Source organism: Periplaneta americana, chromosome 12 (assembly GCF_040183065.1).
Source record: "Periplaneta americana isolate PAMFEO1 chromosome 12, P.americana_PAMFEO1_priV1, whole genome shotgun sequence".
In the NCBI taxonomy this organism is placed as follows: Eukaryota; Metazoa; Arthropoda; class Insecta; order Blattodea; family Blattidae; genus Periplaneta; species Periplaneta americana.
Window position 1 is genome coordinate 200347 of NC_091128.1, and position 144179 is coordinate 344525.

Here is a 144179-nt window from a genome sequence, read left to right on the forward strand (position 1 = left end):
GCCTATATATTAAGATAAGAGTTAGAAGTGCGACATTTCGGAAGCTTTCAATATCATACTCATGTACTGCATAATGTAAAAGATGAAATCTAAATCCAAATGTTACATACCGGTACTGTATCTAATAAAATAAAATTATATACTTAACATAACCTCAACAACTATTAATTTCGATTATATAATATGTAGACGAATTCTTAAGTTAGATTTTCTTTATTTTACTTTAATTTAATTTAAAATGTCCGTGTTATTTATACGTAATGTTAATTTAAATTAAATTTGCAGACTGTGGCAAGGTATTCTATTTCGATTATGCTTCTTAAAATATGTTGTTGTTGTTTTCTAATGCCAGGCGTTTGACAATAAAGTCATTTGACCTCTTGCACTGCAATATTTTTCAAAGATATTATCATGGTCAGCCACTGAAGCACAGATTTTTCGAGGCCTAGGGGTTCATTTCACTTTCCTTCCTCCTCTTTCTACTTTTCTGTTCCTAGTGCTGACCTGCTATGGCACTAAAATCGTCCTCCAGTGGCTTAAGGAGGGAAAGCTGGTGATCAACAAGATCTCCCAGCTAGGTCCAGTGGACCCGTCGACCAACAGCAGGTGTGGTCCTCCAGACATTCTGGGGGTTGTGTGTGAATGAAGTAGCCACCAAAACGTTAAAATATGGTGTTCACTTAAATCGGCTACAACTTGCCATTTTCACTCCAATATGAAATGAGTACCATTAAGGTAAAATTATCCGGAGATAAAATAGTCCCCCAATCGGATCTCCGGGCGGGGACTACTTTAATGGTACTGAATCAACTAAACATCTTACAATGGAATGCTGGTGGTATAACATCAGCTTCTTAAAATATTGGAATCTTGAAAACAGCTTTTACGTCACGGGTGTAGATAAATAACATTATGTATTCTGAATAATTTAAATAATATATTAGACATTGGATAAAATAACAAACTTTTTTCCGTCATTTTTCAGTTCTTGGGTACAATATACGGCTTCATCCAACAGATTCGCCCTTTCTTCCTTCTGAGATACTGATAAACAATGATGACATCATCATCAGAAGACATCTTTGTAGCGGTTGCGTAGTTTATGTGTGAGAGCTTCTTATCTATCGGTCGCTGTGTGATAACGAAGCTATCAGTTGCATTCTGGTAGCGTCATAGTAACGTAGCACTGGTGGGAGACCGGCCTTAATATGATACTCCTAAAGAAGGTGCAGGAAGTGGACAACACTATTTTAATAAAAGTAAAATAAAATTTGTAGGAAATACATGCTCCATGTCGATAAGAACAGAAACATCTGTCATATTCAGGGTTAAGATATGTAATGAGGCCAAATTTCATTCGTAGATTATACACAAGATCTCCAGAACGAATTTAAAGACTAGTTTGGCATGTTAGCTCACCGATCTGCACTGAATTATGCAGTGCTATGTGAAATTCCAAAGCTTCAGCCCTCCCTACAAAAGTAAAGTTTTTCTTTGCTTTATAAGAGAAGTTATTTGAATCTGAGGTGAATTAGGTAAGATGGGAAGCCAATAATTATGTATAGTTTGACAACTTCAAGTGAAACCCCGTAAAACACGCCAACTTCTGGAATCTCTCTCTTTCTTTCTTCTCTCTCCCTCGCTCCTCGTCATTCAGTCACCAATCACCACGTAAATATCTGAGAGGGTGTGTGTGGGCTTCGCGACCAATAGAAGAACCACTCTCCAGTATTACCACAATAACAGATTCTTCATTTTTGCCTCGACTGTCGGCTAGGAAGGTTCCATTGTGCTAGCATTGCAGGCAACTAGTCAACCTTTTAATGCTTTTGTTAGCGGGTTTGACAAACTGTGAGTGGACCTGCAAGTACATAGTGCATAGTGCTCTCTCCCCTCCCCCTGTGCTTTCTCACTTGCTCCTCCCCAAGACAGCCAGCGCTCACGTAGTAACTCGGTCAGGGTTTCAGTTCGTTTGTCAATCTATAGCTACTTGAATTTAATTTATAGATGAAAAATCACAGAATGAGAGAATGCATGTCATTTCTATTTTAAATGTGCATTTTTAATGTAGTAGGCCACGAGTGCACAATAGAATAGCAAATGAAAACATGCTTCATGATGTGTCACCTTCTTTCCAATTCAGGTGTCTGAAGTATGCCTCGGAAGGTATGCTGCTGAATCTCAAAGATCACTTGGCCTGACTCACAATGCCATGAGCTTTTAAGTGCGTTTCATTGAAATAAAAGATTAAATAAAATTATATCATATAAAACATAACACTGCATAGAAAAAATACTTTGCAGATAGTTAAGAGATCACGTGACTAAGGTTATGTACAGTCCTGGAAGGCTAAGGAACGTCTTGCCGCCCTGCAGGGAGGAGGACAGGAACTGAACAAGCAACACAAACACTAAGACAAAGCATAATTATTGTACCGACGACATGACGCCCTACAAACAAATGCTGAGTATCACAGAATATTACATCTAGTTGCTGCTACGGGGTGAGGGCAATGCTAAACCTTCCACTCCCCCCAGAAGCAGACATCACTGCTGGACAACCCCACCCACCTAAACTACAGCTAAAACATTGTTAGAATATCTTGTATTTGTGTGACGACTTACAAGTCCCGGAATAGTAAAACATAAAAAAACTGCTGCTACCGGAATATGTGGAGGAAAGATTGTTTATTAAAATGCTGACAGAGAAAGTGGCGACCATACAATCAGCAGAGTTCGAGGGACTGTGTGCTCATTCCAGCGGGGAGATTCCCTCAGACCACAATAAATAACAAGGAAACGTAAAGTTTGTGCATTGTAATACTGTCGCCTCACAACCACGACATGCTGATTGTACAGACTCCTCCCACGCTTCAGTACATCACACAGATTCATGAGTGCTAAGATGACGAATGCTTGTTGAGCTCACTGTGGTGACTTGCTAACGTCTTCTCTTCTGTTCCACTGGAAGGACTGATTAAAGCTGGCTGCTGTTTGTTTATTCGATGTGGTTCAGGGGTTCCTTTCCTCAACAATGCCTCTGCTGACTCCTTCCTGCTGCTGCTGCTGCTACTGCTGTCTGTTGCTTCGTCGTCGACAGTCTCCTGTTTCTCCACCAAATATGTTTTCCTGAGAGATGATTTTTGGCTGTGACTGTGCGCAAGGTCACCCCCAAACTCTTCTATCGCATCCAGGTCATCTGTTCCAAATTCGTCATCGAACTCCCCTCCCAAGTTGTCCTCGTCGAAGTTGTCTTCGTGGTGCTGGAAATCCTCTACTCCTTCGAAGTCCTCGAACACGCCATCCTCTTCGGAGCGAGGAATCTGCAGCTTGTTGATGCGGGACTGCACGATGTTCAGGTGCCGCAGGACGTAGTCTTCGTTCGGAGCGAGTCTGTGGGCGCGAGTCAGGCAGGCTTCTGCCCTCAGCAGATTCCCGCGTTCCACATACACCACGCACAAGTTGTGCAGGCCCTGGATATTCTCAGGGTCCAGTTGTAGGATGCGTTTGTAACACTGAAAAAGAGGGTTTTAATATAAGTAGATGCAATAAAAGCAAACTTAATGGCTTATGTTATACTGGGCTTAAAACAAAGACAATAAAAACATTTGTGAAATATACAATAGAAACAATGGATTTGTGAGTCAATTATTTTGGTTCTATTATTTCATACATATGGTAATGACATTGACAATGAAATTAATACATACAGACAATTACTAATGCAATTAAACGAACACCACTACAGTGTTCCTCAACCTTTTTGATGATGAGGCCTCTTTTTTCTCACTTTACGTTTGTGCAGCCTCTGGCCTATGATTTGGAGCAGAGCAGCGATTCTCAACTGGGGGACCATGGTCCTTATTGAAGTCATAGAGCCATAGAGCAGTTAAGGGATGGAATGTATGATTTTTTAGTTATTACATACACACACACACACACAGATATATATATATATATATTTTTTTTTTTCCAATTTTTTAAAATATATCTTCTCCCACAAAATATAGGTTACAGGCCTGCAAAAAATTGTACAATACCTATCACATGCATATAATTTAACAGCATAATTTGAATTTAATAATAATAATAAGACCAGCCTCATGGTCTAGTGGTCAGAGCTTCTGGCTATAGTTCATGAGGTCCCGGGTTCGATTCCCGGTTAGAGCACAGGAATTTTTCCTCAAAGGGGATTATTCCTGTGTTCGTCCATGGTCTGGAATTTAGGTTAAGTTTAGATTTAAGACCTCTCCTGGCACCACATTATCATAATCATCCTATCACATCATCGGGGTAATGTAACTCCGCCTTCCAGGCGCCCCAACCTCAGAAGTGGGTTACAACTAAGCCATGGCCAGGAGAGAAGACCAGAAATGTCGAAAAGACAACCTGGTGGCATTGGATTAAAAAAAAAAATAAAAAAATAATTTGAATTTTAAATGTATAAGTGACCTGAAAGTCAGCTTCAAAAAAAAAAAAATATATATATATATATTTTTTTATCCGAATAATATTTTTCAGAACATGCAGTAAACATTTCATGAAATTTGTTGTGAGACTATAGTGATTGTATGTGAGTAAATGCAGAAAAAAAAATGTGGAAAATGGCTTTAAAATGTCGATTTTCAGTCACAAGAACCTGTTATAATTGTGAAATATAACTATAGCATGAATTTTGAGGACGATAAAATTAGCTAACATATAAATGAAATGTCAATGATTAGTTTTTCTGCAAATATCGAAAATGAGTTTTTTCCTCGAAAAAATTACCATCTTCTCCCTAAATGGGTGACTGCAAACAAAATAATTGTTTTTGTAATTTAAATGTAATATAATATTGTTTAATCATGTGCATGACTAACAATTTAAAATACATTACAACCTACTCCTGATCTACATTCATTAATATTCTAATGACCTAATCCTAATCCATTTAGATACACAGTATGTAATGTTTTTAAAATAAACCAAATTTCAAGGTCAAGGGGCCGTACTAAAGTAATGTGAGGGAAAGCAGGGCTTCATCCAAAAGGCTGCGAAACATCAGAGCACAATATGGAACAGAGTAATATGAAATTCCATATCAATAAAAAAGAAAATCAAATTATTTCTGTATTTAATGCAAAATAGTCTTACTTACTGGCTTTTAAGGAACCCGGAGGTTCATTGCCGCCCTCACATAAACCCGCCATTCGTCCCTATCCTGAGCAAGATTAATCCATTCTCTATCATCATATCCCACCTCCCTCAAATCCATTTTAATATTATCTTCCCACCTACGTCTCGGCCTCCCTGAAGGTCTTTTTTCCTCCAGCCTCCCTTCTAACATTTCTGGATTCGCCCATATGTGCTACATACCCTGCCCATCTCAAACGTCTGGATTTAATGTTCCTAATTATGTCAGGTGAAGAATACAATGCGTGCAGTTCTGTGTTGTGCAACTTTCTCCATTCTTCTGTAACTTCATCCCTCTTAGCCCCAAATATTTTTCTAAGCACCTTATTCTCAAACACCCTTAACCTATGTTCTTTTCTCAAAGTGAGAGTCCAAGTTTCACAACCATACAGAACAACCGGTAATATAACTGTTTTATAAATTCTAACTTTCAGATTTTTTGACAGCAGACTGGATGATAAAAGCTTCTCAACCGAATAATAACAGGCATTTCCCATATTTATTCTGTGTTTAATTTCCTCCCGAGTATCATTTATATTTGTTACTGTTGCTCCAAGATATTTGAACTTCTCCACCTCTTCGAAAGATAAATTTCCAATTTTTATATTTCCATTTCGTACAATATTCCCGTCACAAAACATAATCATATACTTTGGCAAAATAGACTATATTTAAATTTTCATAGAACAGTTTTTAAATATTATTATTATTATTATTATTATTTTGTTCGCAGCTCCCTCATTAACTGCAGAGGTCTGCCGCTTCCAGTTCAAATAAAAGACACATAAAAACAGCCACATGTTACCAACGGCATAGTAGATCCAGTTTAACTTCATCACTGGACATGAAAACCAGATGTGACGATCTACGGAATTCCTAATGCATAGTGTAGAGAGACAGCAAAATCAGACCAGAATGAACAAAGCAAACAAAAGCAGCACCAATTGCCTAAAGATTTCCTTAAAAAAAAACTCAAGCACCATCAGCTGAGGGGAATTGCAAACAGTGATGCCATGAAGACTGTGTTGGACACAACACAGCAGGATGTGTAATACATGCAAAGGTTTATGATAAGCCTAGGGTCTGAATACATGCGTCTCAGACTTAGAGGAAACAAGGCACACAACACTAGCAAACAAACAGAAGTATAACCAACGAAATGGAGGAGATGCTTCTCAAGAAGACGTCATTGTTACTAGAGACTGACCAACATCCTGAAAGAAAACTTACAAATTAAACCAAACCCTTTAACTCTATTAAATATAGAATATAATCTAAATTTAACAGAAGAAATACTGAAATCAGAAGTAAGCACTGAAATACTAAAACAATTGTCTTTAGAGACAATTAATATCAGGTACCCTCCACAAAACTGGCTTCATTTATACACCGACGGATCCTTGATCTCCAGAGAACAAGGTGCCGGTGCAGGTGTTACGTGCTGTCTCTTCTCACTTTATAGATCTCTTGGATATGGAACAACAAGTTTTGATGGAGAAATCACTGCAATAAGTGAAAGTCTCAGGAATCTTCTATGCCACATCAATAAATTTAGGAATGCAGTTATATTGTCAGACTCCAAAGCAGCTATTCTATCAATAGTCTCTAAACACACACCTTCATCTCAAACAGCAGAAATAACTAAAATGCTCTCTCAATTAATATCACTCAATAAAAGAATTGTATTCCAATGGATACCATCCCATTGTGGAATCCTGGGAAACGAGAATGCGGATGCTTTAGCAAAGAAGGGCAGCACTGCTACTTACAGACCTGTTACTAAATCTACATATTACTCTGTGAAAAGATTTATTAACTCTACATACTTAGACTTCAACAAACAAAATTTGATAACACAATCCCAAGGAAAAAAATGGAACTCTCTGCATCATAATCCACAGTTAATTCCCGATTTACCACGAAAATCGTCTGCAGCTGCATTTAGATTGGCAACAGGCCATGATTGTTTGGCCAAATATCTGCATAAAATTGGAATATATCAGTCCCCTAACTGCCCATTGTGCAACTCAAACCAAGAAATGGATTCGGAACACCTCAATATCTGTGCTTCAGTGGCTGGTCATGATAATATCTTTGAAAAATATTGGAGTGCAAGAGGTCAAATGACTTCATTGTCAATTGCCTGGCATTAGAAAACATCAACAACAACATCCTGATATCGAAGGAAGGTAGAAGTCTACTCAAGAGTACAGCCCCAATGCTACAGAGACTGTTATACAATACGAGAAATAATGAATGAAAACAGAGCAAATAGAGGAGAACATCAAAAACAAACTCTGGCAGCAGTTGAATCAGGGAATGGACAGGTCAGAACATCAACCAAACAAGGGAGAACAATAAACACAAGGCTAAAACTGACAATGCAATGACTGAGGCCGACCAGAAAATGGAGGCAAGGAAATCTCAGAACGCATTTTGTTGCCTACAAAAGAGAAAACCAAAGACTTTAAAATTGGAATCCTCTTCTCATATCGAGAATTAATAGACCACGAGAACCTTCTAGTTCTAACAGCCAACAGAAAACTTGAAGCATAACTCTGACTGCAAATGGAACAACAAAGGAAAATGAAAATGGACAGAATAAACTAAATATGGAAGTAAAGCTCCTGCTATGGAATGTTCATAATGCTAGGAGTCCCATAACTCCCCTAAGGTGAACATTATTGTTCTTGAATCATTTATTGTTATTGTCCATTTTAACGAAATTTCAATATAAGAAAAATAATTTCACTGTATCCAAAATTTTGTTATACCGACTGACTGTACCTGTTGTGCCAATAACACTTTAGAACCTCACAAGCAGGGATCATATTGTAGCAAGATAATGCCAGATCGGAAACCGTAGTTTTCCTAAGGAAAAGCAATATTCAACTCTCACCTGTTATTACCAGACTTATCACCCACAGAAAATGTATGAGATATAATCAGATGACAGGTGCAGCAATTGGACAGCCAATCCAGATGGACTTTGGGTATGGGTCAATGATGCATGGCTATTTAACACACTATTAAACAAGACCCAGCTCAGGATGGTGATACCTGTTTTTAGGAAGTCTTATGAAAACAAAAGTGTAATAATTTCATGAGTTTTTTTTTTTCCATTGTGCTACAGCCCTTAAGGGCCCAGTCCGACCAGCTGGCTGCTGGCCTCACGCCCACATGCCGAAGCAGAGGTGGACGATCATCCAACCAGAACAGAGGTATCGTGTGATTAGCACGATGATCTCCCCAGCCGTTATAGCTGGTTTGCTAAACCGGATTTTCGCTACCTATCATAGCTCCCCAACTGCATCACGATGCTGGGTGGGCACCAGTCCCATACACTGGCCGAAATTTCATGAGAAAATTTCTTCCCCCATGAGGACTCGAACCAGCGCGCATTCCGTAACGCGAGTCCTAGGCAGGATGCCTTAGACCACGACGCAGGACAATTTCATCGGTATAATCTTATAAAAATCAAGAGCTTAACTCGAATCATGCTGGTGTTCTGCTTCACATTCCATTAACACTGCAGTCCATGCAACTGCTGTGTGGTAGAAACTTACATTCTCTGCTGCATCCAGATCTTTAATATTGTTTATGTAGATATCACCGAGGAGTATGAGCCCTTTGATGTGATCAGGGTGAAATTTGACGAGCTGATTTAGGAAGGGCGCTGCCTCCAGAGGTCGATGATCGTCTGCTAGCAGCAAGGCCAGATTGAATAGAGCACTGCGGAAGTCTTCTTTCAGCTGAACTGCACGTCTGAACCAGTGCTCCGCTCCTGCTATATCCCGGTCGTCCATTGCCAACATGCCCAGATTGAAGTGAACTCTCTCATTGGTCGCATCCTGCAACATTTCCAATCAGTGATATTCAGCTCTTGCTGGTCTCAAACCAGTTGTAAAAGGAGTTCCTGTTCATCAGTGTCATGTACCATTCACTTAGTTCGACTGCAAACCCAGTTTTGATAAAGTGTGACATAGCCTAATATTATATGTTTTGTTCATTTTTATTTTTAATGTCCCATTCACTTAGTGATACATTTGTGGAAGAAATAATTTGATTACATAGTGTATTTATGCATGCAAAAATCACACTTCTTTTTTTAACAATAAGATTAAAATTTATGGCACTATTATTATGTGTATTGTTGGTCATGAAGAGGGTGAACAAGCGAAAGTGTTTTACAACTTTTGAAATTATACTCATATCCATTATTGTGAGATGCCTCTCATAAGGAGTAAGAAAACCAGATCAAGAAGGAATGTGTTAGGATCAAAGCAAGTATATTAACCTGTAGGAAAGTGAACAGAAAAATCCATAACCTTAAGAACCAGTTTTTTTCGCGAAAAACAAAATTGAGAAATTATTTATTAATAACGGAGAAAAATCATATCATCACATAAAATTAAAAAAGGCAAAAACTTAAATAGAAGTGGGGTCAAATCATACCAAGTGGTTCATGAATAAATTAATCGGTAGCTTGTCCATTTTAAAAATGTTTATTATTTAGCAGTGATGACCTCTATCCAAAAGTAGACAGAAATTTGTATTAGTTTATTTTTATTAACCTTCATATAAAAATGGCAATCATTTTTGTATTAAGGTATTCAATATTTTTTACTTTTGCAGACAGTTGTGGTTCAATGCGATGCTCAGCTAAGAAAAATGATAGAAAGGTGGAAGAAAACACTATTATTATTTTTAGCACATTCAAAGCAACATTTTATGTCCTATACATTTTTACCATACTTCTCTTTGTATTAATTTAAAGTTAAGGCCAAAGTCGATTACCATATTTAAGAAAATTAATTATTTATTATTTTATTTTTTTGCAGTGGAAACGAACGAAATATCAGGGCTGTCATTTTGTTAGAGAAACCCTTAGGAAAAAAAATATGTGAATTCTCTTACTCGTCCCCCTTTTTTTAGTTAGAGCAATTTAAAAATGCTCACTTTTCAATTTTTGTCTTATTTGAGCTCTAATATCTCTGGTGAGGAACCTAATAAAAATTTCAAATTTTTAATATAAAGAGTATTCCAGGACAGGTATAAAAAAAAAGAAAAAGAAAAGAGGAATTTGATATTCCATGAGGAACAAAACAGACAAAATTAGTGAAAAATGGGTTTAAAATGTCGTAATACTTGTACGATTAAATACTGCTATTTTTAACAAACCATCATATTATAAATACAGTTGTTACACTTACTAATTGAATACCTCTCTCAAACAACGTTGTAACCCACACTTTTATCAAAACTGGGTTTATGGTTGAACAATTTTTTTTTCATTTTAGTAGGTATTTTACGACGCTTTATCAACATCTTAGGTTATTTAGCGTCTGAATGAGATGAAGGTGATAATGCCGGTGAAATGAGTCTGGGGTCCAAGACCGAAAGTTACCCAGCATTTGCTCATATTGGGTTGAGGGAAAACCCCGGGAAAAACCTCAACCAGGTAACTTGCTCCGACCGGGAATCAAACCCGGGCCACCTGGTTTCGCAGCTAGACGTGCTAACCGTTACCCCACAGGTGTGGACAACAATGTTGTAACTGATGCCTGTTTTCGATTGTGTATATTCACAAGGCAGAAAGTTAGTAGGCAACTTCAGAGGCAACCATACTATCATGTGGCACTGTGGAAAACAACGTTGTAACCAATATAGCATGGCGGGCATGGAGGCAAACTGTCAAGTGAGAGCGGACAAATACAAGTTAAATAAAGGAAGAAAACGCAAAATCAATGTAGCTGAATGGAGTGATAATGAAAGAAAAGTGTTACGAGATTCTGGTAACCCTCATAAAAGCATGAGAAATGCCTTCTTTCCAGGGAAATTGGGACCTAGTCAGGTGCACAGAACAATGTTGTAACCCATGTGAGGACACCTGAATCTCTATTTCCATTAATAGCTACATCTAAAATTGCTAGAATAACTATGTAACCATTGTCCTCACTTTCATTGCTCTAAGACAGCCCCTTCCAGTGAAGAAAGAAAAGAAAAAAGATCTATTGGACATGTGTCAATGTATTCCCCAGGAGAACCTCTACTTTTAACAAAACTTACTAAATAGGTCGAATTCTCATGCTGATTCTCAACATTCCAGTGTTAAAATAGTATGTGGAAAAAATTTGAGTACTAATGCTTCAATTTACCATATTTAAAAAAACATATTCATATTAATACAATGCACTGGAACGAGAGAAATGTTCCTGGCAGATGACATGGATCATAATATGCAGAGACTAAAAGGAAGATTATACTGTAAAAATTGTTGTCTTAAATGAGGTTACTTTTGAGAAAGTGTCAAGGTTCCGATATCTCGGCTCGATAGTCACCGAGGATAACAACATATTAACTGAGATCAAGGATAAAATAGCCATTGGTAATCGATGCCTCAGAGCATTAGATAAAATTATAAGAACCAGATATATCTAAAAAAAAAATAAAGGTGAGGATTTATAAAACAATTATTAAACCTACGGTGACTTTTGGAAGCGAAACCTGGACTCTACCTGAACGAGCAATAACCATCTTAAATACATGGGAAAGGAAAATTTTAAGAAAAATTTATGGCCCTATTTATGATAAGGTAGAGTGGAGAATTAGGACCAATTCTGAACTACAAAAACTATATAAAGATCCAAGTATTGTCACTGATATAAAAATTAGACGGCTGGAGTGGCTGGGCCACATTATCAGAATGGACAATAATAATATTCCTAAAAGATTACTAGGTGTCACGCTAAGTGGTAAAAGAAGAGCAGGAAGACCTAAACTACGATGGATGGATGATGTTCAGGATGATCTAGTTAAAGCAGGAATTAAGAGATGGAGACGGAGAGCCCTAGAGAGGGAAGATTGGGCGGCAATTCTTAAGGAGGTCAAGGCTAAACTAAAAGGGCAGTATGACCACAGATGATGATGATGAAAAGGAAGATTGGAGAATGCTGGGTTTGCAGTGAAATACCTGTCCTTGAGCAAAACTGTAAGATAAAAGCGTGCTCACCTTGCGTAGCAGCTTGAGCAGTCTTTCCCTGGCCACTTTTCGGAGTTCTGCACGACCCAGTTCTTGTAGTAGTATGGCAGAATTGAGTAAGGCTTGTTCATGTTCAGGGTCAAATTCAAGGGCTTTGTCCAGATAGGCAAGAGCTTGCGAGGCCTTCCCCTGCTCTAAGAAAACCACACCCAACTGAAACAGAATGTCCACAAACTCATCTGCATGTTCCAGCTTGTATCCACTTTGATAGTTTTACCTTCAAGTATCAATCATTATTACTAAAATGTGAAATGTGTGCAATTCAACTGTGGCTCAGTGGTCTGGCTCTAAAATCCACAGTGACACTTGTGACGGACAAAGGCAACTGTTCTATGAATGAGTGGGGTTGCCTGGGTACACAGTGAACCTTAGTGTAGTCAGCCAGTGGGAATGCGCCTAGCTTCAGGGTTAAAGCAATAGATCTTGAAAGGTTGCAATGCTGGGTCGTAGTTCCCCTCTTCCATTTCAACTATATAAAGATTGCAGAACTTCGTGAACTTATGGATGGTTTAAAGCTCAGATTCTGTGTACAAGTAAGCTTGAACAGACACAAGGAATGGAAAGATCAATGTTAATGCACGCAGTTGCTGGTAGTTGTAATGTGTGAAAAAGAGACAAACTCCTAGAACTGATGTTACATCAATGTTAGTGAGTAGAAGTGGGAACTGAGAAGACTACTTCTTTTTTGTTACAACTATACGTTGTTGTTGTCTAATGCCAAATGATCGACAATGAAGCCATTTGTCCTCTAACACTCCAATACTTTTCATAGATATTTTCAAGATGAGCTACTGAAGTAGACATTTTAAGATGATTTAAGGGTGAATATTCTGAAATGGGCAAATATGAATAACAAAACTGGAAAAAAATATATTATATTAAATTGTCTACTTTTTTTCTCACATTGGTTACATTTGCTCCTATTATTGAAGATTCTGGTATTAGTTGAGCTTAAAAAAATTTTTATGTGAGATTTTCTAATTTAAAAAAAAGCCAAGGGATTGTTATCTTTCTCTTACAGCCCATTGTTTAAGGTATCTTCTAAACTTCTGTACTTCAGATTTCACTTGTCTTCGAACATTTCTTTTTTCACGATCAGTCATATCTGCTATTTTCTTTCTTTTTTTATATTCTTTGCCATAGTCCCTTTTTTTCTGCAACTCCTCTTCAGTCATATTTGCCCTCTGTCTCCGTATCTTCTCCCTTTCATATTTCCTACTTTCATCATCAGACTTTTTTTTCTTCTCTATAAACAGTCACATGAAATAATATTCGAAGTTACTTTATACACCCCTATTTAATAATTGTATGTTAAATGAAACCTCGTCCCACAATAAAGGGACAGACGTTACAGGGACCATTGTTACAAATTAGTATAATTTCCGCAATAGTTCTGACAAAATAAATCGTTAAAAATATCAAGGAGGTTAGATTTTTTAGTCGACAAACATTGTAATGTTTTGCATATACTAGGAAAGTTTAGTAAATACAAACTATATTTAATGCCACCTGCGACCAGTGGTACCAATAAAAAACATAACATTCAGTCATCAGTGATGATTTTTGTATTTTTCAATAAAATAAATTACGATAATGGACGAAACGTTTTTCAACTGGCGCCATGTTGACCTCTCATCACTACCAACCGTTAAAATTTACCACATGAAGCAAAATTGTCTTTTGTGTAGCTCTTTTATTTCGAGGGACCGGCGTTACGAAATTTTTGGGGACAAGCTTTACATTAAAGTTGTGTCCTTTCAGAATTAAACAAACAACAATTCTGTATTTTAACTATTTATTTTTATAATCTTGGACGAGGAAATAAAATCAAATCGAAACATTCCGGGAAAAACTTAGTAAAACAGAGTAAAATGTAGTTGGGGACATACGGACCATAGTTACTTTTTGACGTTAGTTTTTAATTATAAATTTTAAAATTAATTCTTTTATACTTTGTTTCCAACTAAAACATGTGAGAGTTAGTTAATTAAACGCAAAAGTAATCAGTTAACATTTTCAAGAAACTCCTTAAATCAGCCGGGACATACATTTACCCATTTCAGAATATTCACCCTTAAATCCATTTCTTTTTGTAAGTCACATGACAGACAATTTGGAGATTGCTATATTCCAATTCTGTGCAAATGCACAATTATATGTAAGAGCCAACATATTCTTCTACACAATGGTGAATAAGTGCATTATGAAGATTGAATTTCTACATTTGTAGGTTTGAACTGACTACGCTGCTTCTTCCTTACCTACAATGAAGACTAAAATTTCAAATATCAAACCTAAATATTAAAGTCTACTCACATTGTAATATATGTCAGGATTGTTGCTGTCATAGAAAAGCGCTCTCTCATAGACTTCCTGAGCTTCCTTGGTGCGGTTCAACTTCAGCAGGATGTCCCCCCGATTGATGTAGGCCTGTGTGTAGTCCGCCCGCATGCTGATGGCTTGGCGGTAGAGCATGTCTGCTTCTTCCAGCCGAGTCTCATTGCGTGCAATCAGGTTCGCTAGGTTCAGGAACACATTCAGGTGGTTGGGAGCAATGCGTGCTTGATATGACTCCCCTGGCTTAGCCTTTGGAAGCAGAGACTTTGCCTACGAAAATAAAAACATATTTTACATTTTTTTGTTACTTAATACCATTTGTCAATATCGTAGAACTGAAAGCATGAATTACAGTGACTAAAAATCATTACTTACTTGGAATAATGGATCAACAGACTGATGAGAAAGAAAGGATTGAAAGAGGGAGATTGTGATGACAGGAACAACTGGACAATAAAGACAATTGATAACAAAGAGGGCGGCCACAGAAACATAAAGAGGTTGGCTGCTTTTTTTTAATTGAGTGCCAAATGGTACAGTTGTCAGCATAAATTCAACGTGTACATGAGGCACAATAATACAATTAAAACTAATTCTGATGTTGTGATATATAAAAACATCCATAATAATCAAGATTTAGAATGTTCATTTATATTATGTTATGTACAAATGCTAGTTGATTGAAAAATACTGTAGGTATCACATATAATATTAATATATGCCAAATGCATTCTGTATCTCCTTGACAGCTGAATGGTAGCGTGTTAGCCTGCCAAGAAAATGTTCAGTGGTCAACTGCTAGCTGTGACTGCTTTTTATTATTACATCTTTGCAATCTGAACCTGCACTACTCAGAATTCTACGTTTCTGGAATACATTCTGGGAAAATTATATCATTCAATTTGAACACCAGTGATCTCTATTGTGAGCAACTCCTTGCAGTCTAGTGGGAAGGGGTACACTAAATTGTAATACTCGCACAAGCATATTATAAGACTGAAACAGTTATATAGACCAGAACAATAATTATGATTGTCATTTATAATGTATGACTAGCATTATCACTATGTATTGTACTCTGTAATGAATGAATGGCGGGAATACGGACAGAATGTTTCAAAAGTTCGAGTTACATAAAATCGTCTTAAGTTCAATAATAACCCAGATCACATATAGATTGCTCATTCCTATGTTAAAATCGGTTGCACTTTGAAGAGAACAACCGCCAGAATCGCCACCCGTCTGCCGTAAACGAACACAAGATGGCAGTACAGTCGCTAATGCAATTCAAATAGGAATTATGACGTGACTCCTTATGTAACAACTAGATGGCAGCATAGTAAACCTGACAAAAGTTGTTACCGTCAAAACCTGTAACGCCAAGCAATCTGGGTATATATGATCTAGAATAATAATTACAAAGTCTAGCTCAGGCCTGCACGAGGTTTGCGCTCTCCGAGCCGGCTCACAGCTCATGACTGGAATGCAGATATTAGCTGCGCTCTGTATAAGGGTGGACTGGAAGAAGGGGTGATCTCGTACAAAATATACACAAAAGGAAGTACTATTACGAGTGTTCATGAAATGAATTCCCTTTCAGTGTTTACAACTATCTTGGACTATTATTAATTAATAAAGAAATATTTTTTTATAGAAATAATAGAAATTCTATAGCTACTTAAATATAGACTATGCCATCTTAGAGGTTCTGATTTCATGACAAGGCATCATACTGGTACAGGATAATTAAAATTAGGCCTGTTTAGTCACTGAAGTGAAATTATTAACATTAAACAAGTGTGCGCTCACTGAACGACTGTTCTGTAACCTGGCCAAAAATATTGGCCCCGTCTCTAATTTTTGTCAGATAGAAGAGTTGGCCAACTTTGTTAGAGGCAACAGTGGCGTCACATGAAGTAGTGTTGTGAAGCTGCAGCTCTGTCTACTCGTCATGAAATATAAATGACATCTTTTTCGTCATTCAGCCTTCTTGAAGTGATATTCCTGAGTATTTAAAACTCTCGCCTCTTTTCTATAGGTGAATCTGGGCACAACACATGAAACTATCTGCTAGCTGTCCGAATTGTTAATATGCATCTCCTAAATATAACATTGTTACCTTGAGATATGCATCTTCTGCTTCTTTGAACATCTTCAGATGATTGAATGTTCTTCCCACATTAATGTGTGCTCCAATGTCATCTTGTTGAACACTGAAATATAATAGAGAAAATAAATTACTTTCAGATTCGGTGTAATTAAAGTCAGTGATATATGGCCTACAGTGAAACCTGTCTTAATTATTACATATTACACCCTTCTATCATGCGACCACTCCAGTTAGTGTACAATTTTTCTAGAAGCAGAATATGATATGTTTGTTTATTTCTGACCAATGACTGGGTAGGCCTTTCAGTCATTTATAAACCCAATCAATAAAACTAACTGCCATAAGACTTGTGGTACATTTACCACATGTTAGCAAAATTACACTAGTAGACGAAATATTGACTTAATGTCCACTTTTTCAGTAATAACTTTAACTTATCTCAGTGCTTAGTTTAAGCCAGTACAGTAAGTCTGTCAGACAACTGGACCTAATATACATGGACTTGATTTCAGTGGGTTTTGTGTAACTAGGAACAGACAGCTGCCTGCAATCTTGTTTGTAGATCTCTCATTCATGGAGAACGAAAGGCTTCTTTCAAGGGCAACAGACAGCTTTAACTGTCCACCGCAATAGTCATGAAACAAGTCACTCATACCTCACAGCTTTCTGGAAGTACTGTAGCGCCTCGTGGAAGCGGCCCTGGCTCTCCAAGGCATGTCCCACGTTGTTGAAGAGCTTTGCATTCCTCTGATTGACTTTGAGCCCTGCCATGAAGATGGTGTACTCGGACTCCCAGTCCAAGTTGCGTGTATAGGTCTTGCAACCATGCACCAGCAACAAGAAGCCAATTGACAACCATGCGAGCTTCTTATACCTGCAACACACATAAGCAAGACTTAAAAATAATATATTATAATAAAACTTTAATTAGTTTATTACTAAGAAACTGTAGCAGTTATTGATAGGATGACAATCATTAACTACAGTTCTTGTCAACTGACTGAATTCCAAAAGCAAGTACTAGACTAGGAAAAGGAGATCAATCTACAATTTGTAATGTATGTAACACTAAGTTAAAACCATGACAGATGTTATGCATCTTTTTTCATAACACAAAACATAATGATGTTAAGATAATATTTTTGCTAGTTTATGTAATTACAATGATATTGAAATTTAGCAGTCACCACCGACTTCACGTTTCTGATAATCCTACTTGTCTGTGGTGTAATAATCATGATGAAGATCTGGAACACATTCTTCTATACTGTCCATCCATAAACCACAAAAGAAGTAAATTAAAATCATCAGTACCAGTTGCAGAAGACACAGCCCTGCAGTATATATTGACTACACCCCAACTCTGGCTACTAGCACAGACATCTACAATGAACACCGATCAAAATACCCCTCATTTCTCGTGAAAAACAACAACTGAATAGACTACAGTGGACTATAGTGGACTTTATGTTGTCAGCAAACAGCTGGATACATTAAGAAGATTGATTGATTGATAGAAGGGATGGTGGTGCACAGTGGGGACAATTACAAAAAATTTGGACAAAACCCTAACGTCTAGGTGGTATTTTTCACAGTTTGACTCATTAATCATAATGGCAGACCACCAGTTCATGAAATACGATAAGTTTGTGGGGTTAAAGAGTTATTGTCAATGAGAAATGAGAGAGGTTTCCTGAAATACTAAGTAATTCTATGTCCACTTGGCATGTACGCCATCATGTCTGACTGCATAACAAAGGCGATACTTTCACAATTCACAGTGGTATTACATATTCGTTTTGCTATACATAAACAGCAAAATATTAACTAGGATCCGGACTCTTAGCATTTTATAAGTAGAATTTTACGTTTTTTCTTTGTAGCCATACTGCTGTAAGTTTCTGCATTAAAATTAGTATCAAATTAATTTCAACTGCAAACATATTTTCAAAAAAAAAAAAAAAAAAAAAAAAAAAAAAAAAAAAAAAAAAAGAAGAGAAGAAGAACAAGAATTAGAAGAAGAAGACGAAGAAGAAGAAAGAAAAGAAAAAGCATGGTTTAAGAATACAAACAAAATAATAAAAACTCACAGTTCTTATTTTATAAATATTAAGTTAAAAAATTAGCATACAAAAAAATCTAATTACGAAATGTATATTTTGAATAATCTAATTTGGCTTGTATTTGCAATAAATGTAAGATATTTTGTATGTGATTATAAGTTTACATTTCATCACAAACTATTTGTTGATTTGGTGCAAATTCAAGCAGGGAATTTTCACCCAAATGAATTTCATCCTGGGATGTTTCACCCACTGGAGAACTCGTCTATAGAAATTTATCCAAAAGAAAATTGCATCAAGGAATATTTACCAAAGGGCAAAGACATTCATTCAATTATGTTTATGCTGGCAATTACTTTCCTAACACTTAACTTAAACTGCCATGCTACAGTCATGCAAGTGTCTTCAAACTCGTCCTACTGAGATGTTGTGTTTTGCACTCTTGTATTAAACATATTCTATGTCCCGTGTAATGGTGTCAACATCAGAGTGCTTCTTCTGTCGGTAATTTATTAGTTTGTATGAAGACACAACATTCTGAAATCTACTGTGCCAAGCTTTGTGCTGGTCCATTCGAAGTGCTGAATATCCACCATATTTATTTACCGAGCTTCAGCAGCAGCAGCAGCAGCGTCCTCTTGCACAAGTTCCAATGTACGATGTCTCCAAGTATTTGGTAACATCAATCATCTGCCTGGACATCGTTGGAAGCACAGTACGAAAACTATAGTACCGTCGCTCTTATTTCCGGCAGCCAATCACATTAAAGGTCGGCTACATTTAAATGTGTGCGTCTTGTCATTCGCTATTGATGATGTAATGAATTTCCTATGGCTCGATAAATACTTAATATAATCGCCCGCCATTTTGGCTCTTTCGTTGGCGTTCGCAGAAATCACATGAGGACGTTATTTGCCACTCAATTATTTGCTCAATTACAGTGTGTTTGATTTATTATCATAGGAGCTACAACATGATGTTTAACAGTGAAGCAAATAGATTTTTCATCTGGTAGCTCGGCAATGAAAGAACAAAAATGGCGAACGATACTACCTACCTAGACTTTATACAGCCTTCACTTCCTAAGACGTAAGCAAAGGGGAGGAGTCACACCGGAAATAACAGCGACACGCCTATAGATGAAACATCTCCGACAGGAACAAATGCTGAATTAAATAACTCACTGAATGGTCGTGCAGCCCCTTCATACAATGGCGTCCCCACCTACGAGTGCAATGCTTAGGCTGCACCATGGGACTACATACCTGGTCTATTAAGAGAAGACAAGAGGCTCATATGGTGGAATAAGAAAACCTGCTCCACAGTTGTTCAATGCCGGTCCCATTGATGAGAAGTTGTCAGAAGCTCACTATGTACACTCTTAGACAAAAAAAATGACCGGGCTCCAGATTCTATGTCCGATTCAGAAGACTTCGGGTGCATTTGTCAGAGCATGATACACACGTGGACCAATTTCTTCTGTCGTAAATGTTTCCAACACTCCACTGCCACCACTGTATCATGATTATATAACATGCTTTTTAAAGAGTCACCGTCTCTCTCGCCTAGCGTAGTCGGTAGCATTGTGGTCTTGTATTCGAAAGGTTTCGAGTTCGAATCTCAGTCTATACTTTGCTTTTTCATTCTCATTTTTTACTTCTTGTATACTGATAATAACCAGTATTGTGAAATATTTAACAGGAAGTTAATGTTTACAAAGGGCAAGTTAGATACATAATAGCAATCCTTCCCCTTGTATCTTGTATTTAAAGAGACTAAACGAAATCTTCTGGATAGAAATAAACAAAAATAAACCTTAAGTAAAAGAAATCCTTCTCGGATAGGAATAAACAAACATAATCCTTTTTTTTTGTATTAAACAAAATAGAGAAATAGATCTCGGACACCAATAAACAAAAAGAGCTTGCCTACACATATCTGGCTTATGTCTTCTGTCAGCCATGTTATCCCTGATAATGACAAGAGAGAATAGTTGTTTCACGTTTAATATGTGCAGTTACATGTGCACAGAACTATGTGAGTAGTTTAATATCAAAGACGGACATCTGACCTCACATCGAAATTTAGATAATGTGGATTCTTATACATTTTTTCACGCTCTTATCAGTTATGGTGAACTATATGCAATCTCTAACACTACATCTATAAAAATAAATTGTGTTAAAATATTGCAAAGAACACTGTGAAACAAAAAGTGCCTCTAGATCAAAACTAAGGAGACAACAGATATCCGTCTTTTATATTAAACTACTCATGTTTTCAGAAGTTCCAGATGTCTCTGATTAAATTACACATCAATATAGAAATAAACATCTGACATCCTTATGGGGTACACGACCTTGAATCGCCTACACAAGAAGCAAGGCTGTTACCACGGAGCTATTACAAAGCAGATGTGTAACGGCACTGTTTACGAGTGTAGCCAATATCTGGAACACTCTGGTTTTGTCTTTAACATTATTCATCTCGTTTTTGCAATACTATTAACATTATGATTATTATTATTATTATTATTCTGGTTGTTGCATTATTATTATTATTATTATTATTATTATTATTATTACTGCTACTACTACTGACAGAAATTATAGTAACTGATCAATACTCCTTATGGAAAAGGGAGAAGATCCAAGAACTGAGGATCTATTTTAATTCAGGGGTAATTAGGAAGAAGTCACCGATATTACTGAATGTTTTTGTTTAATTTTTCAACTAATCCAAACTCCTGTGCACGTTAATAAATGTATCATCTGTTTCTAGCTAGAGAAAAAATAAAACGAAACAAATATATATACTTACACGAAGGCGGATACGAACCCGGGTTTTCTGCATGTGAGTCAGAGTTTTACCACGGAGCTATGACACACACACACAGTTCAAACTGTTGCTTGCTGATATAAGAGTATGTTCTTGGATCTCGCTGGTTTCGTCCTTGCTACTCTGATTTTAGTCTTGTCTATCAGGCGCACAGCCGAATGGAACTTAGACAAATTTACGCTTCAAGAGTCCGGTCATTTTTTTTGTCTAAGAGTGTACCATCACGTTAACTTACTAATAAAGAAAAATGCGCAATGACGTTATTTGAGAAAGGAAACAACCACAAGATAAGTTCTTACCTCTTTTGAGCCAGAAGACTCCAGCCATAAGCAATCAGCATACACAATCCCATGGAGGGAATGTAGAGTATCCGTTCTGCTACCACAAAACCCACTGGGAAGAACAGGTTGGAGGCTGGCAGAAACGGCACAACCAGGAATGCAAGGCTCTGTTAAAACAAAAAAGAAGAGTCAAGTCCAATTTCATCACTAAGAACAGTACGGTTCATTAACCTGAATACGATGTGGCTGACCCAACTTACTAACTTAAAATGCACGATCAATTATGAAGAAATCTCGCATTTTTAGATTCTGAAAAAGACAAATTAAGGCACCTAAAACATGTTCCATAATCAATGGAGCAGAACCTACTAATATATTTTTAATTAAAAAAAAGTGCATTTCACATTAATCAATGAATTTATTATTATTATTATTATTATTATTATTATTATTATTATTATCATCATCATCATCATCAGTCGTAAGTAATGCAAGCTTTATCAGATGTAACACTCCCGGACTAAAACTGTAATCTTTCTCATATATTTAATGTATGTAATTCAGTTTAGTTTTTAAATGGGATACGCAATTACATTTGCACATTACCTAGCACAGTAAAAGTATCAATTTAATTATGTGAATTCATAAAAGTCAGCCGGTCAGACACCAGACTAAGTTGTTGTTGTTTTCTAATGCCAGGCGTTTGACAATAAAGTCATTTGACCTCTTGCACTCCAATATTTTTCAAAGATATTATCATGGTCAGCCACTGAAGCACAGATTTTGAGATGTTCCGAATCCATTTCTTGTCTTCTTAGCTGATGTTATACCGCCAGCATTCCATTGTAGGATGTTTAGTTGATTCTGTACCATTAAAGTAGTCCCCGCCCGGAGATCTGATTGGGGGACTATTTTACCTCCGGATAATTTTTACCTTAATGGTACTCATTTCATATTGGAGTGAAAATGGCAAGTTGTACCGTAAAGTGAGGTGACTTTGAACGCCGAGGTGACTTTGAACAGTAATTTAGCGGCCTTCTAAACTAAATGCTGTACCCTATTGCGAAAAAACTGAACTAATTTATTGACAACTTAAACAGTTTTTTCGCAATTGGGTACAGCATTTAATTTAGAAAGGAGATAAATTACTGTTCAAAGTCACCTCAGCATTCAAAGTCACCCCACTTTACGGTAGCTGATTTAAGTGAACACCATATTTTAACGTTTTGGTGGCTACTTCATTCACATACACACACACAACCCCCAGGATGTCTGGAGGACCACACCTGCTGTTGGTCGACAGGTCCATTGGACCTAGCTGGGAGATCTTGATCACCAGCTTTCCCTCCTTAAGCCACTGGAGGACGATTTTAGTGCCACAGCAGGTCAGCACTAGGAACAGAAAAGTAGAAAGAGGAGGAAGGAAAGGGAAATGAACCCCTAGGCCTCGAATGCTCTAATGCCGTCGGGGTCGAAGAAAGTAAGAGTTCAGTCAGAGGACTGGATAGGAAAGAGTAAAGAGGGAATTAGGTATTGAATAGAGGAAAATTATACCAAATTCAGTCATTAACTCATCAAGCTGACCAGTGCTAATTGATGAGTAGCCCCTCCCTTGTAAAATTATGCTTACTAACAGCTGCACCAGGGAAGGTAGGGATGGGACATTGGGCATTTGTCCAGGTTGGTACCTTAAGGCCTTAAATGGGAAGGATTAATGGCTCTCCCCCCTGTATCCGACAGATACCCTTCTGCAGCCACACCAGGCTAAGTCTAGACCTGTTCTAACATTGAAACTCACCATAATGATGACAGTGGCTTGCTGTCTGTTCTCTGTGACCACAGCAACGTACGTAAGAAGCAGGAGCACTGCATAGGAGATCAACGTTGCCACGTTACGAGGGTCAAGAAATGAATCCACCAAAGGCACGGTGCCCATGGTCCAATCACAGCAGAGATCACATGGGAACAGCAGTAGCCACAAATTAACACTGATTAAGTAGTTGTATGACAACTGTCGAACAGGTGTTGGCGCCACTGATGCTGGATTGTCAAACCTGCAGACAATCAGAGAGACAAAGCTCATTTAAAGTAGTTTGGTTTCTTGATTCACACTGCATTTTTTATACTTGACATGGTTAAATATTATGTTAAACACAGCATTTTCTCTTTTGTTTATACAAGAAGTGCGTTAGTAAGATTGTTCAGAAAACTGGTTCCATGTTGAGCAAGAACAAATCTTGTGCTGAGACAACCCTGACCCAAGGAAACTTTGCAAAGTAAATTCTATATTAAAATAAAATAATGAATAAACATAATATACATACAACTCTATAGGGTCTTCTTGTCAGCTTCTTCAGCTTTTACTTAAACGTCACATATTCATTATATATGAGGTCTCGCCATCCTCATTATTGAATATTACACGACTACTATTAAGCAGCCAATGTGTATTATCACCATTTAATTCGAGAAAAATTCGTTCCGCCACCGGGAATCGAACCCAGAACCTCTCAGCTCTGTGCACTGAGTGCTCTTTCCAACTGAGCTATGCCGGGACATGATCCACGGTGCCGGCCAAACTCCTCTCATTGTAATGTTTCAATAAAATGAATAAGAAACAGTTCATTCCATTGGATGACTGGAACAATTTTTTTTATTGGGTTATTTTACAACACTGTATCAACATCTAGGTTATTTAGCATCTGAATGAAATGAAGGTGATAATGCCGGTGAAATGAGTCCGGGGTCCAACACCGAAAGTTACCCAGCATTTGCTCATATTGGGTTGAGGGAAAGCCCCGGAAAAAACCTCAACCAGGTAACTTGCCCCAACTGGGATTCGAACCCGGGCCACCTGGTTTCGCGGCTAGACGCGCTGACCGTTACTCCACAGGTGTGGAAACAACAATGGAACTATTAATGACCTCATATCTAAACCTCCCTTCACATTGCGAACAATGTTAAATTTCTACAGCAGACTGACAAAGATATAAAATAAATCAGTTGCCAATACTAACTACAGACGTGGACAAATTATTAGCAAAATTGACAAGTTTTATGGTATAATTTTACAAAATATGACTTTCAAATTTAGATTACAGTTGACATTTTTACATATTTCTAAGTACTATAATCATAAAAATGTCAACATTAGTCTAAATTGAAAAGTCAAATTTTGTAAAAATATGTCACAAAATCGTAAATTTTGCCAATAACATAATTTGTCCACGTCTATATGAGAGTGTGGAACTGAAGGTTGAATAAAATAAAAAATATATTAGTAATCTGCAGCCTCAAGTAGATGGTGCTCACTATCTTGTTGAACAGGTAAGTCCAATAAATTACCTAGTGAATACGGGTAGCCGAGAACCCATGATCTGCAGTCTTATCATGAGAAGACACAGTGTTGTGGCTCCTAGCACACTCAGTCGCTTTGTTGCATCTGACGTCCATGATGGATGAAGTGAGCCTTTCCCACTCACCACTGATCGCAGCATGTAATGCAGGTCACTCAGACGAAGCTGCAAAATGAACACAGCAAATCATGTCCTTCTTCAAAGGAATTTACACTTGATCTTTTATTTCATTAAAATATCATATTTTCAAACAAATAACCTAAGAAATTCACTGCGGGCTAAAGCAAGGAGATGCACTATCACCTTTACTTTTTAACTTTGCTCTAGAGTATGCCATTAGGAAAGTCCAGGATAACAGAGAGGGTTTGGAATTGAACGGGTTACATCAGCTGCTTGTCTATGCGGATGACGTGAATATGTTAGGAGAAAATCCACAAACGATTAGGGAAAACGCGGAAATTTTACTGGAAGCAAGTAAAGAGATAGGTTTGGAAGTAAATCCCGAAAAGACTAAGTATATGATTATGTCTCGTGACGAGAATATTGTACGAAATGGAAATATAAAAGTTGGAAATTTATCTTTTGAAGAGGTGGAGAAGTTCAAATATCTGGGAGCAACAGTAACAAATATAAATGATACTCGGGAGGAAATTAAACACAGAATAAATATGGGAAATGCCTGTTATTATTCGGTTGAGAAACTTTTATCATCCAGTCTGCTGTCAAAAAATCTGAAAGTTAGAATTTATAATACAGTTACATTACCGGTTGTTCTGTATGGTTGTGAAACTTGGACTCTCACTTTGAGAGAGGAACAAAGACTACGGGTGTTTGAGAATAAGATTCTTAGGAAAATATTTGGGGCTAAGAGGGATGAAGTTACAGGAGAATGGAGAAAGTTACACAACACAGAACTGCACACATTGTATGCTTCACCTGACATAATTAGGAACATTAAATCCAGACGCTTGAGATGGGCAGGGCATGTAGCATGTATGGGCGAATCCAGAAATGCATATAGAGTGTTAGTTGCGAGGCTGGAGGGAAAAAGACCTTTAGGGAGACCGAGAGGTAGGTGGGAGGATAATATTAAAATGGATATGAGGGAGGTGGGATATGATGATAGAGAATGGATTAATCTTGCTCAGGATAGGGACCAATGGCGGGCTTATGTGAGGGTGGCAATGAACCTCCGGGTTCCTTAAAAGCCAGTAAGTAAGTAAGTATAACCTAAGAAATGCGAAATTTGTGGCTTTCATTCATGGTTATGTAACCTTCAAATGTTCTAATCAATGGAATGTTTTCATTACATTGTTGAAACAACCAACAACTACACCATAAGCCATAATTAGAAAACTCTTATATTTAAAATGATCACATTTACTTTTAGAGAAAATGAAAATATTATTGTTTTACAGCATGTTTATAGGCACACTTCTCATAATTTCTTCACCACTACTGCCACCATACTAAACTGTACATACAGGACTACTCTACTGAGAAGCTAGAAGGGGTTAATGACGCAAGCTAATACCTAACCACTGGAAACCAACCCATTATCACCAAAGAGAATGAGTGATGTAATTTATTACGTCTTGCCAGTCACCATGAAAATATACTACTGTGCAATTCACAGCAGCATCTCTTTCCACAGCATCTGCCTCCTCATTCCTACGAATATCAACATGGTCAAGAATCTACACCATTCCCACATCAGAATCTGAGAAGTGCAGTGAATGAAAAAGACTCTAAAGGGTTAATGGGATATAAATATTGATAGTGAATCAGTACAGATAAGATAACTGTCCTACAGTTCTTAGATTAAAAAGATCAAGTTTCTGAAAAAGGTACGAAGTTCTGCAATAAAAATACCGATACAGCAAATTAGTTTGAATTTATACATTTGTCTGACTGGAACAAAGGAGCAACCTACACAATCATCCATGTGGGATCTATATAAGGGATCTTCACAGTTTACTAAACTATAGTATATAAATAAAAACTGATGTGAAACTCTACAGATATCCACTCAAATTTACATCAAACATGGGATGACTCAGAAACCATGATAGTGTGCAGAGATACTCCTCCATGTCCAGGTCAGACAGTATCTCCTGAAACATGACACCAGCTGGACGATGATACCGTGGATTTTTTCTGCTGGCGAGGAATAAAGGACATGTGGAATGTTGTGCTCTGGCTGTATTGGAAGATTTCACTGCTGACACAGAAGGAGTTCCCCCAACTTGCAACAGATGCTGTCTATCCAATGGATCACAAAGTTCCTGTTACAAGTCTCAAACCCTAATGACAAACGAAGTTTCAAATTCGGAACTTTGATTTATTATCTGAACCATAAATAAGATAGCCACAGTCAAACCTTGACTTCATAAGAGAATAATATATATGCAAAAGAAGTGTTTGGTCTACACTCAAACAAATTCCTGATATATATAAGGTACACTGAAATTAAGATGTCTTCTAAATTGTGGGCATATTTCTCCTGAGATAATTTATAGCCAGAAATTTCTTTTTATCTAATGGTGGGCACTTAACTTACGTCATTCACATAAGTGTCCCTATCTAGTGGGTGATGCACCAAAGTTGTTCAGATAATAAGGCCCAAAAAAACTCGCAATTTCTGTATATTGTAAATGTATTTAAGAAAATGTAAACTTCAGACACATTGAGAAATTGAAGAATAAGAAGGAAATTGTAATATCATAGAAAAACAACCATATATACAGTGGAGGCAACATAATGAAAGGAAATCAGAGACGCCAGATACAGCAATGTGAAAGACAGCTACAGAAATTAACTAAAACCAAAATCAATTGAAAGACTGAAATAATTTTTAATCACCCTCCTTCATTATTTTACAATTTTTCAAACTTAATAATAAATTGTAATGTATCAGTCAATTAATACTGAACAGTGATGTTATTAACACAGTTTGATAATTATTCTACATGGCTAATTTTACTGCTTAGCAACTGAATTTTTTCAAACTTAATGGTGTTTGTTATAAGTTAATTTTTACATTCGAAAATCAAACTTTTGGTCCTAGCTACTTAAAATTTAAGAGTTATATTGTCAATCAATTTTATATTCAGCAGAAGGTGCCAAGTGAATGGAGATAACTGATTCTCCAAGTCTTACCTTCTGAGCAACTATCAGCTCATACACAGCACAAATACCCGTGATTGTGATGCCTTGTTCTTTACACAACATTGCAGTGGCCACAGAAATCATGGCTAGAATCAAGTGTCGCCAACCTGCACAAAGAACATATTAATAAATAGAGATGTGAAATTATAGGATTACTTTTTCGTATTTGAAGCAAAAATGTTTTTAAAAATATTATGGAGCACACACTGGTGCTACATAAATTCTTATGTCATGGAGCTACTATTCGACACTTCAGAATCTGTTGTATTCGTTCTCTTATATTCAACAAGCTATTGTATTCTGTGATTATAAATCGCTATTATAACAAACAATCTGACATCTAAAAAATGTTGGAAAATTATACACCATATGATGAAGCTTAACAAAAGGTTGGTTTTTCAGTGAGTACCGACACACTGTGGATATTATGACAGTCACGAAGCTCAATACGTAGTAAATATGCATACATTAGATAGTTGCTCACCATTAGGATCGCTAATATTGCCTCATTACAGGCAATGCAAAATAGTACCGGCACAGTCTATTGTTTCTAGCACCCTCAAAACTCAAGCTTCGTGACTGTATATAGTAGACTGTGATATTATCTAGCAATGAAGCTGCTGACCGTCTTGCTAAGAAGGGAAGTAAAATCTTACAAAACCTCCTGTGAACTTTATCATTTAAACAAATGGAAATAACAAGATATAATATCACACCATTTCCACGAAATTTCAAGTAATAAAAGATGGGAGTGTTTCAATGTACAAAACATAATTCCTGAGAGACAGACAGCTATGAAGAGTTCTAGAAGCAACCGTCCGCAGTGTGTAGTGTGGTGCGAATAGGGAATTTACAAGTGAATACAGTGTTTAGATTGTGTACACAGAAACGAAGAAGTGCAGCCAAGTTCGATATCACTCCTAATGAGTGAAGTCTACTGAGCCAAGCCCTGTCAATCAGGAGGCCCTTGCCCTTACGGGATCTAGCAGGCTAAATTTATTATTTATTATTATTATCCAAGGAAAAGTGCAGTTGCATCCTTTCGATTACCCACAGGACATGACTGTTTGTCAAAACACTTGAACATAACTGAAATTTTGTCTTCACCACTTTGGCGATTGTGCAGTCTTCAGGAAGAAATGGATCAGAATCTGTCCAGCCCTTTCCTCTAAACTCACTGAGTGTGAGAAATATTGGCGAGCAATAGAGTTAATGGTGTGTGGATAAGCTTCAGGGCTTCTACCGCATTGTCTTGGTGTTATTGGCTGACGTTTCGACCACTGTGTTGTGGCCATCTTCAGAGCAGTTGTTGGATAAGGAAATAGTCTGCCGGCTCTTATATATATAGTAGTCTCGATAGGGGGAGTACTTGCTGTGATAGGTCGTAGGTTCTCCTTCTGGCATCTGATTGGTCCTAAGAGCCGGCAGACTATTTCCTTATCCAACAACTGCTCTGAAGATGGCCATAACACAGCAGTCGAAACGTCAGCCAATAACACCAAGACAACACAGTAGAAGCCCTGAAGCTTATCCACACACCATGTACACCAGCCGCGGAAGCCTATGCCCAGAACTCAGCATTAGTTAACAACAACTCACAGCATGCAAGATCTTACCTGTGACACGTTTCCTTTTAGTTGATTTTGTGTAGAGGATGAAGGCTGCAAGAAAGAACACTGAGGACAAGGTTTCAGCTCTCCCAACCACACCAGTCACCTGCACAAAATTTACCTTCCCTTAGACATGACAGCAGAGCATATTCTATATTATCTTCCGATAAGTAATATTTCTGAGAAATTTAAGTCACACATGTATCACTACAACAGCTCTCCTCTGGATTATACTGCAACTGTAGTCTGTGCTGTTCACTTTTGATACAGATACAACGAGTACGTAATTTAATAAAAAAATATATAATATACAGTTTTCAAGTGACCTGTCTGTTACTCAGTTATAGCCCATGTATTGGCTCACTGTTCTCAGTATCTTTCTGAATCTACAATATATGAATACAGGGTCATTCCCTGTAGAATCACTATCACTATCAGTAATAATACATTTATACTTAGATCTTGAAAAGGATAATCATATTCTTCATAGTGGGTTGTGAAAAAAAAAGAAAATGCATTCCTGTCATGTTCAAACTCACAACAGAAAAAATATTTAAGGACTAAATTTTCAAAATCTTATTAAAGTAATGGCTTCCAAGTGATATTTCAACTAGTTGTAAATCACCTTCCATTTTAATAATAATAGTATTTGTTTAACAATGCTTTCAATTGCAGACATTATTTGGTGAGAAATGGTCGATAAGTTTTGCCCAGGTCATCTATCAAACTGGATTCTTTTATGTGACATAAATCTACGAGAGCTTTACTTCTGATTTGGATTTTATTGTCCTCTTGAGGAGTTTGAATCCATGAATCTCAGATCCAACAACTAGTAAGATATCCATTGGACTATGCAGAGCAATCCACCATTTGGGATTGATCTGATTTCATAACTATTTAAAATAGCCTTCACATAAGATATAACACAACAGTATTTACGACAAACACTTTCTTTTCACAGTAACAGTACTCAACATTTCCAAACGACTTCATTCTTACCCGTCATTATCTATAAAATATTTTTCTGGGACAATGTTGGGACCATAAGATATGGAGAAAATACATTAATATATTATTAAGATAAAATGTGACCCAGATTTCCTCTTTGTACTTCAAACTCTCCTTCCCAAGACACGTCATTAGCTGAACAACTAGAATGTTGGCTTTCCATGCTAGTAACCCAGGTTCGAATCTTGATGGGTTCAAGTAGTATTTGTAGTGGATGAAGACAGTGATTGGTGGGAGGTATTTGCAGGGTGCTCCCAATTCCCCTACTGGCATTCCACTATTGCTCCATTAATCATCATCATGCGGTGAAATGTAGATCACCTCCTATGGTACAATGAGGGCAACACTACAATGGGAGATAAAAAAAACTCCTCTTCCATATCTTCACACCGTACAGATGTTTGAATTTTTGTTTATTATGTTGACATCTTAAGGATGCCTTCTGTTTGAAGTCAAGAGGAAACTATAAGCACATACAATGATGGGAATACCAAACTATACAATAAAATAATTGGCTTTCAATATTGAAAATTAATTATAATGGAATTATATTCGCAGTCTTCAAATAACAGTACTTATGAGTATCACGTATCATTTTGGTACATGGTACCAGTACTTCTGAGTCAAATTATGTATATGTACTATAATTAATTATGATGAGGCTAATATCTCTGGAATGCGAAAATGTTTTATAAGTAGTCAATATTGCCAACTCACGAATTATAACTTAAAAAGAAGAAATATAAAGCAACATTAAAAAAAGTACAAGTATAGGTTATGAAAGAGAAATAGAAGGGGCAAGGAACAAAAGTTTCGAAATTGGCTAACAATAAAAAAGAATACTCGCATTTCAAAGTAAAAGAATCATGTTAAAAGGTGAAAAATGTGTTCGATATTTATATTTCACAAATTAAGAAATGTGATTCATAAGAACTGAAAAAAAAAAAAAAAAAAAAACTGAATGAACTAGAAGTTGAACCAAAATTGTCGCAATAATTTGAGAAATCACAATGAAAGGATGGGCAAAATTAGAATCCCAAAACAAAATTGTATTAAAAAGAAGCATGAGAAAACTGAAGAAGAAATACCATGGAACTGTAACAGCTGTCTGGCCTAACATCGGTGTACGAAAGTGTGAAGATAATGAAGTCTGAAAAAAAGATTGAAAATTAAAACTACTTATTAGTAATTCCACTGTAAGATAAAATTATGATCTATAGGCAAACAATATGTTACTCACAGCTTCAGTATGGATTGGATGGACGGTAAAGAGCATCGATGCTATGAAACTCGAGATTTCTGGTAGAAACATGGAGCACATTCTGCAACAGTACAACTTATTTTATATATTCTACTAATGTTTAATGTACAACAAGCATAAGAAACTGTACAATCCATGACAGATCCTGTTACATATAAAGGTAAAGTTATCCTTACTACAGGCTCCCACCTTTACAGACAATCAGCACTAACAACAGTAGGAATGCTGTCTTATATATGATTGCTGCCTTCACCCCAGTAGAAGCTGACTGAACGCCAGGCCATAGTGCGACCAGAAGGACTGAATTAATTAAGAAAACTCATGACCCATCGGGAATCGAGACCGTGATCTCATGGCTTGCAGTGAAATGTCTTAACTGCGCCCTCTTCTTGTTCTTATTCGTAAACAACCCTGCAGCACTTGTGCAGACTGAACTTTGTGACCAGCTTCACGATGCTGCTGGGTTTCACTTCCTGAATTTACTCAGGAGACACTGTGTATGAACAGTAAGAAACACATCTTGAAGTCTGTACTGCTTCCACGCTTATAATGGGGATGTACGATGTCTAATGGATTAGGCACTTATGTATGTATGTATGTATGTATTTATTCACACTGCAATGGGTATATACCCGGTGGCTGTGGTAACTAATTACACTCAATAATGACAATTAATAATAATACTAATAATTAATATTAACAATCATTTATAATAATAATAATAATAATAATAATAATAATAATAATAATAATAATAATAATAATAATAATAACAGGGAACATCCTAAATTAAATGAAGCACGATCACTTAAAATAACATTTAAAGTAAATCTAATTTGTACCTTAAACGTAAGTTCGACTACACCCATTTCGCTGTCAACTCACTCACTGCACTGGAACTACGACACATTTCACTGATTCTATCCTGATTTCACTAACACTTCAAAAACATTTCACTGTTCAAATACTTTGCACTGCCACTATAAACTATAAAGCTTCACTGACAGGAACACGTTTCACTGACACAACACACTTGACTGACAACATAATTCTTCACTGATACAACTCTTCAATAACAAAATATCCATTTACACCCTTTAAATACTGTGTATAATATACTACCGTCTATTAGTAAAGTCCTTAAGCCTATTTTTAAATACATTTTTGGTTGTTGGTAAAGCCTTTAGTAAGTCTGCAGGTAAAGCATTCCAGTCCCTGATAATACGATTGAGAAAAGAAAACTTTCCAGTGTCCGTCCTCTGTCTTCTTTCCCTCAATTTATAAGAGTGGTCGTTCCTTGAAGAGTAATTTGGCGGCTGCAACCTATTTTTTATTTCTCTCCAGGCAGGCTCACCTCTGTATGTTTTGAACAGTGCGCATAATCGAATTCGCGTTCTCCTGTCCTTGAGTGTGTCCCATTTTAATGGTGAATTTTTCCGACAACACTTGAGAGCCCGTTTTTTAATCTTTTCCAGTGTCTTAATATGTTCTAATCTGTAAGGATCCCAACATGCAGCACCATATTCCATTACTGGACTTACTAGTGATTTATATGCAATCTCTTTGGATTTATCAGAGCCTTTTCTTAGTACCCTCATCACAAAGAGGACAGAAAGGAAACAAGACATATCTTGAAAGTGTCATAACTTTATGAGGGACTATTACAAAGGAAGCAGTTTCAAAATTAAGTTCATGCATGGTATATTCAATCTGTATTAATTACAAAACAAAAATTGACTATTCTACTTTTAAGAAGGACTCTTTATGCTAATCACACGAGTCAAAATGACGGCCATAGATTGGAAGCTGTTAGTGGGCCATAGTTTTCCAAGTCAATTTATTTCCACATGCGACCATTACCATTTGTTGTATTAAGGTAAGCATTCACTACATCGTATCGCACTCATCGGACGAATCGCACGGATTGGAAAAAGACAATCTTTGCTCTAATTGTTATGTAACTGCGTTCACTACATCATATCGCACGCATCGCCTCTCGGCAAATCCGTCCACGTTTCTTGGATGAGCAACTTTTCCAATGCTTGCGATCATGGCTCCTTTAATAAGTCAATTTTAATTGCTCAACTGTTACTATTATGTTGTGTCATGTTCAGTGTCGCGCCAAAATGGCAGACGGAAAACTTATTTCGCTTGTAGAAAATTGCGAAGAATTATATAATTTGAGGCGTTCCCATTACAGTAATCAAGTCATTTCTTACATATATATTATGTAACCAATATTTCTTTCGTTTCTTCGTCTTCAATTAAGATGCATGAAGCAATTACAAATTCTTATTCGCTAACAGTCATAATTAATAGACCTAACCTCAACTCCTCTGTTTTCAGCAATGTCAATATCGTGCGACGTCATGTTTCAAACAGCTGATAGGGGGATCTGATAAGGCGATGAGGTGGAGCCGTTACAGTGAACGCACTGCACTTAAAATATCCGTTGTGTGAGATTCGTACGAGGATAGTGATACGATGTATTGAACGCTTACCTTTAGTTTGGCCTCTTTGGCCCATTCTGTCCTCATTTGTATGAAAAGTGTAAACTAATGCTAGACATTCAATAAAAGCAGAATTCCTTAGTAAAGCGATCAGCAAGACAAGGACACAGACCCAGTTTCTATGAGGAGATAAATATTCATTTAATTTTCAAGAATCGAACAAGAGTTCGCTGGATCTATGCGCAGATATGAAAAGAAACGTTGACTTTCGGAACTGATCATACTAATAACTAATTACATTTATAAAAAATACAATGTGAACTTATCATTGCAAATAATGCATAATAATACAAGTCACGGGATTTTATATAAATATTAACTACCTACAGATCAAAGATAAATAGTAATAAAATGGTAATCAGGTTACAATGTAAATTAAGGCAAAATAATCCGTGTTCTTTAATAAATGCTTGTCAACTCTAGATATTATCCTTCTTGTTGATATCTTACATTCTATGCGAATATACAAATAGCCTATTTTGTAATGTATGAAGGAAGCAAACACCGTACCTGAAGTACATAAGACACACGATGCTGTGCAGCATCATGTTCACTAAGTGATAGCCCATGGGCTCCAGCTGGTGCAGGGAATAGTTCCACCGGAATGTCAGAATGCACAAAGGTCGATATGACTTGTGACTCTGCTCCTGTAAATGTCACAATCAAAGCAGTGATAAAACACAAGGGGCATGATGGAGGTACATATACGGTAGCGTGCAAATTAATCCGAACACGACATATTTTTACATTTTCTGTCATTGTTGGCCTCACAGCTGCTCATACCGCTTTAATTGACATCTGTAGAACGTGTAATTCCATTGTTGACGGTCTGTCATTATTATTTTTTTTATAATATGTGACATTTTGCCTGTCGTTTTGTACTTATAAGCATTTCAGTTGTGTTGAAGACTTAATACTGCAATCCTGTGTACATTCTGTCGTCTTCACAAATGGATACAACTCCACGAAAACAGCCTAAAATTATAACATTAGCAGAGCATTCTTCTATGACACAGAGGCAAATTGCTGGAGAATGTCACATCAGTTTGGCTACTGTTAATTCGATCATAAAACGATACAGGGAGACTGGATCCATCACACCCCAGAAAAAAGGAAACTTTTTTCCAATGAGTCTCATTTCAAGGTCCACGGCCACCGTGTTTCTTACGTACGGAAAGGATCCGAAAAAGTAACAGCAGCTCATCTCCAACAAGCACCCAAATACCCCCCTAAAGTAATGTTTTGGGGTTGTTTTACACATGAAGGGCCTGGAGCATTAATACCTATCAAGGGAATGATGAATTCTGACAAATATATTCACGTATTGGAAACCAGAATCGTACCCCAGCTGCAAAAATCATTTCCGGATGGCAGAGGTGTGTTCCAACAAGACCTGGCACCATGCCATACGTCTTGAAAAACTACAGGATTCTTCAACAAGAAGAATATTCAGGTACTCCCCTGGCCAGGCAACTCACCCGACATCAACCCCATTGAGAACTTGTGGTCAATTTGCAAAAGAAGAATGCAAAAAATGGATTGTTCTACAAAGGAGAAGATGATTTCTGCCCTCACTGGTGTATGGTTTCGCGATGAAGAAATGAAGAATATTTGTGGGAAATTAGTGGAATCCATGCCAAATCGTCTCAGAGCTGTTATTAGGAACAAGGGAGGCCACATAGATTACTGAGGTATGTCTTAGATCCTTTTTTTATCCCGTTTGAGTGTTTTTGCATAAGTAATTATGTTGTTTGGATTAATTTGCACGCTACTGTATGACATGAAGAGTGTTTCTACATAGGATGTTCTGTAATGAATAATTATAATTTTTTTATGTCTCATTTATTACATAATGACATCGTTAATTCATTTCTGGTCTTAACCTATAACAGGCGATCAAGTTCAGACATGTTTAGTTTCGCCTATTGCCAATGAAGTTGACATGTGAAGAACAATAGATTATTCTGAAATTTGGTTTGTGTCTACAAATCTTGTGCTAAGATGCATTAAATATTACAAAGGATTCTGTTTGCTCGTAGGTGGTACAGAAAGTTTAAAGATGGAAGGCAATCACCATTAAAAGCCACTAGTGCTGGGACGCCAATGACAGCTCTTACAGAGTAAACATTAACACTGCTGCTTCAAGTGAGGCATTCTCTGGAATAACAACTTAACGTATGTTATATCATTTTTCCGTTCCCAGCACATATTGAATTCTTAATAACTCGTTTTCCTTCTGGCAAAATGTTATTTCCCTCCAACACACACAGCACCCTGTAGAAGCATTTGAATGTCATTCTGCACAATGCTGTTATACCAGATCTAAAATGTTTGAAGTTTTGTAGTTAAGTTCTTGTTCCAGAGAATGCCTCAATTGTGAGGGAAGACAGACGAATCACATTAAGAAAGCTGAACATTTCATCACATGCCACCTATAACAGAGAAACTACACATGACGTCATGTTAATGTGCAGTGGTTCTTCGTATAGATTCAACTTATTTTAGTCTGCATGGAGATCAGAGAAAAACGTTTCGTGAAATTAGACCTTGATGCTTGTACAAATGAAGAAAATTCCAACACTGGAAATGACGACAGTATCTATTTCATTATACAGTAGGAACCCCTTTTAACGAATCTCTGAGGGATTACTTTTTTTTCCTTTAAATAGGGGTTTTCCTTAAAAGAGTGTTTACGTAAAATGGGAAGAAGAGGCTAAAACAAGTAGTACCCTACTAACGTGTCTGTTATATTCCAAACATTAAAATCATTTAATTAGGCCTATAATTATTATTTACAATAAATTTCATTATAATATTTTCTAACTCTTCAAATGGTGAGGCATGAATATTTTTCCGTTTGGATGAACCCAAACCACACTAACACTCGGTATTGAATATTATTTTTTCATTATTCTTTGTAATGAAGTAGTTCACAAACCATGCATTTCTGCCATATTATTTGAGGATTAGCCTCGACATCCCTTACTATTTTCACTTTCTGTCTGATAGTTAATTTCTTCCACTTAGTCGCTATTATAATGATGCATAAACAGCATAAAAGAAAACTTGGAAACAGGCTCTACACAACTGGCGAGAACAAAGCAAACAAAGCAACCAGTCTGCGAAAGCAATGCAAAGCAAGACCATAAAAATAATACTGCCATATGGTGTCGCATTACTGCTGATTGAGATGCACTATCGTATATGCTGGTACTATTGATTATTACTGAAAGTTGAGTCGATATTTTGGGATTCATCATCATAAAATCCACTTGACAACTATTCCTTAAAAGCAGGAATTTCCTTAAACTGAGTTCCTTAAAAACAGGAATTAATTACATTATTCTTAAGGTAGTATGGCTGGGACTTCACATATTATTTCTTAAAAATGAGAATGTTAAAATGGAGTTTTACTGTAACTATACTAGATACATTCATTATTTATTTTCGTTAACTTTATTTAGTTATACAGTGGCAGGACTAAAATAATTAATAATACAATAATTACGATTCAACTATTTAAAAATATTTTATAAATGTATATCACTGAACATTTTCAAAAATTGCCATTCCATTCTATGTTTTGAAAGCCAATGCAAAGATACATAATGAAATTGTCTGCTGTTACTCTCACAGCCTTAGCAGCGAAAAGGTTAAAATAACACGTGATATTCTATTTTTTTTCTACTTTGCAGAAAATTGCATCATACAGCTATTAGCTAATACTGACGAGAATTTGAAATTACAATCAGTGGAAGAAAATCTGCCAACAGAACAAAATATTGAATTCATTATTCTACCAGTCATTAATATTGCTATGGAAAAAAGAAGTTTCTGCTTTGGAAGACTATGATGATGATGATCATCATCCTTGCATGTACTGGTCCTAGTGGCCCGTTACGGTCTCTTGCCAACGCTTGAACGATCTGCCCAAGGATCTCTTGCCCACAGGATGGTAATTTAAAATTTGGCGTGGAATTCTAGAATGAGGCATTCTGATGACATGTGATCTCCAGTTTTGTCTGTATTTCTGTAGGTATTCCGTAATCGGTTCAATCTGCAATTCTTTCATAATGTCAAAATTTCTAATGTGATCCATTCTCGTGTATCCCGCTGTACGACGCATAAATCTCATTTCTGCCGCTGTTAATCTTTGTGAATCAATATTACGAATCTCCAAGCTTCACCAAAACAGAGTATAGGTCTGGCCAATGTTTTATAAATTCTGGTGCGCTTTGTTTTTATACTAAGGTTGGTTTGAATATCGATTAATTATCCCCATTGCACTGTTGAATTTAATAATTTTCTCATTCAAATCCTTTTCTTCTTCATATGAAATTTGGTAACCGAGATAACTAAAATTTTTGACTTGTTCGATGATTTTACTATTGATGCATATTTTGCTACGGACTGGTTCCTTTCCTAAAAAAGCCATCACTTTAGATTTGTCAGTTGAAATTTCCATATTGAAACTTTCTGCCATTTGAATAAAGTTGTAAACCAAACGTTGTAAATTGGAAGACTATGATGACAGTTATAACGTGCTATCTGTTGATGAATGTACGAGTATTTTGACAAATGAGGGTAGGCCTAGTAATTCACAAGTAACAAACAAATTGGAAGAAAATCAGAGCCCACATATATCTACCGGTACGTCTTCTAAAAACACAGATGAAGAAAATTATGATGAATTAGGTGCAAAGAAAATAGTAGAGAGGACAATAAACTGACAGTAAATATCAAGGGTTGAAGATACATATGCTAACTGAATGTGAAGAGAGAAAATTATTATGGTAGCAATATCTTCTTCATGTAAGGAAGGAAAAAGTTTGGAAGCAAGCTTCATCTGTCATCAGGCTGTTGAAAAAACTTTGGAATAATTATGGTCTATCGATTCATGGAAAAGGAAAAAGCAATGAAGACTATATGGGAAAAACAATCAAAGTGGTGTCATCATCTAATTCAGTATATCACTGCAAACTTCAATGCTTTTCTTATCAAAACTGGTGAAAGAGAATTATCACCATGGATACAGTCACCCTTTCCTACTTTTTCATTAGGAACAGAAATAAATTTTGCAGTAATATATTGAATTAAAAGAAGACATCATCCTTATGAGAATTGTGACTTTGTTTTCCCTCGTACTCTACAAATGGTCTGCCACACAGTGAGAGGATCCAAGGATATTATTTTTTATTTGCCTAGAGAAGATGAGATAAAAGTAAGAGTGTGCAGAATTTTTTTTATCAACCTTGGGGCCAAGAAAACAATTTTAAATACTTAAAAGAATTGTAATTTCAAAGACATGTTTTCAGAGAAGTCAATTTGATATAAAAGCAATCAAAATTGCGAGATATGTCCTGTCTAATAACTTATAACTCAGCTGGTTACTCGAGCATAATGAACATCCATGAATTTTCCTTCTTCTTGGGATAGTCCGACATAACAATGCCACAGTCAAACCACTATGTAATCGCCTCATAATGTGAAAATGGTTACTCTAAACTCAGCTTTAGTCATCTTAATCTGTATGTTTTAATGTGGTAACTTTTAATTGCTTAATGTTTGATGTCAAATTTTACTTTGTTATGTTAATCTGAAGACGATCTAATAATGTTGAAAATGTTCGTTCATTAAAACATAATCTACTTTAAATATATAGTGAGTTGTTATTGATAAGTTATTAGATGGAACATATCTCGCTTTTATATAAAAATAATTGTACAAAACGACAGAATATAGGTCTAGTGAAGATGAGGAGACCGTGAAGAAACTGGCATTGAAGCTGTCCTACTGAAAGATAGGGAAGCTTCTGAGAATTGGACTGTGTTGAGGTCAGATTGTGTTATCATATGGTTGGATTTAATACCTAAGGATGATTTCTTATGATTCAATTTTTAAAGGTTAGATATCGATGTGAAAAGGCACATTAAAAGTATTTTATGCTCGACCATGCCGAAATGTAGTAATTATACACCTGGTAGCAGTCCTTTAATGCATATCATTAAAGTACACCTATTCATTAAAGTTCAGGTATTCGATTATTCTCGGCTATGCAATCGAAAGATGAGGGAAACGTCACGGAGGCTGGAAATCCAATACTGTCACAGAAGGTTATGTTCTGTTACTATAATAATTAGCATTAATTGTAAATAATATTCAAATAAATTCAATTTGTCATCTCGTTTTTCAATTCTAAATGAATTTCCAGATTATACATTCTCTGCATTACATCAAGGTCAATGACATTATTGTTCCTCGGAAAAAATCAATACTTTCGCGTCTGCGCACATCTCACAATTCACTAGCTATGAACAAGGTCACTTCCGATCTTCTGTCAGATACAAATAAAGTGAATACTTCTTAATAATTTCAAGTTAGAAATATGGTCGAGCATAAAAAGTCGTATGAAACATGCCTATAATGGTAAGCTCGTATGAAAATTATGAAACTCGCTTGCGCTCGTTTCATAAACAAACATACTTGCGTCTTAATTACTGTCATTATAGGCTCGTTGCATAATGTACTATTAAAAGTCTGGTAAGTGTAGCATTCTTAATAATTCCAGAAAAAATCGCAATGAAATCTCTAATAATTTGACGGAAATTTAATTACTTACAAAAATAATGTGTAGCAGACTGGGGAATCGTTGACTGCACACTGGGCGGTTTGTCGGTATATACCTACTGTATGCGGCTCTGGAGGATCAAGTGAATATTGCAATGTCACAAGAACTATCAGCTTCACATATTATCCTCACTTTACGTATCCAGAAATTGACAAACTTTTTTTATGGCACGAGTCACATATTCGCACATTCAAAGATGCCATTAAATTGAGTTTTATCAATAAATTCAGACTTACGCACCTCAGTTTCTGTTTATGGATGGAGTTAAGTAACAACAAACCAACCAACAATTTTGTACATAAAAAAGTGTCATTTGCAGGCTGAAACTACGGGAGTTGGATAAAAGTAAAGCCAGGTAACAATCTTGTGCAGTATGATCTCGTGCAACTTCAATTTTGATCCACAAACGTTGTTCCAGCTATGTAAACATGTCGTTAAAGTGCTTACACTATTCTCCTGTACTTTAAGGCATCACAGTATTTGACTGAATATCATACCACTCGCTGCACTGGTTCTCACCCTAAGGCTGTCTCATGTAGCAGCAGTGCTCCCATCACTTTTTATCCAACCCTCGTATTTCCTAAACACATGAATTCTTATTTTGCGACAACAGACAAACACATAGTTTGTTATTACAAAAGTTTTAAATTTTCTTTCATGAGAGGAGTCAGTTGAATTTGAACAAAATTGATCCTATGAGTTCATAATTAATTTCAACGAAATACCTCAATGTTTTTAAAAACTGATTTTGCTGGTTGGTCTGTAAAATTTGACGCACAGAGCTTCACCCCATCCAATTCAAACCCTGACTGATTATTTTTTCTTCTATACTCCGTCACCTGCTATTTACTGTCACTCAGTCTTGTATCCTTTAGGCTACACTTCAGCATGAACATACTTTATTCTGATGGGGCACATTCTAGTTGAGCTCGGAATAATAAAAGATAAGATATTTACTGATCCTTGGTCATTTGATGAATGAATTTATTTGTTGTGTAGAGGCACTAACAGTTTTTATATGCAACAGAAATTCGTAAAACTTTCTGTATATGAAAATGATTCCTTAGCTGTGGCTTGCGAGAGTGTGCATGCCTTCAGAAAATAAACTGTTGCAAATGTATGTATGCTGATGCCACACTTTGGAGTCTTTTGAATGCTGTAGTTTACAGATAATACATTAGGAAACAGGTCTATATTTTTGTCAGGTTTTTAACTGTGATATTTAATGTAGTAGTTTTCATTTGAAAAAAAAAAAAGTAATTGAAAAATTACGGAAAATGTTAAATTAATTTGTGATAGGCCTAAAGAAGTAAAAAGTATTGTATTTATTTTATTAAAGTTGTATTTCCACAACAACCTGTGCTTTGTCTCAATACACACTTTTGACTTCACATTCATACAGTAAAGCAGCTTCTAAACTACAAGTTATGTCTAATCTGTGGGACAAGGAGAAAACTGTTGCTGCAATGCAGAAGAGAACATAGACTATTATTATTTTTTTGCTTTAACATTTAGCTCATATCGGATGTGTAGGATCTTTGGGTACAAGCGAATGCTTGTTAAATGTGTAAATATTTATAATTTCGCACATTTGTAATGAGTGTTAGTAAGAAAAAAAGGCAGCACATAACAGCGAAAATAATTACAACACAAATAAAGGCAAGCTATTTCAGCTTTCCAAAAGACGAACAATGGTAAGTAAAATAAGTTTATTTAATAATAGATTATCAAGAATGGAACATTATTAATTCAGAATCAAAATAATGTGTACAGACCTATACAATGCCAATTAGCCATAGGCCTATTTATAAAATCGTAAGTTTATGTAAATCCTACATTTTTCCAATGCAAAGAAATGGACTTACACTCCAGAAGAGAGGCTCTGTGAAAAGAAGTATGTCGTATAAATAAATAAAAACTGCACAACATGTAATGTGCACTTCGAAGATATGATGTTTTCAAATTGTCTGAGAAACTTGATGCTGTTCCAACATTATTCAGCATACCAAACCCACCAAAACAAACATGGCAAAAAAAAACCTAAAGAGAGGAACATGAAACATATCAAGTGGCTACGAAGGTTAAAACTGATGTATAGTGGTCACCCCTCTACCCTCAAAAATGGCCAGGTAGTCTCAGAAAAGCAGATTTGCACATGTGCAGGGAGTTCACAAGAGAACATGTTTCTAAAGGGTTATGTCTTAATGGTCCGTTGGTCAACCGGCTAAGAGATTTAAAGGTGATAGTGTATCTCCTTGTTTTAGCTCGCAGTGAATTGAAAAAGCATCAGACAGAAGCTGGCCTATACGGACTCTGCTGTAAGTTTCATTGGGACATATTTTAATTACTTTATTCATTTCTGTGTTCTTTAAAGAACTTGTCACTTTTTTCTGATCTTACTACCAGAAACTTCCTTTCTGATCTCAATTCTAATTCTCCAAAGTAAAACAACGCCCAGGAATAAAGTATCATCTTCCTGCTCTCACTTGATTCAAGTGCAGTTCGTGGAGGTACTGTACACGCGATTCAGACACTGTCTTCTTCCTCTCCACTATACTCATGGCCTCACGGGCAGAATCAACAATAATTTCATCATTTGATATTTCCAGACACTGATTAATGTTTTCTTGATCCACAGCAAAGAATTTGGTCAATTTGCTCCACCAACTTTTTAATGTCTTCCATTAATATTCTTCCACTGTCGTCATTCTCTACAAACCCTTGAAATTCGACTGCAAGTACCTCATTGTCGGAGTACAGCTTCCTCCATAATCATAATATTCTTGCACTTAATCATGTCTTATGCATTGTTTATTAATAAGATAGGCTCATTTTCTTCCAAACCTGAAGCAATGGAACGTTTAATGTGCTAAAGGGAAGGGGTAGTACACATTCCCATTTTGAATGTCCCATATATGGCTAATCCCGTGGTTACCATTAAGTAATAGCCTCACACTATGTCTCTTTGTAGACCCTTTACATTCAAGCACACAGATCAGATTTTAGTTGGATTTTCGTTTAGTGGAGAAAAGTGGGGAGACTCAGATAAACCGATGATTGAGAGACAGATAATTGAGGTTTTACATTTAAGAATTTTGATACTCCAATTCTGGATGATAGCCCTTGATATCTTCCTCATCTGTGTGAAAGAAGTTGAGTTGAGTTCAGGCTGGAGGATTATAAAATGCTTATTCAATGATATTTGAGTCAAAACAGATTATATATATATAAAACTCACTAAAACTGTGAAAATTATTCAACAAATATGATTAGTAGGTGGTGGCCTAATTTAAACAATTTAAACACCGACAGCACTGTTACCCAAATGCTAATGCACTAGCTTCTGATGAAAAAAATGCAAACAATTTCTACTGGAAGGGACTTCCTCTTCCCACAACAGTATCAAGAAGTATGACATGTGAAAATTCCTTTATGATACATAAATATCACCCAACTCTGCTAGACACTGTCCTCAGTGATCACTATGTCTCGTAGTTACCAGCACTTTAGAAATGGGATTCATCACTGCCAGACCATCAAAATACAGGAATATCTAAAATACATTAAAGGTGATATGTTACAGTTGTATGCTTCTCCATCTTCAGTGAGTCTCCTTTAAGCCAAGCAACAACACGGTTCGATCACCTGAACCAGCCGTCGTGGTAAATAGTCACTGAAGATGGAGAAGCATCTCCGAAACATGTCTGACTATAACTAATTTCTTTAACAATTTTATTGTATTTATTAGTGTTCATACAACTGTAACATATCACCTTTAATGTATTTTATAAAATCTATGAACACTGTATTATTGACCAACATTTGTGTTTTATCTTTAAATACAGGAATATCTTTCGTGCCCAAATTATAAACATTGCTAACTTGTCAAGTATTACAGAGATGAAACTATACATCTTAGCTTATTAACAGTTTGTTCTGCCTACCTTATGAATTGGAGTTCCCCAGAAATCGTTGAAAAAGATATTCTTAAGTGGCATGTGAGGTCTCAGATCCCTGTTGTCCTTGATGGCGCTGATGTCATCAAACACGAAGCCGCACTGCAGACTGTTGTAGTAGCACATAATGCAGGTGATGAAGATCACGGCGCTGAGCACCAGCCGGGCAGCCATCCTCCTGCACCAACATGGTTCAGCAAAGAGTACATTAAACTTCACAGTCTCTCTTGAGTCTGATATTTCTTTCAATCAACTAATGGTTAAGTATGTATTCTTTTAAGTGAAGCAGTGTCAAAAGATATGTTGTGAAATGATTCTTTCTGTGTATAAATATGTTCAACACAGTTATCATTTTAAAAACATAAAATTGTTTAGTCACTGGTTAAAAAGTGTTAAAATTTTAAAAAAGGTATATACCTTGGACAGACGGCCCATTTCGACGTGATGTTACGTCTTCCTCATTGTCTCCTGAACTACTGGTGATCTTGAATTCTGCGATGTGCATTTGTCAGTTGTAGGGGTGGGGGTGTGTTGCTCTTATGGTGGGGACTGATTGTTTGTGTGTTATGACGTATCATGATGTCGAATAATGTTTGGGTATTGAACTGTAATTGTGTATTAAGGGGAGGCAGAGGTGAAATTTTCGAACAAAATTGAAGAAAAAATGAAAATTTGGTTTTTTCCCATTTTTATTATCTTTATTTTGATATTCCGATGTTAGTTTTTGATTTTGTGCCCTTAAAAGTATGAAATTAAAACCAAGATAACTGTATTACTATATTATTCCCATAATAAACTAATACTTATCATTATTTATATACCTTCTCTGAACATATAAATAAAAAGAAATATTGAAAATTTCTTACAATATGGTGCAAGGAGCATTTTATATCAAACGATATAAAGTTTTATAAAATTATTAATATTTACAGAACTATTGTACTTAGAAAGTTGAAACTTGGTATGTCCATTACTAATAACATACTTAGTATCCATGATCAATTTCAAACAAATCGGATAAATTTTGTGGATTTTGAAATATTCACCTCTGCCTCCCCTTAAGTGTATGTTGTGGGTATGTTATTGTATGTTTATATATTTCGTATTGTTCTAAGATGTTTAACTGTGAACTTTTTGGTGTGATGTGTAGAATTTCCATATCTGTTTCTATATTACTGTAGTCATGATTATTGTTGATAACGTGTTCTGCGTAATTTGATGTGATGTAGGGTTTGGTTATAGCTTTAATATGTTCATTATATCTTGTGTGAAAGGATCTTCCTGTCTGTCCTAAGTAAAAATGTGGGCAACTATTGCATTTTAGTTTGTAAACTCCAGTTGAATTATATTTATTTGAATGTTTAATGTGATTATTTAGATATTTCTGTATTGTGTTATTTGTTTTGTATGCTATCTTGAAGACACTGATGAAGACGTAACATCACGTCGAAACGGGCTGTCTGTCCAAGGTATATACCTTTTTAAAAATTTTAACACTTTTTAACGGACGACTAAACAATTTTATGTTGTTAAAAAAACAAAGTGTTAACGTTAACTATAATCAATGTTATCATTTTATTCAATATCTTGCATAACATTTTAGCTTGGTATCACCGTCACTGTGAGCCTAAAAATTCGGAATATTTCATTTTTATTGGCTAAGTGCATTGAATTTTCCTTAACTCATAAACCTTGTTGGTAGCCTAGGTCCTTATAAGGTGTATCATTTTGCCTGTTTTAAGTCCAGTTTCGTATTTTAAACTTCATGCCTTACATTGCTATTTGAAACTGAATTTTAACAAACATACAAACGAAAGTTATGATGGTAAATACGAAGAATGGTGGACAAATTAAGCAATAAATTATTAGGACACTTCGTAACATCTACTTGTCGTTGGTCCATTAAAAGAAAAAAAGTAAATTATAGCTACAATAATAAGCTCTGTGTATTTAGCAAGAATACAAAGAGAAGTCAATATAGCATATAAGTGGTAAATCAGCACAAACTGAAGACAATTTCAAATTCAACGCGCATTTTTTGCTGGTAGATAGCATCACCAGTATGCAAGAAATAGAACCAATATATGCCTTGCACGCCACAGTTACTGAACTTCAGCGAGTTCACATGGTGTGCTACATTAAGCTGCCCAGATACCCTGGTTCTGCTAGGACAGCCCCGGTTTTCACACAATTGTCCTAATGTCTTGGACATTTAATTATACATACAATATTTTCTCAATTATTTAATTTTATCATTGCCAGCAGAACAAGAAAAGAAGAGCCTTAGAAAAATACGTATTTCCACAAGTCTAGAAGGTATCACAAGGATATTTCGCTCAATGGCAGTGCAATGAGGTGGAAATTAATTGGTAACTGCGCGGCCACAGCGCCTAACGAAAATGCTAAAGTGGAAACAAATTCCAGAATTCGAGGAAACTTAATTTCTTACCCCCTCTCTGTTGTCTTAAAAGGTTCTAACAATGGGGGGGGGGGGGAAGTTTTCGTTTAGAAGTGTATGCAGACGCATGGGCTTAAACTATATCAGTACTCATCAGTGAATTAAAATACTGAAGTCAGTATATGAATTCTAAAATCTCGATAACTCTGAAAACAATATCTGTGTCCAGTAAGCGGGGAACTTCTTTTCTTTTAAGAATTTAAATGACGGGCGCCATTTGTTAAATCCAATCCAGAGCCATGACTGTGTAAGTGACAATGCCTAACGGAAATGCTCGTTTAATGAAACATTACAAAAAGAATTTCCTTATTTGAAAGAAAGTGAGGTTTTAATGTTTTGAGATCTTTTCTTCTTCTTTTGAACAGTCAAATACTTTCTCTCTACTTCGTATACTAGTTTATTCTAATTCATCATTTGTTTTTCTAATAATAACTGATTAGGCTAATACTGTACATTATATTGAACAACAATACCTCAATACAATTTATTACTGTTTCAGTGAAGCCACTATGAGTACAAAAAAACCAAACAAACAAACAAAAAACAAAACAAACAACTGAGTGTGTTCCTTTTAATACATGAAAAATAGTTTTTAAACTATAATCATTTTTGGGTTGAGGCTCTTATGCTAAAAAAGTACCAAATAATAACTTGCTTGATACTGACTGATGCTCAAGTATATTATTCTACACAGCCTTTTAATTGGGACATAATAGCTAATACTATATAGGCATAGTTCCCCTCCCCCACTTCCAAGGTTTTATAATGTGCCAGAATGGAAGCGAATTTTGATATTATGTGGCATAAAAACTTATATATCCTGTTAAATATCAGTTCAATCAAAATTTTGCACAGAATGAAATTTATAGGAAACATTTTTAAAAGCCTCTGATTGAGGTTCTAGCTGATATGTACGATATGTGTCAGAGGAAGAACAATTGTTTGTTTGTATGCATCTGAAGTCTGATTGCTGTAATATGTAGCTAGTCAGCGATGTATGCAATGGAGGGGGAAAGGAACTGGCCACCCTACCACATTATCTTCTGGCTTAGTTCTCATAAGTGGTGCCTTGTTGATGTCACTTTTGAGGTTCAAACCTGTCTTCGAACAGTTGACTAAATAACATTTTAAAAGAAGTTTTTGTTGTGTAACATTCTCTTAATAAATCAATAATAAGCGAGATATTTCGACTTGTTTACTTCAGACTCCCTTACAACCCACTTTTCGAAGAAAGTATTTTGAATATCAATTAGGGGGGCGGATGTTGATGAAAAGTCATCTTCTTATTGTTCACATTAAGATGATGCCTATTAATATAGAAATACTTTTTATGTGAATATCAACGTAAAAAATTAATTTCTTATATTGCATTTTTTTTTTGCATTTTTCGACGTTTTTGAACTAATAGGTCATTTTTATATATTTTTTTCGGCTTTTTTTGGTCATTTTTAATACCTTGAAGAACTTTTAGATCATTTGGAATGCATTTTACTTTCTTCTTTGCTGATAGGTCTGTTAAATCTTTTCCTAAGCAATTAGGTCAGTAGTAATTACCTACTGAATAAGTGAATAACAGTGAAGTTTGAGTTTATAGTTTGAAACAAACTGTAAAGACCATCACTCATTCCACTGAAGGCTTCACCTCATACAATGAAAGTAATATGAAATGCTTGACAACAGTTTAGTTTAAGTGATGGTTTTGACGGGTACTGTTCTGTTGTACTAGTGGTTCCATGATAATTTAAAATTGTCTTGTCTGCACCCTCACAAAAGGTTTGGTGATCTCTGAAGGGACTATTTCATTCTTTTCTGCAAATGGCAGAATATGATAAATATGTTGCTAATGGAGGAAGAAGTTCAATGAGTGACATTTATAGCAATGGTGTTTATTAAAGTTGAACTTACTAGTATATGAATTGTAGGCCTACATATTTAAAGTAAAGTCAAATTTGAAGTTAACATTTCAGTTTGTTAAGATTATCGGTACCTATAAATTTAAACTTTTCCAGTGCATCTCCTGTGAAAAATAGAATAAAAGTAAATATAGTAATACATAATTTCAAAACAAGAAAGCCTTCAAAACTATTCATGTAATAGCTCCTCTATGAAATACTAAGTGAAGATACTCATAAAATGAGGGGATGGAAAGAAACAGGGTAAAGAATAATTTCAGGCAAATAAGAAAGTAATGGAAACTGAAGAGGAAAAAGTTTTAAAGTGACTGAAATTAAGGAAAAGAATGCTTGCATGCAAGGGGGGGGGGGGGAAACAAACAAACAAAACAAAAACAAAGGAAGCACAGATATCTTTTCAAGTAATAGGTAAATCAGTTAATAAATATGACGCATGCCATTAATAAATTACTAATAAAAATGCTTGTATCTTTAGTTCACTGTTGAACAAAACTGCACAGCAGAAAAGAAAGGAAATTGTAGTTTACCAACAAAAGCAAAACTGAAAGTGTATGAAAATTAGAAAAAAAAAGAATGCAAAACAAGAAGTGATTCATCAAGATGGTGTTTTGTAAAAAGATGTTACGGTATCAACAATTTTGAGCTTTTACGCTAGTAAATGATTACAAATTATTCCTCCATCGATGTATGAAGAATTTATAGCAAAGTACTGCAAATATTGAGATAAAAAAGTAAGTAAAATTCATAACCAATTTTTCAGAGAACTACTCGTTAGTAGGGACCGGATTTTAATGTAATATCAAGGTGTGAAATATGTACATACTTATGTAAGAAAAATAAGCTGGTTATGTACCAAAATATGTAAAATCATGAAAATATTTAATATCATTATCTGGCAGGTATAGGATAGGTAAGACTCTCCAGTCGTGATTTCATACAGCATCCGACTTTTTTACCGCATACTTGACACATTGCAATTTTTCCATCTGTAGTGAAAGCTTCGTCCATTCGCAATCCATTTTTTTATTTTTGTCGTTTGGGTTGAAGATACAGGGGTTATTTTAGTTAGTTGAAAGCAGTAGATAAACTCACTTGCACTTTATACTGTAAGTATTAAAACTAGAGAACTGAGTGAAATGAATGACACAACAGTACTGCAAGCACTGTTTCGCTTTACTGGATTAGGAGAAAATAGGAGATGTGGGACACACGCATTTTAGCTGCTCCCTGTAAGAAACAAAGTACCTACTAAAAACTTAAACTATTAGCATTTACTAACTGTTGTTTGAAAAGTGACATTCCTGTTCATTCAGAAGTGTAGGATTATTCCAGCCGAGAACCATGCTTTATAATTGCTCGGAAAATCCCATTTCTGCATAGATCTACTAAATTTAAAGTAAAGAAGTCCAGCAATAACCTGAAAAGCTATCTATTTTAATATTTCAACATATTTCCAGTTTGTTCCTCAACTCGAGATTCTTTTCAAAAGTCGGCTACTTTATTGCGGCTCATGTCAGATTTGATACAGGTTTTCCCTGGAAGGATTAGGAAGAGGGTGAGTAAGGTTGCAAATTGCATGGGAACGGCTTGTTAAGACGTGTGCAGAACAATTATAGTTCGAGACAAATCATGTCGCTCTCATCCCACTCCACCGCATGAAGGCAATTCTACTTTCTGAGTGATTTTTTTACAATACAAAGTAGTTGTATGAGAAAAGTTGCCTTTTGTTCACTCATATTTACAGTGGGCAGTATGGGGTGAGTGCCTTTATTACTTTCTGGAACTAAGGAAGTTATGTTTCGTCCCGAAATATATCCTTTCTTGGATAGGTAAAAAGGTTTTTAAATCTGTGTATTTCAAATTGTAAACTTCCGCAGCAGAAGTTTTTTTTTTTCCTTTTAGAGAAGTAAAATTGAATAAAACCCCTAAATATGTAGATTTATGTAATACCAAGCCATAATATGTAATGTGGGGTAAATATGTAAAAATATGTAGTATCAAATTTTAATATATTAATGGTAAATACAAGATTCGCAAAGATTTGTTATTTATATACGGTTAGGTTGAAAGGAATACAATATGTAATTACATAAAAATCCGGTCCCTACTCATTAGATATCAAAATAACGTGGTGTGTGCTCACTGGGCTTCTGAAATAAATTACCACTTATACAAGGAATCTCTGAAGTGATTAGTCCATCGCACTGGGGTGATTCCTTTGCTATAGCTGGTGGGTGGAGGGGAGGGCAGGCAGTCAGCCAGCTGGTGGATCAGTCACAGTCTTACTGTCATGTTATGAATGTGTGAATATGTACAGTTTAGAGCAAAGAGTGTTTCTTGTGAAGAGGTAGTATTAAAAAATATTGTTCTATACGAAAGTGTCATTTGTTTCAGTGTGAGTTCCCAGTGAAAGCGTTTTCACAACATTAGATTAGTGGAAAAGTCTGAAGAAACAGACTCCATTCTGAATAAAAGAAAATATGGTAAGTCTCGCATTCTCACTGAAGGAAATTAAATTAAATAGGTACCAGGCTCGAAGAAAAACAGGAAAACAGCTTGTCCAAATTGTCAGCAGCGAGAGCAACTAAGAAATTTCACTTACATCCACACAAAACACAAGTGAATATGATCCAGCCCCAAGAGTAAATTTTTGTCATTGATTTCTTCAGTCTGATTTTGTTTGAATGGAACTGTGAATAAACAGAATGATAAGCTCTGAAGTTAAGATAACCCACATTTAATTCATGAAATCCTTCTTTATCTGCAGAAAGTAGACATCTAGTGTGCCATGAATGTGAACAGAATTATCAGGTCCATGTTCTTACACCAAACTGTTACCAGTAATGTCCACATAAATCAAATTTGATTGCCTGGATTTATCCCACAATTGACAGAGAAAGAAACAGTCTGTCAGGACTCAGCACTGGTCATGCCACAGGCAGGTCCTTACGAGAATCAGAAAGGGTCTTTGGGGAGAGAATTATCAGTACAAAGTCCACACCTCTGGCGTAACGGCTAGTGCGTCTGGCTGCGAAACCAGGTGGCCCAGGTTCGATTCCCGGTCGGGGCAAGTTACCTGGTTGAGGTTTATCCTGGGGTTTTCCCTCAACCCAATATGAGCAAATGCGGGTAACTATCAGTGCTGGACCCTGGACCCTTCATATGAGGCGTTCAGAGCTAAAGTGGATCAAGTCACAAATTTTCATAACTTGAGTTTAATTCATTGTCTGATTATCTGAAGTTGAATCTTTTCCAAGCAGTAATGGATCAAGTCTTAATTCCAAGCATTCGCCGGTAGGTGACACCAGTCACTTTCGGCTCAGATTATTTGTTCACGATATTCCTAGCCATAGTGGATCAAGTCACCAAAGCGTTCCATCAATTAACATCACAATTGTTTATATTTTATAAATCTAGAATTTGAGAATGGAGCAATAAAATTATTGCTAATCAAATTAGATAATCCACTAGAGCAAGTTAACTTCAAGTCCTATTATCTCAAAACTACGTCTCATGGACTTGATCCACTTCAGTTCTGAACACCTCATATCATTCAGACGCTAAATAACCTGAGATGTTGATGCAGCATCGTAAAATAACCTCCTTAAAAAAATCAGTAACAATGCTTGGCCAGCCAGGTAACCCGATCTTACCCTGCGATTATTTTTCTTTGGAAATCCATCAAATGTAAAGTGTAGACAAATAATACACGAATATTATTTCATCTGCAAGATAACATTAGAATAGAAATTACAAAAATTACTGTACAGCAGATGTTCTTCGACATGTGAATGAAAATTTGTTCCAGAGATTGCAATTGTGCATTGCATAATGGAAGCCATTTCCAGCATCTTATGAATGGAAACCAGTAAATAAAGTGCTTGTTTTTTTTTCTTGCAGTGGTTAGGGGACCATTTAATTGGGGAGAGAGCCTCCTTCAGCGAGCATAGGTCAGTAGTTGCGCGACCTTAGAGACTCTATTATCTGTCACATCTTATAAGTAGTAACTGCCTTCACCTGTTTTGCAACCATATTTAATGACTTATCTCATAGAGAAGACACATTGAAAGTTTCCAATGATCTTTTTTACAGAACAATTAAGAAAATAATTCCTGGACTAACTAGCCTATACCAGGTAAGTAAAAAGTGTGGAAGAATGCTTGTAGCTTTCTTATTTTTAATTTTATAAGGAACTCAATATACAAAAGTTATAGAAGTGAAAAGGGAATATTTCGAACATATTTTCAAAAAGTAAGTTTTTCAATTATAAAGTGTGTACTATACTTGTTTTTTTGAAAGATGGGACATGACAGGAGCGTTGCAATCGGAAAAACAACTGAATGTCATATAGCATGGTAGGCCTGTTGCTATGGTAACAACGGTTGAGTTGCCAAACTTACCGTTCTCACATGGCAAGTGCTTAATAGCTCTCTTGGCGACATTTATTGTGCACACAATGTTAGCATTGGTACGTTTCGTCTTTGATTCTCTGTCGATTTTTGTATTGTTTTCTTACCTTCGCGTCAATTGTCAATGAATGTTTTAACGTCAGCCATCTTAACGTCAATTGATACTTCCATCAGCTGGCAGCATGGTAGTCCATATTGGCAACATGGCACTGTAGTTCCAAGTTCGGCCGCTTAACTGTCATGTGCCATCTTTCAAAAAAACAAGTATAGGTACTCTTATTTTTTTTCATTTTTGGGTTCTTCCGGTCTCTGAACATCCAAAAGCATATTTTTTACCATTTATAAACTAGACTATATTATTTTGTAAATTTTCCTCGAATGTATGATCCCAATGCAATATAATGTGCACATTCTTCAGTAGAGCTATTATCAGTTTATCACTATGAAGAATAAGGGCGCCATGAATTAAATAATCATAGTCGAAAGCTTACCTTAATTTATTACCCCCCCCCCCTTATTCTCCATAGTACGTAGCAAATTGATTTACTGAATCATTTCTTTTTGTTTTACACATACACTGGGATTATAAATTTCAGGCAATTTTTTAGAAAAATAATTCTTTATAGACCTAAATGGTAAAAAATATGATTTTGTACATTTTGAAACCTGAAGAATCCAACAATGGAAAACTCAAATACATGGGGGGGGGGGGGGAGACTCCATGGTTTTGAAGGCATGTTCAAAATATTTTTTCCACAGCCTAGAAGTTCTGTATAGTGGGTATAGGGTACACATACCATTGTAGACACTTTAAGAGAATTTCATTTTTGTATGAACCTAAAACGATGTTTGAAAAATATAATGCATTAGTGTTATATATAAAACTGTAGGCAATGTTGTTGTTTTGTAATACCAGGCGTTTGACAATAAAGTCATTTGACCTCTTGCACTCCAATATTTTTCAAAGATATTGTCATGGTTAGCCACTGACGCACAGATTTTGAAATGTTCTGAATCCAAACTGTAGGAAATTGATTGCTCTTTAAGAATCATTAATATCAAAACACAATAAAATGTTGATTATGAAGTTGAAGTCCTTTAAACAATTTGTTATTTTACCAGTTGTGGCAACCATGAAACCAGCTGTTGCCATCTTTCGTATCAGTTATGGCCAGTTTTTATTTATGAAAACAATTATCCTAAGTAAAACATATAGTAGGCCTACACAAAAGGAATGTAAAGTAAATATAACATATAGTAGGCCTACACAAAAGGAATGTAAAGAAAAAAAAAACATTTATATAAACCTGTGCTATATGTTACCCATAATTAATCTTAATTTAAATTTTACTTCAAAATTAAAATTGTTAATATTACACTAGGAACTAAATAATTCCAGTCAAACACTGGGTTTATGTATGGTTGGATGGAACTTCTCCTATTGAATTGAACACAGAGACCCAGTCAAGCCTCCATGCTCACAACTTGAATCCCCTGGATTGCTTTCTAGGGATGTTAAGTCACGATCTAAAGAATCAAGACTGGAGGAGGCATGGGATATCTACGCCAAAGGATCGTGGCTGAGTGCCATGCCATGCCTCTTTGCTTAGTTGCTAAAGCTTTAGAAGTGCTGTATGTTTCCAAAGAACTTCAAAATTGCTTCTCACATCTAAAAGAATATTAGATTCTGTATGCTGACTGCCCACACTACAGGTGTTAAATCCCACAAAAGTGTTAAAATGAACAGAGTCGTACAATGAATTCTGATGGCCAGGTGAAGTGACTGAGTCTCCACAAATGGAAATCAAATGGGGGGAAAAAATTAAGCCAGTGAATGTTAATAAATGTACTATAATACAAAGCTCGAATATGAACACACTAACAGACATCCTACTAGCAGCTCTCCCTGGTGATCCAACACTACAGCCAGATTTTTCGATTATGAGGAAGTAGTTATTAATACGTGAACTCATATTATAAAGAATAAAACTAATCTCATGGTTCTGTTCATTTACAATAACGTAACAGTTTATATAAGAACTTTAAATTAATAAATTTGTTGTACTTAGGATAAATTTGGTCCCTTAGTACAAAAGAGAGCTATTAGAGCCATAGTCCAAGTGTCTCGAACTACCAGCTGCAGACCATTCTTCAAAAAATTACATATCTTGCCATTACCCTGTATTTATATTTATGAAACCTTAAATTTTATCAAATATAATTTGCATAGTTTTCCTACAAATTCAGACACACACCAGCAGAATACTAGAAATAAAGATAATATTTTTATTGAAAGTTTTAACACAACTCTATATAAAAACAGTTTCATTCATGCTGGTCTTCTTATGTACAATAGCCTACCAAATTATCTTAAATAAATATCTGCACATCAGAAATCTAAGAAAGCTCTTTATAAAATTTTAATCAAAAACTGCTTTTACACTATGAACGAATTTATTGAAAATTGTCATAACTGAATGGAAAAAGAACGCCTTACTTCAAGAAATTTTACTTCCTCTTTTCCAGATCCTGACTTCGAGAAGGATGTCTTCTCATGAAGGACGTGATGGTTGAAATTGACTCCTGACTTCAAGACATACTACAAACGGGACTTGTAGTTGAAATCGACCGACCTGTAGTTTTCTTCAATCAAGTTCCAAGTTTTGTATATTTGTATTTGTGTTGCATTTAATTATAGTTATTACTTTTATGTATATTATGTAATTAATTATTAGTTTGTAAATATGACATGTCCCATATTATGTATATGATCAGTGGATGCAATAAATGATTATGATTATTATGTATCTGCCTTGCTTTGCTTTTTTCGTCACCACAAGGCAGTATTTTATCGTTGATGGGTACATTTAAGGGCCAAAAAATTTACAATCTTAGAAGTTGGTACATGAGCGGTAAAAAATAAATAAAAGGTCTGAATGAAATTACAACAGGAAGTTTGGTGATTTAATGTCGTAAATCGTGTTTTACTGTGATGAAAATGTGTTTAGGGGATCATAGATATAAAGATCAGGTAGGAAGTTATAAAATTGAAAAAAAAAAAAAAAAAAAAGTTGGGAAATTAAAAAGGGGCTAGTTAATAAATATAGTTACCGATTGAAGTTTACTGTAAAGAAGTAAATCTTCGAAAGTGGTGTAGTGAAGTTATGAAAGATGATCTTAGTGATAGTATTTACAATTTTCTACGTTTTTTTTTTTTTTTCTGAGTGTTGATGGTGGTTAGGAAATGAATGATCAAACTAAAGTGAACTAGATACTCATCTCAAGATTTAATAAGATTATAATGACGTGTATTAGGTAGAAAAAAGATCCCAATGAGTATAACCGGGTGAAGTGTTACGAGTTAGATGTAATGTAGAAAGACGGAATTATGTATAAATTTAGTTAGCAAGATTGGAATGCTGAAAGGAACGTAAGTGTGGAACGAACAGATAGTGGACATTTAAGATCAATAAGAAGAAACTGACTGTTTGGAGTTGGGTTAATAGCGAGAGTAGATGAGTTATTAATTTAACAGACTGTCGGGATTGCATGCTAATTGTAGTTGTATTAATAGAAAGTTATGGTGAAACCCATATACATAAGTTGTGGTACACCATAACTATGGGTAATATAAATGTTGATGACAAATAAATATCTATCTACTATCTATCCACAATGCTGCATCAATATTTCTGTGCTGCATTAAGTATCGATACTGACCCCTTGTAGTAATATACTGTAAAACTCTTCTGTATATATTTCAACTAGACTGTGATTATAATTGAGACTTTATAGTAGTACTATTAAGATTTTTTTGAAATGTTCCATATTCTAGCTGTGAAGCGATGTACGAATAGCCTACCGTGGAATATAAATAAATACAATACAATACAATACAATACCCAACCTCCTGAGGCGTAGCTGCTGGAAGTGTTGCCCATCTTGTATGATACATATTCACATCACAACAATCACAGAACCTGTTTCATTAAACCTATTGGTTAAATTTAGTATTGAATAATTTCAAGGGAAAAATTGTTCCGGGGCCGGGTATCGATACTGAGCTACCCGGGAACTCCACCCGACACCGTCTCAGTGGTAGAGCGCTGGTACGTTCAACCAGAGATCCCGGGATCGATACCCGGCCCCGGAACAATTTTTCCCTTGAAATTATTCGAATCTGCTTTACAGGGAGCTTCACCTGAAAGACTAGATTTGCATAAAATTTAGTATTGCTTTTCTACAAGGAACTGGGCAGCCAGAAACTTAGTGTAAAGTTTTCACTTGTTCTGCCACATGATTTTTCTTTCCATACAGGTATAGGCATTTTAAAAATGTGTACACGTTCACGCACTTGACATGTAACCACTGAAAAACACAACACACTATAATAAAGTGCACTTATTCTTAGTTCAGTCACTGTATGTGTTTGTCAGCTGTCAAGGACAGACCGCAGACTTGCACAGCAAATTTCAAGGGATGAGATTCACCAACTATGCAGCTTCTACGTCGTGATCTTTTTCTCTATCTCTCTTTTCTCATTCCTTCTCTCTTAGCACGTTGCTACACAACCTGAAGAATATCATAAACACCAGTCAGGAGTGATGAAATAAGCTAAGCATTAGTGGATTCATCAATCATACAGATGAAGAGAGACGAACACGTGAGAATAGGCCTAATCGAATCGTCATTTTTAGTGGTATGTCATAAAACAGGGATAAGTTATCCAATTTTGAAACCGTACATTCGCAAAAAGAAATCGTGTGGCAGTGCAACGGAATATATAAGATGTAAATTTCCTCACTGCCCAGTTCCATGTAAAAAAAAAAATACTAAGTTTAGTGAATGGGTTCAATGAAACAAGTTTTGCAAATGATGTATCACACAAGATGGGCAACACATACAGCAGCTACTGTGAGCAGAGTGAGTACCGAATGTTATTAAATACAACATAACTTAGTAGCCTAACGAAGTTGCAAGAGTTCGCAGATGCAAGCAGTGGTGGGTAGTGGAGGAAGAAGTACCTGCCACTGGTCAGCCAACAGAAAGACCGGGACCAAGTGGCCCGGGTTCGAATCCCGGTCGGAGCAAGTTACCTGGTTGAGGTTTTTTCCGGGGTTTTCCCTCAACCTAATATGAGCAAATCCTGGGTAACTTTCGGTGCTGGACCCCGGACTCATTTCACCGGCATTATCACCTTCATTTCATTCAGATACAGCGTCGTAAAATAACCCAATAAAAAAAAAAGACCGGGAACTCACTGCAGAATTGCTGTGTAAGCATTCAATAGACTTCTTGGGCTATAATTCATGTGTGCATTCTGACAGAAAGTGGCCTCTACAAAATTAACCATTCTTAACTGAAAAAATATTGACAAGACCTGTCTAAAAATTCATTATTCTAATTCTTGTTACATAAAATATTTTAATAATATAGGAATATTCCATTATTACCACTGAAAATATAAAATATCTATGAAATTAACATAAAGAGTAACGAATCAGTAAAAGATCCATTTAGGCCTAAATGCCTGAATAATAAAAAGCAGCAGACAATCTTCCGTTTCTCACGCAACACACACTGTCTATATCCTCAAAAGTTTATAAAAATGAGTCTATGTGGTCAAACGTAAAAAGCAGGCTATGTAACACATGTACAGGGATAGAATTTCATATTTTTTGTCGTATTAAGTTTATAAAACAACTTTTGAATTTCCTAACCGATTATACAGAGTAACACGTAAACAATAAAATATCAGTATTCAGAAATGCTTGCTGTACGTTTGTCAATCGTCATAAAACCGGCGTAACACCGGAGGCAATAGTTTTTCATTCATAAAATTAAGCCACAATAGGGCTTCAAATACATAAAATAGACCTATAGAAAAGTAACTTATTAAATTCTCAAGAACAAACTTACTATACTCCGATGTTTTAATTTCTAATTATAAATCATGGTAGGCCTACAATATTTCTTTATTAGAACTATAACTGTTACCTATGAATTATTCAGCTTCCAGAAACTAGGCAGTGGATCGCCAGCTGCTGACGATGGCGAACATCACGCTGAAACGGTACCGGTATTTTATGGCTATCCAAAGTAGTAGGCTATATTAGGTAAATTTTTAAAGCTTTTAATAAAATGGTAAGCTTGGGTCAAGGTTAAGGATATAACTCAATATGTGAAGTAAATGTGTATAGCAGTGCCAAAGTTTGTCAATTTTATTTAAATTAAAAAAGTATCATCCCATGCCATAGGATTAAATCTGAACTTCCAGAAATTCAGGCTCCATTGTAACCGGTACTTGCGAACGATTTATTTATAATATTGTACGACACATGATCGAGAGAATTAACCGAGAATATTTGTTAAACAAAACAGAAAAAAGCCACAGAATAATTACTTGGAAAAATGTAAAGAATGACATTAAAATACGAAGAAACGTTGCACTAGCGAAGGAGTAAAAATAGGCCTATACTAGAAACTAAGTTCGAATTAAAATGCAACGACACAATCCCAATTTAATTATGCAACATTTATGTGCTATCAGGCCTAAGTATGAAGTAGGCCTAGTCCGATTTGTTAATTTACGAAATTAATGTAACAACTTATAATGTCGCGTGTCCTTATGGTAGGCTAGACATTTAGTAATCTCACTTCAATTCCTTCCATATAATGAAGGGTATAAATTCGAATATTTCCATTAATGTAATCTACATTCTACGCAAAATAACTAGACACAGCAAATATTTACAATCCAAGAACAGAAAAAGCACAAATGTCACTTAATTACAAGAGAATTATTGCTACACTTCCATTCACAATACGAATGTGAATTTTATTTCGTTACGATCGTCACATTATCTTGAATTAAAAAACTAAAGAACGCAATTCCAATCGCTTAGATCATCCCCTAAACATATTTTTATAGCTGTGAACTTTCGCACTAGGTTGACCTAGGGTTAGGCCTAGCTGGAATATCGGCCGACCTACAGACACTCCCCGGGAAAAATCTACAAAAAAACCAGTCTTCACAACCTTAATAAAACATAAATAAACGCTTCTTTCTTCAAATCAATATCCCAAGATGCATTAATATACACTCAAACTTCACTCCTTACACTATAAGGCCAAAAAAATATACATATTCACTTTATCATCACTTGCCTTTGCGGTTGTATGTCTGAAACACTACGGAGGAAAGCAGACAATAAATGTCGCCTAATGTCTTTTTCTCAGACACTATTTCCGAAGATTACAGCCTCCATGGAACAGTGGTGGTGTGTAGCTGTGCACTGGACGCACATTTGTCACCTGCATGTCGAACTAATCCAGATGCAGCGATTATAAAACACTGGTTCGATGAAGCAAGCGGATATTCAGTAGCTCTCTCTTCCAGCCACCTCAGTTTGCCCGGCTGCCATACTGCAAACTCCCAGGTCACGTGATCCACAGCCCCTTTGTGCTCAGACTCGGAGGCTGTCGGGCTAACCGCGATTCAACTAATTAGGATCAACTAACAGGAAAATTTATGAGGGATCAACAGTGTATTTTTACATACAAAATACTTGACTTCTCGTAAGGATGATGTACCGGTAGGAAATAATAAAGTTTTATGCCAAGTCTTGTAGGCTCTTAATTCCTTAAGCAACCCTATTCGAATCGATGATCTTCATAGTTCATAATATTCATTTTCGAAAACGTCACCGCTCTCTCCAAAATTAGGATAAGTGATTAAATATAATTATGATTTATATCAATGTTACCGTCACATACACTTCGCTTTTTTTTTTAAATAAAAACGCATAACATGCTTTGTTTAGCTGCTAAGAGTGATGCAGACGGGCTTCGAAGCATAGACTTCAATACACATGAAGGCTACAAGCAAAGAACAATCTATGTCACTTTTTCAGTTTTGAGTAAATGCCTTTTTAATGTTCAAAACCTTGTGGCACAGGCAATAACGTAATTATTTTCATCATGCAATGAGAACATATTTTCTCACAACAACGACCAACCATAATAATCAAATAAATATTTGAGAGATAACAATGCCCTCTGTGTAAAACTATTACAATTAAATTGTAACATTACATTATAAAGAAAGGGTACATTTTATTTAAGAACTAGTGAATTTTGTTACACATTTTCTCACAACAATGGCCAATGATAATAATGTGAAGGTAAAGACAACCTCATGACAGACCAAATCAGCCAGAGAGGCACCTTCACAGACAATCGGCATTTAATGGGAGTAGGGATCAGTGGCAGAATTTTGACAAGGGGGATTATTATTAAAATTATTTACAATTTACTTTATCAATATTTTAAATTGTGTGTATTATGATTATTATTATTATTATTATTATTATTATTATTATTATTATTATTATTATTATTATTATGAACTGTCAATTGCACAAAACGTTAAACGAACTTTTACAATAAATTAATATTTGAGGAGAAAAATTCGCTCCGGCGCCGAAGCGAATTTTTCTCCTCAAATATTAATTGTCAACATTACAGAGAATATTCTGTACGACAAATTAATAAATCCATAATATTTTACAATAAAGTCAGAACTCAAACTAACGAACGGGGGAATATCACTCTTAAAATGAGTTTAAAATCGACAATGCACAATATTTAATATCTGCATAGCAGAGCTGTCAAAACAATCTTTTCAATATGTTTCACAAGTTAAATTTCATATTGTGTCAGCTTCATTTTATTACAAGATCGGTGCTAGTCGGTAGGTCTGTTTATAATAAGATAGCATTGTTATAATTCGAAAGTGCCGCAACACCAAGCACAGGGATTATATAGAAGAATGGGTAGGAAAACTGTCTTATGTCGATGTGGGTTTTGTTACTCTGATAGTGAAAAATTAGAGAAGGAAAAACGATTATGGATTAAAAAATATTGAAATCTAAATATGTATTCAAGGGGGAGGGGTTAAACCCAGTAACCCCCTTGCGTACGCCTCTGATCTGTAGAGTCTACATTTAAAAAACGTAAAAATAACGGAAGTTTCCCCGGCTTAGCAGCCCAATAGGGGGAGACACTTTTCGTCGTTGAAATTTCTTAACTCGTTGCGCTTGTATTTTAGTTTTAATAATAATTGAAAACAGCTAAAATAATAAATAGATATAAACGGGTTGACTGATTAATATATTGATTCATACGATGTGTTTGAGTGAAGAAACATTCATTTCTAATACGTGTGATATCTCAATGTAGTTAATGGCTCTCAGCTACAGTAATGGGTTCTATGAATATTTCAACTGCCTGTCAGGATTCGATCTCCGGGTCTACTTTTCGTACTAGTTCATGTCGAACTCCGATAGCAGTGATTCTATAAGGTTCTAGTTTATACTACTTCAAAACTGAAATATATAAAATCGATGCCAGTAGACATTATACACATCTCTGATTCCGCCTGCGAAACCATTAAATACATCCCACATATCTGGACTGATATTTGGGCTGCCTAACCAAAAACCAAAGGCTTAAATCAGACACTCCTGTTCCTTTTAATTTTATTGTTGCTTTACATTGTAGTCGTATTGGTGGCATGGAGTGTATAGTACGACACGGAAGACCAGCGTTCTTTTGTTTGGTGATGTAAGCGAACCATTGCAGCAGATCAGGTGTTGCGGTAATACTTTGTAAACATTCATTATTCGCTATAAACCCAGCACATCAATATGTGATGTGCTTAGCCATTCTGTTCAGTGTAAATGGAAAGCCTCTGAAAGAAAAGCTGCTGAGATTTTCCACAGACAACAACACTCAGAGGTCCAGGCAACCTTCCCATTTGTTTCCGTATTAATCACAGGAATTATTTACCAATGCCCTATAAAGAATGTTATAACCTTTTAATAATAATAATAATAATAATAATAATAATAATAATAATAATAATAATAATAATCCGTGGCGCTACAGCCCGTGAAAGGGCCTAGATCGACCAGCCGGCTGCTGGCCTCACGCCCACATGCCGAAGCAGAGGTGGACGATCATCCAACCAGAATGGAGGTATCGTGTGGTTAGCATGATGATCCCCCCAGCCGTTATAGCTGGTATTCGCAACCGGATTTCGCTATCTATCGTAGCTCCCCAAGTGCATCACGATGCTGGGTGGGCACCGGTCCCATTTCACCGTCCATTATTTCTAAGTTAGAGATAGGTAAGTAGACAATTTTCAAGTGATGACGATTTTATAACTTGTCCCTGGATGGTGCTTAAAGCGATGAGCTACTGAAGTTTCTAAAATCAACCATTTTTGAGCTAGAGAGTTTACGTTTTTACTGAATATGCATATCAATATCATAATCACACATTGTAAATTTCAATCTTTTCTCATAAACACTAAAAAAAAATAAACTTAATTCTTTTATTTTTTTTAGTGAAAATTCTATTTCTAAAAAAAAATATTATTACTTTTACAATCTAATTGCTTCTTAAAGGTAGAACTGCCTATTGTGAGTTATAATTCACTACTCTAATTTGTTCATTTGTAAAAATACATATTTCTTCAATGTTCAAACATCAATAAAAATTAATACTGCAATAAAATTATGCTGAATACAGCCAATAAAATGCTCCATTTCGTAACAGAGATATTACTTGTAGTTGAAAACCTAGATAATTTATTTTTTTTTTTTAATTAAGGTTACACGTAGCTCGTACATTAACACAACTTCTACAGTTATATAAAAGTATATACTTATAATTAAGATATTGAGATAAAATTTTCATGAAACCGTACATTTTTTGCGCGAAAAAAAATGGTAACATTTGTGAAAATTTGTCTATTTTCAGTAGCGCTTCACCTTAAGACAAAGAATCCTATCCGAAACAGTGAAAGACAAAGACAATATATGACCTGTCCTGTAAGTGTGAGAGGTAAGATGAACTTTGATTCAAGTAAGGTATCCTGGTGAATGAGGCAGGTGGGAATGTAGCTGATAATAGTATAAAGTTAAAAGTGACTGACAGGAAGAAAGGATTTCTGAAGAAATAGAGACCAAAAAAAAAGTAATGATTATGATGCGGGGTGTAACAGGTGATTGTAACTTTGAATCTAATATTCCAATGAATGAGGCCGGTAGGAATCAGGCTGATAATGGTATTAAGTTAGAAATGGCCGGCAGAGAGAGAGAGAGAGAGAGAGAGAGAGAGAAAGAGGGAGAGAGAGGGAAGGAACTATTGAAGAAATAAACCGAAAGAGGCATAAATGATGACATATCAGATTCTCAAAGGAGAAGAAATTGAAGTGACAGTTGAAAATATTTCTAAATGTAAAGGAAAACATTACAGAATTCAGCATACTCAATTGCATGTACATGGAAAGAAGAATATGAGATTAAGCGTAAAGGTTTCATCTAAGTAGAGGTTGGACGAGGAGGAAGAGAAATGCTTTCGAATAAATACTACCTCAGAAATCTATAGGCCTAGTTATGCAACACAGTTTCCTGTGTGAAGAAACATGTAAAGAATCTAGAAGTCACATTTTTATTTTATTCTGAAGCTGCAATAGTTGGGAGGAGAAATAGTCATATCTGAAAGATCTAGTGAACTTCAGGACTTCAATTAAAGCACGAACTTCGCCTCGAGAAAGAAATATGGATATGATTGCTTTCTGCTAAAGAGTGATTGGATAAGGTCAGAGTGTGTAGACATCTCTTCTTAGCAACAACAGAAATTAATTTTAGCTGCAGCAACTCAATTTTAGGAAAACAATATTCTGTTAAAGAAACCAACATTGAGCGAAGCAAACCCTGGTTTTGTAACAGTCCACTTCAAACCGAGCTCCTAGCTTTTGTTAACGAAACAGAATGTTATTTTTAATTTTGAAAAGAAACAAAAGCGTAATGAAAAAATTACATTTCCTTTTGTTCTCCCATATTTGTGAGAAAGAGAGTTAATGGCTTGTTACCCAGAACTCGACATTGGTTAATAATAACATTCTTTTTGCAAATCATCAGCTCTCTCAGATCCAGACTATTAACACAATCTTTTGAACCACCCCCTATTATATGATATCTACCCTGTCCTTCCTTCAATTTATTCAACCATCTATTCGCTCATTCATCCATTTTTATGAAAATACGCTTTGCCTTTCCAACCAATTATTCTCCCATTATTTACCTTCCTATCCAATTTATCAGTGGATTGATTGAAAATTCGCTTAACTGTTATCAAGAAATAGTTCAATAAACCAACTCGTCTTATAGATATGAATTTATAAAATTATTTTACAGATGATATACTCGGTTAAGAGAGAAGTTTTATATGATATTCTTATTGAATTTGGTATTCCCAAGAAACTAGTTCGATTAATTAAAATGTGTCTTAGTGAAACTTACAGCAGACTCCGTATAGGCCAGTTTCTATCTGATGCTTTTCCAATTCACTGCGGGCTAAAGCAGGGAGATGCACTATCACCTTTACTTTTTAACTTCGCTCTAGAATATGCCATTAGGAAAGTTCAGGATAACACAGAGGGTTTGGAATTGAACGGGTTACATCAGCTTCTTGTCTATGCGGATGACGTGAATATGTTAGGAGAAAATCCACGAACGAGTAGGGAAAACGCGGAAATTCTACTTGAAGCAAGTAAAGAGATATGGTTGGAAGTAAATCCCGAAAACAGAAAGTATATGATTATGTCGCGTGATCAGAATATTGTACGAAATGGAACTATAAAAGTTGGAGATTTATCCTTCGAAGAGGTGGAAAAATTCAAATATCTTGGAGCGACAGTAACAAATATAAATGACACTCGGGAGGAAATTAAACGCAGAATAAATATGGGAAATGCCTGTTATTATTCGGTTGAGAAGCTTTTGTCATCTAGTCTACTGTCAAAAAATCTGAAAGTTAGAATTTATAAAAGAGTTATATTACCGGTTGTTCTGTATGGCTGTGAAACTTGGACTCTCACTTTGAGAGAGGAACAGAGATTGAGGGTTTTTGAGAATAAGGTTCTTAGGAAAATATTTGGGGCTAAGAGGGATGAAGTTACAGGGGAATGGAGAAAGTTACACAACACAGAACTGCACGCATTGTATTCTTCACCTGACATAATTAGGAAATTAAATCCACACGTTTGAGATGGGCAGGGCATGTAGCACATATGGGCGAATCCAGAAATGCATATAGAGTGTTAGTTGGGAGGCCAGAGGGGAAAAGATCTTTGGGGAGGCCGAGACGTAGATGGGAAGATAATATTAAAATTGATTTGAGGGATGTGGGATATGATGGTAGAGAATGGATTAATCTTGCTCAGGATAGGGACCAATGGCGGGCTTATGTGAGGGCGGCAATGAACCTTCGGGTTCCTTAAAAGCCAGTAAGTTAGTTAGTTAAGTTAGTTAGATTTTACAGATGAAAGTGATACATTACATTATTTCTGAGAACGTGGACAGTACAGGAATTCTGTCGCACTTCTTCGTTTAATTTTTATACAGCGAAGTCTAGTCTGTGTAGTACCGGGAACAAAAAAGCAGCGGAAGCCGCAAACATAGTTAGCTGCACGCTTTGTATCCGTCAAAGTAATGTTTCGCGGAGACTTGGAAAGATTTTTGAAGATAAATTGTGGTTTTTGTGCCCAGACACCGAGTCTACATACGTTTCGATGTTCTTGCAAAATCTGCAGCACGTTCCCCCCTCCCCCCCATCTGCCTCCCCCCTTGCCGCTGCCGCCGCTGCTGACGAATGCAATATTCTGTGTTACGAGAAATCCTGATATACAGCAAAGTAAATATATCATTTTGGTAGATTTCCAGTGGAGAGAGACAGAATCCTTGCAAGTACGGTCATTTTCTTCCTTATAACAACAACTATCTTATCTTATGCCAAATGTCTGTGTTTTTACATTAAAGTTTGTGTCTATCTTTTGCTTTCTTTCGGCCACTTTCATCTTTTCTCGGGAAATAATGGAATGTTTACAAAAAAAGTATAAGCAACAAAGACTTCACCTTGGAAGGAGGCATGCCTGGAGTGTGCCATTTGGACGGGTTTCAGCACATCCACATTCTCGCCAAAACAAAATGCCAGTATCAATTCATTGTGCATGCTCTCGTCTTGTCAGTGGAGCTAATGAACTCAATGTCTGTACTGTCAGTTTATTTGTGCGAGATCGTGCGTATTTGCTTGGTGTCCACACAAAACCAATCCGCGGAAAGTCTTAAATTCTACATTCAGTATTCCCAACCTAACACACATAACAATTTCCCTCTTCTTACCGCTTAAGTGACATATTGATTTTACTGCTTTAGGCTTTTGACATATTATTTTAGAGACGTTCAATATAGTAATGATTATAAATTGGAAACTTACCACTGCAATTTCACCTAAATTGCACTGTTAATTATTGTTTTTAAATATTTGCAAAAATTAAGTAAACTCTACAACTCCACTAAAGTTACTACATTCGTGATGCAAGTAACATTAAGGAAGCCGTGAAAAAATCAACAAGATTTATAGACTGGGGGGGGGGGGAAGACAGACGTATATCACGGCCTGCTGGAGTATAGTAAATACAGAAAACATTTTAAAGCAACAATGTTGAAAATAGATATTTTTGTTTTGCAAATTTGCCGTCATTGAACAGAAACCAAGATGGAGATTTCATTGCAACTAATTAGAAATTCCTCTTTCGGGTATGTAATAAACGATCTCCGCACAAAATAATGTACAATACACAAGCGGTATGTTTTCTTTCAATTCTCAGAAATTAAAAAAGCTCAACTACGTTTCGCTTTTTCAAACTTTTCCTCGAACATGAAAACTTCAACATACCGCTCTTGTAACGCATATTACTATTATTTTATACTATAAAATAAACTCTGAAGTTCTGGCTGATATGTACCTCTATTATCACTTATCAGGCAGTAGATTATTTATGTCAGAGGAAGAACAATTGTTTGTTTGCATCTGAAATCTGATTAGTGTAATATATAGTTAATCGGTGATATATGAAATGGAGGAGGAAAGAAACTGGCCACCCTACCCCAGTATCTCCTGGCCTAGTTGCCTCATAAGTGGTGCATTGTTAGTAGTACTTGTGAGGTTCAGACCTGTCTTCGTACAGTTGACTAAACAACTATAAAATCTACACAAAAATCACGAAAATATGAATCAATAATGCCATACAAAATCAATAATTATAATAATATGAATAATAATAATAATGTTTAATAATAGTAATACTTACTTACTTACAAATGGCTTTTAAGGAACCCGGAGGTTCATTGCCGCCGTCACATAAGCCCGCCATCGGTCTCTATCCTGTGCAAGATTAATCCAGTCTCTATCATCATATCCCACCTCCCTCAAATCCATTTTAATATTATCCTCCCATCTACGTCTCGGCCTCCCCAAAGGTCTTTTTCCCTCCGGTCTGCCAAGTAACATTAATAATAGTAATAATAATAATAATAATAATAATAATAATAATAATAATAATAATAATAATAATAATAATAATAAATCTGTAGCCAAAATTTTCCTGGTAATTTTCGATTTTCCAAAAATAATTGGTGTTAACATGTATTATTAACCATCCTGAAACCGAAAATCGCTTTTTTTTTAATTTTTGTATGTATGTCTGTCTATGTGTCTGGATGTTTGTTACCTTTTCACGCGATAATGGCTGAACCGATTTATATGACAATTGCAATATAAATTAAGTTCGTTGTAAGTTAGATTTTAGGCTATATGGCATTAAAAATACTTTATTTAAAAAGGGGTTATAAGGGGGCCTGAATTAAATAAACCGAAATATCTCGCTTATTATTGATTTTTGTGAAAAATGCTGCGTAACAAAAGTTTCTTTAAAAATGATTTCCGATACGTTTCACTCCAAGCAAAATTTTGATGGGACCAAATTGCACCAAAAACGGATGTTCTCTGAACCAAATGATCATATTTTAATTATTTGCACGTAATAACAATTAAGAAACATGTTAAAGGAATTATCATTGCACCAAATGAGTGTCTCTGGACTAAAATGATCGCATTTTAATTATTTAAATAGAATTTAAATGAAATGACATATTAAACGATTTATCCTTATATCAAACACGAATGTTCCCTGGACCAGATGTTCTATTTTAATTATGTAATTACTTTATATTTATTTCTAACGGGTGCAGCGGAGCGCATGGATACGGCTAGTAATAATAATAATAATAATCTTCTTCTTCTTCTTCTACTTCTTATTCTTCTTCTTCTTCTTTTCTTCTTCTTCTGACTTTCCGGTTTGGACACTTTTGTCTAACCATCTTGTTTGTGATCTTCCCTGATCTCTTCGTCCTACTGATCTGTACGATAGAGTTGCGTTTGGATAACGGAAATTTTGCATTCATTCAAAATGTTGCTTCCATTTCTCTTTGTAACCTATTGTTATTATTATTATTGTTATTATTATTATTATTATCGTTATTATTATTATTACTATTACTATTACTATTATTATTATTATTACTATTATTATTATTATTATTATTATTATTATTATTATTATTATTATTATGGATTTGAGGGAGGTGGGATATGATGGTAGAGACTGGATTAATCTTGCTCATGATAGGGATCAATGGCGGGTTTATGTGAGGGCGGCAATGAACTTCCGGGTTCCTTAAAAGCCAGTAAGTAAGTAAGTAAGTAAAGTATTATTATTATTATTATTATTATTATTATTATTATTATTATTATTATTATTATTATTATTACGTTCCTTTTACGCCAATTTTAAATCATTGAAAATATTAGTTCTGCCGACCACAATGTCGTATAATATACCAATATTTAGCGCTTCCTTCACAGCCGAAAGAAAACTAGAACGTTACGTTCATGAGTCTGAGAATGTTCGATTGGTTGTGGCTGCAGCAAGGAGGACACAAAAGCACCACGTTGTAGTAGGAAGCTATTCAACTGATATAATTCCAGCTCCAACATAATCTTTCCAAAACTTCGCAGCCACCTCTGAGACTAGAGGCAAACTTTGCCACGCGTTTATTATCACTATTTCCACGGCTGGAATCGAACTTCTGTTAATGAAAGAAAATATCAAACTATTACGAACATTACCCTCGCGCCGTCTGCGGGATGCTACAGTGAAACTTCACCAGAAGAATAAAGTATTGTGCATACTGACTGGCCTCGCACGTAGGCCGCTTGTGTGGGCCCATTGTGTTCACGCCACCGCACTGCAGATTTCCTTGAGAGCCGCCTCCAAACTTCCCTGCAGTCTGAAGAATCCCTTACCTTTCCGCTTAGATCCGTCAACCACGAGCTATCACCGCCTACATCGGAGCAAGCCAGGAAGAAACTGAGATCATGATGAAAAAGATCATGATGGCATATTGAGTCCGAGGTCCAACGCCGAAAGTTACCAGCAATTCTTCTTCAGTTGGTTGAGGGAAAATCTCAGAAAAAAAGCCTCAACCAGGTAACTTGTTCTATCATATCCATCGATTCATAGAGTCATTCTACCTAAGAGCCAGCTGGCTAGTCTCTTTTATTGAGACAACTCATCCTGCCTAAGGTTTTTCCGTGGTTTTCGTAAGGCGTTAAGACAAATGTCGGGATGAGCCCTAAGAGAAATGGGCCACGAACCTGCATTCATATCCCCATGACTCCTTTAATTATTCTAAATTAATTAATAATTACATCTATCATAAATTCATAAATCAATCGACCTCCTACCTAAAAGCCAAATTGGCTAGTCTCTTATATTGAGACAACTCATCCTGCCTAAGGTATTCCGTTGTTTTCGTAAGGCGTTAATACAAATGTCGGGATGAGCCCTAAGAGAAATGAGCCACGGACCTATATGCCCTTCTCCATAAATTCCCCTTTTTCCTTTTCTAACAAACGACGTAATGCCCTAGTTCAGAGTCTATAAAATTACGAAATACATGTGCAAGGTCACTCATGTAGTCGCAATGCGAAAGGACAGGGAACCCTTCAATTTGCAGATTCAGAATTCACGGCGTCTCTCCTGGCGGTCTTCACCTGCCTTGTCATCGAACAATAGACGACAGAGTCTTCTCGACTCCTCCTGCACTGCGAAATGACAGTTCCTTTCAATGTGCAGATCTACACCAGCCATCTCCTCCTCGTCCCGTCCCGTGATCACTTTGATCACATTTCCGTCCCCTCGCGTATGTGGTACCTAAGAGATTACGTCCATTTTCGGCTTTCCCCTTCAAAATTTTCTAGAGCTCCTTCAGCGGAGCAGCGTAACCCGGAGTGAGACTAGTGGCCAACAGGCTTGGAGCTCACATATTTAGGTTCTTACTGCCCCCAACCCCTTGCAAGGACGCGTTTTGCGTACCTTTTAAATTTGTCCTCCCAATTCTCCTCTTTCAATTCAATTCAATTCTAACTAGAATTTGAATGCGAGTCCGTTTGCTTCACGGTTAGGCATGTTAACTGCTACTCCCCAGCGATGGATGTGCAGGACTTTCTCGAATACATCAAGTCACCTTATGTGCAGAGCGCAGTTATTTCTGTAGGGCGTAGGCCTACATCTAATCGCATTTTCATAATAACGTTTGAAAGTATCGTGACAAAAATGTCACAACCACCACCACCAAAACCACCACCAAAACCACCACCACAAAAACCACCACCAAAACCACCACCACCAAAACCACCACAACCACCAAAACCACAACCACCAAAACCACAACCACCACCACCAAAACCACCACCACCAAAACCACCACAACCACCAAAACCACAACCACCAAAACCACAACCACCACCACCAAAATCACCACCACCACCACCAAAACTATCACCACCAAAACCACCACCACCAAAACCATCACCACCAAAACCACCACCACCATCACCAAAACCACCACCACCAAAACCACAACCACCATCACCAAAACCACAACCACCACCACCAAAACCACAACCACCACCACCACCAAAACCACAACCACCAAAACCACCACCACCACCAAAACCACAACCACCAAAACCACTACCACCAAACCCACCACCACCACTAAAACCACCACCACCACCACTACCAAAACCACCACCACCACTACCAAAAGCACCACAACCACCATCACCCCAGATTCAACGTCGTTTTAATAATGCTTACTTATCCACATTTACTTCGTCATGGCAATCAACTTTCAATTACATGGGCACAATGCGGTCACGTCTGAATGTGGGTTAGCACGACGCAGGATCACCGCCGACACAGCACAAGACGGGCACACACACCCAGTTTCTGTTCAGTAAACATTTTCCCTTTATATTCATCGTGTTCTCTTTTTAACTATGGATTTAAATTAGTGTATTTATTGACCGAAATTGAGGTTAAATTGGTAATCAACAAACTGTGGGAGAGAGTTCAAATGATGCATATTAGTGGCAATAGTCGAAGACTAAAAGCAAATTCAAAACAAGAAATTAGGCAGTATAAAGGAGCTCAAGAGGCGGAAGGATTGACTTCTAGTCCTCATAAAAGGAAATTTGAAGGAAGGAAAAGCACAGCAAGGAAGACAGAAAGAACATCTGTGGAAGGACCTCAGACATCATCTAACCACGATACGAAGGGACCTATGTCATCAACAGAATGCTTATAATTTGGTCAAAATGTAACTGTGGAGAGTTCAGTGGAAGACTGGCATTTCTGTTCATGCCAAGAATCCATACTAGAGGGCATTGTTCAACAAATGGGTTTATGAATCATGTAAAGAAAAAGGACGGTGTGTGTGCAATGTGTGTCAGTCGGACTGAATTTATTAATTGCACTGCAACTTGGCACACGTGCATTAGTGTAATTATTCTAACTTGATTGTAGCTAATATTAAAAAACAATTTAAGTTATGTTTATGTTGGACCATCTAGTCAAACATTTGTCTATTACACTGAGTGTTACGTTGCCTTTATTTACAGAATTTTAATTTTATTGTTTCCAATCGTCCTTACTATATTATATCATTAAACCTAAATATGTAAATTTAGAAACACAATCAATTTGAATATCATTCTGGGCCGTATTCATAGACATTTTTAGCGCGGGCTTCCGGTGGATGATCAGCGTTTTTTGTATTCATAAACCAGTGTTAGCAATAGGATATGATTTGAATTCTGTACTAGTAACCAGTGGATAGCCGGGGCTAGCTTAGTACGCTCATAGCGCGTCCTGCGAAATGTCTATGAATAGCACCCTTAGACACCACCTTTCTTTTTTATTCAGTAATCCTCCTTCCATGCATATTAGCACTTTTTTTTTGTAATTCATTTTCAAATTCCAACTTAAGCAAAACTTCGTAATCTTGTCTACAGTCTTCTCTAAATCTGTAATTATAATGATAAATGAGTCTACATCACAATCATCTGCAAAAGTAATCCTGGAATCGACACATTTAAAACGGATGGGCAATGTTGATTCTGCTAATATTCTCTACAATTTATTTATTCAAGATATGAACACACAGGATAATCCAATTATAATGTTCACTTATAACTACACTATTAATTGTTTAATAAAAATTATACTATAACGTTAATATAGATTCTTACCTTACACCTCTAACTTGTTTAACCAGTTTTGAAACATTTCCATCTGTAATTTTAATTTTGAATCCAATCCCGTTATATAATGCTTTCGTGTTCTCTATACATTTTGAACTCAGCCACAACTTTCCTAATTTGGACCAAAACTCCTCCCTACTAATAATTTAATCAAAGGATTTTTCCAGATCATTAAAGCACCAGTACATATAGACATATAGTACACCCTCTTTTAGGATTGAGGTGGTATGTTTATTTAATAAATTAATAATAATAATAATAATAATAATAATAATAATAATAATAATAATAACAATAACATAAATTTAATGTTACATTTAATTTTCTTAGAAGAATTCTGGAACAAAAGTTGTAACGTCTATGTTACACTTGGCAGTCGCTCGTTACGTATGACACAATTATTATTTATAATGAACAATGTGCTGTTTTATGTTGACTCCTAATCAATAAAAGTAACTCGTCTTCATAAGTTTTGTTTTTAATTTCGTTTCATATACAAGGTCTTTGAAAAGTTTTGAGAAAAGAACCGTAAAAATCAATAAGTTCGTACACTAACGTCATTTATTATTAATTTTCAGAGTAGGCCCACACCACTTCTAGATTACGAACTTCTTCGCAAGTCTTCAAACTTTAATACCTTCCAGGAATTCCCATTTTGGAATGCGGTTGAGCTCCTAGTAACCCGTGTTCTGAATCTTATTTACAGTTTGAAAACACCGAACTCTGAAAGAAAACCGTAATTTTAGACACAGAAAACAGTAAGCAGGAGGAAGTACGCAAGTAGGATTGAAGTAACGTTCCAGACTCACTTCTGCACAGGCGCAGAACTAAGGGAAGGCGAGTGTTCACACAGCAATAACCAGTTGTTTGACTGAATCTATTTTCAATAGCTTTTAGAAATTGTCTTTCAAGAATTAGGCCTATGTATTAACTTCCGACAGGTAATTAGAAATGTATCTCCATTCTATCAAGACAGTTAACAACTGTCAAAACTCCGCTGCAGGAGGTTACTAAACCTTACCGCTGCGCTGGAGGCGGAGTCTTCCTCCATTAATCTGAACCATTGTCGCACCGATTGACAAGTCATCTGATGCACCACTGCTATCAGTTAAACTTCTAACGAAATTATTCTGTCAGTTTCACTATCTAATAAATTAGCACTACAAAAATATTGTTCTTAGTTATTTTTAACGTGACCAACACATTTCTTTCACTTGTCTTTTCCATATTCTGCGAAAAGGTGGCGACAGAATCTTTGCTTTACGTTAAGTGGGATTTTTGTTAAAAAATCCAGTTGAAAAAACTAGAGACAATTGATTATACATTTTAGTCTGGCCCTTAAATAAATGAAACCAATAAAAACAATAAATGCTTATTTTTAAAGCACTGTTGGGGTTTGAAGATAAATAATGTTTATGTACGCGCTACGTGACGGACCGCGAGCAGTCAGACATGAACTTAACAAGTGATGATATCTTGCAGACTCATTCTATTAACATGTTTTGTTTTTCAACATAAATATAATGTATTTAGACGATTTCATACACTGCAATTACCCATTTATCTTTTCAAGGAAAAAAATTATCGTTGATTGATTTTCTACTTCAAAAACATATTTTTCCCACACTACAATAGTATAAAACAAACCTCAATTAAGAAGAGTTACATTTGTTATATTGCAGCGACTCAAACATATTAGAAATCTGCAAACAATACTCTTCAACATGCTTTTTTCCTTAATAATTTTGAGGGAAAAAACTGTTCCGTGGCCGGGCATCGAACCCGGGACCTTTGGTTAAACGTACCAACGCTCTACCAACTGAGTTACCCAGAACTTTACCCGACACCGATCCAGCTTTTCCCTCTATATCCACAGACCTCAAAGTGGCTGACAACCGCCAAGCAACCAACATTGAGTGCACACTAACTCTGTGTGACTTAAATTGTGGTTTTCTGTTAACGAACAGTGACATGTATTATGCAAATCAAGCTTTTCAGGTATAACTCCCTGTAAAGTTGATTTGAATAATTTTGAGGGAAAAATTGTTCCGGGGTCGGGCATCGAACCCGTACGTACGTTTAACCAAAGGTCCCTGATTTGCATGCTTTTTTCCTTATTAGAATCTGACTACTACTTTTTTTTTTAGTTATTATTAAGTATAAAAAATGCGAAAATATTCTACTTCATTGAAAGTCTACGTGAACAACGCCTTCTCCCGTTATTGGTTGACAGTATTAGGAAGGATGAAGTAAATAGTATATTGTGTCACTCTTTAAGATTCACGCATGCGCAGACCAACGGAGTTTTGTAAGTTGTTTCCTTATAGTTTTATGTTTTCCTTCTTTATTGGTCTTGCGCCATGCTGACCAGAGACTTATGCTACTTGTGTAGGTTCAACGTTTTCAGGAACACAATGCTTGAAGCCACCGGCGTAGCTCGGTCCCTTACCTGCCGATCCGGAGTTGCGCTCGGGAGCGAGTTCGATTCCCACTTGGGCTCATTACCTGGTTGGGTTTTTTCTAAGGTTTTCCCCAACCGTAAGGCAAATGTCAGATAATCTATGGCGAATCCTCGGCTTCATCTCGCGAAATATCATCTCGCTATTACCAATCCCATCGACGCTAAACAACCTCGTAGTTGATACAGCATCGTTAAATAACCAAGTAAAAAAAACAATGCTTGAAATATATCTTGATGATGGTGATGATGACGAGGACGATGACCATAATAAAACTTATTTAATTACAAAAATAAAACAGTAGGCAATCTAAATGAAGCTGCACTGTTTATCGAGGCTTTCGTGTCGAGATGCTTCAGTCATTTCATTTCATTTCATTTATTTAATACTTTACACTTGAGCTACATTAGGCATTGCAGCCCGAAAGAGCAGAAGCTCGTGCTCGGGCGCAGTTCAGATCAGTTATCTATACTAATAATAAATCTGTAGCCAACATTTTTCTCGTAATTTTTTTATTTTCCAAAAATAATTGGTGTTAACATGTATAATTAACCATCCTGAAACCGAAAATCGCTTTTTCGAAATTTTTGTTTGTATGTCTGTCTGTCTGGATGTTTGTTACCTTTTCACGCGATAATAGCTGAACCGATTTATATGAAAATTGGAATATAAATTAAGTTCGTTGTAACTTAGATTTTAGGCTATATGGCATTCAAAATACTTTATTTAAAAGGGGGTTATACGGGGGCCTGAATTAAATAAATCGAAATATCTCGCTTATTATTGATTTTCGTGAAAACTATTACGTAACAAAAGTTTCTTTAAAAACAATTTCCGATAAGTTTTATTCTATTCAAAATTTTGATAGGACTGATATTTAATGAGATAAATGAGTTCTAAAATTACAATAACAACGCCATCTAAGGCACTGTACTGAAATAAAAACAAATGACTTCGTCTATAAGGGGCCTTGGACAACAACAATCGAAAGCTATTAAACATAGCCTAAGAGAATGTTTCTGTGTTTGCATGAAGTAATATCGGAAGCTAATTAATTGCTTAATTATTATTTCGCCATTGGAAAGTGTAGTTTCTCTAGATGGACATAATTCTACAATGTTATTACAGTAACTTCTGAAACATATAGCAAGTAATATAAAGTATACACGTTAAAACTAAATTATATGTCAATCTTCATTAGACTATGGTTGCATGTAATAACAATTATGAAACATGTTAAAGGAATTGTCATTGCAGCAAATGATTGCTCTCTGAAGCAAAATGACCGCATTTTAATTATTTAAATACAATTTAAATTAAGTAACATATTAAACGATTTATCCTTCTATCAAACACGAATCTTCCCTGGATCAAACGTCCTATTTTAATTATGTAATTACTTTATGTTTATTTCTAACAGGTGCAGCGGAGCGCACGGGTACGGCTAGTACAAAATATATCACAAAATTAAGAGAGTTCATTGGGCACAATAACATTAATAACATTAATAGCCTACATACAGCATGTAATAATAGGGTCCATATATATAAATAGAAAATACAAAAATACATGAATATTAGAGTATCAATTTTAACTCAATTAGCTTAAACAATTAAATAATTAATCTGATTTGTTTCTTAAATCTATGTGTGTTAAGTGTACTTAGCTCAGGGTAAGCTCTAATTAATGCATTATATATTTTGTGTCCAAAATTTCTGCTGTGTTTTAATCCAGCAGTTGTGTGGCATTTGGGAGTATTTAGAAAGAAACTGTAGTTTTGTCTGGTATGGTATTCATGAGGATCAAATTTAAATTTATTGTGTTTTTTATGGAAGTAAATCAGCAATGTTTGTTTATAAATTTGTTCTAGATTAGATACGCCAAATTCCTGAAAAATTAATTTTGTTGCGTAATCAAAAGGTTTGTAGAGACAAATTTTGATAATTCTTTTTTGGAGCAAATTTAAAGGATGGAGAGTCGAGACGAGTCGAGTCATATCGAAAGTGTGTCTGATACCCACAGTTCTCGTCTTAGTCGTCCTGTGGTTGTTCTTTCAGTGATATTAGAGATTAAAATCTTCTGCTCCGTAACTTTTACGGGGATCATACTATTCTAGGTATCTCTTCCTATGTAGTATTTGGCATTTCTTTTTGCCTACAGTACAGCTTTATCCTTGCGATACAGGTTAATTTAGTAAAATATTCTATCACCTACAGACTCCTCCCCCTCCATTTTTACTTTCAACAATTTAGTGACACTGTTGCAAAACTTCTAATATGGATTTTTGACTCTACCAAAGCTTTACCGAACTCTTATGGTGGGTTTAAAATTATAACTTAATCTAACAACTTTCTCTGTTTAATAAACGTCACTTATTCACTTCTTTCACTAAAATTCGTATTCCCTCTTTTCTCTCCCTCGACTTTCCTAATGGCATACTCTTCGAGCAGAGTAAACACGACTAGAAGAGCGGAGCGCACATACTATAACTGCGGTAATGTTTATTGACAATAGCAGTGCGGTACCTTTCGACAGAAACCATAAAGATTAGAACCTATACGCAGAGTTCCTGCACGCCATTTCATGCCCACACACACGACTCAGTTCGCACAATGAGAACAGCAACAGCTGAGATGTGCCGATGTCTCAACATGAACGACGTGGGATTTTTAACAACGTTTCTTCACCTTGAATATTTATACAGAGAAAAACAACATTATAGACTTTAAACGACGGAATTCCATTAGATAAAAAATGATAGTAAATTGGGAACGACTATCCATACAAGAATATTAAAACGCTCGCAACAATGGTTGTTATTACCACACATCGTTATATTTTAAAATTGAAACGAACCAACAATTAGATTAATATTGATTTAGTTCAGTTCCTGATGTTAAGTTGTCAGCAGCTACGTTAGATTTATGAATTAGCATTTTTTAATATCTATATATATATATATATATATATATATATATATATATATATAATTTGAACTGGTAATGAAAATTACGAGAAACCGGCTGAACGGATTTTAATAAATGACCCCTCATTTTGAAGCTTTGAACCCAAAGTTTTTCAGAAAAATAGTACTTTTCAGTGAAATGTCAATTTTTCTACATCATTTTACTATTTTCCAAAATACATCTTTCGTCAGTTTTGAGAACTAATTAATTGCATTTCCGAATAAAACAAAACACACACTACAATAAACAATAGACTATTACACGAAGGCCATGACCTACAGGATTGAAGTCATACTTTAGAGTTCAGATGGGTCAGATTATTTCACATCATAATGCCAATATGTCGATCTTCATTTGTAAAATTTTTTGATAACGTATAAAAATAATTTACAGGTCTGATTCTCTGGTCTGTAGTTTTCCGAGTATAACTGCGTATTCGATATTAAGAACTACAAAACTTAAGAATGTTTGGTGACATTATTACCATTAAAAATGAAATTTTATTATAGTTAATGAAACACATAATGGTATACTGATGACATGAAAGTGAAACCTTTTGGGGCCTTAAGTAAGTAGACGCAGAGAAAGAAGATTTTATATTAGATCTTCATTTCTATAATATACTGAGTATATATATATTACTGAAAAATATAAAACTTACGTAACAGCGTGGTCGATCGACTGATGTTACGTCACATTTGTTGAGACTATAAATTAGGAATGCCTATAACATCGACATCAACGTGAAGTTTCGATTTTATGCACGAGAACGTATAATCTCATAAACTTCTTTCCATCTGACTGTAGATAATTATTTGAAGAGAAGTAATATAATGATAACGAGATACTAAGGTTATTGTTATGAACTTAACACTACTTGTATTAAACTTGTAGGATATGTGAAAATCGAACCACAGTATAGAGAACATATCTCTATACTGTGATCAAACAGTGGTTTTCTTCCTGCTCACAAGGAAGTAATGCCATTGTTTAAAACTTCTGTCGTACGCAATTTTGGCGTATAATGGATAAACAATTGATCCTCACTACTTTTTCCGCCAAGAGAGCACCTCCTTCTTCTAGCTATGCCTCCGTCTTTCAGTTGCTGACTATAGTAGTCGTGACAGCAGGTTGCAACTTACACGCTTGGCCAACTTATTATAAGATATAATTATTTGTAAGTGTACGTCAGTTTTACGTATCAATAGTATTAATAGAAAATTTTGTGTTAATGCAGTTTATTTATTCCCTTAACTGTGTTTTATCTAACAAAGTAACACTGGATGAAAACTTACGTCGTGATCGACACTACTCTGCAGATCATAGATGAAAGTTCAGATGGCGCTGAAGGCCATGTAGAGATTGAATATGAAACTTGTGACAATGACAAGGATCTAAGTTACAGAAGGAGAGATTGAGAATTACGTAGAAAGCAAGCGAATGGAGAAAGAAGGCAAAAAACAAGAAAACAGGAGGAAAAGAAAAGGAAACGAGAATGAAAGGAGAAGGAAAAGGAAAGGAGAAGAGAAGAGAAGAGAAGAGAAGAGAAGAGAAGAGAAGAGAAGAGAAGAGAAGAGAAGAGAAGAGAAGAGAAGAGAAGAGAAGAGGAGAGGGGAGAGGAGGGTAGAGGGGAGAGGGCATGAGGGCAGAAAGCAGAGGGCACGATGGCATGAGAGCAGAGGGCAGAGGGCAGACGGCATGACGGCAGAGGGCATGAGGGCACGAGAGCAGAGGGCAGAGGGCACGATGGCACGAGAGCAGAGGGCAGAGGGCAGAGGGCATGAGGGCAGAGGGTAGAGGGCATGAGGGCAGAGGGCATGAGGGCAGAGGGCATGAGGGCAGAGGGCATGAGGGTAGAGGGCATGAGGGCAGAAGGCATGATGGCAGAGAGCACGATGGCACGAGAGCAGAGGGCATGAGGGCAGAGGGCAGTGGGTATGAGGGCAGAGAGCATGAGGGCACGAGAGCAGAGGGCAGAGGGCATGAGGGCAGAGGGCATGAGAGCAGAGGGCATGAGGGCAGAGGGCACGATGGCACGAGAGCAGAGGGCATGAGGCCAGAGGGCATGAGGGCAGAGGGCATGAGGGCAGAGGGCATGAGGGCAGAGGGCATGAGGGCAGAGGGTATGAGGGCATGAGGACAGAGAGCATGAGGGCCAGAGGGCACGCGGGCAGAGGGCATGAGGGCGGAGGGCACGCGGGCATGAGGGCAGAGGGCATGAGGGCAGAGGGCACGAGAGCACGAGGGCATGATGGCATGAGGACAGAGGGCATGAGGGCCAGAGGGCAGAAGAGAGAGGGGAGAGAGGAGAGGATATTTTCATAACTCTAACCTACAATCCTCAATAACCTGAAATAGCTATTGCTTCACTCCCACATGTAAAACCGACTGTTCGTTCTGACATTGTTACTTGCGTTTACGCATTGGAACTCAAGAACTGAAGATGTATAGGTTAAATAAAAAGTATTTAGCATGAAGAAAACCATTCAGAGGAGTAGGCCTATGTTTCATTAATGCAAATAACTTCCAAAATGTCTGGTATTCTTCATTGGAAATAAATTTGAAAAAATTTAATTTGAACTTGTAATGAACTTAGCAGCATTTGCTGCACAAGCCACTAGTTATTCTTGAATCTAGTGATGCGTAGCGCTGGAATGCGTATTCAATGATACATTTAAGACAGAATTTAAGTTTTTAAAATTCGAAGAAAGCGATAACCATGTGCGTTGTACACTGGCGTTCAAAAAGACGTGATCCAACACCAAACACCGTAGCACAGAAAAAAAAAAACATGGTGGACGCTGGTACTGTATTGTATTTATTTACATTCCATGGTATTCGTACATAGTTTCATAGCTAGAAAATGGAACACGTCAAAAATGTCTTAATAGTGCTAAAAAATCTTAATTATAGTCACAGTCTAGTTGAAATATATACAGAAGAGTTTTACAATATAGTCTACAGAAGTTACAAGTACAACACACAGGGTTAGTATCAATATTTAATACAAGACAGAAATATTCGTACAGCGTTGTTAAATGTCATGAATTCACCTACAGAATAGAAGACGTGAGAAATTAGGTACTTCTTTAATTTGGCCTAAATAATCTTATGTTTTGAGTTTGGTTTTATATTTATAGGGGGACTATTAAAAATTTTTACTGCCATATAACGAACTCCTTTTTGATAGCACGATAGACTTGACGATGGAATAATTAAATAGCTAGATTGATGTATAGTTGAACTGATAAATATCTAAATATATATATATATATATAAATTGATAAATTGAGAAATAGCTAAACTCATATAAAGATAAATAGCTAAATACCCTAATAGTTAAATTGATAAACAGCTAAATAACTGAACTGATAAACAGCTAAATTGATAAATAGCTAAATAGCGAAATTAATGTATAGCTAAGTAGCTAAATTGATAAATTACTAAATTGATATCAGCTAAATAGCTGAATTGAATAACTAAATTGATAAATAGCTAAATTCATAAATTGCTAATTTGATATACAGGTAAATAGCTAAACTGAATAACTAAATTGATAAATAGCTAAATTTATAAATTGCTAAATTGATATACAACTAAACAGCTAAATTGAATAACTAAATTGATAAATAGCTAAATTCATAAATTGCTAATTTGATATACAACTAAACAGCTAAATTGAATAACTAAATTGATAAATAGCTAAATTTATAAATTGCTAAATTGATATACAACTAAACAGCTAAATTGAATAACTAAATTGATAAATAGCTAAATTCATAAATTGCTAATTTGATATACAACTAAATAGCTAAATTGAATAACTAAATTGATAAATAGCTAAATTCATAAATTGCTAAATTGATATACAACTAAACAGCTAAATTGAATAACTAAATTGATAAATAGCTAAATTCATAAATTGCTAATTTGATATACAACTAAACAGCTAAATTGAATAACTAAATTGATAAATAGCTAAATTTATAAATTGCTAATTTGATATACAACTAAATAGCTAAATTGAATAACTAAATTGATAAATAGCTAAATTCATAAATTGCTAATTTGATATACAACTAAACAGCTAAATTGAATAACTAAATTGATAAATAGCTAAATTCATAAATTGCTAATTTGATATACAACTAAACAGCTAAATTGAATAACTAAATTGATAAATAGCTAAATTCATAAATTGCTAAATTGATATACAACTAAATAGCTAAATTGAATAACTAAATTGATAAATAGCTAAATTCATAAATTGCTAAATTGATATACAGGTAAATAGCTAAATTGAATAACTAAATTGATAAATAGTTAAATAGCTAAACTGATAAATAGCTAAATTGATATACAGCTAAACAGCTAAATTGAATAACTAAATTGATAAATAGCTAAAATTTTGATAAATAGCCCAATGGAGGAGATATTTCAGAACAAGCTTTTCGAACTTGGTATTTCATTCTATCCCGGTGATTTTATAGAACATTTCTGAAGCACCTCTACATAAGTTGAAAACTGTCTTTTGTGTCCAGACCTGGATTTTTTGTACAGTACAGTAGTCTGAAACGGGTATCTTCTGTTTCAAATAAATTATAAGTATTTAGCTCGAAAACTATTACAATAGTTTGATGAAATAATTGAAAAACTTAGCGGAAAATAAAGTAATGAGTCTAACCATACACGGTAATTGCCCTGAACTGCACTTTTGTATCGCTGATGTCCAAGAATAATGTTGGACGATATTAAAATTAAAAGATTAAGATCTTGAATTGAAAATTCTACAATACAGGATCTGAAGGCACGGAAGGAAGTTGCCATTCAAAGGAGTACCACAGAAATACCAGATGTACGAGACAAGCTGGAGGTCAAGGCCCGAAGGGGCTGCAGGCATTGTTGATGATGATGTGTCAAACTAGAACAGTTTATCTGCGACTCGAATGAAATGAAACGTGACTGCAAACTTGATTCTTCGCTTAATAACTATAATAATCTACAAGTTGTTTTTTTTCATGAGTTATGGAAATTTGAACGCCTTCTATTTTGCACAGTCTACGAAAGCTGAAAAATACTCCGGTTAAACGTTACCACTCTGAAGACCTGTTCATAGATCCGGTTTAATTAACGAACCAGTTTTCTAATTATTTCAGTTTTAATTGCATTACCAGGCTGTAGCTCTGTGTGTGCCATTGCACTCGATCTGATCAGAGAAGACCGCACTTATCTCGGTCTCTACTTTCAAACGTAACGACTTTTCTATCGGAAAGTAATTGCGGGATATTAACAGTTCACACTGCCTCAATGGTAAATTAATTCTGCCATAAGCACGTATATGATTTCCCTTTGTGTTCAAAATTTCATTGTGAGAGTTAAATCAGGTCCTTAGTTTTCTTGCTTGTCTAGCATGAAAGTCATCTATATACCCAACATACACCTGTCGTTCAACACCAATCCATCAACTGCAGACATCACATGGATTAAGAACTATATGTAACCTAAACTGTATTTAATGCAGAATGTGATGTAGTAACGGTACGACACGACGCGAGGAAGATAAACGACCTGATATTAACAAAATTACCCTTAATTAATTTTAATCGACTCGATTATTCGATTAAATATTTTTGATCGATTTATCTCACAACAGAAACTGATAGATTAATCGATTAATTCCCACAACACTAGAATACAAAGTTTTACCAGATTCCCAATGTTTTAAGACATTTTTTTAAGGAAAAACGTTTTTGGTAAGATTATTTATATAATTCTCGGTTGGTTTATTTATTTGATGGTTTCAAACTTTTTATTTTTTCTTCCTAAAACTTCAGTGATACCTTACTGTTCTTACTATTTTCTTTCTTTAATAATTCTTGTTATGTTTTATGTTTTTCACACACTGTAGCTTTAGGATTTGTTATATTATGTTTTTTTTTTTTTCGTTGTTGGTAACTCTATAGCATCTATTAGATGCTTTATGGTTGTGCTAAAAGATGGAGTTACTTGTCAACAATGTGACGCTGAAACGTGTGTTAAGGTTACTGCCCAGCGACAGTCCTGATGTATTTTTATATTTGTGATGATTGGTTAATTAATATTAACCCGGCATACTCACAATCACACTCACATTCATACAAATTTCCAGACTCTAAGACACCCAGGGAATTCTTATATTATGTTCTACAACATATGCATTTGTTCTTGTATAGCCTCTGAATATGAGTTTTACCGTAGCCCACTCAATAAATTAACAAGAAAAGAGTGTTAAATGAGTATCTTCCGCTTGTTATACAAGGCCACCTTAAATAATCGCAGTCATTTGTTTTCATTTTATTATATTTAGCTGTAAGAATCAGGAAGGTCATTATGAAACAATAAAATAACGCATTTCTACGAGTATTTATTAAAATATGAACACAGAATTAGGCTATCCACAATAATTATAATACGTTCTTAGCTCTTTTATTCCTATTTCGCTGTGACTTCACGATTGTTTCGTTTTCCTTTAGGCAGAAATATTTCATAATGGCCTTCAAATATTTTTCAACAAACATATTTTTCAGCCTGAGCAAATCTTTCCCATCCCCATTCCCTACAGCCTCCTTCAACTTCTACAGTACATTTTCTTCGGTTTCAATTGTTGCACTAGTAAAGTTACCATTAAACAGTGCCTTTTTTCTGGCGGAATGCGCCATTTTGTTATATTTTTCATCACGAAACCGATTAATGTTGGAATTTCGCGCCACCAATACTATATATTGTGAGTCTTCATCGTCATCATCCCGCTAGTTAACTCCGTGTCTTGTTACAATTGTTGGATCAACATAACTTAAATCTTGGCTGCTAAAAGGCAGTCAAGCTGCAACAGACGTCACGAGGAAAGAAGAAGACGCTGAAGAAATAATAATAACAATAATAATAATAATAATAATAATAATAATAATAATAATAATAATAATAATAATCCGTGGCGCTACAGCCCGTGAAGGGCCTAGACAGACCAGCCGGCTGCTGGCCTCACGCCCACATGCCGAAGCAGAGGTGGATGATCATCCAACCAGAATGGAGGTATCGTGTGGTTAGCACGATGATCCCCCCGGCCGTTATAGCTGGTATTCGCTACCTATCGTAGCTCCCCAAGTGCATCACGATGCTGGGTGAGCACCGGTCCCATACACTGGCCGAAATTTCATGAGAAAATTTCTTCCCCCATGAGGACTCGAACCAGCGCGCATTCCGTAACGCGAGTCCTAGGCAGGATGCCTTTGGCCACGACGCCACGGCGTGGGATATAAGACTACAATGTCAAAATGGATAGAAAATATACTATTACGTATGAAAAGTATATATATATATATATATATATATATATATATATATATATATATAAGTAATTACTATCAATTATATTAATTAATGTTTACCATTGGTTATTAATGGAGAAAAATTCGCTCCGGCGCCGGGGATCGAACCCGGGTCTTCCATTTTACGCACCGAGCGCTCTAACGTAGCGAATTTTTCTCCATTAATAACCAATGGTAACAATAACAGATAATTTTCTATAGGACAAAAAAATTAATCCCTATGTATATATTTTAATGTGTTTATTGGTTTAGTTTTACAAGTAGGTACGTCTATGAATTGAATCACCGAATGCACAACACAAATACATTGTACTTATGAAAAGATTGAAACTGAATAGAATCGCTAATCTATAAAAGTTTTGTACAAATAATTACCCTAATATACTTTCAAAGTAAATAACATGAAAAAAATTAAACTATAAAATGCAGTGATCAAGAGTTGCAACATTTACAGCATCCACCAATGTGAAAAGAACTTCGTCTCTCAGTATTTATTTCTGTGATGTTGGCCATGTGGTAAAGTTCACTTTCTGCTGCGTAATAGTTAACTCTGTTGAAAACAACGAACATTAATATCGAGGTTTTTATGAATTTACTTTGAAGGCTGATTTTTTAATGGAATAAATGTTAAACGTTCCCATGGTTACGACGTCTACAACAAAGTTATTGGCTACTACAGTTTACAGTTCACTGTCAGGCTTTAACGAGATTGTCCGCATGTTGCAGTTTGCCTTGTCCGATGCCTTTTGCGCAATTCGCTTTTCGCTTTTTCATACTGTAAATGAGTTAGTATCGTTCTGACAAAATAAATAAAAATAAAGGCAAATGCTTCAACAAAGTTGAATGAACTTGTACTGAAATGATATGCATATTGATCAGCGCTTGTACACGACTCCAGTATCTTCGTCTTCCTTCTTCAAAGCCTGGGACAGGACAGCAGACAGCACTATGTTGATGACCTGCGAACAGAAACCATGACAGTCTGATATTTAATTTATAAAGACTTTCCATAGCAGCCAAACAGACAGTTGCTGGATTCAGGTTATTTTCGATGACCGTGTGGTTAACAAATCCACAGACAGTGATGGTTAGTTAAGAACGATCGAATCCCGACATACATACATATGGGTTATTCCATATGAAATCGATAACCTCGCATTTTTTTATACTCTAATTTTTTCCCTACTTATACAAGGTGCTGAGGGGAGTGCATTTTCAAAAATATACTATCGAAAGTCAAACGGTTTTCGTACTATTGAGCGACAAATTTAGCGTATTTTATAAAAACAAGCCTCTTTCAGCGCTCAGAACTCTGGAACAATTTACTGCAGAACATTGAACGAGAGCTCATTTTGAAGCTGACATTTGGTAGGTTATGTTAAGAAGTAATCCTTAGTTTTATTGTACACAAAGAGACAGATAATCTGATTTTACTTGCTTTTAGGCTTTTTGGCTATTTGTAAAAATGTAAAAAATATTGAGAAAAAACCTTGCATTATTAAGAGGAATTCGGCATTGTTTGCTTAGTGGTACGCCAATAAGTTTCGAGGGTATTAAATAAATTATTTTCACACGCCTAGACTTGAACGGCGCAGTACCGCACGCACTGGCCGAGAGCTGAAGATAAGCGAGCGTTGGGCGTCATTTTACTCCTGTGTTTATGAAAACTCGTGATAAAGCTAGCCCAGCTATGCGCTACTAGACGAAACATCACGTGTTTACGTCTCCTGGCCTTGCTTGTCTCGGCTAAGCTCCCGCCTCACAGTCAGCTGGTTAGTTCACGCGCGTACTATTTATTTTCTTTATTTGATATTTTCAATACTTTATTATCAACGTCCCACCAGTAAAAAATATGTTTATTTGTACTTTCAATGCGGAATCTAACCATATATTTTAAAAATATTTTTTCTTGGCCAAAGGAGTCTTAATGAAGAAAAATCTAAATTTCTCCATTTCCATAAATAGTAAGAAAATCTGTTTATATGTCAATATAAACTTTAACTTCTCAGCATCAAAATAAACCATGATTTTGATCATTGGGTGAAAGGGTTTCGGAGCCACAACAGTTTAAAGTTGCTAATTTTATGAAAATACGATAAATGTAAATATTATTAATTTAAACACTATGAAGTTCTGATGCCTCAAACTTTGCACAAAGCATTGTATCACAGTTGTCTACGGACAGAAAAAGTTTCATTGTATTAAAAAATCGCAAGGTCAATTTTCCCTATATTTCGATCGATTTGAGATGGAATAGCCCATACATACATACATACATACATACATACATACATACATACATACATACACATATATGTATGGGCCTACATTTGATGTTCACAGTTTGAAATCTCATAAAATTATTCATTTCTTAATCCGAAAACCTTCGGACACACGGAGATGGTGTTTCAGATTTTCAGACTGAAAATACAGGAGATCTTGGAAATAATTGCCAAAACCGTTCCATCAAGACATTATCGACATGTTTTATCTTTAGGAGCATGTTATATACAGTGTAACTGTACGCAAAGTAATTTAAAATGAATCTCATGGCACTATTAATACTTACCACATGCTTTGTATTCATTCAGAAACTTTTACAATTGAGGCGGTCAGAACCAAAGGGCTGTAAGTGCACTTAAGTTATATTCGAGAAAATGTGATTAAAAGTTATTGAACTTTCGTAAATTCCGTGAAGTTTTAATTTTAATGTTAATGAGTGATGTGGTTAAAAGGTATAGGCCTATCCCTTACCACTGAAATTTTAAATGTCTTACTTTACCCTGGATGCACTTACATCAAATTTTTAGAAATGTCACTTACACCCCTTTGCTTCTAACCTCCTGAATTGAAATTTCCCTTAATGAAACAGATTGAAAATTGACGAGAATTTGTCATTGTAGATTATACTTTAAAATATGTAATTAGAGTAACTTTCATAACATCATAGCACTATTAATATTTACCATTTAAATAAATAAATTGCGACAGGAGATAATATCAAATACGTGTGGATAAAATATGGGAGAACCTGGCAACCCTGCAGGGAGACGCAGGTATTTGAATGGTTTCAGGATGTGAGCTTCAAAACTTGCACACCGCGTCAAGAGCAGTTTTTGGTTCCAGAATAGATTTCAACGTGCGTGTTCCAGAATGTGTCACTCACGTGTATGAAGCACACGGTCAGCGCGAGGCCGCTGAGCCAGGCCGACTTGTCCTCCAGGAACCACGTCATCTCGTCCACGCAGCCGTAGAAGAACGCGTTGCCAGTGACGGTGTCCCGGCACTCCGTGGGCAGTGGCTTGAGCAGCTGCAGGTAGTCGTTGGGCCCGTCGGCTCCACAGCACCCGATCTGCAGTTGAGGACAGTTGGTCAGTTTACTGCTTCATACCTTCCAAGCGACGAGCAGAGTACAGAAAACACTAACTTAGATACTGCTTATACTGGGTGTTCAATTCAAAGTGTGTCGTGGCTCGCTGTATGTCGTCATGTGGCTAGCCGATGAGCCTAGAGAATTCAATCTTCCTACACTTCCGCAGAGGCGTATTACCTATGTGCCAGAGAAGTTGCCTGGCAAGTACGGCGTTCGTTCTTAAGAATACTTACCGATACGTATGGTAACGCCGGTAGTGGCAGGAATGTGAACTGTTTAGAAACAGGTACTGAGGTGAGTTTTTTTGTTACTGTCGGGGTATGGAGAGAGGGTTAAGACGATTACTTACGTATTTGTTGACATTTACCTCGACGGTCAACATGGACACGGAGCATTTGATTTGTATTGTGGAATGTTGTCGTACGCAACCGATAACAAATACCCTGCGTACGACTTGCCCGCGCAAAACACAGTTCGAAAGAGGTTATGGTAGCACACAGACCGTACAGACCGCCATCTGTTGCTACGACGTTCAAGTTATACCGTATACGTTCTCAAGTTCAGATTGAACGCCTTGATTAATAGGCAACTTCTCTGACATAAAAGCTGAAACTCGCTTCAAATCGCTGACTCACAACAGTGACGTCATGACACACTTTGAAATGAACACACATTATTATATCTGCAAGCTGGTTGGGTTTGTATTATGCAGCAAGAAATATAGAATAATCCTAATGAAACTATCAGGGTACTTGACGCTCTAGAACAATAAATATCTGAGGCAAAAGATATAAACCATATTAATGCAGTGATCACAAAATATGTCGTGAGACATGTCCCTCACCGGGCCTGAACTCAGACCAGCGTGAGTAGACGTCACAACATACCTCTCCTCGCTCAACAGTTTCGCTTAGCTTGGAATTAATAATAATAGCAGAAGACGGGCTGTTTGAAGATCGACATAAATTTGTATTATTATTAAGAGATAGGTTTGGAAGTAAATCCCGAAAAGACGAAGTATATGATTATGTCTCTAGTTTTCCTACGTCTGTTTTCCAAAGTTTCCCATTTAAGTTCTTTTATCGTATCGTTACCATCTTCTCTTTTACCTTCAACAAATTTAGCTGCCCTATATTGGATTCTTGTGAATTTGTCTGCTACAATGAACATCAAACTGGCGCTTTTCGATTAAAAAAAGTGACATGTCTAGTAAAAAGTAAGTTCCACAGATTCTTACAAATATTTAAAGTTACTACTACAGCACTCTGTCCTTCAAGTTAGGTTTATGTGGTGATGATACATGGAGCAGAGTCAAGTACAGAATAAAACTTTTAAACTGGCAAGCAGAAATGTACAATGGAGAAAGCAATCTTGATAATATGACAATGTACGTAAAGCAGTTACTGTATGTGGCCATATTTGTAGTAACTCGACCTCTGGTTGGGTCTGTATCTGCTGTTTATCCGTAAGCGGGACATCGTGTCTAGGAAATGTTTTTATTGTACTTTCAGTTGTAGTCATTAAGTCGTTAACCCTAATAACGCCGCTTCCTTCGCAACTGTTTTACGGACACTGCATGCATTACGAGCCTTGATGTTCAGACTCGGAGTTCGATTCCGGTGGAAACTTGCGTTATAAGCTCGTGCTCTTCCCTGAGGAGCAATACGACTGCAAAGTTATCGACTTCTTTTCATTTCCGAAAGCTGCTGGAGTGCATAAATAGTTTATAGCGTATATAACTTGCATGTATTTGTAACGCTTCTTAAAGGATAAACTGAAGTTCTCTTCATCTTGATGACAGACAGCAAAGTGCTGCACGCTAATCTAACAATTACGTACACAGTATCTTCCTCCAGGTTAGCAATAAAAAGATATTTCAAGTGGCAACAACCGTCGGAGAGCAGCATAGATGTAAAACAACTGAATTTCTATGATTCCTAACCGTAGTACTTCTGTTTATTCAAGTAGAAGTATCTGTATTAGCGGATTTACATTATGTAATCATAGTAAGCCAATGACAGGGTGTCTCTAGGATTGGCAGATGGGGTTCAAAGGAAGGAATCTGAGATTAGGAACTTCAAGGGCTTGAGGCTCCGGGTGTGGAGTTTATTAGAAACTCATCTGAGGATGAACATGCCTCTGTCAAGATTGAGGCAGGATGGCCAGGCTATCATCATCGGAGTCACGAATGTTACCCAGTTGCATACATAGGGCGCACAGTTGACCAGTGAGTGCATCTGCCCCTCGAAAAGCAAATATCTGCTGATACAAGCATGAATATTTTACATCTTGATTACACAACTTTTAACACTGTATCACTTCGGAATATGTATAACATACGAAAACAAAAACACACACAAAATTGCAACCTCATCCAAGAAATTAAACTACAACATCCCATACAGAACAAATAACACTCTACAAAAACATCTCAACACACAAACAAATACAACCACACAGGCGTATACAAACTCAAATGTAACACCTGCAACAACATCTACATCGGACAGACAGGCAGATCGTTTCAAACACGTTACAAAGAACACATCACAGCCGTAACAAAATTAAAAAACACCTCCACATATGCAGAACACATCACAAATGCTAACCACACCTACAGAGACATCAACACAGACATGGAAATACTGCACATCCAACCAAAAAGCCAGAAAGTAAACACACTAGAACAATATGAAATATACAGACACACAAAAACACACCCCAACGATATTGTCAACACACAACTCAATTTCAGAACACATACACTCTTTGACTACACTATACCACAGGAACACACCCTCACAGGAAACAGAACAAGTGGCGCCAAGACCAACAACGACCAGCTCTGAAGATGACCATTAATAGGTTGAAACATGTAAACGAAATACGTTGAAATTTAACTCAGCAAAGTCTTACCATAGATATTCAGAAATTAATATTTGCTCACAAACAGCGTGCGCTGTTATCCTGCTGTTTATTTCTGGCTTTGTCTCTTCTGTATTAATTGGGGAGTTACACCCTTCGCTAGTATAAGTTTAGCATATTTCAAATTTTTTCTCAGAATCTATAAGTCTTCTCGAAATAAAAAAAAATTGCATGTTTGATAGACACTGTCTGTGCATCACTAAGGAATTATATATTTTTTGAAAATCTAGTATCACTTTTTTTTAATTTTTAATATATTTCGAGTATTTAGTTCAGCTCTGCAGTAACTCAAGAAGTGTTGAACATACTTCAATGAAACCTGGCATCCATGTACAGTTCTCCCATGTAAAGAGCATAAGTAAAATATTTAATGTTGAATGCATAGGTTTATTTATTTTTAAAACAATATTAATCAAATTTAGGGGAGAGCTGACTAGTATCGGACATCGAGTAATATCGGACAGTGCGTTTCTTTCATCTACCACAGTTGGTAGTACCTGAATGACGTGGTTACGTAACTGTATGTGACATCACAGAAACGTAACCATGTCATTCAGGTACTATAATCTGGTTGTAGATGAAAGAAACTCACTTCCGGTATTACCCGATGTCCGATACTACCCAACTCTCCCCTAAAAAATGTATTACCGTAGGTCTGCCTACAAAATTTAAAAGAAATGAAAAGAAAAACTGGACCAAAGTGTTTGATATTTACTGTACGGTGTAGATATGCTCATTAAAAATAGTTCAAAACAAGAACTTATATACAAATTCAAATATTTGAGTAGTTCATCATGTAAACGTTGCCCGGTTGAACAAAATACTCCAAAGATTTTCATAAATTTTAGGAAATAACTATTAGGTTTCCAAAACATTAAAATTGCTTAGCGATGGATAGAGAGCATACATAAAGCATGCCAATTTTTATTTTCAAAGGATCTAATGATTCTGAGGAAAGACATGTTGAAATTTTATTACAATTATACAAGTGAAAGGAGTGCCTCCCCGTTAAATGAGCGAGCGACGATTGATAATATGGTATACAGGATGTAACAGATAACTTTGAGGAACGTGTACTCGCTGATACGTCCTCAAGATGGAAACTATTACATTTCCACTTTATTTATTGTTTTGCAGAAATGAAATTTAATTTTCTAATGCATGTTCTGACTATTCAAATGCCATGACATTCACAGCATTGATTGTTCAAATCTGTCGACCAACTAAAGGCGCACTACAACAACACTGCAGTGTGACACACACACATGCAACATGCGCTTCTGAAAGGGACGCATAACGCGTGAAGGACATGTCATCGAGCTTAAGTTCCTTAACAAAAATGACCGTCTATGTATGACCTATCATTCCTCAATGTGAGGACCTGTTACATCCTGTATTATGATGTAATTGTATCTCTGTATGTACGGGCTATTCCATATGAAATCGATCAGTAAAAAACCTCGCATTTTTTATACTCTAATTTTTTCCCTACTTATACAAGGTGCTGAGGGGAGTGCATTTTCAAAAATATACTATCGAAAGTCAAACGGTTTTCGTACTATTGAGCGACAAATTTAGCGTATTTTATAAAAACAAGCCTCTTTCACGCTCAGAACTCTGGAACCATTTACTGCAGAACATTGAACGAGAGCTCATTTTGAAGCTGACATTTGGTAGGTTATGTTAAGAAGTAATCCTTATTTTTATTGTACACAGAGAGACAGATGATCTGATTTTACTTACTTTTAGGCTTTTTGCCCATTTGTAAAAATGTAAAAAAATATTGAGAATAAGCCTTGCATTATTAAGAGGGATTCGGCATTGTTTGCTTAGTGGCACGACAATAAGTTTCGAGGGTAATAAATAAATTATTTTCACACGCCTAGACTTGAACGGCGCAGTACCGCACGCACTGGCCGAGAGCTGAAGATAAGCGAGCGTTGGGCGTCATTTTACTCCTGTGTTTATGAAAACTTATGATAAAGCTAGCCCAGCCATGGGCTACTAGACGAAACATCACATGTTTGTCTCCTGGCCTTGCACATCTCGGCTAGCTCCCGCCTCACAGTCAGCTGGTTAGTTCACGCGCGTACTATTTATTTTCTTTATTTGATATTTTCAATACTTTCTTATGAACGATGCACCAGTAAAAATATGTTTATTTGAACTTTCAATGCGGAATCTAACTATATATTTTAAAATACTTTTTCGTGGTCAAAGGCGTCTTAATGAAGAAAAATCTAAATTTCTCCATTTCCATAAAAAGTAAGAAAAATCTGTTTATATCTCAATATAAACTTTAATTTCTCAGCATCAAAATAAACTATGATTTTGACCATTTGGTGAAAGGGTTTCGGAGCCACAACAGTTTAAAGTTGCAAATTTTATGAAAATACGATAAATTTAAATATTTTTAATTTAAACACTATGAAGTTTTGATGCCTCAAACTTTGCACAAAGCATTGTATCACAGTTCTCTACGTACAAAAAAGTTTCATTGTATTTAGAAATTGTAAGGTCAGTTTTCTCTATATTTCGGTCGATTTGAGATGGAATAGCTCGTATGTGTATGCGGGTGTATGCACGTGTGTAGACCTATGTATGTACTTATATAAGCCTGTGTATGTATGTTTGTGGAAATGTCCTTTTCTGGACTGGTGATGGTAAATATTTTATTATAAATGATGAAGAAATGGTAGAGGAATGGTAGGGGAAACGGTCCAGATTGAGGCTGCTGGATGTTACTTTTAGGGTCAGAAAATCCACGCGCATATGGAAAAATGACTACCAAAAAATTACCTGCAATTATCATCAATACATGGTCAGCGGGCATCACACTAACCGCCGGATTGGATGTTCCCAAGTTCAACCTGATGAATTTCAGAGGGAGGTCTGTGTCTTACATTTACGGTAGCGGTGCTTCTAGTAAAAGACTGACAGAGAGATCCGGGCAACATTTGTCAGACAATTCTCGCCCATTCTGAATAACCCCACCACCACCACCACCACTACCCGAGCTCTCACCGACTCCTGGACCATCCTGAGCACGGAGGAAGCGTACTCATTGTGGGATTCGCTGATGAGGCGCCTCATGCGGTCGCGTATGAGGGGCTGCAGCTTGGAGTCGTAGGTGCTGTAGTCCAGCAGCACGGCGGCGCCCGCGGTGCCCAGGATGAAGCACAGCACCTGCACGGCCACGAACTGCAACACACAGTGCATTGCTTAGCCTTCAGCCTTCTGTAGGGCTAAAGTTTAACAAATAATAAATAAATACATAAATACATAAATAAATAAATAAGTAAGTAAATAATAAATAAATGAATAAATAAATAAGTAAATAATAAATAAATAAATAAATAAATACATAAATAAATAAATGAATAAATAAATGAATAAATAAATGAGTAAATAAGTAAATAAATAAATAAATAAGTAAATAATAAATAAATGAATAAATAAATAAGTAAATAAGTAAATAAATAAGTAAATAATAAATAAATAAATAAGTAAATAAATAAGTAAATAATAAATAAATAAAGGAATAAATAAATGAATAAATAAATGAGTAAATAAGTAAATAAGTAAAATAAATAAGTAAGTAAATAATAAATAAATAAATAAATACATACATAAATAAATAAGTGAATAAATAAATGAATAAGTAAATAAATAAGTAAGTAAATAATAAATAAATAAATAAATAAATAAATGAGTAAATAAGTAAATAAATAAGTAAGTAAATAATAAATAAATGAATAAATAAATAAGTAAATAAGTAAATAAATAAGTAAGTAAATAATAAATAAATAAATGAATAAATAAATAAGTAAATAAATAATAAATAAATGAATAAATAAATAAGTAAATAAGTAAATAAATAAGTAAGTAAATAATAAATGAATAAATAAATAAGTAAATAAATAAGTAAATAAGTAAATAAATAAGTAAGTAAATAATAAATAAATAAATGAATAAATAAATAAGTAAATAAATAATAAATAAATGAATAAATAAATAAGTAAATAAATAAGTAAGTAAATAATAAATGAATAAATAAATAAGTAAATAATAAATAAATAAATGAATAAATAAATAAGTAAATAAATAAGTAAATAATAAATAAATAAATAGATAAATAAATGAATAAATAAATGAGTAAATAAGTAAATAAATAAGTGAGTAAATAATAAATAAATGAATAAATAAATGAATAAATAAATAAGTAAATAAGTTAATAAATAAGTAAGTAAATAATAAATAAATGAATAAATATGTAAGTAAATAAATAATAAATAAATGAATAAATAAATAAGTAAATAAGTAAATAAATAAGTAAATAAATAAGTAAGTAAATAATAAATGAATAAATAAATAAGTAAATAAATAAGTAAATAATAAATAAATAAATGAATAAATAAATAAGTAAATAAGTAAATAAATAAGTAAATAAATAAGTAAATAATAAATAAATAAATAGATAAATAAATGAATAAATAAATGAGTAAATAAGTAAATAAATAAGTGAGTAAATAATAAATAAATGAATAAATAAATGAATAAATAAATAAGTAAATAAGTTAATAAATAAGTAAGTAAATAATAAATAAATGAATAAATATGTAAGTAAATAAATAAGTAAATAATACTTTAAACTCAACGGCAATATCATTAATATTTGCATCATTTTCAAGGCGTTGGTAAATATTTACTTTGTGAGAAATACTCAGACGTGAACGTTTTGTGATATGGTGCCTCACCGGTATGCGGGGGCTTGAATCCTCGTCACAACAACACGTTGTACTGTTTTGCTGCTTTCTTTCGACTCAAATGTATTCTATTGAATCGACGGAGCAGTGTATTCAATATTCATGGGTTTCCATATCACCATGACGTGCCATTCGTTTATGCTTATTTCTAAAATAGTAAAATGTGCTGGATGCAACTTCTACTGGCTCAAAACTGATATTGCAAGGTATTTGAATTGAACTTGGGAGAAGTGTATACAGCAGATCTTCCAATACAGGAAAACATTTACTATGGCTTTGGGCTTCCATTTTTGCAAATAAAGGTACAGATAATTGTTTTGCTGATGGTTTCGTTGTTGCGGAACAAATATATGTAGGCTAACATTATAAAATGTTTTGGACGGACGCCCCATTTCCACCCAGCCTATGGACAAACCAAGATTCCATATGATGCAAGGAAACGACTAATGCGTACAGTCATTTTATGATGATTTGATTTCGTATTTTGTCATTGTAATTTCAACATTATTGTTTTCTTACACACCTCTGCAATCTTGACTCTACGCCTATATTAAAGTCACACAGACAAGAAAAGACTAGTGGAAGAACTGCAATAATATATAAAAAATAAGTAACGACCTAAGTGACTTGTACGAGAGGCGTGTAAGACGGGGAGACGGCACTGTATACTAATAATGTGAAGTGCCGCCTCAACGAAAGGTATATTGCTTGAAGACAAATATATACATTCATATTAATATCACGAGGAGTGCCTGTAAGAAGAGTGGCAATTACTTTCACATAAGTGAGTGGAGGAATGAATAAAGACTAAAATATCCCGCTTGGTTTTACTGAGAAGGTTTCCTACGAAAACAAGATATTAGAGAGAGAATGAGGTTTCCTTTAGCATTTTTCTTTGCCTTATTACGGTTTAACGTGATTCTTGCATCCCTGTAGTTCGTCTTCCACTCTTGATTCTCTTACGTAATGTTCATCCCTGAGCTATTTTCTTCCGAAATTCTTTTAACATTTTTACACAATCTAAGTTGTTTCAGCATAATAATTTATTGAGCTTTTTACATACATTTTATCTAAAACAACTCATTTTTAATTTTATATCTCTTAACATCACTACGTATCTTATTAGAAAATTCACTTCTGTTGTCATCCATTTTGAATTATGTTTGACGTGCCTACGTCTTTATTGGAGGTTCAAATCGGAAAATGCCACTTTCGTATATAGGCTACCCGCTACAGCCACTACAGATGACAGCGATCTGCAGCAGGATTGCTATGCAACACGAGGCAGTGACGTCATATTCTGAACAAACAAATAAAAGCATAGGACAAGTCCATCTCATACGAGGTAAGAAGAGTCGAGTTGCTTTTTTCTTAGTGTGTTATTTTACGACGCTGTATCAACATCTCAGGCTATTTAGCGTCTGTGTGAAGTGAACGTGAAATCAGTCCTGAGTCCAGAACCGATAGTTACCCAGCATTTGCTTATATTGGGTTGAGGGAAAACCCTGGAAAAAACCTCAACCAGGTAACTTGCCTCGACCGGAATTCGAACCCGAGTCACCTCGTTTCGCGGCCAGATGCGTTAGCCGTTACTCCACAGGTGTGGACCTCGAGTTGCTAAATAACTAAGTATAAAGTAATCTAACGTAGTCCAGGCATTAACATTATACAGCATAGTATCAATAAATAGGTTTTAATATACAGCAAGGTACCATTTAATCTTCATAATCCTATCATAAAAATTAAAGATAACCTACCGTAGAATTAACAAAATAACAGCCCAAAATAAACCTACCGTAGAATTAACAAAATAACAGCCCAAAATAAACCTACCGTAGAATTAACAAAATAACAGCCCAAAATAAACCTACCGTAGAATTAACAAAATAACAGCCCAAAATAATGACGACGTAGTAATGCAATCGACGGGTATTAAAAATCCCTTGTCGTCACTTCTCATTATGCCATATTTCTTATTAATACGTATGCTGGTAGGTCTATGCTTCAAAACTTATTTTCTTGAAAATGGCAGGCACTGTATGTAGCGATTCCTCTATGTGTATTAATGGATTCATCTTCTGCGTTTAATTCTCCTGCTTATTTTTCCATAAGCGACATTGTTTTCTACTAGTCTATTAAAATAATAGGCCTATTTAAAAGTTTCAAACTGTTAACGTCATTGAGCACCAATGCAAATCTGAGTCAAGAAAAAAATTAATTTGCAGTTGAGCAATAGTAATTTCTAAGAAAGGCAAATTACATTTGTGCGAGATCGTGCGTATTTGCTTGGTTTCCGCACAAAACCAAATCCGAGGAAAGTCTAAAATTTCACATTTAACCTAACACACATAACAATTTCCCTCTTCTTACCGCTTAAGTGACATATTGATTTTACTGCTTTAGGCTTTTAACATATTATTTTTAGAGACGTTCAGTATAGTAATAATTATAAATTGGAAACTTACCACTGCAATTTCACATAAATTGCACTCTTAATTATTGTTTTTAAATATTTGAAAAAATTAAGTAAACTCTACAACTCCACTAAAGTTACTGCATTCGTGATGCAAGTAACATTAAGGAAGCCGTGAAAAAATCAACAAGATTCCAGACTCATCATAGACTGGGGAAAAAAAAAAGACAGACGTATATCACGGCCTACTGGAGTATAGTAAACACAGAAAACATTTTAAAGCAACAATGTTGAAGAGAGATATTTTTGTTTTGCAAATTTGCCGTCATTAAACAGAAATCAAGATGGAGATTTCATTGCAACTAATTAGAAATTCCTCTTTCAGGTATGTAATAAAGGATCTTCGCACAAAATAATGTACGATACACGAGCGGTATGTTTTGTTTCAATTCTCGGAAATTAAAAAAGCTCAGCTACGTTCCGTTTTTTCAAACTTTTCCTCGAACATGAAAACTTCAACATACCGCTCTTGTAACGCATATTACTATTGCATACCCATACTGCAAAGCGTCTTGACGAAGGCAAGTGGTCGCCGTTTGCAGGTTGGAACGTTGCGTACGTTCTGACGTGCAGTTTCGGAAGCGTCTGCGTCTCAAGAAGCTTCTTTCCAATTCGCCTTTGCGTTTTATCTCGCTTATATTGTTATTGTTATCTGTGGGAAAGTACCCACAGTACAACTGCATGGTGGCAAGCTGCCATTGAGCCAGCTAATATAACAAAGTGGGTCCTTTTTATATAGCAGAAGAGAGAGATGCTACAAATTACCGCAGTCCTTATAAATGTCATAGACATGTATTGATAAACAAAAAATGTGCAATAGCCACAAGTAAGCTAATAAATTTTAGTCTAAGTGTATATGCAGCCTCTACAAATACGCAATATATTAGATGGCAGTATTCCAGTTAAATGGAATTAGCAGAGAGCATAATACCAAAATAGAATAAAAAAGTAAGGGAATTTTATTGAAGTTTTCCATCTTATAATAAAATAATATTGATAACAGTCGATTAACCTTTTAAATATGGAAGATATGGCCTTACACAGAAAACTACCGGGTATAACAATGAAAATTTCCAAGTATAGTCCAGGTCAGCTTACTTCATACCCTAAGGGTGAAACCTAACCATTTTTCTCCCATTACTACACATGCTAGTGGGTTGTGGTGATTTTATAGTTTGCAGGTTGAATTTTCTTTTGCCAACTTCGTTTCGAATTTCGATACTGACAAATACTACAAATGGTAGTGATTTTGTAACTGATATGTTGGCAGCTGAGACAAATGTTTCGGTACTGGAGTTCCATGAAATTGAAATTGTACTAGATTTCTGAGCCGGTTACTGGAAGCTAGTGAAATTTGAACATACTAATAATTGATTAATATCAGTATTAATATTAATACAATGTAGTTATTTTATGTGATGCGTTGTGGTTATAATTCAAGACTATAGTCAGGTAAGTTTTCGGAGTTAATACTAATAATTTCATGTGGTCAAATAAAATGCATTTTTAGGTTAGATCTCGTGAGTCAATTGTTTATTCAAATAAATGAATTTCGTATTGCCAGAGTTGACATGATGATCCCTTTCCCGTATAGTTTGCCTACGAAAATATGTTACAAATTATTGAATTATTTAGAATAACATTCCAACGAAAGTACGGTAAGTAATTAAATAATTTAGTACGTAGGATCGTTTGATATCTGGTAACAGTTGGCAACACTGACAAGACGGCAATATTTGCTGTTTAGGAACTGTTCTTGTGTGACCCTCACTTTATACGTGGGTCACCAGACGTCCGTTGAGTTACCTTGACAATGACTACCGCGGACCCGAGGTGGGGAGTTGTTTTGTGGTAGACAAAGGCAAGGTTGTTAGGGTTTTCTCAAGGATCTCCCATTTTTCTGCCGTAGTTTCACCACAACACCACTTTCATTATCATCATCTCCGTCTCGAAAAATAGAGATTGCTTGTGTTTGTGTGAACGTTTGATACGGTGGGTGTTCTTCGCCATTTGTCCAGAGATATCAAATAGACAACTCATAGAACTATACAAGAGACCCCGGACTGAGGGGTGCAAGAAAGAACTTGCTTCCTGGAGGGGATATGACGACCCTCTTAGATCTGTGAGGTACGACAAGCAAACACCAGACATGCGGTACAGGGATTTTATGAAGGGGAATTCTTACTGTAGCGCATGGTGGAGCCAGCTTAGCCGGGCAACAAAATCGGCGTGCAACTCATTTCATCACGGATGCACACAAGCATGTCCCGCGCGGTAAGCACCTCGATCTCCGCTGCGACCGTCTTCCTCCGCAGGTTCCGATCTCACACTTATCTATATACTGATCTCTTGTATTTCATCGCATGTCTCTGCTTCCACTCTCTCTGTATGGGAGTTCCATTTACCTCTACCTCAACTTCTACTGAATTACTATGTCCTTCTTTCTTTAAATGATTCTTCTGTACCGACTTAAGAGGCGCATATCTGATGCTGCATTCTGCAGATGTCCTCAGCACTGATCTCAAATTTTCACTGTCATTACAGTAGAGTATTTAATGATGTTGACTATATCTCGTTTTGACTTTCTGTGTTCTATTAATTATAGACAATAAGTAAGTAAGTAAGTAAGTAAGTAAGTAAGTAAGTATGTAAGTAAGGAAGTAAGTAAGGAAGTAAGTAAGTAAGGAAGTAAGTAAGGAAGTAAGTATGTAAGTAAGTAATAAGTAAGTAAGTAAGGAAGTAAGTAAGTAAGGAAGGAAGTAAGTATGTAAGTAAGGAAGTAAGTATGTAAGGAAGTAAGTAAGGAAGTAAGTATGTAAGTAAGGAAGTAAGTAAGGAAGTAAGGAAGTAATAAGTAAGTAAGGAAGTAAGTATGTAAGTAAGGAAGTAAGTAAGGAAGTAAGTAAGTAAGGAAGTAAGTATGTAAGTAAGTAAGGAAGGAAGTAAGTAAGTATGTAAGTAAGGAAGTAAGGAAGTAAGTAAGGAAGTAAGTAAGTAAGTAATGAAGTAATAAGTAAGTAAGGAAGTAAGTATGTAAGTAAGGAAGTAATAAGTAAGTAAGTAAGGAAGTAAGTAAGGAAGTAAGTAAGGAAGTAAGTGAGTAAGGAAGTAAGTAAGGAAGTAAGGAAGTAAGTATGTAAGTAAATAAGGAAGGAAGGAAGGAAGTATGTAAGGAAGTAAGTAAGGAAGTAAGTAAGTAAGGAATTAAGTAAGTAAGTGAGTAAGGAAGTAAGTAAGGAAGTAAGTAAGTAAGGAATTAAGTAAGTAAGTAAGTGAGTAAGGAAGTAAGTAAGGAAGTAAGTAAGTAAGGAAGTAAGTATGTAAGTAAGTAAGGAAGGAAGTATGTAAGGAAGTAAGTAAGTATGTAAGTAAGGAATTAAGTAAGTAAGGAAGTAAGGAAGTATGTTAGTAAGGAAGTAAGGAAGTAAGTAAGTAAGGAAGTAAGTAAGGAAGTAAGTATGTAAGTAAGTAAGGAAGTAAGTAAGTAAGGAAGTAAATTACTTATATACAAATATTTAGGAACGGTTTACTCTCGTTTATGTCAAAAGTTATCCGTATTATGGAGGTCCAAAGGATGGCTGGAAGTTAAAGTTCCCACTTTTGCAGCCAATAGGCATTAGTAGCAGTAGGGATATCGGTCCTACGTGCCATATATAACATCAAGAGTCAACCTCAAGGACATAGAGCGGCTGACAAGATTAATAATTAGAAAAAATCAATGACTTCATTGGGAATCGAACCAGCGACGTTTTACTCCGTAGACTAGTGATTTAACCGCTACGTTACCCTATGCAACCTACTTGTTATGATGCATTTTTCATTACAGATGAAAGCTGAGCTTGCTCTTTTCGAACTCATGGGACATTTCCCATACAATGGCATACTTCTGTTCTTCAATGAAAATTACAGAAGCGAGCTTGTATACCTTAAAAATCTGAATAAGCGAACTTTAAAATTTCATGAGCTACAAAGCAGAAATGTGAGTAGCTGTATTTTCAGGTATATTCATACTTCCCGGTTTGCTTAAGTAGCCTGCATTATAAAATTGAAAGTCTTCGAGGACGGTAACAAATTCTTTATTGACTTGGAAAACTAAACAAAATTAATTTAGAAAGAATGTGAGAAATTTGGACTTCTTTGTATTTACTGGACAAAGATAAATGTTAAAGAGTTTACATGATCGGAGATTTGAATGAGAGATACTCTGTCAATGCAGCACACTGCACTTCCATTAATACTGTATGTCACTGTTATTGTGGTTCAACGCCTTCTTAAAATTTTGATGACCATGTAGGAGTCTTCAAAACCTCCTCAACAACGTTAAGACCTGATTCGATCAAAGGAGGAATATCATAGGACAAACAGCTCTTCGTGAGAATCAGGAAACTCAGGAAGCAAAGCTAATTTTCCTTTTCCTATGCGCTAGATAATAGTAATATACGTTACAAGAGCGGTATGTTGACGTTTTCATGTTCGAGGAAAAGACTGAAAAAGCGAAACGTAGTTGAGCTTTTTTAATTTCCGAGAACATGAAAACAAACATACCGCTCGTGTATCGTACATTATTTTGTGCGAAGATCGTTTATTACATACCTGAAAGACGAATTTCTAATTAGTTGTAATGAAATCTCCATCTTGGTTTCTGTTTAATGACGGCAACTTTAGAAAACAAAAATATCTATACTCCAGCAGGCCGTGATATACGTCTGTCTTTTTTTTCCCCCAGTCTATAAATGCGAACTTAAAACAAACGGTAAGGTTATGTAATGATTTATTTTTCATTTTAATATTTTAACAATATTATTTATATAACATATTGTAGTAATAACATCGGCATCTGGAGTCTTGTTGATTTTTTCACGGCTTCCTTAATGTTACTTGTATCAGGAATGCAATAAGTTTCGTGGAGTAGTAGACTTTACTTAATTTTTGCAAATATTTAAGAACAATAATTAACATTGCAATTTAGGTGAAATTGCAGTGGTAAGTTTCCAATTTATAATTATTACTATGTTAAACGTCTCTAAAATAATATGTTAAAAGCCTAAAGCAGTAAAATGAATGTCGCGCTTAAGCGGTAAGAAGAGGGAAATTGTTATGTGTGTTACGTTGGGAATACTGAATGTGGTATTTCACACTTACCGCGTATTGGTTCTGTGCGGAAAACAAGCAAATACGCACGATCTCGCACAAAAGCTTTTTTGTTTCAGAACAGTAATGTACGTAATTCTATATTGTTCCGCGCATTCTTTTAGACATGACATTCCTGTCGACTCGATGCTAGCTGTTTAGTCATTGGCACGACGTTATTAAATAATTTAACAACTATAATAAATGTGAATAACGCGGTCATCGGCCGAGATAAAAGGTCTGTAATTTGTCATAAATGCGATGTGGGAACGCGCTTGATTGACGTGTGGAACGCATCTTTTGATATTTTATTTCTGTATTTGACGTTGATGGAGAGGCTTGTACGGTAATCTGGCACTATCAAAGTGGGATCCTACAGTCAGCCGTAAGTGTGGATAGTCACTTCACTAAATTTTCGTGTTGTACAAAATCCTTGCTTTAACTACGAACTGTGGGAAAGCATTCAGCTGTGTTATAGTAAAACAACACGGCAATCTGTGACTGAAATGTTGCGTAAGTATTTTTTTATTTGACTTGACTTATAAACATGACACGGAAAGCATCTTAAGGCTGGTTCACAATAAACCGGGAACAGAAACGACAACGAGAACGAGAACGGAAATATTGTTAAAATAAAAGTATTTAAATGTAAGCATTCACAACAGTTAATTGTGAATGCTCACATTTAAATACATTTATTTTAACAATATTTCCGTTCTCGTTCTCGTTGTCGTTTCCATTTCAGGTTTATTGTGAACGAGCCTTTACAACTCACTTTTACCGTAATAATAATAGCCAGGTCATTACAGTTGACGAATGAGGTTTGCAATTCCATTTTAGGGGGCTAATCGAAACCTATATTTTATGACGGAATTACTATTAAAACTTGGTCGATACTCCACACTACTTTACAAAAAATTCGCATTTTTTTTTTCAATTCCATAAAATCCACAATCACAATTTTAACACAAAATGTCTTTTTAGTTTTTTTTTTTTCGAAAAGACGAAAATTATTACATTTTTGTTCCTTATATTTCCAGAACTGTACAGTATGTAACTTTATACAGGGACATCATTTTATTTTACTTCAATTTTTATTGTACCTGAGTTTTTTAATGTACTTCACTCCCAGCCCTTCTACTAATGAAGTTCCAACTGTCCTTCACACAGAACCAAGCCGCATATAGTAAACAGCACTGAGTTAGTGAGTATAGTACGTTCCAGAAATATCTTCGCGTTTTCCAGTGACGAAAGAGCTTTCAATATTGAATCATATTTTCGCACAGGTACTGTCCGTTTACCTACGTCGCATACCGATTTCCCCCACCTGCTTCTGCTCCCCCCTCTGTAAAAGCTGGGCTGTCTTAGCTCTTTTCTAAAAACATTAATTTCTGTTAGGAATTGGACGTTTACGTAATATTATACTCGTACAGCTGTTTAAAATAACTTAAATAAAAGGGCCTCGTTAAGTAATTAACTGTCACTGATTTCCCCTCTTTCTACGATCCTGCGGCATAACCACTTGGACGGACAGTAGATAGCATGTCTGAGTAATTTTATCTGTGCGGGTCGGGCAGAAGTGAAGATTGAATTTACAGTACGTAAGGTACTCTTTTATAGAGTAAGTACAGAATTATTTCAACATGAGTTACTAGTACGAAGGACGAAACTGGCAATTGTAATTAGATGCAATATTCTATAGTACGATAATATGCATAAAAGAACTGAAGCCTGTATCGAAATGAACAGCCACCATTTTCAAAAATGTGTTTAAATATTCATATTATGATTATTTTTCAATTTAACATCTTTCTCTATATTGTACGCTAATGTGCTGTAGACAGTATAATATACACTGCATAATGAATACGTTCGCATGAATAACTCAGTTCGTGAGTAAAAACACTTATTCTTAATACAGTACTGTATTTTGATTAAATAAAAACCTAATGAAAATTATCGAACTGAAAATCGCGATATTTCCTAGTTTACGTAAATGGATGAACTACTTTCCTTCCCTCCTATACCTAGTAGAGTTTTTTTGTGTTTTATGCCAGTATAATCGAACTACAGTTGTGGAAGGGGGTAGCAAACTGTGTTTCCGGTTCCCTAAAGGTATAGCCAGGTTAATATTAAAAATGTTAGTAAAAATAAAATGATGTCCCTGTATATGATCTGCATAAAAGTGACAATTTCTATGATGATAGATCTACTGGATAGCAAACAGACTCCTGAGGTCACTATCTCACGACCTGTTTCGAGGTTAATTAAGAATTGACGGAAGCAGTCAATTCTGCTTTCGTGTCGTAGCTATAGCCATGAAAGCTCTCCGTTGCTTAATGTAATTGGTGAATTATGGGAATTAAACAAGTTTTTCTGAAACACATGTAAGTTACCATATAATATGCACAATTGACTTGCATTGAAATACACTGTTTAAGTCACAAGAACAACAATCTTGTTGACGAAATTATCCATAAACTCCCTATTTGTCTAACGCTAGGGTCTTGTTTCAATATGACCAAGCATCAATTCAAATTGAATAAACACTCTCTCTTTGATATCAGTTACGTGCGAGACGAATGAAAACTAGCCGAGTTGTATAAAGAGAAGTTTTCTCTCAGCAGGCCCTACCAATATTATTGGTATTATTGATTGGCCTGAGAACTGAAGCAATTGCACAACTTTTTAATAACAGAAAAGTGGAGGTAAACCTGGGTAAAATATCAATTTTGTTACGAATTGTTTTATAAATATTATTTCAGCCTGAGATCTATATTTACCACACAGACTGTATCCTGCATTCTAGTCTACAGTCTTTCTGTTATCTCGGTGTTTTTATATCTTATCTCGCATTAAACTGTTAATGATAAGTCAACTTTTGCCCATGATTCATCTTTTAAAAACGTAACAAACAACTGAATGCGGTAAAGCTATCGTGTTCGTGATAGAACAATATGGTGACTTCGGTCATACTTGTAAGAGCGGTCTTTATACGCACACATACTGTATTATACACATCGGTTTGTCTCACAGACAGGCTTGTACGGAGAAACCGGATGGCAGTCGTTGTATGTAAATGATTCTCCTACGGAAAAATTGGTTTGTGTCAGGTCAATGTTCAGCCTGTAAGAAGTCTGGACTAGCGCAGACAGCACAGCCTTCTTGCTGGTGTAGCCTACTTGAAATGAAACAATGGACGATTCTCTCAGGATTCACGAATTTATACACATGAATTATGAGTGAATTCTTACCTTCTTAGCTTCTACCAGTTATGTTGTTCATAATGACTTATCATTACAGAATCCTGTCTTCTTAAACACAGTGTGATATACTGTAAGAGTTATAACACTATAGGCTCATTCACAATGAAAATTAAACATAACGTAAGCATTAACTTAAGAATGTAAACATTACGGTAAAATCAAGAAGTCATACCATCATTCACGATGGGAATATAAACATAACAGCAAACATACTTGGTAACCATGGAAACATAACAACGACGCCATTTCCCCATATTCTGTCGTATACTTCAGCGCTCCACGATTGTGTTCTGTTTGCAAATCACGTAAGCATAAGCGTGAAAGTTTGGAGTTTGCAAACTTTCATGTTAACGTCTTACGGTAATGTTAATGTCAATGCTTATGTGAATCATTGTGAATGATCCCATTTGGTAGCCTGGGCGCAAACTTCTGTGTTTGTGTTGCGGTTATGTTTAATTTTCATTGTGAATGGGCCTTATCTCTTCATCCATTCTTAGTTAGTTAAAGCCATCTTGTTCAAATTTGAATTCCTTTAAAAGATTAACGTGAGAAAATATTTAACGTTTTACAAGCCATTGTTTAATTATTCATCTTGTCCGTTTTGATTTCTTTATATTGTTAACTTCTAAGATAAAAGCACTTGATACAAGCATGATTTTTAAGCAAATAAATAACTTTTATTCGAAGATCTTTTGATGTTTCAGTGGAGGATAGTTAATTAGTTTGTTTTCTTCTTATGTTTAAAGAAAATATATTAAATCTGTAATTGTGGTACAGAATGACGAGCTATGTTGAGCAGTTTTAAGTCATTATTATTATTATTATTATTATTATTATTATTATTATTATTATTATTATTATTAGTCTTTACAATTCACACTAATATTGAATCTCTTCCCGCTGAGTCGTCTATGCTATAGTCAGTCATTAGGTTCATATGTGCCAGTGGGTATTTTTCTATTAAATTCTATATTCAGCATTCTTCTTGGTAATTGCCTTAACTGTATTCGTTTTACACTTAATATGCGTGTTTCTAAATTCCTTGGAGACTGTGAATGTTAAGAGTTCCATATTTTACTTATATATATATTGTTGTTGTTGTTGTTGTTTTCTAATGCCAGGCGTTTGACAATAAAGTCATTTGACCTCTTGCACTCCAATATTTTTCAAAGATATTATCATGGCCAGCCACTGAAGCACAGATTTTGAGGTGTTCCGAAACCATTTCTATATATATTGTAATGGAAATTACGGGAAAACGGCTGAACGGATTTTAATAAATGACCCCTCATTTTGAAGCTTGGAACTCAAAGTTTTTTAAAAAAAATTGTAGTTTTCAGTGACATGTCAATTTTTCAACATAATTTTCCTATTTTCTAAAATCCATCTGTCGTCAGTTTTGAGAACTAGCTAAACTAGCTAATTGCATTTCAGAATAAAACAAAACACACACTACAGTAAACAATATTACACGAAGGCCATGATCTGCAAGAATGCTGACATATTTAGAGCTCAAATTAAATTGGGTATTTAAAACTTAACTTACTGAAAATAATTTACAGGTTCGATTCTGTGGTGTGTAATTTTCTGGGTACAGCTGTGTATTGGATATTAAGAACTACAAAACTTGAAGTGGTTTGATGACATTATTACCATTAGAAATGAAATATTATTGTAGTTAATGCCGTGATGTGACTATTTTTAATTAATTATACATATTAATGCTATACTGATGATATGAAAGTGAAACGTTTTGGGGTTATATAAGTAGATTTAGAGAATATCTTAAATTAGATCTTCATTTCTATAATTTATTGAGTGGCGGCTATATATTATACATAGTATATGTTACTGAAAACTATAAAACTTACGTAAGATAATAATATTATTAAAAATCAAATATTTTTATAGTTATTAATCAAGTGGGGTTGGGTCTTTTTCATATATTTAATGGCGGTGTGGTGTAGATATTTATATGCGTGGTTCTCTTCAGTATTGGGTCGAGAGAGAGTATCCTTCATTATTATGGAAGCAAATAACTTTCAGAATGTCTGGTATTCTTCATTGAAAATAAATCTGAGAAATGTTTAGGCTATTTGAATGTCTAATGAACTTAGTTTGCAACATTTGCTGATATTTTCCTGATTTTCATAACATACCTATTTTTTTCTCGAACTGATGAAGTTATGCCCTTCTGTGAGGAATTTATATTATGGGCATAGAAATACAGAAAGTGAAGGTGGAAGTCACTTCACATTTTTGAAGTTCAAATGAATGGTCTGTTTCATTCATAACAGCAGAACTGTCAGCATTCAGTTGAAAGTGAAATAATGCACACAATTATAAATAACTGAAAATCAATATTCTCCACTGTTGTAATAAATACACGCCGTGTCCTGCCACATTTAATCCACAAATTGAGTTTCTCGCAGCGTTTTGTACTCTGTATTAAAGAGGTAATATATTTAAATTAAAAGTGGTTATTAATAGCAGGTCTGAAATTCTGGTTGGATGAATGTGATCAACTCCAGGTCGTGCTGTTGCTGATAACACAGCAAATTAGCTTCATCCATTTCTGCCCACTCATTTTTACACCGCTATTCATCTTCAGAGTTCAATTTCCTCGCAGTTCGTTATTTGATTTAATGGAGATGGACCTACGCCTCTTACTTATCGAGTTGGTGAGAACTGTACGAACAAAGGACATATTTTAGTTTCACGTAACTTAATACATTTTAGGACTTTTTTGTACTGTAAAATAATTTAAACTAGTTAGTATAAGTAATGAGATTGGTTTGGAAGTAAATTCCCAAAAAGCAAAGTGGAAAAATTCAAATATCTTGGAGCAACAGTAACAAATATAAATGACACTTGGGAGGAAATTAAAAGCGGAACAAAAATGAGAAATGCCTGTTATTATTCGGTTGAGAAGCTTTTGTCATCCAGTCTGCTGTGAAAAAATCTGAAAGTTAGAATTTATAAAACAGTTATATTGCCGGTTGTTCTGTATGGTTGTGAAACTTGAACTCTCATTTTGAAGAGAAACAGAGGTTAAGAGTGTTAGAGAATAAGGTGCTTAAGAAAATATTTAGGGTTAAGAGGGATGAAGTTACAGGAGAATGAAGAAAGTTACACAACACAGAACTGCACGCATTGTATTCTTCACCTGACATAATTAGAAATATTAAATCCAGAAGTCTGAGATGGGCAGGGCATGTAGTACGTATGGGCGAATCCAGAAATGCATATATAGTCCTAGCTGGAAGATCTGAATGAAAAAGACCTTTGGGGAGGCCGACATGTAGATGGGAGGATAATATTAAAATGAATTGGAGTGAGGTGAGATATGATGGTAGGGACTGGATTAATCTTGCATAGGATAGGGACCGAAGGCGGGCTTATGTGAGAGCGGCAATGAATTTCCGGGTACTTTAAAAACCATTTGTAAGTAAGTAAGGTATAAGCAAGAAATGTTTCACGAAATACAGATCGTAAATAATTCAATGACGAAAACAAAATATACAGGGCTCCTACAAAAGACCTTTCCGGTTTCGAACACATGTAATTTACGTTCTATGAATCTGAGGTGCATGAAAATAGTACCGATGAAAAGAGAAACTCATAAAGTTTAGTTCCTTACCTTGAAGATGTTTAATGTATTCCCTCTTGGTAACACGGCACACATCAAACTATAGTCAAGTTCCATGTAGGTACGCGGATTTTGCCCCTAGATTCTGAGATGTTTGATCACCTTACCAGAAAGATGAAAAGTGGCTTCGTCAGAAAACACCACGGAACGAATAAATTCACCATCTTTTTCAATTAAAGTCTGCATACTTATGCAGAAATTTCTTCGTAGCATTTTATCCTCTGGTTTTAGGACTTGCAGCAACTGTAGTCGGTACGGACGAAATCGCAACCGCCTGCGAAGAATTTTGTCTTAAAATCTGTGTATCATTTACGGATTGTAGGCCCACTGATTGGATCTGTACCAGACTTTGTTCGGTAATGCTGTTGCACATTAATAACCGACTGGTTCACATGAAAAAGCCCTCTATAACAGCCATTTCTCTTCAACAATGAACAAATTTGTTTATTTGCGCTATTATGAGGCAGTGTCACCAACTATGGAAACAATGTTGCCACAACTAAACTTTTTGAATTTCTCTTTCCATTGGTACTATTTTCAAGCACCTCAGATTCATAGAACGTAAATTATGTATATGTGTTCGAAACCTGAAAGGGCTTTTGTATTAATAAAACACATCCGTCACAAATTACAGTTCAATCGAAGATAGGTATTTTGAGTTAAATAATGTTCGGTTTAGATTTGAATAAACTATTAATTTGATGACTGATTAACTTATAGCTATAATTTTATTTGGTGAATTTTTAATCATATTTTTGTAATAAAAATTACCTGTCCTTACATCTAAATAAAACTTAACAAAAGGTAAAAGCCTGAAGAGATGGAAGGGGAGGGTAGGAGAGGCCAGCGAACTTCAAGCTAGAGCGAACTATAAGAGATCCGCTTCTTGAATGCAGACTTCGGTTCTTGTCACGCTCAACAATCTCGAGCCGAACGATACTAACTGCTATCTCCACTGGAATCAGACAGATATTTATAAAAGAATGTGTCATATATGCTAAAATATTGTGACTCACGATGGCGAGGATCATCCTGTCTTCCATGAAGGCGCTGACGCAGCCCAGGAACGAAACAATGATGATGAGGACGGCCGCAGCGAGAAGCACGTAGATCCCCATGTAGTACTCGTGCAAGTCCAGCTTCTCCACCCATTCTCCGAAACTTGGCTCCAGGTTCATCCACAACGCCAGCCCGAACACGGCCGCTCCCAGAAGCTGCAATCCGTTACGTCATCATGTAAATTAAGATCTCAAGTTCTCATATAACTAGCCTACATTATAATTTGCTATGCATTATTTATGAAAGTAAAAAATAATATTGATGTTTCTCTTGAAAGAAATAGACTATAGTCCAGGTCAGCTTACTTCATACCCTAAGGGTGAAACCTAACCATTTTCCCCCCATTACTAAATATGCTAGTGGATTGTGGTGATTTTCTAGTTTGCAGGTTGAATTTTCTTCTGCCAACTTCGTTTCGAATTTCGATACTGACAAATACTACAAATGGTAGTGATTTTGTAACTAGTATGTTGGCAGCTGAGACAAATATCGACAATATTTGTCGGTTCTGGAATTCCATGAAATTGAAATTGTACTATATTTCTGAGCCTGTTACTGGAAGTTAGTGAAATCTGAACATACAAATAATTTATTAATATTAATACATAATAGTTATTTTATGTGATGCGTTGTGGTTATAATTCAATACTATAGTCAGGTAAGTTTTCGGAGTTAGTAATAATAATTTCATATGGTCAAACAAAATACATTTTTAGGTTAGATCTCGTGAGTCAATTGTTCAGTCAAGCCAATGAATTTCGTAATGCCAGACAAAATACTTGACATGTTGATCCCTTTCTCGTATAGTTTGCTTAAGAAAATATGTTACAAATTATTGAATTATTTAGAATAACCTTCCAACATAAAGTACGGTAAGTAAATAATCATTTAGTACGAAGGCTCGTGTGGTATCTGGTAACAGTTGGCAACATTGACAAGACGGCAATATTTGCTGTTTAGGAATTGTTCTTACGTGATCTTCACTATAGTAGTGGACATACATTTCTTGGTACATTGGCAAACATTAAAATAACGAGATGCAGATTTAACCTTTCTCAGAAATTGTGGGAAGATCAATCGTTACGATCAGCAAACCGATCGAACAAAAGTTAGGAATTGGACAGCCTGTTGTTTAGTATTCAACAACGAAAAAAGTGGGAGACGCAATCGTCACGTCCGATACAACCGATGATGACAGCTTGTGAAATTTTCGGATTAATTGCATAGCTGGCTACAATATGAGCCGTTCAGAGCAAAAGTGGTGTAAGTCAAAATAGGGTAATGAGGTTTAAAGTAAAAATTCTGCAAAATACGGCGCAAAGTAGCAATTAATATGTCCTTCTTGCTATTCACTAACGACTAATAATTTAAATAACTTGAATATTAATTGCTACTTTGCGCTGTATTTTACAGAATATTTACTTTAACCATCATGAGCAATTCTTCACTTACACCATTTTTGCTCTGAACGCTCATATAGAGAATGCTTTTCCTCCGCACAATGTGCCGCAGGTTTGTCTAGTACATGTTCAAAGTAAGTTTAAGTATAAGCCTCTACACATTTATGCTAAATTCCCCTCTTGTTCGAATTTTCCGCCAGGGCCGCAGCAGCAGCAGAGCACAGCTTTATCACGCAGCCATTAGGTGGCGCATATGTTGCGTCAGACCCTCGCAATATCAGTTGTAAGGCCCATTCACAATGAAAATTAAACATAACCATAACATAAACACAGAAGTTTGCGCCCAGGCTACCAAATGGGATCATTCACAATGATTCACATAAGCATTGACATAAACATTACCGTATGACGTTAACATGAAAGCTTGAAAACTCCAAACTTTCATGCTTATGCTTACGTGATTTGCAAACAGAACACAATCGTGGAGCGCTGAAATATACGACAGAATATGAGGAAATGGTATGCCTTCTTGATTTTACCGTAACGTTTACATTCTTAAGTTAACGCTTACGTTATGTTTAATTTTCATTGTGAATGAGCCTTAAGATGGCTGTGCGCACGGAAATATGGTGCTTGGTGTGACCCGGTTTTTGCATCTGAAGGGCATGTCGCCAGCAGAAATGCACCGCTGTGGAGTAGCTGTTAGCATGTCTGACTGAGAAAAAGCTGGCCCGAGTACAAATCTTGTTTAGGAAAGTTACCTGGTTGAGGTTTTTATCCGAGGTTTTCCCCCAACTCATTAAGAACAAATACTTGGTAATTTTCGGCTCTGGACTCTGGACTCGCTGGCATTGTCACCTTCATCTCACTCAGGCACTAAATAACTATAAGAGTTGATAAAGCGTCGTGAAATAAACCAAATAAAAATTTGTTAAGGTACACGGTGCGAATGACGTGTTACAGAAACGGCGCTTCCGCTGGGATGTACTGGACCATCCTCCCTACAGACCCGACCGAACCTAGCACCCAACGATTTCCATTTCTCCGGATCGTTGAAGAAGTAGCTCAACACCGATACAGCAAGACGTCATGACGTGGCTCCAAGAACAGAACTTCCTTGATGTAACACACAGACATGAAAATGACTTTTTCAGTCCGTTATTTAGTGACGCTGTAACAACCATTAGTTACTTAGCGTCGAGGGAATTGGTGATAGCGCGATGGTATCTGGTGAAACTAGGCCGAGGATTCGCCATAAGGTTACCTTACATTCGCCTTGTAGTTGGGGAAGAAACCCAACTAAATGGGAATCGAACCCACGCCCGAGAGTAGCTCTGAATCGCCAGGCAAACGCGCCTAGCCCCAGAGCCAAAATATGGAATTGCTATTTAAATATTGTCTGAATTTTCTCTCGTAAAGAAATTGAAAAATCATGATGTGGTAAATGAAGAATATAATAAGGGACAGACAGACAGACATTCTTGACTTAATATCTGCGGAGACAGCAGGGCTGACGGCCGCAGAAATGGAATTGTAAATGTAGCGTCATCCATTCCCCTGTTTGTCCTTGTGTCTTAATATCAAAGTATTGGATATGGCGTTTTGCACATGGCGAAGAATATATAATGAAATTTCCTGGCAGCGTCCGCCGTATCTGGGAAGTAATTTGTTTCCTGGAGGAGGAAGAAAGAGGAGGACTGACTCCGGCAAGACTTCATAATAAGATTAGCAAACCGATAATAATGCCTCTGGCAGAGTTTCAAACAGGAGGACATTGCTTCGTGTTTCGGACATGAATCACATTTACATTGTTAAACTTTAAAACAGATGAAAGTAGTATAAACATAAATTATTAATAAAAAGAACTAGAACAGATTACAGGTCAACTAAAGCAACTATCTTATGTATAGCATACCTTGAATAGAATCTTACTCTATGGAATTCAGAGAGAGATTGACTATATATTGCACTCAACTAAAGTAAATAATAAATAGGTCTACGTACATAAATGTAACTACACTATTTTTCATTAATGTTGATTTTCTCTCCAGGGTAGCTGTGAATATATTGAATAAGCAGTCGCGGTCAGCCGTTGAGGGGTGGTCCTCCAGCTTGGGGGTTGGGCGAAGGGCTAACAACCCATCACCGTAAAAAACAGCTTGTTACGAATCCTTCAAATAATGTTTGGAACTAAATCCCGAAAATACAAAGTGTATGATTATGTCTCGTGACCAGAATATTGTACGAAATGGAAATATAAGAATTGGAAATTTATCTTTTGAAGATGTGGAGAAGTTCAAATATCTTGGAGCAGCAGTAACAAATATAAATGATACTCGGGAGGAAATTAAACACAGAATAAATATGGAAAATGCCTGCTATTATTCGGTTGGAAAGCTTTTATCATCCAGTCTGCTGTCAAAAAATTTGAAAGTTAGAATTTATAAAACAGTTATATTACCGGTTGTTCTTTATGGTTGTGAAACTTGGACTCTCACTTTGAGAGAGGAACATAGGTTTAGGATATTTGAGAATAAGGTGCTTAGGAAAATATTTGGGGCTAAGAGGGATGAGGTTACAGGAGAATGGAGAAAGTTACACAACACAGAACTGCACGCATTATATTCTTCACCTGACATAATTAGGGACATTAAATCGAGACGTTTGAGATGGGAAGGACATGTAGCACGTATGGGCCAATCCAGTAATGCATATAGAGTGTTAGTTGGGAGGCCGGAGGGAAAAAGACCTTTAGGGAGGCCGAGACGTAGATGGGAAGATAATATTAAAATGGATTTGAGGGAGGTGGGATATGATGATAGAGAATGGATTAATTTTGCTCAGGATAGGGACCAATGGCGGGGTTATGTGAGGGCGGCAATGAACCTCCGGGTTCCTTGAAAGCCAGTAAGTAAGTAAGTAAGTAAGTAAGTAAGTTGATTTTCTCTCCAGCCATTCAAGGTATTTGAAGGAATAACTGAAGAAGTAGTGAAAATCCAGCGAAGTTAGCCTCTTCGACGATTATACAGTAGATATGAAATCACATTACGTTATAAGAATATTACAAATGAATGAATGAATGAATAAATAAATAAATAAATAAAATTACATTAAAGAGTCACATACTATCTCATACAAATTAAAATAATTTACATGTAAAATCATAACGTACCCATTTCCGCATTCATTTATCCAAAGCTTAATTTAAAAAGTTTGTATTTAATAATTATGTAAACTTCCTAACGCAATAAATTGACTCACTATTAAAATACATTCTGTAGTTTAGGGAAGAAAGACTGTACACAGACTGACAGATCGACAAAGATAACAATCATACACGTTTTCTTTATCTGGTTAATGAAACTTTGAAAATCTTGACATACAGTTTTTTTCATGCGAGCAAGCCAGCAAGCAGGTAGCAGGGAAGCAAGCAATTAGTTAGTGAATTAAATTAAATTCACGAGTGAGGACGGAATGAAGCATTCATCTATTACCAAATTGTCAATTTGCTCACTAGCGAAGTCGCCAAGTTTGAACCTAGAATCTACAATTAATTGTACATTATTTCAAAGACCCAGTTATTCCAGAGGGTCGCCTAAATTGGAGATTATGCAAAGTGAGCAAAATTCATGCGGACGATCCAAGCAATGTGCTGCTGTCGTCAGGAAACTCAAACAGTGCCTGATGCCTCGCCGGGCACTCCTGCTATGCGACTAATTAAGACAAGGAACCAAGGTGCGCTCGTTTGTGCGGAATACAGAATATGGAGCAACGTTAACCTATTTTAGAGGCACTTTTAATTGCGTTCTTCGTGTTCGTTAACGTGGATTAACAATTTGTTTTTACACACATTGCAAGAAGCTGCTGCCCATTGCATGATATTATGGAAATTTTGTCATTTATGTATTGTACAGGGTAGGCACAAAGTCCCGCTATCTCAAATATACACACTATTTATGTAATTCCGTCATAATGCAGACATACATCCACTTTACACTAACTGTGTGTCCTAAGTGTTCAAAGGGTCAGTATGTCCCCCATCATTCTCCTCGTAAAAATAATGCGTCACCAGGTTCGATGTTCAGCATTGTTGGTATAATCTGTTAGAAAGCGTGTCGCACGACGTCCTTCAATTATTAATCAGTGGTGTCGTACTGTTCCTGTGTAACAATGATCTTCATGAAATCCCAAAGTGCATTGTCACAGGTTGTGAGGTCGGGGCTGCGAGGTGGCCAGTCGAGAGGAGCTGGTAAGATGAGTGACCCATTATGCCATCTCCGGTCGTGAGTACTTCAGTGAGATGTTTCCACGACGCTGGATTGATCGTGGTCACCCATCTTATCAGCTCCTCTCCACTGGCCACCTCGCAGCCCCGACCTCATAACATGTGACAATCCACTGTGGGGTTTCATCAAGAGCATTGCTGCACAGGAACGGTACGGCACCACTGATGAATTGAAATACGCCGTGCGACGCGCTTTCCAACAGATTACACCAACAATGCTGAACATCGAACCTGGTGACGCATTATTTTTTATGAGAAGAACGATGAGGGACATACTGACTCTTTGGATACACAGTTAGTGTAAAGTGGATGTATGTCTGAATTATGACCAGCATTACATAAATAGTGTATATATTTGAGGTATTTATAGGGGTAACGGAACTTTGTGTCCACCCTGTACACATAAATGCATTTACAGACGTACGGAAGAATGAATGAATGAATGAATGAATGAATGAATGAATGAATGAATGCATGTTAAATTTATGTTTTATTTAACGACGCTAGCAACTGCACAGGTTATATCAGCGTCGCCGGATGTGCCGGAATTTTGTCCCACAGGAATTCTTTTACATGCCAGTAAATCAACTGACATGAGCCTGTCACATTTAAGCACACTTAAATGCCATCGACCTGGCCCGGGATCGAACCTGCAACCTTGGGCATAGAAGGCCAATGAATGAATGCATATATGTATGCACGTATGCCTGTATATATAATATGAAGAATTCGCGGGAAAAAGTTGAATGTCACAGTTTTGTTAAGGTTGATGTCATTATCTAACTCAATGGATCACTATGAAATTTAATGTTGTTCTTATGAAAAATGGTAAAAGGAGAATTATCACCATGAATGCAGTAATCCTTTCCTTTATTTTCTATAGAAACAGCACTACATCTTGCAGTTACAGACTCAATTAGATCATTATCTAATCCTTAACAGAAATGTGACATTCATAGTTTTTCCCGCGAACTCTTCATATGTATGTGGATGTGTGACAAAACATTAATTTTTTAATGGCACTCTATATAATTTTTTATGTATTTGGATTCTTGATTAAATTTTGTGTGAAAATGAATATTTTTTCTGTCAAATGTAAACCAAAAATATTTTACAGTTTATTAGGCATAGCTACACGTCTAGTGTTACCCACATTTGCTAACGGACGTATAACATAAATTGGAAACACATTTCTCAAACTTTGCAAAATATTCTCAAAATTATAACTATTCATGGCAAACCATGTCCCAGTCTATCATGGAACTGTCCTTTGGCTTTTGCATAATCATAGAGTTGATCTATTGCATCTCATCGAGTCGATTTAGGTCAGTTGATGTAGGTGGGCACTCAATGTGATCCAGATGTTAGGAAACGTATCGTTGCCTTCACCAAAAATTCGCAGGAATACCACCTTGCTGAAACCAGAATTTCTCTTGAAGGATGAAGGAAAACAACTGTATGTGTTCTGGAGTAACAACGTCACGCATGGCTATAGATATTTATCAGAAATTAAATATCCTTCTACGAAAAGTGGATCAATCTTAGCCACACATTGGCTTTCCGAGAAAATACGGTATTCTTCACAATATCTGGATTCTGATTTCTGAGAGCACATTGTTTTTGTCAAAACTATCTTCAGTTCATTCTTACGGAAGATGGATTTTGTACACATGCGTGCCATTTCTCTGATTTCAGCAATTTCTTTACTGACATGAGTGACGGACATAGTATTGAAGTTTCTTGTAGATTTATGCCGATCTTCTTGGATGATAACATCACGTCAAAGGCATTTTCTCCTCCGGTAATTTTCCTTGGTTTTCAAGGTTTTTATTTATTCTTTACGCTTCTTTTTGCTTAATGTTTTAGGGATATTATAAGAATGTAATCAATATTTAAATAAAACAGTATTCGGAGATGTTAATGAATAAAGTTATTTTGTACATTTAAATTTTAATACAGATTCTAAGTATATAAAAATTAAATATAGCGTGTCAATTAAAAAAAATAATCATAGTATTTGACGTGTATGAGTTTTTATGCAAAATATTTCGTTCATATCCAGTATCCACGAGTAAATGTTTCCGCAAATGAAATACATAACATGTAATGACTTTTCCTAATAAGTTTATTATGAATGTTATTTGAATGGAATTTTCATTTTTATTTGTTGCTTACGACATGTTTGTCAGAGAAAAAAAATATTGTGCATATGGGCTATTCCATCTCAAATCGACCGAAATATAGAGAAAATTGACCTCGCAATTTTTAAATACAATGAAACTTTTTCTGTCCGTAGACAACTGTGATATAATGCTTTGTGCAAAGTTTGAGGCATCAGAACTTCATAGTGTTTAAATTAATAATATTTAAATTTATCTTATTTTCATAAAATTAGCAATTTTAAACTGTTGTGGCTCCGAAACCCTTTCACCCAGTGATCAAAATCATGGTTTATTTTGATGCTGAGAAGTTAAAGTTTATATTGACATGTAAACAGTTTTTCTTACTTTTTATGGAAATGGAGAAATTTAGATTTTTCTTCATTAAGACGCCTTTGGCCACGAAAAAAAATATTTTTAAAATACATGGTTAGATTCCGCATTGAAAGTACAAATAAACACATATTTTTACTGGTGCAACATTGATAAGAAAGTATTGAAAATATCACATAAAGAAAATAAATAGTACGCGCGTGAACTAACCAGCTGACTGTGAGGCGGGAGCTAGTCTAGGCAAGCAAGGCCAGGAGACATAAACACGTGATGTGTCGTCTAGCAGTCCTGGCTGGGCTAGCTTTATCACAAGCTTTCATAAACACAGGAGTAAAATGACGCCCAACGCTCGTTTATCTTCAGCTCTCGGCCAGTGCGTGCGGTACTGCGCCGTTCAAGTATAGGCGTGTGAAAATAATCTATTTAATTTTTTTCAGTTGGTTATTTAACGACGCTGTATCAACTACGAGGTTATTTAGCGTCGATGAGATTGGTGATAGTGAGATGGTATTTGGCGAGATGGGGCCGAGGGTTCGCCATAGATTACCTGGCATTCACCTTACGGTTGGGGAAAACCTCGGAAAAACCCAACCAGGTAATCAGCCCAAGCGGGGATCGAACCCGCGCCCGAGCGCAACTTGAGACCGGCAGGCAAACGCCTTAACCGACTGAGTCACGCCGGTGGCTAATCTATTTAATACTCCCGAAACTTATTGCCGTGACACTAAGCAAGCAATGCCGAATCATTCTTAATAATGCAAGGTTTTTTCTCAATATTTTTTTACATTTTTACAAATGGCCAAAAAGCCTAAAAGCAAGTAAAATCAGATTATCTGTCTCTCTGTGTACAATAAAAATAAGGATTACTTCTTAATATAACCTACCAAATGTCAGCTTCAAAATAAGCTCTCGTTCAATGTTCTGCAGTAAATGGTTCCAGAGTTCTGAGCGCTGAAAGAGGCTTGTTTTTATAAAATACGCTAAATTTGTCGCTCAATAATACGAAAACCGTTTGACTTTCGATAGTATATTTTTGAAAATGCACTCTCCTCAGCACCTTGTATAAGTAGGGAAAAAATTAGAGTACAAAAAATGCGAGATTTTTTACTGATCGATTTCATATGGAATAGCCCATATAATTATACTTGCCATCAGAAAGTACCTGACGCAAACATTGTAGCTAAGATAATAGTGCTTTAAACTGATGTAGTCTTAGTTATTCTTAATCCCACATACTTGTAACGAAAGCACATAACAGCTATTTTTAAGCAAGCTTAACATGAACACTAGCAGTCAAGTCTATGTGCCGTCGCAGTTCGTATGGACTATGCGGTATCTGAACTCTGGAACGAAATAAGCAAGCCTTGGAGATGGGCGCGCCGTGATTTGCTAGAAGCGACTTCTGTATCGGCTCTCTTTTATCAGACTGCTGTACGAATTTCCGGGGACTACAGATAAATCTCATTTTCTATAGTGAATTTATTCAAATCCCGCACATGCTTGTATCTGTATTAACATCTTTGCTATCTTATGAAGAAGGAGGCCATAGGAAAGTTTTGAACTCTTGCATGGCGCATAAATAGTAGAGGAAATTCTGTATGAAAATCTAGATAAGTTCCTTGCAAGGCAATGAAACAAAGCTGACATTTCTGTTACTGGCTGACTACGTCAGACGGTTTATAAGGAGTACAAAATGTCACGTTTAACTGCAAGCTTAGGTTACGTCAGCCGTGGCGAAAATGTGATCGTGCGCCGAGCCACTGTGTAACCTGCAACGTGCATAGCACCTATGGAGGGAGGCGGACACCCGAAGGGGAAGTGAAGCAACTGTCTGACTTATTAACGGATTTTCATTTTCCTTATCTCAAGCACTTAAATATAATTTTATACAGTATAACGTTACAAACTAATGTTTAGTATGTGTAACGAAGAAAGAAATGAACAAGAAAACATAGGACACAATATCACAACCTATTAACTGTCTTCAGAATGCCTCTTCGACAGAGTTTCAAAATCAGGAATTATGTCACTTACTGCCAGTCGTAGTTGATCACGAAGGTATTTATCTGTCAGTCGTGATCTAAATGAGGTTTTTACTATTTTCATTGTTGAAAATAATTTTTCACAAACGTAAGTTGTAGCGAACATGGCTTCAACAGAGCAAGCGAAAGAACGAAGCTTCGGATATTTATCTTTTGGCAAAGATTTGAAAAGTTCAACATTTGTCAACTCCTTACATCTAACTTTCATTTAACATCATATTGTAAATCTGTGAGTTTAAATTGAAGACCTAACCGCATTATTAGTACATCTGCTGAAAAAGGATCGACGTACAGAGGTAATAATAATAATAATAATAATAATAATAATATTAATAATAATAATAATAATAATAACAATAATAATGATAATAATAATAATAATAATAATAATAATAATAATGGCCGGTTTTTCCAAGTATTGTTAGAAAATTTAACGTCTGTTAAACTCTAAACAGTTTGTTAATTAATAAAATTGTATGTTTTCAACACCAGTTTGGTTTAAAAGATTGTTAACAGTTTGTTAATTTTAAATGCAGGATTTCAGGCAGTTAACTCGTTTAACAGTTAGTTAAATATGGCCGATGTCTCCATAGCTGTTCGAACAGAAGTTGCGAAATTAATATTTTGTGTCTCTCTGTAGGGAATGTTTAGCATATGACTGGTAATATAACATTTAAAAAATACTTTGGACTGTTTAAATGCATCAGTGTTATTTTATTTCTTTCATATTTCGTATCCATAATAGCAATGAGGAAATATAACCTTACTTTATAATTATTATTCAGCACGTCACCTACAACTGTCATTTGCCAACTGTTTGTTTATGGAGCGTGGCCTACTATAACAGGTTGTCATTTTAAGCAAGTTTCATGACTTACTCTATAATATAGAATTTAAAGATTAATTTTAGCCGATCAAAAATTGTCTTACATGTGTAGAATCATTACCAACTGCTGTTGAGTAGTTAAAATAGTGCTAACAGACGTTATAGTTAAGTGTTGGTTATCTTAAATAAAATTATGTTGAACAAATGGAAAATACATTAACAAAGCGTTAAAAATAAACAGATTGTTAATTTAACATTGCTTAAGCAAAATTAAACATTACTTGGACAACCTGCCATTAACCTTTTAATGTTTCATGAGTGACGAGTAGTATAATGCCGTTTTATGATATACAACCGTTTTTTCGTAATACTTGTGAACAAATCATACATTTATTTTAACATTATTTTCGTTCTCGTTGTCATTTCCGTTACCGGTTTATTGTGAACCAGCCTTAACAAAGACGCAGCGTCACGTTCTCGAGTCACGCTGCTTTCGAACATGAGTCTTATTTGTTGTGATTCTTCCGTCCTGAACACGCGTTCTCTGGACTTGATGCGGAACTCTGAGCCTTGCGGTTAACCTGCAACATACAATTTGCTGCAAGTCGTGGTTTGAAAATATCCAATTAATACAGCCGCACAAATCCACTTCCACTTCCAGCTGGGAGCTCGCGGTTCAATCCCAGCAGAGGCTTCTCTGGCGCTGCCATGCGTGGCATTGCGAAGGAAGCTGTGCCTGACCCGCGAGATTGAGCGGAGCTCGTGGATGTGGCAGGCACGTCCACATCTCAGTTGTGCGACAGTGGACGTTCTGTTATTTGTGGTGATGAATTTCGCTTTCCGCGTACCACCATTTCAGAAATATAATTTTTTACACTGCGAGTCTAGCAGAGTTTAGGAAGATTTTAATCATCGAAGTGTTAGTAAACATAATCGACCGAACAACCGACCGACCGACCGACCGACCGACCGATCGACCGATCATGAGGTGTAGGCTACTAAGAAAACTGATTCATAAACGGAAAGAAGAAATCCTGAACGAACTTCTAATAGAACCAGTTTTACAATCTAAGGCCAAATTGGGAAAGACATGTTCGGAGAAAGGAGAGAGGACGCATCCCTAAATAATTACTGCAATAGTGTATGTAATAATAATAATAATAATAATAATAATAATAATAATAATAATAATAATAATAATACTTACTTACGAATGGCTTTTAAGGAACCCGAAGGTTCATTGCCGCCCTCACATAAGCCCGCCATCGGTCCCTATCTTGTGCAAGATTAATCCAGTCTCTATCATCATATCCCACCTCCCTCAAATCCATTTTAATATTATCCTCCTATCTACGTCTCGGCCTCCCCAAAGGTCTTTTTCCCTCCGGTCTCCCAACTAACACTCTATATGCATTTCTGGATTCGCCCATACGTGCTACATGCCCTGCCCATCTAAAACGTCTGGATTTAATGTCCATAATTATGTCAGATGAAGAATACAATGCGTGCAGTTCTGCGTTGTGTAACTTTCTCCATTCTTCTGTAACTTCATCCCTCTTAGCCCCAAATATTTTCCTAAGGACCTTATTCTCAAACACTCTTAACCTATGTTCCTCTCTCAGAGTGAGAGTCCAAGTTTCACAACCATAATAACAACCGGTAATATAACTGTTTTATAAATTCTAACTTTCAGATTTTTTGACAGCAGACTAGATGATAAAAGCTTCTCAACCGAATAATAACACGCATTTCCCATATTTATTCTGCGTTTAATTTCCTTCCGAGTGTCATTTATATTTGTTACTGTTGCTCCAAGATATTTGAATTTTTCCATCCTTTCGAAGGATAAATCTCCAATTTTTATATTTCCATTTCGTACAATATTCTGGTCACGAGACATAATCATATACTTAGTCTTTTCGGGATTTACTTCCAACCCTATCGCTTTACTTGCTTCAAGTAGAATTTCCGTGTTTTCCCTAATCGTTTGTGGATTTTCTCCTAACATATTCACGTCATCTGCATAGACAAGAAGCTGATTTAACCCTTCAATTCCAAACCCTGCCTGTTATCCTGAACTTTCCTAATGGCATATTCTAAAGCGAAGTTAAAAAGTAAAGGTGATAGTGCATCTCCCTGCTTTAGCCCGCAGTGAATTGGAAAAGCATCAGATAGAAACTGACCTATACGGACTCTGCATTCCTTTGCTGTGGTCGTGCCAGAGAGTCAGTCCTATTCCGAGGCTTATTGTAGGGATTCGTAACAAGCTGTTTTTTTACAGTGATGGGTTGTTAGCCCTTCGCCCAACCCCCAAGCTGGAGGACCACCCCTTATCGGCTGTCCACGACTGCTTATTCAATATATTCGCAGCTACCTGGAGGCCGTCTCCTCTATCCGCAACCTGAGGACGCGCCATGTCGTGGTGATAGGGACCCACAATACATGGAATAATAATAATAATAATAATAATAATAATAATAATAATAATAATAATAATAATAATAATAATAATAATCCGTGGCACTACAGCCCGTGAAGGGCCTAGACCGACCAGCCGGCTGCTGGCCTCACGCCCACATGCTTAAGCAGAGGTGGACGATCATCCAACCAGAATGGAGGTATCGTGTGGTTAGCACGATGATCCTCCCAGCCGTTATAGCTGGCTTTCGCAACCGGATTTCGCTACCTATCGTAGCTCCCCAAGTGCATCACGATGCTGGGTTGCCACCGGTCCCATACACTGGCCGAAATTTCATGAGAAAATTTCTTACCCCATGAGAACTCGAACCAGCGCGCATTCCGTAACGCGAGTCCTAGGCAGGATGCCTTAGACCACGACGCCACGGCGCGGGACCAATACTGTATGTACCGCATGGAAAAAGATCCATTGGTCGTCCAGCGAAGAGATGGACTGATGTGAGACAGTAACAGGCGACTTGGATAGTTTACGAAATTCTGAAGTATGTTATGGTATTGAAATGATGATTCTTCCTCAATAGCCACTGCCATAACACAGCTTTCCTACTGAGAAGGTATGCATGCAAAATGCTCTATATCTCTTTCTTTCTTCTTCTAACCTTTCCTATATATGCGGTGTAGGGGAGGCTCCCTGGTCAATGCAGTAGGCCTACATGACAGGGGCAAACACCCAGTCCCGTGGACGGAATATTAACCTCTTCCAATATTCAAACCGGGAATCAAACCACGAACTGCTTGGTTAGGATAGATAGATAGATAGATAGATAGATAGATAGATAGATAGATAGATAGATAGATAGATAGATAGATAGATAGATAGATAGATAGATAGGCAGGCAGGCAGGCAGACAGACAGACAGACAGGGAGGTAGGTAGGTAGGTAGGAGGTAGATAGATAGATAGATAGATAGATAGATAGATAGATAGATAGATAGATAGATAGATAGATAGATAGATAGATAGATAGATAGATAGATAGATAGATAGATAGATAGATAGATAGATAGATAGGCAGGCAGGCAGGCAGACAGACAGACAGGTAGGTAGGAGGTAGATAGATAGATAGATAGATAGATAGATAGATAGATAGATAGATAGATAGATAGATAGATAGATAGATAGATAGATAGATAGATAGATAGATAGATAGATAGATAGATAGATAGATAGATAGATAGATAGATGGGTGGATGGGTGGGTGGGTGGGTGGTTGGGTGGGTGGATGGATGGATGGATGGATAGATGGATAGATAGATAGATAGACAGACAGACAGACAGACAGACAGACAGACAGATAGATAGATAGATAGATAGATAGATAGATAGATAGATAGATAGATAGATAGATAGATAGATAGATAGATAGATGGATGGGTGGGTGGGTGGGTGGGTGGTTGGGTGGGTGGATGGATGGATGGATAGATGGATAGATAGATAGATAGATAGACAGACAGATAGATAGATAGATAGATAGATAGATAGATAGATAGATAGATAGATAGATAGATAGATAGATAGATAGATAGATAGATAGATAGATAGATAGATAGATAGATAGATAGATAGATAGATAGATAGATGGGTGGGTGGGTGGGCGGGTGGTTGGGTGGGTGGATGGATGGATGGATGGATAGATGGATAGATAGATAGATAGATAGATAGATAGATAGATAGATAGATAGATAGATAGATAGATAGATAGACAGACAGACAGATAGACAGATAGATAGATAGATAGATAGATAGATAGATAGATAGACAGACAGACAGACAGACAGACAGACAGACAGACAGACAGACAGACAGACAGACAGATAGATAGATAGATAGATAGATAGATAGATAGATAGATAGACAGACAGACAGACAGACAGACAGACAGACAGACAGATAGATAGATAGATAGATAGATAGATAGATAGATAGATAGATAGATAGATAGATAGATAGATAGATAGATGAATTTAATGTCATTCAGCGATTTACAGCCATAGACAACGTCAGAGTGGATATATATAATACATGGCTAGTACAATATGAATAAAAGTAATAATAAATATACAATCACCAGATAATCACAAAAACAGGTTAAAAGTTTTAAAAGAAATAGTATAAAATCAGGTTAAAATGTACAGATTTGTCAATTACACGAGGTTAAAACAAATAGTATCTAAAACGTAATATTGCTAAAATCATTGACACTGTAGAGTGGATTTGCCATCAAAGTCCTTCTCACCATCCTTCTGAAAGTAAAATATGACGTGTTTCTTATATGCAATGGTAAAGAGTTATAAAGTTTATAAGATATGGAAATAAAACTATTGCTAGGAGGCAAACACGTTATCCATATAGCCACAAGTGTAGACAAAATTCTACATCAACGTATTTTGTATAATGCACTCTATGACACGTACGTAAAGCCATTGACTGGGGCAAGTCATGGCATATTTTTAGGATGTTATCTAAGACATGCGGATGGATGTGACAAGTCCATGAGCTATGGAAATGTCCTTGCCGAGAGTCGAAGCACGGCCAGAGCGATGAGTGGTCAGGTGTCGAAGAATGTAAAAAGGCTTTTATTTGTATTGGAAGCGGCCGCTCTCCTGGCTGCACTTAGGGGATTGGTCCGTCATGCAAAGGGAACTTACCAGCTGGAACACGCGGCGCTATTCGCGATTGTTTTATGTGCGACGCCGACTGTAAGTCAGCCTCGACTGGGGAATTGCGTATGACTCAAGAGCGCACGCGCTCAAACCGCTTCATAATATCGGCATCACCATCACTGCCATTCTCATAGCGGTATTAGAACTACAGTCTACCAGACAATTACTACTCCCTGCTGCAAATCTAAGCATTGTGCCCTTCAGAAACTTAGGGTACTCCAGGAAAACCTGTCCTTTACCCACCACACATGACACTTCTTATTCTTGTCAGAATTTGAATTTAGATCTCCAACATCGAAAGTAAGTTCTCTAACCATTCGGTAGTGGTCCTCAGAATACTTCCTTTTACTCCTTTATAAAATCAGAGCTGACAGCTGACAAGCAAACGTTCTGATGGGGGCAGATAAAATACTAATATGCGTTACAAGAGCGGTATGTTGAAGTTTCCATGTTCGAGGAAAAGTTTGAAAAATCGAAACGTAGTTGAGCTTTTTTAATTTCCGAGAATTGAAAGAAAACATACCGCTCGTGTATCGTACATTATTTTGTGCGAAGATCGTTTATTACATACCTGAAAGAGGAATTTATAATTAGTTGCAATGAAATCTCCATCTTGGTTTCTGTTCAATGACGGCAAATTTGCAAAACAAAAATATCTATCTTCAACATTGTTGCTTTAAAATATTTTCTGTGTTTACTATACTCCAGCAGGCCGTGATATACGTCTGTCTTTTTTTTCCCCCAGTCTATGGAATCTTGTTGATTTTTTCACTGCTTCCTTAATGTTACTTGCATCACGAATGCAGTAACTTTAGTGGAGTTGTAAAGTTTACTTAACTTTTGCAAATATTTAAAGACAATAATTAACAGTGCAATTTAGGTGAAATTGCAGTGGTAAGTTTCCAATTTATAATTATTACTATATTGAACGTCTCTAAAAATAATATGTAAAAAGCCTAAAAGCAATAAAATCAATATGTCACTTAAGCGGTAAGAAGAGGGATATTGTTATGTGTGTTAGGTTGAGAATACTGAATGTGGAATTTTAGACTTTCCGCGGATTGGTTTTGTGCGGAAACCAAGCAAATACGCACGATCTCGCACAAAAGTAATTTTTTTTTCTTCCACCATGTTAATAATGTCAAAAGAAGTGCTTATACAAATTTTGTCCACTCGATCGCAATTACGAGGGCCGTAAAAAAATAAGTTCGCCAGGGGCCGCTAACAGAAAAAAGAAACACAATTTCATTGGACAAATTTATTTGAATGGACACAGCAAGTATTGAGCTATTTTTCAACATATTTTCCATCGGAATTGAGACATTTCTCATATCATGGGATCGACAGAGAGAGGTGCAGACGCAGTCAAACGCTGGTTCCGATCTGAGGCGGCTGACTTCTACGACACAAAAATTGATCCCATGGTATGACAAATGTCTCAATTCCAGTGGGGGTATGTTGACAAATAGCGCAACAATTGCTGTATCTCTTTGAATAAATATTTCGATGCAATTGTGCTTCCTTCTATAAACGGCCCCAGGGAAAATCACTTTCTGGACGGCTTCTTAATTGCGGTCGAGTGGCCAAAATTTGTATAAGCACTTCTTTTGACATTATTAACATGGTGAAAGAAAAAAAATTAACTTTTTTATCTGCCCCCATCAGAACATTTGCTTGTGAGCAAATCCTATAATCCAATAACTGTACTGCTGACATAGGGATTCAGCGCTTTATTTAACCCTCACAGCGGCAAAATACCCCATCTGATCCGGGGTACTTAGGCACTCAACCTTGAATATGTAGTCGTGAAAGTTGTGAACTTTTAATTATTGATGAGGTATAGAAGTCTGTACCCCTGAACAAGGCCAATTTGACTACAGCAAGACAACCTCAAAACATCATCCGATTAGAACTTACTGGAAAATATGTTACGATGGAGATAAGTTCCAGTTAGGCGTGCTCGCTTCCACAAAATAACGCATTTTGATATCAGACGTGGAGAGAGTGATCTTACAAATATAACTACTGCTCCAGCTGTTCTTTTACGCAGCTGTTAAATATTTCCATGCGCTCTTGTAATACAACTGCGCCTCCATTCCTGAAATATAACAGCTGAGTGAGCGGGACTTCGTTTATGTGAGTCCCGAGTTCAAATACCAGCGACAGCAGAGTTGTGTTTTTGGTGGGCAAATCTAAGTTCGTGAGGGATTTTCTTGGCGTTATGCTGTCCACCCTTCTCTTTTCATTAACATTCCCCACTGTTCCCCTTTCATTACCATCTGAGTCTTGAAAAACCGAGCACCACTAAATACTATTCCACTTGTGGCATTTCCTCAACGTACAGGGTGTCTGATTTAAGCCGTTCATTTTTCTGTGGGCCGCCCAAATAATAGTCGAGACATGTGGGAAGTATTTATTGGTTTCGTAGGCGAAATCAGAGGTGGGTATAACGTTCACTGATATCACAACATGAGTGTGCTGATGTGTTGACGTTTATAACTGCATTCGATCGAGATATAGTCCAAGCTCATTGGTAGGAACTTCCTAGTTCTCAACATAAAATAGTAGAGAGCAACCAATGTAGTTGAGGCGGTACCACAATATTCTGCTGATTCGAAGATGCACTCGGGTGTGGGTTCGTTTTCCGCTTGGGTTGATTATCTGATTAGGTTTTTTCGAGGTTTTCCCCAAATATAAGACGAATGTCAGAATGCAGCGTCTTAAGGGGAGAGGATGGTATTTTTTGGTGAAAAATTAGTAAATAAAAAAAATCTTTAAAATACTCTGTGATATGTGTGGAATGCATAGCATAACATTTTGTGGGTATTTGTGCCCTTATCGGATGTTGAGTCGCCATTTTTAAACTTCCTGCGTTATGGATTTTTAAATCACTTGCCCACTTTTATTGTTGTTTCCGGTAAATTAAATTTTCAATTTTTTTTTCTTTAAAATACTCTTTGATATGTGTGGAATGCATTGCATAACATTTTGTGGGTATTTGTGCCCTTATCGGATGTTGAGACGTCATTTCTAAACTTCCTGCGCTATGGATTTTTAAATCACACGTCTGCTTTTATCGGTTTCCAGTAACTTCATTTTTTTGCTACATTGCCAGACAAAAATGGATATAATTTCTGAACTATTAAAGATACATGCATGAAATTTAGAACACACAGAATTTTGCTAATTGATTTCATTTTAAAAATACGTACGTTTGTTCGCAAGAAAGGAAATCAGAAAATTGTTACTCAATTTTAATTGTTTATTTTACATACGTAGGGACTAATATCAAAATTATATTACAGACAGTTTGTAGAACATGCTTTAGCAAATACATTGCAAAAAACTGTTTGAATCTATTTTTAAAAACGGTTTAGGTATATCGGTTTTAGTACAATCCTGCATTGGGCATATTTTTTTTCAAATTTGGGCCCCCAAATATTTTTTTTTTCAAAATATTTTTATTTGATTGAGGTGCACAGCTATGAGCTCTCTACAACCAAAAAATTAATATTTTACACCAAATAGGAAATAAGTTTTTAAAACTAACATCTTCTCCCCTTAAATGATTACCCAATTTTCATTAGCAATGGGAATTATTACTATAAGCATAACCATCGTTATAATCAATATCAGGTTGTCAACCTCAAATCGGCGCAAAGGGTAACAGAAGTTTAAAGCTCTCATTTTTATAGACTATCGACATTAATGGCATTAGGAATGTCAGTCCCATGTGTTCGCCGCCTTTACCCCCAAGAAAATGTTCCTGGTAGTCCTTTCTGTTAGAGGCCGAGGAAACCCAAGAGCAATAGCGCAACCAGAAGGGTTAGGTCAAGACAGAACATCCATGACCTCATCGGGAACCAACCCGCGACCTTTCGGTTTTGTAGCTTTATCCTACCACGCGCCCCATAAATTATAGCACACAAAAGGCTTATCGCTGATAATGTTTGTAAGCTATATTATGGAGTTTCTATGTTATGCTCTTACCTTGCAATTTGAGGTTACTTTACCAATGTAATGTAGCCTACCTTAATTACGGTGTTTTCTTATTTGGCATTTATTCCATACTATCTTGAAAGCACCCGGCGTTGCACGGGTTTTCCTTTCTGCTTCTATTTTTAATTAAAATGGAATGGGTATCATAGCAATACGCGAGACAAAAACATCTTCTCCTTTCGTTTTTCCAGTTAATATTGCCACTTCTATTACGTTTGGCATGAGTTCTTCACACCAGTTCTTGTTGGTTCATAATTTTGGTGGGTCAATATTTCGCAATAGTACTTCTGGTTATTCAATATTAAGTAAAATATGTGGTAGCAATTCTTGTAGTTTTAAAGAATTCAAGAATTCAGTTGGTTAAAACAGTCTGCTCACTATCAACAACTCCATCGAGAAATTCATAATACGGTCCTGGACTGCGTAAAGATACTTATTGCACAAATTATCTAGTTTTAGCCTTCATGATGTGTAACAACAAAGTTATTTAATTTCTTGTTATAATTTCCATGGCCTCGTGAAAGGCGATGTTGAATACAATAGACAATAATAAAAAACAATTGACTATAGAAGATTGCATTTTAGTATTACATATGAATGTTTAATCGTATTTATTTTTATTTCTTATTTTTTAATTAATGTAACGTCCATTTGCACAATTTAAATATAGCCTATGTTTTTCTCCTGCTTATGAAGGTTAAATGTGCAAACTTTGGCGCATATCGGTCAAAGCGCGTAAATTTGTATAGAGAACGTACACACATACATACCCACATTCAATTTTATATATTAGATTGGTAGCCTACTTAGTTAAATTTTTTCTTATGCTACTCTGATGACATATCTAATTCTTTAAGGCTTGTTTTTATTTCAGGTATCACAACTGCTTCTTTCCATTGTAATTATTTATATACTTATTTTTTATTTTTCCATTTGTAACTTTTGGCGATGTTAACGGGACAAACTATTTCTTTCAGATACTCTTAATTCTGCTGACTTGATGGAATGATTATGTGAACCATAGACACAATAATTCATATTATCTAGAAAAAATCTGTCTCAGGTTATTTTATACACCACGTATGACAGAATCTGCAGGCATCCAACTTCGCATCTTTCATGATAATATGACTTCATACTGCTCCGCGGTTGGGACTAGAAGGGAGGAAGTGAGACAGAGAAACAGAGAGAGAGAGAGAGAGGAAAATAGATTGGCAGTAAGAGCGAGTGCTGATCCAGACAGATAAGACAGAATGGAAGGAAATGAAACCTGCAGTTTTAAGACCTGCGTCAGACTGTCACACAAGCTTGGTTGTTCGTTAAGGACAGTTCGGTGATGGATCTTACGTCGGACTGATTTCATGTTGTTAAGGAGGAACTCTTAAGGCCCATTCACAATGAAAATTAAACATAAACGTAACATAGAAGTCTGCGATCAGGTTACCAAAGGGAATCATTCACAATGATTGAATAAACACTGACATTAACATTACCGTTAGACGTTAACATGAAAGTTTGCAAACTCCAAACTTTCATGCTTATGCTTACGTGATTTGCAAACAGTACACAATCGTGGAGCGCTGAAGTATACGACAGAATATGAGGAAATGACGTCGTTGTTATGTTTCCATGGTTACCAAGTATCTCTGTGGTTGTGTTTATGTTCCCATACGAATTATGGTATGACTTTTTTATTTTATCGTAACGTTTACATTTGTAAGTTAACGTTTACGTTATGTTTAATTTTCGTTGTGAATGGGCTTTTACAAACCGTTATAATATTATCCTCATTTTTCTGCTTCCGAAACAGGATCTTGTATACACAAATTAAGAGCACGTTAAGATTAGTTATAAACTGCTGGAAACTTAATGGAATAGAGGATCTTCGTTCTGTATCCAGTTAAGTGACAGGCTGGCGCGTTTGCAACAATTGGCAGTGCAGTGTAGGAGTCTCGTACAATTTAGCGTGGAAACTCGATTGCCTATGTTGATGGTGCAGAAAAACAAAATAGGTCAGTCGTCGAGACATTTCCTGTCACTACCAATAAAATGTGTGATGGATATAATAACTTTGGTACTTAAAGCAACTGGTTTGCATATTCAGTGATGTTTGCTTGATACATTCGTTAAATTTCCCTATAAGTCATTACGACAAACAAAGCTTTCAGTGTTTGTGTGTCTGTCGCATATTCACATATCCAACCCTCCCTCTCCCCTTCTGCAATCGTACCTATGATTCGATCTTAGCATCTATCTGTCCATCCGTCTATCAACGCGGTGTATCTCATTCATGTATAGCTACATCTGCCCGTTCGTTCTTTCGATTACCATCTTGTCATTCATCCTTCTAGCGAAACATATGTTTATCTCTTCGTTTTACGAGTAATGAGTGATAAATAATTCATTCATTAGACATTAGTAATACATACATACATACATACATACGTCGGCTCGGTAGCGTACTTGGTATAGCGCTGGCCTTCTATGCTTGAGGTTGTGGGTTCGATCCCAGCTCAGGTCGATGGCATTTAAGTGTGTTTAAATGCGACAGGCTCATGTCAGTACATTTACTGGCATGTAAAAGAACTCCTGCGAGACAAAAATTGCGGCAAGCCGGGGACGCTGATATAACCTCTGCAATTGCGAGCGTTGTTAAATAAACCATATTTTTACATACATACATACATACATACATAAATACATACATACATACATACATACATACATACATACATACATACATACATACAGTCCACACCTGTGTAGTAACGGTTAGCGCGTTTGGCCGCGAAACAAGGTGGCCGGGTTCGATTCCCGGTCGGGGCAAGTTACCTGGTTGAGGTTTTTTTCCGGGGTTTTCCCTCAATCCAAATATGAGCAAATGCTGGGTAACTTTCGGTGCTGGACCCCGGAATCATTTCACCGGCATTATCACCTTCATCTCATTCAGACGCTAAATAACCTAAGATGATAAAGCGTCGTAAAGTAAGCTACTAAAATAAAAAATACATACATACATTACTAGACCGTATTAATTTTTATACATCTTGATTACACATCTTTTAACACTATATCTCTGAGGAATATAATTTATGGAGATCACTTTCACGGTTATAGGCCTAAATACCTAGTTCAATATTAACACGTGAAAGTGATCACCATAAATTACATTCCTCGTTAATTTTAAATCCGGGGAGGGGAAATGGCTGTAAAGCCCTTCAAGAAATAATCACTCTGCCATCCTTACACAGCTCGACAGCAAACCATCGTTTTAATGAGAAATTAAATAGTCAGACAAGTAGGCTTAATAGAGATGTTCTACGAAGCGCAGTATTCAGCGAACTGCCAATATCAAAGCTGAAAGTAAAGCATGCCTCAATGCCCGTTTACTTCTGTTAGTTATTGCAGCATAATTCCTAGATATTTCCTTCAGAGCAGCAGACTGTTTTATACTCTACATATCTCGCATACCAATAATTTATTCTTACAATAGGGCCTATAAGTTGAAATAATATACCAAAGAAGTACAGAAATCCTAGAAGCGATGATTTCACAGTCAGTACGAGTGTTCGTCACTTAATGCAGAGCCATTGTTTCATTCTAAAAACTCAAGCAGCGACGAAAACTCTATAAATGTCCATGATTATGTGCTCTGCACCACATTGCCGTGGGAATGGCATTGTGAGGAGATTGAAATTGGTGCAATAGTTTCCCTTTGCTTTCTGAACCTGTAATAAAGCGGAGGAACTCTCGAGAACTCTCGTTAATCAGTTACGAGACTGTCGAGCATCGCGCTCTTCGGCATAAATACGCTTTTCCTCTCAGAGCGCTGAGGTGAGGTGCAGGTTCTTGAAGCGATGCCAATCTCCGCTGGAAATACGAAGTGGCTTGGTTTTGAGGACTTCCTGCTTTAGCCACTCATCGCACACCAGTCTAAATAACACAGCAAATGGCTCGGACAAAATAGCGAATTGTGTTACCAAGCATTGTATTAGTTATGAAGCCAATAACTCCAAGAATGTGCCTGGAAAAGAAACGAAATTTAAGCTCCGAAGGTTTTTATTTTACATCCTGTTAACATTGCCACTTGCTATCTTCGTAGTGCTCATGCAGGAAGTGCGTTAGCTTTCTACAAATCCTTAAATGTGTATATGATGTGAATGTAACTAAAATACTTCACAAATTTCGGTATAAATTATTCGCACCTAAACAAGAAAGAAGAACACAGGGCTATAAACGTACGCCCTTAAATAGGCCTAGCTACCTGGTTTACGACTTATAATCTGAAGAAAGATTACATTCACCGACAAAATCATAATTTGTACAACCATTTTAGTAACACCCTGTATATGTGTATACCGGTACGTATTGTGTATGCGTGCTTGAATGTGCAACTTAGCTTTTTCTAATTGGTATGTTTTGCGACGCTTTATCGATTGCGATGGTTATCTAGTTCTGAATGAAATAAAGGTGATAATACCAGCGAAATTAGTCCAGCGTCCAAAGCCGAAAGTTACCCAGCATTTGTTATTTTTGGGTTTAGGGAAAATCCGGGAAAAAACCTCAACCTGGTAACTTCTCCCAACCAGGATTTGAACCCGGACCCGCTCGTTTCATGGTCAGATATGCTAACCGTTGCTCAACATCGGTGGACCTCCATTGTTTGCACTTGTAAGGGAAAACTGGCCGTTGTCGAACAGTAGGCCTGTATCACTGATTACCTAATAAAACTAACTTCCAAGTTTATACGCTATGGGTGAAATTTTTGTAACTGAAGGTAATTTATCTGACAGCAGGTTACGTCCTGAAAGCTACATTTGCATTGATCTCGCCGGCCGTCTTTAACAGAATTTTTTCATGATCCGCGGCTGTGCGGACGCGATAGTCGGCGTGAGGTGATCGTAAATACTTTTATTATCCGCAATAACGACACTAATTGAGGTCATTGTTTGCTCTCTCAATGGATTTCCGTTCCATCGGCTTGTTCCCGTGTCAGTTTACACTCATATTGTGGAATGAAATGAGAATTGCACTTCAGGATTATTGCGTTAACGAATGAGGCGATAGCGGCATGAAATGGCTAACATGTGGGCGGCTATCTCTGCTTGTAGACAGCTCAGATCCTGCGTTTTATTGTTCTGTATTAGAAGGAAAAGTTATCACTATTACCTATAAACTTCGTAGTCCCTGCGGTGTTGGAGTGGTTTAGACATTCGGTCTATCATGGAGGCGGTCAGGGTTCGACACCCGGCCACGCCTAGGATTTTTCGGAATATGTATGATAAGAACTTTCTTGTGTTAAATCAAATACATAGCAAAGAAAACGGATACAACCCCAACATAATAGACAACATAATACGTAAGACAAAACCACAAAAAACAGAATAATACAACACAAACACAAGAACACAAAAAATACATCACACTAACATACGAAAACAAAAACACACATGGCAACCTCATTCAAGAAATTAAACTACAACATCGCATACAGAACAAATAACACTCTACAAAAACATCTCAACACACAAACAACACAAACAAACAAATAAAACCACAAAGGCGTATACAAACTCAAATGTAACACCTGCAACAACTTCTACATAGGACAGACAGGCAGATCGTTTCAAACACGTTACAAAGAACACATCACAGCCACAACAAAATTACAAAACACCTCCACATATGCAGAACACATCACAAATGCCAACCACACTTACAGAGACATCAACACATCCAACCAAAAAGCCAGAAACTCAACACACTAGAACAATATGAAATATACAGTCACACGAAAACACACACCAACGATATTCTCAACACACAACTCAATTTCAAAACACATACACTCTTTGACTCTACACTACGAACGCATCCATACAGGAAACAAGAGGCGCCAAGACCAACAACGACCAGTTCTGAAGATGACCGAAAATAGGCCGAAACATGTTAACAATGTACGTTAATAATATTTAACACAAGAAAGTTCATATTCAAAGATAAACCACACATGTTGGGTCAATTATACAGTGTTCATAGATTTGATAATAAACGTAAAAAATTATATATTACAGTTATATGAACACTAATAAATATAATATAATTATTAAAAAATTAGTAAAAGTCAGACAAGCAACAACGCGGTTCCATCACCTGAACCAGCCGTCGTGGTAAAGTCACTGAGGATGGAGAAGCATATCCGAAACATGTCTGACTTTTACTAATTTTTTAATAATAATTATATTATATTTATTAGTGTTCATATAACTGTAATATATAATTTTTTACGTTTCTTATCAAATCTATGAACACTGTATAATTGACCCAATATGTGTGGTTTATCTTTGAATATGAACTTTCTTGTGTTAAATATTATTAACGTACCTTGTTAACATGTTTCGACCTATTTTCGGTCATCTTCGGAACTGGTCGTTGTTGGTCTTGGCGCCTCTTGTTTCCTGTGTGGGTGCGTTCGTAGTGTAGAGTCAAAGAGTGTATGTGTTTTGAAATTGAGTTGTGTGTTAAGAATATCGTTGGGGTGTGTTTTCGTGTGTCTGTATATTTCATATTGTTCTAGTGTGTTGAGTTTCTGGCTTTTTGGTTGGATGTGCAGTATTTCCATGTCTGTGTTGATGTCTCTGTAGGTGTGGTTAGCATTTGTGATGTGTTCTGCATATGTGGAGGTGTTTTGTAATTTTGTTATGGCTGTGATGTGTTCTTTGTAACATGTTTGAAACGATCTGGCTGTCTGTCCTATGTAGAAGTTGTTGCAGGTGTTACATTTGAGTTTGTATACGCCTGTGTGGTTGTATTTGTTTGTTTGTGTTGTTTGTGTGTTGAGATGTTTTTGTAGAGCGTTATTTGTTCTGTATGCGATGTTGTAGTTTAATTTCTTGAATGAGATTGCAATTTTATGTGTGATTTGGTTTTCATATGTTAGTGTGATGAATTTTTTGTGTTCTTGTGTTTGTGTTGTATTATTCTGTTTTTTGTGGTTTTGTCTTACGTATTATGTTGTCTATTATGTTGGGGTTGTATCCGTTTTCTTGTGCTATGTATTTGATTTGATTTAACACAAGAAAGTTCTTATCATACATATTCCGAAGTGATACAGTGTTAAAAGTTGTGTAATCAAGATGTATAGGATATTTCATTGGATTTTCCCGGATTCTCCCGTTTCTCCACGTCAACAAATTCCGTTCGATGATCATTCCATTATTACTCCACAGCATTCCCCGATCGACGGCTGGCGACGCATAGCTCTACTGATAAATTGTTTCTGTTTGTAATTTGAAGTAGTTTGCATGATATGTATTATCAATTTCTGTATATCACAACTAATTGAATTGTTTATTACTTAAATTTAATTAACTTACTTGTTTTGTATTATACATATAGCTCAACTGATGAATGATCGTTTACGTTTGTAAATTTACTAATCTGATTGGCTATGTATTGTATATTTTTAGTAGAGCCATCGATGTAGCTCATTCGGCAGACTCGCTGGGCTGCTGATCCGGAGTTGCGTTCGGGTTTGGGTTGGATCCCCCTTTGGTCTTTGGTTTCTTCCGAGGTTTTCCCCAGCCGTGGGACTGAAGCCGGATGGTCTATGGCAAGTCCTCGGCATCAAACCCTTTGATTTGATTACCTGGTTGGGTTTTTCCGAGGTTTTCCCTAACCAAAAAGCAAATGCCGGGTAATCTTTTGGCGAATCCTCGGACCTCACCTCATCATTGTAGAAAATTAATACATTATAAAACTGTAAAAATTGTAAAATATTGTAAAAAATTTGTAAAATTTGTAATTGTAATATTGTAAAATTTTTACTTGTTCCACATCTTAAAGCTTCATTCTCATGTAAGATTCATGGAAGATAATGAATGAATGAATGAATGAATGAATGAATGAATGAATGAATGAATGAATGAATGAATGGAGGGGATGTCAGCCAGAATCTCACGTTAAAAAGTGACGATGATCCTTTGTCATGTAGTGAGTACAAAGGTCACGAAAACAAGAGAGACATCTGAACGGAGGGGGACTAATCACTTTCCACCAACAGATTCTGATGCTCCGCTGAATTTTAACAGAGGTGGAATCGAGACTATAACCTTTGCATATGTTGCAGAATTTTGAGTATAAACTGCACTCGTAGATTCGAGGTCATGAGTATTCATGGCTCAGTTGAGAGCCAAGCCTGAATTCTTCGTGTTCCTGAAGTGAGGAACGTTATCTGTCACACTCATGCGTTGTACAAACTGTGACGACCTATCTTATCTGTCCATAAAGGTAACGAGATAAGGAACCGTAAATTATCACGGAGTGAACTAAGGTTGTGATTACTAAGTAAATTTACTGAGAAGTAGCTCAGTCTGTACATCTCACATCTGTACGTAACGAGGCAATAAGCTCAATGTTTCGACATTTCCTGGAATTGAGCAATGTTTTAGTCACACATATTGCATGGTCTGGCGAAATGTACAGGAAGTACGGTTAGCATCATACCAGACTGCAAACAGCCCTTCAGCAGCTACACGGAGTGCAAGTGAAATAGCCTTGCAGAATAGCTCATGTTGCATGTAACAAAAAATGTAATACCATATTGGTAGAAAGCACATAATTTTCTCAGAAAGAAGTTTTTAATTTTTTTTCAAATGTTTAACACCCTTCTATTCGATAACTATTGCGAGTAGGATCATGATTTTTGTCTATATTGATAGAAAATTTAATAAACAATCATTTACCCCTCTGCCGTATTTAAATGGTATGGACGTTTTTCGTGTAAATTTAATTTTAAAACCACTAACTTGGAGCCACTGAACAATGCGATCAGCTTGCAACATTGTAGCCTGAAAGGGAGATGAGAAGTAGTTCACTGAGACAGACAGACCTGAGTTCGTCGACCTCTTACATCTGTATTACGAGGAGAAAGAGGTTAGCGGCGATGTTGCCGGACTGCAGAAACTTCCAACTCAATTTGCTAACAATTAACCGTGCATTTAATCACGAAACGTAATATAGGTTTTGTATTCATTGAAGTGTACTCTATCGTCTCTTTCAATCTGCAGGATTATTTCTGTATATATTCTATTATAGTGATAGTTCTATGAAATTTTCTACCTCAATGTTACGTTACTACGTTGGTAGAGATCTTCACGTTGCGTTTATTTCGCAAATTTTTCCATTTACGCAACGCGTAACTCATAATCACATACCTGTTATTATTATTATTATTATTATTATTATTATTATTATTATTATTATTACGGTAAAAGTGAGTTGTAAGATGCTTTCTGTGTCATGTTTATAAGTCAAATACAGATACGTTTAATTTTATTATCACGACTTCTTTATCCTCCAATTCATTTACTTGAAGTCTAGTCTTGTCACTTAGCAGACTATTCCTGTTGGACACGTGACCACTAGATCATCGAGGATATAAAATAAATGCTATTATAATAGTTAGTACTCACATCTCATGATAATTTTGCCTGTAACTTTGTATTTTATCAAATAAAATTTAATTTACATTTTTTTGTACTTTTAAAGCAGATACGCAAGGACCTAAATTTGTGAGTCAGTTTGTTTGTAAACCTGTTTCAGATGAATTGAAACAAATATTCTAGAATACGTATTAAATAGTGTACGCGCCGTACTTGCGTGGTTCAGGCCGTCTTGGCTTGTACTAGCGTCACGGAGCGCTGGTTCGAGTCTTCATGAGTGAAGAAATCGTCTCATGAAGTTTCAGCCAGTGTATGGGACCGGTGCTTACCCAGCTTCGTGTTGAATTTGGGGAGCTACAGTGTGTAGCGAATGGCCAAATTCGGTTCCGCAAACCAGCTGAGATGTCAGCAATTGC

General features: G+C 36.1%; 2 protein-coding genes across 2 annotated transcripts in view; both read right to left on the reverse strand.

The window, feature by feature from the left end:
- Nucleotides 1–2620: 2620 nt before the first annotated feature.
- LOC138710102 (protein O-mannosyl-transferase Tmtc3-like) lies at nt 2621–61544 on the reverse strand. Its single transcript, XM_069840734.1, has 15 exons — nt 61290–61544; nt 45331–45520; nt 35269–35405; nt 32228–32309; nt 29986–30085; nt 28361–28476; nt 25191–25366; nt 23644–23899; nt 21864–22012; nt 17319–17537; nt 16673–16766; nt 14533–14823; nt 12187–12369; nt 8741–9025; nt 2621–3514 (listed from the first exon to the last, which is right to left on the reverse strand). Exons 2-15 carry the CDS (start codon nt 45514–45516, stop codon nt 2900–2902), a joined length of 2889 nt encoding a protein of 962 aa, XP_069696835.1. The 5' UTR covers nt 45517–45520; nt 61290–61544; the 3' UTR covers nt 2621–2899.
- A 26175-nt stretch (nt 61545–87719) lies between these two features.
- The window catches only part of Tsp2A (tetraspanin 2A), an 89893-nt gene continuing 33433 nt past the window's right edge, over nt 87720–144179 (reverse strand). The window contains exons 2-5 of the mRNA XM_069840735.1: nt 114093–114290; nt 96817–96993; nt 90661–90846; nt 87720–88453 (exon numbers count right to left, since the gene is read on the reverse strand). Coding sequence (XP_069696836.1) covers nt 88370–88453; nt 90661–90846; nt 96817–96993; nt 114093–114290 — 645 coding nt within the window. The 3' untranslated portion in view covers nt 87720–88369. The remainder of the gene's footprint in view (nt 88454–90660; nt 90847–96816; nt 96994–114092; nt 114291–144179) is intronic.

What these genes read in the sequence shown, in the direction of transcription:
- LOC138710102 (XM_069840734.1), bottom strand. Translation starts at nt 45,516, where the DNA reads ATGGCTGCCCGGCTGGTGCTCAGCGCCGTGATCTTCATCACCTGCATT. An exon ending in CGGCTACCCGTATTCACTAG is followed by an intron (nt 23,900 to 25,190) that starts GTAATTTATTGG and finishes GATTGTCTGCAG; the next exon opens with GTTTGACAATCCAGCATCAG. An exon ending in TGCTCAAGCTGCTACGCAAG is followed by an intron (nt 9,026 to 12,186) that starts GTGAGCACGCTT and finishes GAAATGTTGCAG; the next exon opens with GATGCGACCAATGAGAGAGT.